The sequence below is a fragment of the Odocoileus virginianus genome, chromosome 1, assembly GCF_023699985.2.
Source record: "Odocoileus virginianus isolate 20LAN1187 ecotype Illinois chromosome 1, Ovbor_1.2, whole genome shotgun sequence".
Taxonomy (NCBI): Eukaryota; Metazoa; Chordata; class Mammalia; order Artiodactyla; family Cervidae; genus Odocoileus; species Odocoileus virginianus.
Genome location: NC_069674.1, coordinates 51,047,426 through 51,191,604, shown reverse-complemented (window position 1 = coordinate 51,191,604; position 144,179 = coordinate 51,047,426). Strand labels below are relative to the sequence as shown.

The window sequence follows — 144,179 nt, the reverse complement described above, 5'->3', positions numbered from 1 at the left end:
ATAGAACTAGTATATATATTAGCTGGCAGCATTTTTGAGGAATGAATGAATCTGAAAGTATGGATGGGTAATTAACTAGTCCTGACAAAATTCTGTCCCCAAAAGTTCATTTTAAGTGGAATATTAAAATAAATGTTAATACAGCCTTTCCATCTGAGGGCAATTTTTCCACCTTATTAATTAAATTTCAGAAGACCCTGTTAGTATCTCTCTCCCAAAACTGTAGTGAAAACAAAATGAGATAATATGTATAAAGAACTTTAAACAGTGCCTGGTCCAAAATAAGTGCTTGGTGAATATTAGCTATAATTCTTCTGTTCACTCTTACCTATGCCCAAATAACTCAACCAAAGCCCAATCGATTTCTTGTCCAATAAAAAACTAGTCATATTAATTATTAATACATTTAAAAACTTGAATTTGAAGTCAGGCACTGGATAAAGCCAAAGTTTCAAGTATCCTGAGTAATACATACATAAATATGCATGCATCAAACAAGCATAATTTAACAGACAATAGACAACATAAATTTTACTGAGATGCAGTAGAGAATAAAAGTTAAGAATATGGCCTTTAGAGTTGGCCAGTTCTGCCACAGAGAAGCAACTTTGTCTCTTCCTCTCTGTGTGAGTTTAGGCTTAACTTATCTAAGTCTCTTCTTCCTCATCTGTAACATGAGAATAATAAAGAATACCATCTCCTAGGATTTCTCTCAGTGACTAATAAATGGTGCAAAGCACACTGCCTGGATCACTGTAAATACTCAATAAATATTAGTTATTATTATTGCTGTCACCTCTGACATCATTTCATCACATGCTGTCAAAATTATTCAAGTGAATTCTGTCATTTTCATGAGCAAGAAGAAAATCCTGATGGAGTTTGACAAATAAGGACCCCAAAGTAAATTATTTTCTCCTTTCCATACACAACTGACTTCCTTTGATATAACTAGGAAATCTCCACATACATAGAAATGAGAAGAGACCAAACGCTCTTCACATCGGTTTGGCTTTCTAACTTCAAAAGCAGAACTCTGAGGCAATCTGCTGCAGCACACAATCCTCACAGCCTCCTGACTCGGTTCACTAATATAGCATCAGATAGAAGCTCTGGTCTTTAAACAGCAACTATCTGTCACTTGACTGGCATTAAAAAAAAAAAATGTATAAACCAAAATTTTTCTTCCAAGTTTCTTCTCACTCTCTCCATTCCCACTGCAACACCTTCTCATCATGACCATTCAGACTGCTAGTCTCCTGGTAGGTTATCTCTTCTCTAAATTACCCAAACTTTAATGCCACTATTATCCTGAAACACAGTCTAATAATACTATGTCTCTCATTGATCACTTCTATTGCTGGCTGCCCAAACAGCGACCAGCTCAACCTCCACTCTGAAATCCTCCTGGAGAGAAATGAGTGAGAGACCTTTCATACAGCTAAACAGACCCATCTTAAAAGACCATTGTCTATTCTGAGATTTAAGTTCTACTTTTTAGTATAAAACATTTTTTATTTGATTGCATAATGATGGTAGGGTTTTGTTTCTTTTATTATTTGTTACTCAGTGTTTATACTAGGCAAAATAAAATATGACTACCTTATGTTGGTTTTGGAAATTTTATTAGTTTGTAAAACTCGAAGGTCTAAAAAACACTGTGTTGGTTGAGAGTACTGAAGCTCTTGGCAATAGACCACCAACCCCAACTGCTCTACTAACCTCTGGAAGAAATTTACTTACTCTTTGTAGATCTCTGTTTCCTTATTGACTTCATATGATTTGAGAGTAAATTAAATGAGGTATTGCCTATTTTAGGTAAGCAATATAAATGCAAGCATATGATATGCAACATTTTGTGCCTGGCTTCTTTAACTTAGCATGTTTTTGAGGTTCATCTATGTTGTAGAAATTATCAGTACTTCATTCCTTTTTATGGCTGATATCCCATTGGTATGTATATACTACTATTAGCTCATTTCATCCATTGATGGACATTTGAATTATTGCAGCCACTTTGTAAGCACCTTTATCATTAATGATTTCCAGGTTGGTTATTCCTTTTCATTTTTATTTGCTTATTTGACTTTATAGTAAAAGACATTCAAGATCATTTGATACATTAGTTAATGTTGCAGGACCCATATTCCAAAAGTGCCTTATTTCAACAGATATTTGTTCATGCAACAGCATCCTCCAAGTCACATATAATCAAACCTGAGTGGCACAGTGAAATCTTTGGAGGGCAGATGGTCATATAGAGAACTTTGGTTCTGTCAACAAGAGAGCAAAGGCTCCATCTTCATGGAACAAGCCCCATCACTGGCATGAGCTACCATGAAAGAAGTCTTTGTGTGTGGAAGGGCTCTGCCATCTCTTCTACTTCTGTCTAACCACCCAGTCCCCTCATCATAGACCAATAGCATGAGGACATCTTCCCTAACTGGATAACCAACTCCTAGAAAGAAGGGAAAATAGGGTCCCATACCAGAGATTATGGGGCCTGCTGAGTTGATTATGTGATTAGGAAGTAAACTAAGTCTGTGACCTCTCATATGGATTATCCCAATACAAAGACAAGATCATCACTAGCTTTGTGGTGCTTTTCCACTCCCTTTAGACTCTGCTACTTCATGTGATGAATCCTGTCTCTGACACTACCTCACCTCAAAACTTGTATCTACACCTCACTGAAGGAAATGGAGATCTGGCAACGATCCAGTTCATTTGATCAACATAGCTGGCGGAACCAGATAATTTAAGCTCCAAATTTCCCCATTAATCAAAATAGTCTGATGACGGCTACATCTGCTTTTACTTTGGGTTGTGTAGACACAGTCTAATTGTGCATTTCCTAAAAACAGAATCATATCATCTGTAACATTCATAGAGCTCTTCCTGCCCACATTTTTTCCCAGCTTGTTTGACTGAACAGATAACTCGGTAATTAAAATTCATAATCAACACATGTTGAGTATTTTTCCTCTTTCTTCTGCTTTTACAATGCCTTCCCCTGACTTCTGGGTGGTTTGCCAACAGTTTCACTTTTCAGGAGTAAATACTAGAGGTTATCTTCCCATAGGGCCACCATATTGGCCATCTTTCTCAATCCTTTTCTCTTGCCTCAACCCCCTACCCCACCACCTTTGGAGGTGGGAACTTCAGAAACATTGACAGTTCTGACTATACCTCAAAAGCTAGCAGCAGAATAAAGTAGTAAATCATCAGAGAAATAAAAAATGGAGACAACAGAGAGTCTGGTTTGAAGGGAATATATCACTGGGTTCACAGCCATGATCTTCCTTTTCAGAAAGTCTATGAGTCCTAGATAAGCCGATTATACTTGTGCCAGTGAAATGAGCCTGGCTCAGGCCAACCTTGTGTCAAACAATGGGAGGAAGAGCTGCTGGGGGTGATGGCAGGGGTTGACTGGTAGGCAGCTACATTTGTAGTTAACAGGAGGCAAGAGGGTCCTTTGTAAAATGTTTGCCTGAGTGCACAAAACAGATGGCTTCTGAAAAATCAGACCAAGCTCATGAACCTAATTTAATTTGGGGGTAGAGTTGACCATGTGAAGGCCAAGCTCAGCTTTAGAGACCAAAACTCATGTGGCTTCTAGCGTAAACCTGAACCAAGATTTTCACTGGGAATGGACCTCAGAGTCAGGTCTTCTAGAGTCCTTGCATCCTTCTCCTTCAACATACTCAGAGTTTCTTTCCTCCTCAGCACTTAGGAAAGCCTTCCCCATAAACGGATCTCTTTCATCCCCCACAATAGTCCACCTTACAGATGAAGTCACCACCAAAGACACACCGGGATGGAGCTGCCAGCCTCTCTCCCATTCCATCCCCTGGAGCCTTGCTCCAGACCATGATCTGGGGCCCCAACAAGTTGCTGGATCTTTAAAATGTTAAGCATTGAGATTCAAAAGCTGTTGTTTCATAATCCAATTAGACAACCACTTTTAACTGGCTTGTGCATTTCTCCCAGACTTACCTTCACCTAAGTACACAAATGAAGATGCCTCCTCACGGTTCCAGAAATCTGTGAAGCTGAGAAGGTATTTTTAACGCATTCATTTTAAACAATGTCTGTGCCGAACCACTTTTGCTCTCGCTGTTTGTGCAGGTGAGTTGCAACTGAACAGCTGAGCTCCAGATCCGACATGTGTGGCCCGGGGCGGGCCTTGGATTTTTCAAAGGGTAAGGTTTTCACACATGGCAACACCCTCAAGTGTTTTCAGTATCTGTGGCTCAGTATAGCTCCTTCATGTGGATTTCACAGATAAACAAGAGGCATCTAACAATGGAAATTCTATCACCTTATCTGTTTTACCTTCCTTCCATCTGGAAGGCGTGCACGCGCACACACACACACACACACACACACACACACACACCTGGGAAGTTCACTTTCTCCTTGAACTCCAAAAAACTTTATAATTGCATACAGAATCTTCTTTGAGTGGTTAGAAGTGCTCTGCATTTTTCCCAAAGCCCTGAAGAAAATGCAGTCTGGAGTTCTTTACTACATTTCCTGAAGTTCTCAGATAGATAGGTTGTTGACTTCCTAGCAAGGGAAGGCTGTGGGCCATACATACACTTCAGGCTGCATGATAATGAGGGCACGGGGCCCTAGTCATGCTACAGAGAAACCTAAGATGGGGCAGGACTGCACTTCCTCGAAACAGGGCCACCTGCTCAGTTCTCTGTGTGGAGAAAAAGAGGGAACTTCAGATCTCCATAGTGTCCCTCACAAACCATGCTACCTTTGGGGGTAAAGAGTTCCCGAATATACCACTGTGGCATAAAAACTATTTTGAGCAGAGGCATTTGAGTTCCTAAAATCTCTTTTCTGCCTAAAAGCAGAGCCCCCCTCCCCAAAAGAACTCAGAAGAACACAATCATTGTAAGTCCCAGAGGTTGTAACTAGGAAGACTGACTCCTATCCTGGGAGATGAGACATTGTCATAAAACTATCATATCTCCTATCTTTTTTTTCTAAGCATCCATCCATCTTTTGCAAAAAGTCATTTATTTTCCCATAAGTGCCTTTCTCTCCTTTCCCTTCCCATTAAGATGGTGTGTAAGCCCCAAGATGTAACTCACTTCCCTGAGTTATGTCTTTCTGAGCATTACCTTAAGTATGTTTCAAATCTCTCTTTTCTCTTGCTAATCTGTCTTTGGTTAGCTTAATTTGCAAGTCCTCAAGTTCTGAACATAAGAAGGTAGAGGAAAGGTTTCTCCTTCTCTACAGTGGGATCAGCATGGGTGTATCCTCCACTTGCCCATCCAGACCCACCTTCTCCTCTCTACCCTAGGAGAGTCACCTGCATGGACCACTTCAACAGGCTCCTTTGGTTTGCAGTTGGCTTTGGCCACCAGGAAGCATCAGGAAGAGCTCAGAGAAAGAAGAATGAGGTCATGATTTTTATTCCCTCCAGTGCTGTGAGGTCACCATGGGCTATGTCCCTCAACTGAAAGCCCAGCTCCTGCAAGGGAGCCCACTCCACACAACTTCTTTGACTGCTTCTTCCCTTTCTGGTCTAGGGGTGAGAGAGAATGAACTAGCCCCTGGGTACTACTGTACCCCTTGAAGTTTTCTGTACCCACCTCTACCTTTGTACATGATTTCCTAGGAACTCCTTCAAATTACTCACTTTGGATGTGCTTTTTCTTACCAGAACCTTCAGACCTATACAAGGAAGATGGAAGACAATCATAAATTGGAGGAAATTTTGGAGGCAGTTTCATTACCTTTGAACCTAAGACCCATCTTATAACTTGCAGCAGGGTCCCAGCCACGTTTTTCATGCTCCTTCGAGCCATGAAAGCTCAATGACTGCTCTTGCCACTTTGGCCACTGTCCTTGTGCCTACAACTGAGACAAGGGGAGTGAGTGGGCAGGTAACACCACCCACATGCCAGCACTTGTGAGTAATGGGCAATCTGATCTTCTCTATCTCTCTTTTAGCCGAGAGTTGATTAAGTCTCCCCAGGATGGGGTGAGAAGACAACTGAGCCAGCACCCACCAAGTGTTCAGAAGAATCCTCTATAGTGACTTCACCTCAGGTCTCAGGACATAGCTGCACCCTTCCCACAGAAGCCAAAGTCCCATATAACAGAGCACTCTCCTTAGAGGTGGGAGGAAGGCTTTCTCTTCTCTCTTAGAAGAAAGCTCTCATCCGTTCATCTTAGCCAGAGTTCTCCCTGCATCCTTTCTCCAGTTGATCTCCCAGAAAGGGGTTATCCCATCTAGGACTCTGCATGTTAGCTGTCAATACAGGAAGGTGGCCCCCTTACTTCTTGTCAGGTGTTATAAACAAAAGAGCAGTCACCTGGCCTCCCCATATGATAAGGCACACCTCTGGCCACAACACACTCACCTGCACTGTTTTCCCATTACCTAAAGGATTCATCGGAAGGACTGATGCTGAAGCTGAACTCCAATACTTTGGCCACCTGATGAGAAGAACTGACTCATTGGAAAAGATCCTAATGCCGGGAAAGATTGAAGGCAGGAGGAGAAGGGGATGACAGAGGATGAGATGGTTTGATGGCATCACCGACTCGGTAGACATGAGTTTGAGCAAGCTCCAGGAGTTCATGAAGGACAGGGAACCCTGGAGTGCTACAGTCCATGGGGTTGCAAAGAGTCAGATATGACTGAGCGACTGAACTGAACTGACTGAAAGGATTCCATCTAAACTCCTCCATTTGGCATTCGAGGTCCACAGTGATCTGACTTCAATCTGTCCTTCTAAGCACAGCTGAAACTCATCAAGCAATCAGTTAGATGATCAGAGACCTCACAGGCCAAGTCAGGGGTCTTCATCCTCCTTGTAGGTGATGGGCTCTGGGCAGGAGGGGAAATAAGATGATTCCAATAAAAAATCATCCAGACCCCAGTGTTGGGGGGGAGACTAGAATAGAGGCAGCCTGTGAGGAGGGGAGGTTGGGAGGAGGGAGAACCATGACTTACTTGGAGGGTGACCTTCCCCAAGGTTAGAAGAGATTGTGAGTAAGCCTACACTCCCTAAGAGGAGCATGTGGTATGGAACAAGCTGCTGGAGGCTCCCAGGGAGAATTGAGGGGTCAGAGTCTCAGCTGTTGTAGCCCTGCAGCCCGCCCGACTCCCTATACATGGGAAACTGAAAAGAGGGAGAGAGAGGTTCAAAATGGGAAAAGAAGAGAAAAGAGAGATCAGCTCTTAAAAGTGAAAGACTCGAGGTTCTCCCAACGTCCTGAGTTGAGACTGATTCTCACACCCTCTCTAATCTTCCTTGGCATTCCAGAAGCCTGATCCAACGCTGGAGCTCAGTAAGTTGAAAGGAGAGGGACAATCAGAAGTCAGGACTAGGCAACAGGGATTCCTGTACTGGCGGCATCCCCCTGCCCTTCTGCCAGCCCCTGTGTTGAGATGCTGGCAGGGATGTCTGGAGACAGACACAAAGCCCCAAGGTGAGCAGAGGAGCTGAGAGACTTTGTGCCCTGACTTGGAGAGAGACTTCCACCTCCTTAGGTATGTCCCTGTCAAAGCCCTAATGAAGAAATTCACAAAAGAAGAAATAAAGTTTCAATAGCACGTGTAATATTGGATGACCTCACTACCAACAAAAAAATCAAATTAAGACACGTCATTTTTCTTTGAGCTTCCCAGCTAGCACAGTGGTAGAGAATCTGCCTGTCAACGCGGATGCAGTTTCAATCCCTGGGTTGGGAAAATTCTCTGGAGGAGAAAATGGCAACCCACTCCAGTATTCTTACCTGGAAAATTCCATGGACAGAGGAGCCTGGTGGGCTACAATCCATGGGGTTGCAAAGAGTCAGATGCAACTGAGCACACACACACATCTTTTTATTTATTTATTTATTTTGAATCTATCAAACTACTAAGTGCTGAGATAAAGGTAATATCCAATATCAGAGAGAGTTTAAAGAAACATAGCCTAAGTCACTAGTGCTCATGTAAAATGGAACTGTCCTCCTGGTACTTTATAGCAAATATCAAAATCCTGAGAAGTGGCTTACCTGTCAACCTAGCCATCTCTCTTAGTGGATTTATCCCAAATGACTAATTAAGAATGTGACCAAGGTATTTACTCTCATAGGATGACTGCCTTTTGTTCCATCCTCAATGCTCCACATCAGAGGACTGAAGATGGTATTTACCCCTCTTACCAAACAATTCCTCATTATGTAACTGAGTGAAAAGAATACTGATTTTTTGATAAGAACATGTAGGACAAAAACATAACTTTAGCCCCACATTCCTTAACTTTTTATAGTAGGCCTTAGCTTTTGGCTTTGTTTCTATTATTCCTTCCTAGAAATAGTTCAAGTTTATACACTTTTTTTTAATTGAAAAGCCTTATCTAATATATACAACAAATAATTCATATAAATTTGGCCCATACTGGTTAAGTCAAAAGAGGTTAAGGTACAGCAATAAAACCTCCACAAATGTGTGTGGTTTGTCACCACCAGGCTGTATTTCTTGCTCATGCTACACATCCCAAATGGGTAAGTGGAAGGTCTGTTCCACACCCCCTCACTCGAGGACCCTGTGTCATGTCCTGGAGCCTCCGTACCTGGAGCATGACTGGTCGCCCAGGCAAGGGTGGGGGGTGGGAGCCCAAGCTGGTGCTGCAACAGCAGTTCAGTGCTCAGGCCTGGGAGAGACACACCTCACCTCTGCTCATGAGTTTTAAGTCACGTGGTCAAGCAAATAATTCCAAGGGTATGTGAACTGCTGTTCTACCATGATCAGAAGGCAGAAAAGCAGAAGCAAGCAAATGACCCTTGCGTCTATTACACAGGTGGGGGTCAGGGAGTTTGTCTCTAAAGACGTGAGACTTAGGTGTCAGACTGCCTACTTCACTCCTGAAATTTTCTGAGTGCATTAGGAAAGAAGAAGAAACAGGGTCAGCCCCGTGAACTGATGATTCATTCAGTGATTATTGACTATTCCTTCAGCATTGTGCTAGGAATTAGGAAAATACAAAGAATTAAAATCACAGTGTTTCCATGTGCTTAAATCCAGTGGAAGAGGTAATACTATAACATTTCATACAAATTTAATTTATATAACATTGCATATAATATTGCATATAAAATTTAGGGGTTCCTTAATAACTCTTGACATCAATACAAGGCTATGATTTCTTAGCCTATTTCAGGCTTCAGAATCACTCAGAGAGCTATTTCAAATGATAACATAATTAAGCTCCAATGTCAGAAATATTGAATCAGCAAATATTCAGTGAGATAAAGTCTAAGCACATGAATTTTTATTAAAATTCCTTAGATGACTCTGGGCTCACCCCAGTTTAAGAACTCTTGAAATATGAAAATTCAACAATCGTGCTCTTAGGGACAAGAAGGTATTCTCAACACCAAATAGAGGTTTGGAGGAGGAAGAGGAACTTGTAACCTTAGCCTTGTGGTCAGGAAAGGTTTCAAGGGGAAGGTGGCTCTGGGTCCATGAAGAAGGAGCAGGATTTGGCAAAGTAGATACGAGATGAGGACTGACCATGCTTCAGCAGTAGATATACATACATGTAAATTATGCTAGAGGAATAAAGAGTATTTCAATCAAGTGAGAACTTAAGTTACAATGATGATATTAAAGTATTTAGTTTAGACCAATATCCAACTCTATAGAAAGCTTTTTCATCAGAGTAGCTCCTCAGCACTTTGGACAATGACAGGCAAGTGATAAGTGCCTCATTAATATTTGTTGAATTAATTAAATTATTAATAAATCAATTCTGAATTGAGTAACTGAAAATCAAACCTCAAAAGCTAAAAGGTAATTAATGGCTGTTTATGAATAATTGATAGCCAACTTCTTTGGTTCTACTTGTCCCAGAGATTAAAACAAGAAGTTATATGACCTTTTTGTTCTTTTTAATAATATATAAACTACTCCTACTTTCATAAGGCAGTCTCAAAGCTCACTGAATGAACTGAAGAGGCCCTTGAGATCTCCTAGAATGCAGAATTATGTCATGAAGAGGCTAGCAGAGCAAAAGGGGAAAACAGAAAACAAACAAAAAAAGACTGTTGGGGTCCAACAGACCTTGCTTTGTGACTTACTAGCTGTGTGGCCTTGGACAAATCAGTCAACCTCTTTGGAAAGTTGAGCTAATAGTATCTAACATATGTACTTACTTGAGAAATAATATCAAGATCATAAAGACAATTTGGAAAAATCTAGAACAATGACATGGTTAGGACCAGTACATCTTAACAATTACCTGAAACTATCCCCTGTGACAGATGAGGATATCAAGACCTGCATTCAACTAAAGCAACAGAAAGATTCACACCATAAAACTCAAAAGGTCACACTACACAAGTAACCACACCTTGGTTGATGTTGGATTTTAAACTTTATTAATTTATACAACTGCATTAAAAATGCTGGACATTTTGCCATATGTGTAAACTATCTTGCTGATAGATGGAGAAAACTCCCTGCATTTTGTTTTCACAAATCACTGAGACACAAATGATTTAGCCAGCACACTTTCTTTGCATTGGCCTGACCTGTATTTACAAGGGTCTCTGTTGGCCATACTACCTCATTCTCTTCCCAACCCTGTGCCACCAGCTTAAACAAACACGTGCATCTGCTCATAAGAAACACACTCAGGTCTTTGTCTTTTCCAGGCAAAGAAACAAAACAAACAAGTAAACAAAAAAGGTTGATATGATAAAAATTGAGCCAACCATGGTTTCTGGCTATAGGACATTAAACTAGCTAACTAATTTAAAAAATCAAAACAGACTTGACTGCATGAATGCACAATTTATTGGATACTAATTCAATTGAGTGGGTTCATAGCTGGCCATATAAAAGCAATAATAAGAGTAGTTAGCATTTTTAAGTATGACACTATGTGCCAGGAATTATGCTAAACACTTCACGTGGATCACTGTGCTATCTACACAACAGCCTAATAGTATAGCACTATTTTATCCACACTTCTCACAGGAGGCAGTAGTAACACTGAGATGGTAAGCTATTTGCCTAAGGAAACAGCAATTACTAAAATTCAAGTTAGGATATACAGACTTCATTTCCAATGCTTGGTTCTTATATTTGACTATCAGGATTGCCATGGATATATTTTTATATCTTGGTTTTATCATAGTATTCAGCAAAACTTTCCTGAAGTCCTTGTGCTCAGCATCTGAACATTTTAGCTGGGTATTAGCAAAATGAAGTAAATATATGGTACATTTATTAACCCTGGCAAGAGGTGTTAATTATTGTCATTACAATTCTTATTAAACTTTATGAAAGATGATGTCTAGTTAGGTTCTATATAGCTCTGTCTTAATCAAAATATTACTGACTTGGGATGAAAACATAGAACAGTTTAGTATATTTACATGTAACATATTTGCATGCTACAAATAATATTGTAAAAATTATGAATAAGAAACTATAGATTCAAAGACTTTCAATAGGTTCATTGCTTTATTCCACAAGCATTTATTAAGCACTAATGAAATGCCATGCACTGTGATGGGCAGCCACTAGAAGCAGAGTTGAGACAAAGTATCTGACCTCAAGGAAATCATAATATAGCCAAAGAGTCTAATAGTCTGCAAAATGAACAAGTTGTTATTAATGAAACAAGAACAGAATCCAGTTTCTGAACTCAAAACAATCAGTCAAACAAGTACTGGATAGGGAGTAGTGAATAATTTGGCTCAATGACCCTTGATGTGAAAAAATTGGGAGTTAATTTTGCCACAAGATCCACAATTCAAGAGCAAAATGTTTCTCTGAGAGACATTTCTGGAATGTGCTAAAGACAGTGTAGTATTTAGAATAAAGCAAGGGATAAACTAGCACTCTGGGAAAATCTGATCTAATCCACAGTTCCTGGTTCATTCTGGGTACCAAAATCTAAGCAGTGATCAGAGATGCTTACAAATTGGAGATATAGAAGTAATGATGACCAAGATAATGATGACTCTGAATCATGCTCCATGAAGATGGATGGAGATCTGTGAAAGAGAATCCAGGAGCCTTGATAACTGTCTTTGAATATCTCCAGAACTACACCAAAGGGTTAGATACTAGCCCCTCTCCAAAGGCAAACTAAGTACTAATGGGAGGAAAATATACATGGCAATATCTTCAAGTACCATAAATATAGCAAAATCAATGGAGAAAGAAGACAGAAAAGTCTAAAGGCAGTGGTCTATTGTATTAACTTTCTGACTATTTATATATGGTGTTTGCAGAGAAAGAATGGTACCCAAGATAGTTCACAAGGAGAAGACTGCAGTAAGCACCATGTCCAGCAACTCACACCATAGCAAGCATTTTCATAAGCATCCCTTGCACATGAAGTGAAAGTGGAGGTTGGGGAGAGAATTTCTGTCCTCCAGGATGACCTGAGTATGAACAACATACAGCTAACTGAACCACAGAGTGAGAAATAAAATATCCAAAGTCCCCACTAAGGTCTTGTTCCTTTGGAATTTGAACTTGAAAGGGTTACTAAATCTTGATAATTCTTCCTTGAAAATGTGTCCAGGGACAGACTTTTTCTTTCTAACACCTGCCACCCTGCTTGTTATCACCCTACTCTTGGCTCCTTCAGCAAATTCCCAAGGGACATCCCTTCTGCTTTAGTTGGACATTGCATTTTCATACTGGGATGGGGGAAGCGACTCACAACATGTATTTAAAGAAGATCACTCTGGCAGTCATGTAGGGGGCAGACTGGAAGGAGTAAAACTGCTCCCAAGATGAACCAGTGGAGAAGGCAATGGCAGCCCACTCCAGTACTCCTGCCTGGAAAATCCCACGGACAGGGGAGCCTGGTGGGCTACATACAGTCCCTGGGGTCGCGATGAGTCAGACATGACTGAGAGACTTCACTTTCGCTTTTCACTTTCATGCATTGGAGAAGGAAATGGCAACCCACTCCACTGTTCTTGCCTGGAGAATCCCAGGGACGGGGGAGCCTGGTGGGCTGCCGTCTATGGGGTCGCACAGAGCCGGACACGACTGAAGCGACTTAGCAGCAGCAGTAGCAGCAAGATGAACCGGGGCAGTCCCATCTCTCCCTGAAAATGCAATACCAATGTTTCCACTGGTATTAAATAATGTCAGCCAACACTCACTGAATATTTACAGGATTATTTTGTAGGAACTTTTAAAAAAGTGAATTCTCTCGATTTATCGTCATTTTACAGACAAGTAAACTGAGGCACAGAGAGTTTAAGGACTTAGGACCTCACAAATTATTAGTGGTAACACTTTGCTTCCATTACCCAATCCCCATTGGAACACAGATAATCTGCATTTGATTAATTTAATCTGCAACTAGCTTAATTTCTATGCTTGCCAACTCACTTTTTCAATCATTTCACGGTATTTAAAATTAATAATCATTCATGAAGTTTTTTTTAATTAACAAGTTCACATACAGTGGAAATAACCTTCAGTTGAGATGTTAAGTGCGATAACTAGAGCTGTTTATTTTTTTCTCCTTTGGGCCTCAGTTTCTTTGTAGATAAAGGGTTGACATAAAATGTATATAAGGTTTTTCACAGCTCTAACATATTATGACTCTTGAATGCAATAGGGTGAATGTAACACAAGCAAAAATTAGAGTTTATTAGAAAATATTACTAAATCATCTATAGCTTTTTTTTTTTTTTTTTTTTGCTTTTTACCATTAAGAACTGAGGCTAACTCCAGCCACTCAGGATGCTGAAGAAAAATTTGACCGCTTCTGCCTTCGGAAAAACGCGTCTTCAGGAGAACCGCGGGAGGGACTAAGTCAGAGGGGCGGCGCGCAGCGGCAGGGGTCGCCGGGATGCCGCCTCTGTGTGGCTGGGGATGCACAGAGATCTTCTCCTGGCCCTGCAGGTTCTGGGAAGCGCGTGGACCTGGCGCCCGGCTCCTCTCACGTCCGGAGCGGCACGGATCCGGACAATCCCTGGATCAGACTGACGCCTAGGGGCAGCGCGGCAATCCGCAGCCAGAGCTCTCGCGCACACAAAAGGAGCCGCGGAAGCTTCCAGCTGGAGCCGGCCAACAAATCTGCAGCGAGTGCTCTCAGATGCAGACACCACAAAGCCAAAACATTAACATTTTGCTTGCTATTTATTCAGCTTCCCCATCTTTAATTCCCCCTCGCCAAGTAGCCTCCAAATGTGTCTCTTTGAGTATCAAAGTGATCACTTTGGATTAAAGTATTCCTTCTCAAAAGATACCTTAATTAAAATGTGTGTGGTGAAGGGAGGAGGGTGGAGAGAGACCTCTGTACTTCTGATCCTCTATGAAAAAGAAATGACTAGTTAAAAGGGAAAAGGGGTTGGCCTTTTCACAACAGGAGATACAAAATAAATTACCTTCAAGCTTTTTATTTGTGTCTTCCCGGTTATTACTCAAATCCTTGGGATAATGATGACAATAATTTAAAAACAGTAGCAGGTAACACTTACTAAGGGCTTGCTATATGCTAGGCACTTCATTGCTTGCATTTAGCATGCACTGTATCATGAGGTAAGGAAGGCAGAGAGAGGTTAAGTGACTTATCCAAGGTCATACAGCTGACAAGTTACTGTACAATTCCATTCATAGCCGCCTTCCCTAACTGCGATACTGCAGTCCCTCCTAAACTGCAGCTCTCAAGGCATCTTTCCAACCTGAATTTACACACTCAATGATTTCAGCAAATAGCAAGATTTTATTGGCACTTAAGTAAGCTAGCACTCCAGGTTCAAAAGGAAAAGTCAAGTTAAATTCTCTCACAGAGGATGCAAAGAAGTGGGATTACCTACAGGGCTGGCTCACTGCCATAGGGAAGGACTCGACACTGGAAACTGATCCCAGTTGTTTGGGGCATCACCTAAAAGTTTCTTTGAAGGAAATTCTGAAACTCTCCCTCAGTTTCCTCATCTCTAGAGTGATAATACTAAAACATCTTGCTCGTAAGTTTCAGTTCACTTCAGTCACTCAGTCATGTCTACTCTTTGCCACCCCATGGACTGTAGCACGCCAGGCCTCCCCATCCATCGCCAACTCCTGGAGTTTACTCATATCCATTGAGTCGGTGATGCTATCCAAGCATCTCATCCTCTGTCGACCCCTTCTCCTGCCTTCAAGCTTTCCCAGCATCAGGGTCTTTTCAAATGAGTCAGTTCTTCCCATCAGGTGGCCAAAGTATTGGAGTTTCAGCTTCAGCATCAGTCCTTCCAATGAACACTCAGGATTGATTTCCATTAGGATGGACTGGTTGAATCTCCTTACAGTCCAAGGGACTCTCAAGGGTCTTCTCCAACACCATAGTTCAAAAGCATCAATTCTTTGGCACTCAGCTTTCTTTATAGTCCAACTCTCACATCCACACATGACTTCTTGAAAAACCATAGCTTTGATTAGACAGACCTTTGCTGACAAAGTAAGGTCTCTGCTTTTTAATATGCTGTCTAGTTTGGTCATAGCTTTTCTTCCAAGGAGCAAGCATCATTTAATTTCAGGGCTGCAGTCACCATCTGCAGTGATTTTGGAGCACAAAAAAATAAAGTCACTGTTTCCACTGTTTCCTCATCTATTTGCCAAGAAGTGATGGGACCGGATGCATGATCTTACTTTTCTGAATGTTGAATTTTAAACCAACACTTTCACTCTCCTCTTTCACTTTCATCAAGAGGCTCTTCAGTTCTTCACTTTCTGCCATAACGGTGGTGTCATCTACATATCTGAGGTTATTGATATTTCTCCTAGCAATCTTGATTCCAGCTTGTGCTTCATCCAGCCCAGCATTTCTCTTGATGTATTCTGCATATAAGTTAAACAAGCAGGGTAACAATATACAGCCTGACATACTCCTTTCCCAATTTGGAACCAGTCTGTTGTTCCATGTCCAGTACTAACTATTGCTTCCTGACCTGCATACAGATTTTTCAAGAGGCAGGTCAGGTGGTCTGGTATGCCCATCTCTTTCAGAATTTTCCAGTTTGTTGTGGTCTGCACAGTCAAAGGCTTTGGCATAGTCAATAAGGCAGAAGTAGATGTTTATCTGGAACTCCCTTGCTTTTTCGATGATCCAGTGGATGTCGGCAATTTGATCTCTGGTTCCTCTGCCTTTTCTAAATCCAGCTTGAATGTCTGGAAATTCATGGTTCATACACTGTTGAAGCCTGGCTTGGAGAATTTTGAGCATTACTTTGCTAGCATGTGAGATGAGTGCAATTGTGTGGTAGTCTGAGCATTCTTTGGCATTGCCTTTCTTTGGGATTGGAATGAAAACTGACCTTTTCCAGTCCTATGGCCACTGCTGAGTTTTCAAATTTGCTGGCATATTGAGTGCAGCACTTTCACAGCATCATCTTTGAGGATTTGAATTAGCTCAACTGGAATTCCATCACCTCACCAGCTATGTTCATAGTGATACTTCCAGAGGCAACTTGACTTCTCATTCCAGGATTTCTGGCTCTAGGTGAGTGATCACACCATCGTGATTATCTGGGTCATGAAGATCTTTTTTGTATAGTTCTTCTGTGTATTCTTGCCACCTCTTCTTAATATCTTCTGCTTCTGTTAGGTCCATACCATTTCTGTCCTTTATTGTGCCCATCTTTATATGAAATGTTCCCTTGGTATCACTAATTTTCTTGAAGAGATCTCTTGTCTTTCTCATTCTATTGTTTTCCTCTATTTCTTTGTGCTGATCACTGAGGAAGGCTTTCTTATCTCTCCTTGCTATTCTTTGGAACTCTGCATTCAGTTGGGTATATCTTTTCCTTTCTCCTTTGCCTTTTGCTTCTCTTCTATTCACAGCTATTTGTAAGTCCTCCTCAGACAACCATTTTGCCTTTTTGCATTTCTTTTTCTTGGGGATGGTCTTGATCCCTGTCTCCTGTACAATGTCACAAACCTCTGTCCATAGTTCTTCAGGCACTCTGTCTTATCACATCTAATCCCTTGAATCTAATTGTCACTTCCACTGTATAATTGTAAGGGATTTGATTTAGGTCATACCTGAATGGTCTAGTGGTTTTCCCTACTTTCTTCAATTTAAGTCTGAATTTGGCAATAAGGAGTTCATGATCTGAGCCTGGTCTTGTTTTTGCTGACTGTATAGAACTTCTCCATCTTTGGCTGCAAAGAATATAATCAATCTGATTTGACCATCTGGTGATGTCCATGTGTAGAGTCTTCTCTTGTGTTGTTGGAAGAGCATGTTTGCTATGACCAGTGCATTCTCTTGGCAGAACTCTATTAGCCTTTGCCCTGCTTCATTCTGTACTCCAAGGCCAAATTTGCCAGTTACTCCAGGTATTTCTTGACTTCCTACTTTTGCATTCCAGTCCCCTTTAATGAAAAGGACATCATTTTTGGATGTTAGTTCCAGAAGGTCTTGTAGGTCTTCATAGAACCATTCAACTCCAGCTTTTTCAGCATTACTGGTCAGGGCGAAGACTTCGATTACTGTGATATTGAATGGTTTACCTTGGGAAGGAACAGAGATCATTCTGTCATTTTTGAGATTGCATCCAAGTACTGCATGTCAGACTCTTTTGTTGACTATGATGGCTACTCCATTTCTTCTAAGGGATTCCTGCCCACAGTAGTAGATATAACGGTCATCTGAGTTAAATTCACCCATTCCAGTCCATTTTAGTTCGCTGATTCCTAAAATGTTGGTGTTCACTCTTGCCATCTCCTGTCTGACCACTTCCAATTTGCCTTGATTCATGGACCACTATGTAAAAAGCTGAAATACCAAGCAAAAAATTATTTATAAGAAAATATCAGTGAACTAAAAATTTCCCTAATGGTTCAGATGGTAAAGAATCTGCATGCAATGCAGGAGACCCGGGTTTGATCCCTGGGTCGGGAAGATCCCCTGGAGTAGGAAACGGCAGCCCACTCCAATATTCTTGCCTAGAGAATCCCTTTGGCAGAGGAGCCTTGTGGGCTACCATCCATGGGGTTGCAAAGAGCTGGACACAACTGAGCATCTAAGCACACACACATCAGTGAGGTGGGCCTTGAAGGGTTCCGCATCCTGATGGGGAAATGCGTCTCACGCCCCTGTACGCCAGGAACTGTGCCAGGGCTCAGTGCCCAAGATACGGTTCTTGATGTTGCCTGTGAAGGCTTCTGACCCAAAATTTCAAGCCTGAGTCTGATCAAGTCTGTAGACCTAACTACCAATTTATGAGTAATATGGAAGACAGCAGAACATGTTAAGCACACAATCAGCAAAAAGCAGAATGTAACAAATTCTATAGGACAAATGATCCAGTTGATATTCAAATCAAGATTCCAACAAAGTCCACCCATTAAATTTGGTTGAGATGTCTCTTAAATCTCTTTTACTCTATACATTCAAAGAATGTTGGACTGTGCTGGAATCTTGATTTGAATAACCAAGTATAAAATAGTATTTAAACATTTATAAGACAGTTGGAGAAATTTAAGCATTGACTGTATATACTTGATATTAAAAAATGACTTTTCATTTGTTAGGTGTGGTCATAGTGTTGTAATTATGATTTATAAGAGTCTTTTTTTTTTTTAGAGATACTTATTGAAGGACTTATGGATGAAAGAGTATGGCGTCTGGGATATTCTTAAAATTTCTCTTAAAATGCCGTTTGCAGCAACATGGATGGACCTAGAGATTATTATACTAAGTGAAGTAAGTCAGAAAGAGAAAGGCAAATTCCATATGATACCAAATACCATATGATATCACTTGTATGTGAAATCTAAATTATGACCCAAATGAACTTATCTAAAAAACAGAAACAGATTCAGAGACATAGAGATCAGACTTGTAGTTGCCAAGGGGGGAGGGGGAAGGGATGGATTGGGAGTTTGGGATTATAATATGCAAGCTATTATATGGAGAACAGATAAACAACAAGATCCTACTGTCTAACACAGGGAACTTTATTCAATATCTAGTGATAAACCATAAAGGAAAAGAATGTATATAAATATAACTGAATCACTCTGCTATACAGTAAAAATTAACACAACATTGCAGATAAACTATAGTTCAATAAAATAAATTTCAAAAAAAATAAAAATAATCTATTAAGGGTACAGTTGAAACAAGATTGGCCATGTGCTGGTTATTTTTGAAGCTGGGTGACAGGTTCGTGAAAGTTCATTTTACTCTTCTATTTAGTGTATACAGTTGGCCTTTGAAAAACATGGGAAGAGCTTAGGCCCACTTATACATGGATTTTTTTCAATAAATGCATTCTATGGTACTAACGATCATGTTTGGTTGAATCCACAGATGCAGGACTAACAATACAGAGGAACCTCAGATACAGAGGGCCAGCTGTAGGGTCAGCCTCAGATTTTCCACTGCATGAGGTCAAATGTCTCAATCCCCTGAGCTATTCAAGGGTCAACAATATTCATATGAAAATTTCCATAATATTTTTATGAATGACTGATCTAACCATGGATAAGTAAGAATCCTGGTGAAAGAACATACATAGGTGCAAGTAGGAACATCCAGGCTTGCTGGAAGGAACAGTGAGCAATGTAGACTGACACAGCTTACGTAAAGAAGGGGGGTGACACACAGATTTGGGCAGAAAATCTGCCCAATGATCTCCCCATGCTTAATTTATTAGACATGGAAGGAACTCTCACTCCCAAAAGTTGAGTATGAAGCCCAAAAGGTTGGGGTGACATGTCCAAAGTCACAGAACTAGATGTTGGCAGAGGCAGGGCTAGAAGTCACAGCCCCTGCTGCCCTGTTTCAAGCAATTAGGAAGAACTGATTAGGAAGAGCCATGAACACCTGTCATTAAAAGAGCAGCTAATGACTTTTGACAATTTCTATGTGCCAAACGTATAGTTTCCCTAACACTCTTTTGCATTAGATCAATGATTAATTCCATCTCCCAGAAGAAAAAAGTGAAGCTTGCAGAAGGGATGTGACTTATGCAAGTGCACAGAGTCAGCAAGTTGAGGAGCCAAGATTCAAACCAAAGAATCTGACAAAATAGCCCACAGTCTTAGCCACTGCTGGCATGCAGCGTGGGACCAGCGCAGGGTCAGGGTTGGGCTTACTCAGAGAGTCGTCTGGCAGTAGTGTACGTCGAGAGAAAAGAGACAGGGAGCAGGGAAACCAAAAGATACTGTAGCTGTCAAACAAGAGATGGAGAAGGCTTGAACAAAAGAATGAGAGAGAAAATAGAGACTGAGAGCAGAAATGAAGAGAGTAAGAACACATAAGGATCAAATAGCAGATTAGAAAGGAAACCATCAAAGATCACTCTGAACTTGGAAGGGTATTTAGAAAGAATAATTCCTTTCAATTGCTGCTGCTGGAGGAATAAGGACATACTCACTATTACATTCGATGTAGTTATGTTTGGGTGCACATTCTTTACTGTAGAGTATACTCAGATTTTTTTTACAAAATTATGCTTTGCCTTGTGATTTATGCACCATTATCAATTTCAGCTATGAAATGGAAAGTAGACATGTCTTTTCAAGGAAAAAAAAAAGCAAACTTTGACACATTTTTGTGCCTCACAATTTCAAGGGCCACCTTGAATTCTAGTTTGGAAAATAGTGCTTCCTGGTGCAGCCTTGACAGATCTAGACAAAACAGCCAAGCTACCTAGAGCTTATTGAAGGAGAGATTAAAGTGGCTTTGAGGGGAAGAACCTTCGTATGCAGGCTGAAAATTGAATCCCTGATGCTCCAGTAATCTCTCCATGTTTGATTTATTAAACATGGGAGGAACCCCCACCCTCTGTAAGTTGAGTGTGAAGCCCAGAAGGGTGAGGTGACATGTCCAAAGTCACAGATCTAGGTGTTGGCAGAGGCAGGGCTAGAAGTCAGGGCCCCTGCTGCCCTGCTTCGTGCAATGTGTGTGCCACTGGGCTTTGAGGTTTCTAAAACGCAGCATCTTAGGAGCAATAGAAACACAGTTAATAACTCCTCCAGTGAACTAGTAATTTCTCATAGCTTTCAGATTAAGAAACCAAAAATCAGCTTAACTGCCAAGGTTATAGCCTGCTGACTTGGTTGGTAAATAAATGGACTTTATAACTGTCCACTCTCCAATTTTAACAGGGACGAACATGTTAATTGGTATTATTCTGAGAAGTACACCTTAATCCTTTCATTCCAGGCACAACACCAACCCATCATAGATATAATCTATGCCTACTTGGTAAACAGGTGATTCTAAGAGAGTAAACCTGACATAGTTATGTCTCCACCCTATGACAGGATGATCTTAGCAAGGAATGTTCATTTATTTTAAAGGCCCTTTGATAAATTAACAAGTACAGATTTACTAGGCCCAAGACAGACATCTGAGAACTCAGATGGTGTTAGAAATTTCCCCGTACTCAGGGCAGGCCGTAGAGCCTGCTCCAGCCGCTTGGCCTGACATCCTGATGGAGGTACACTGGGAGAGATGGCAATATCTTCAGATGCCAAGCCTGCCAGAAGCTCTCAGAGACATCTGGTCACTCTCTTGAGAAGGCAGAGACTCCAAACAGCAGGGAAAGTTAATTCAACAGAGCAGGATGAGCAGTGCTCTGCTGCTGATGGTCAATCTCAGCAGAATGTGAGTTCCATCAAAGACAGACAGAGAGCACCAAGTAATGGATCCAGGCTTCCTGTCAAACCATGGTTCTACATCTGGGGCAGGTTGAGTAATTAGCCTTTGGGATCTGCTGGGAAGACAACAAAATAGGAAGGAAACACACAGCAGTGTACTAGCAGCAGTGATCAGTCATACCAGGAGGAGGCAGTGTGGTTCTGCAAGTTGATTGCTCCATGCGATTTCACCCCTAAGACTTGCAGAGGACTTTCACTGCAATGACCCCATCCATGGGTAAAGGGGACAGCATCAGAAATTAGTACATTGTGCCTTGGGAGAATGTGGTCATAAAATCAGAGAGGTGGTTGGTCAATATACATAATAGATGACTAATCTCACTCATTCACCCACTTTCTGGGCTAGCCACTGTGCTAAATACCAGAAACACAAGAGTGAAGAAAACTTAGGCCACTTTCTTTGGTGACAATGATCTAGCAAAACAAGATAAGCTCTTGTTTACAGTATATGGTAGGGACCACATTAGAGGCATGAAAAAAACATTCTGTGCCAATGTAGAGAAGAAAGCAGCTAACTCTACCTGGGGAAAAAGCAATGGTCAGGAAGGCTGCACAAAGAAAGTGACATATGAGTAGACCTCATACGAGATTAGTTCACCATGTTGGGCAAAATATCCTTCCCAGGCGCAAAGATGCAACAAGCTTGGAAACAGAAGGAATAGCATCTACAGTCTTTCGCTATAACTTCACAACCTTCCTTATCAGATGACTTGTAGCTCTGATTGTTGTCCCTCCCAAAAATATGCTTTAGGTCACTTATCAGAATTATTTGGTTCATGCCACCTCTTACAATCGGTCATTTATGGGCCAGTAATGGAATAAGCAAGATATTATAAATCCTCCCTTTAACTTACAAAAGTACAAGAAAATAAACTTTTAAGGTGTGGAGCTAAAATCTGTTGTTTAGTCACTAAGTCATGTCCGACTCTTTGCGACCTCATGGACTGCAGCCTGCCCGGCTCCTCTGTCCATGGGATTTCCCAGGCAGGAATACTGGAGTGGGTTGCCATTTCCTTCTCCCTGGGATCTTCCTGACCCAGGAACTGAACCCCTGTCTCCTGCATTAGCAGGCGGGTTCTTTAACACGGAGCCACCAGGGAAGCCCATGGAATTAAAATAGCCACTGTTAGTTAAAGTCCCTTCCAGTCAGCCCTTACATGTATCAGAAGAGAAGAAATATTTGTGGTAAGTAAAGGCATTTCATTAGGATTAGGGTATATCTGAATATAAAATCTAAAGCACATATCCTGACCATCTCACTTCATATTATTGCAAGAGGAAGATTATCAGTATCCAGAGTTTTCTCATTTCCCACACAAATTTCCACTTACCTTGGGCAACCAGCTTGGATTGTTCCGTCATGCCATTTTTCAGAAAAGGCTCATTACTTCCTTATCCCTTCTTGTTATGCTCCCTGAAAAATTCTATTTTTATTTTAAATGCTCAGCTGGGAACTTTAAACTTTGTTTTGCTAACTCATTTGTAACTGAAGCTGGAAAACAGCATATGATCCAAATTCTATAAATTTTCCTCCTAGCTTCAAAGACATCTACTCCCAAGAGCTTGAACTCTGGCACTTTATACAGCCATGTGCTCAGAATGTGTCGGAGGACTCAGGGTCAAACTTTCCGTCAGAATAGCATTTCAAGCTGAAATAGTCCCACAGTCACAATGGGGGCCTCCCCGCCCTTCTGTCTGGATTTTTTCTGGCCTCACCCAGCCATGCTGGCTCCCACAGTGACCCCAGCAGAAAAAAAGAGCTAAAGACAGAAGTGGAATATAAAAAGACTGTGGATGTTCCCTCGTGATAGTCATGCGTAGAAGCTGCCAAATAATAGCATTTATTCACTGATCTTAATGTGCCAAGCGTAGGGAATACCGTGACAGAAAACAACAAAGTCTGGGTATCACGGTGTAGGCATTCCTGTGAGGAAGACAGAAAATGTATACCATCATGACAGTTACATAATGAAATGTAAAGTTGGCTAAGTAGGCAGAGTGATGGTGTGGGTGGAGCCTATTTTTGTTCAGATGATCAGGGACAGTTTCTTTGAGGAGCCAATATTTGAGCGTAGATGTCTGAAGGGAGGAAGACTCCAGATGAATATCCAAGAGAAGTTGCTGCACCACCTTCTGAGAAAGACAAGTCTAAATGCCTAGGCCCAGAGTGAGGGGACAGAGGTTAAGGGACTCTGGTTCCCATTAGTGACCTGCCCAGGCAGAAGTGCTCCTGTTAAATGGTGGTCTGCTTACTGTAATAACTCCCAGTCTGCATCGGAAAAGTGCTTTGACTGGGTCAGTGCTTAAGATGAGTAGGGTTCTTGAGTGCTCAAAGCATCCAAGGGAAAAGAGTGATTCTGAGTTTCTAAAACCAATAATCTATTGCAAGGAGAGAAGACTCCATTCAAATTCAAAATGAGATAAACAAGATGGTTATCAGCATGTGTTTCCAGGTCCCTGCCTTAACCATCCCTGGACCTGTCATGGGAAAGTCAGGCTGATATTCAAATGGAAACACTGAGTCAACAGTTAGCTTAAGTTAGCTAACAGCTCCAGTGAGTCTGGAGTCTGGAGTTTGGAGTAAAGATCAGGGCTGTGCTTATGTATTTGAAGGCACTAATATGGATATGGAATTAACAGCCAGGGAAATGCATGAGCACACCCACCATCCTTTATACAAATAGTGAAAAGAAGGCTTCTAGTCTGCTAGAGCAGATTTCCAGGGCTGCCTCCATCTGAATGAAGTTCATTTCAGTCACTCAGTAGTGTCCGACTCTTTGAGACCCAGTGGACTGCAGCACGCCAGTCTTCCCTGTCTGTCACCAACCCCCGGAGCCTACTTAAGCTCATGTACATCGTGTCGGTGATGCCATCCAACCATCTCATCCTCTGTCGCCCCCTTCTCCTCTCACATTCAATCTTTCCCAGCATCAGGTCTTTTCAAATGAGTCAGTTCTTCCCATCAGGTGGCCAAAGTATTGGAGTTTCAGCTTCAGCATCAGTCCTTCCAGTGAATATTCAGGACTGATTTCCTTTAGGATCGACTGGTTGGATCTCCTTGCTGTCCAAGGGGCTCTCGAGAATCTTCTCCAACACCACAGTTCAAAAGCATCAATTCTTTGGTGCTCAGCTTTCTTAATGAGAGAAAAGCTCTCACACATGACTACAGGAAGAACCATAGCTTTGACTAGATGGACCTTTGTTGGCAAAGTAATGTCTCTGCTTTTTAATATGCTGTCTAGTTTGGTCATAGCTTTTCTTCCAAGGAGCAAGCATCTTTTAATTTCATGGCTGCAGTCACCATCTGCAGTGATTTTGGAGCCTCAAAAAATAAAGTCTCTCACTGTTTCCTCATCTATTTGCCATGAAGTGATGGGACCAGATGCCATGATCTTAGTTTTCTGAATGTTGAATTTTAAGCCAACTTTTTCACTCTCCTTTTTCACTTTCATCAAGAGGCTCTTTAGTTCTTCTTCGCTTTCTGCCATAAGAGTTGTGTCATCTGCATATCTGAGGTTATTGACTTTTCTCCCGGCAATCTTGATTCCAGCTTGTGCTTCATCCAGCCGGGCATTTTGCATGATGTACTCTGCACATAAGTTAAATAAGCAGAGCCCCCATCTACAGGTCAGCAAAAGGCAAGGGAGAATGGAAATATGTGGCCAGTGAAGAAAGGGGAAATTACCTCATTTAATGGAAACAAAATGAAAAGGAATTCAAAAGATGGGCAACGATAATTCTGACAAATGTTATTAAGGGATTACTTAGAACTGGCATTTGAATTCAGCATCATGTTCTTTGATGATCCTGATGGCAATTTGGTTATATTTAATCAAAGTAAGTATTTGTTTACACACACAGAAAGTCAAGCAATTTCACTTATAATAGTGTGTAACCCAGAGAAGTTCCCTCATTGTCACATGGGGACTTTTATTAGGATTCTCACTGTAGCAACATTTAGGGGAAACAAGGAATTGGCAATAACAACAGGACAATGAATAAATAAAATAGGAGTTTAAGCAGGAAGAGATACAATATGGCAGTGAGAATAATGGACTAAATTATGTATGCACTTTGGATAGGTTTTAAAAACATTATTGAGTGAAAGTAAGAAAAAGTTATTTAAAGCAAGAAATAGTTAGATTTAGAACATGAAATTCTACTAAGTAAATTTTAAAATGACAAACTCAAAACAACAGGACCTATTTTTAAAGAATATTAGGAAAGTATACTGAAAGGACATAGCCTAAATATACACACATATGCAGTAAGAAGAAAATGATGAAGGAGGGGGTGGAATATTAATAATAACCAAACCAAAAAGATGCCTCACATGGACCAATGATGTTCATTGCCATGAACTGTGGAGTCTGATGAACTCAGCGCTGTTCACTTGCGGCCCTTACCTCACATCCTTGCAACAAGAGGTAACAAAGCTAGGAAGCAAAGGGCAGAGTGAGAGGGTAGGTAATTTGTCACAAACTCATTCACTTCACTGGCATCACCATCCCAATCATCTCCCTCCTGTCCTCCTCCTCTTCCTGATCTTTCTAAAAGCACTTCTGGTCAACCAGCACTGCTGGCTGTGTCTCCACCTATGCCCACGTGGGGCCTCCTCAGATGTTCCCAGGGGAGGTCACTCTCTTCTTAGGGCCCCCAGCACACACTCTGTATACTGTCTTTGCATTGATATCACCAGTTCTCACCATACTCTATGTGATTATCTGTTTCTGCCTCTACCTGCCTATTCTGGGCTGCCCCCAGAGGTTTCAGAGACCAGTTAGAAAATTTCCCAGGGATTCATGTAACATTTCTCCACTAACTGAGAACCACATGTGTTCTTTACGCTTTAGCTTTTTCACACAATGCCTGGCGCATCTGTAGCCGTAACTGAATTTTAGGTTTATGGAGTTATGGATAGGTTTATGGAGTTTAGGTTTAGGTTTATGGATTCACAATATATGCCTCAGATGGACAAATTAGTAACAGTGGACAAGTGATACCATATCTTTCCTTTAAAAGCCTTCATACTATTGCTTTAATCGTTTTTGAAAAGTGATTTGGGGAAGAGACACATTTCCCGTACAAAAGAATTCCAAATCACTGATGTAGATACCTGGCCCTTAGGGAAAAGAGGCACAACTCCCTACTCCTTAGCTGTGGTCTGCGCATAGTGGGTTTGGAAAATTACAACTTGACAGTGCTAAAATCTGACAAACACTGACTCATCTAGTTATCAAGGTCAATGTCAACAGTCATAAATCACATTGATAGACTGTAGCTTGGTAATGATGTAATTAAAATGGCACTTTACCTCTATGATCTTCCTCCCAAAGCATATAATCCCAGTCTAATCACAAAGAAAGCATCAGACAAATGCCCAAACATCTGGCAACTGTTTCTCCAAACATTCGGTCATCAAAAACAGGGAAAATCTGAGAAATGGTCACACCAAAGAGAAGCCAACAGAAACATGATACCTAAATGTAATATGGTATTCTGGATAGGATCCTGGAACAGAAAAAAGGACATTAAGTAAAACTAAGGAAATCTGCAAGGAGACCAAACCAGTCAATCCTAAAAGAAATCAACCCTGAGTATTCATTGGAAGAACTGCTGCTGAAGCTGAAACTCCAATACTTTGGCCACCTAATGAGAAGAGCCAACTCACTGGGAAAGACCCTGAAGCTTGTAAAGATTGAAGGCAAAAACAGAAGGGGACAGCAGAAGATGAGATGGTTAGATAGCATCATGGACTCAATGGACATGAATTTGAACAAACCCTAGGATATAGTGGAGGACAGAGGAGTCTGGCCTGTTGCTGTCCATGAGGCTGCAAAGGGTCAAACATGACTTAGAGCCTGAACAACATCAACGACACAAGGAAATCTGAGTAAACTATGGATTTTAGTTAATACTAACATACAAATATGTGTTCGCTAATTAATACACCAAATATATTTACATATAACAAATGCTCCATATTGATGTAAAATGTTACTAATGGGAAACTGGGTGCACAGTGTATGGGAACTATGTACTATGTTATTAGTTTTCCCATAAATCTAACACTGTTCTAAAAAATACAGTCTATTAAAAACTAAATTGAATTTCTTAAATTGATGCCAATACAGTAATAACAATGGCTATGTGCTTTCCATTATTACTAGCACTGTTGGCCCATAACCATAGGCTACCCTCTCCTCACCCCTCATCCAGCCAATTCAGCCCATAGGTAATGAACATGGTCACTCGTCTATAAAGCTGATACAGCCAAAAAAGTCAAGAAATAGGTGCTGAGGAAACAAACTGACGCTGGCTCTTAGAATGTAGGGCAGGATCAGGACTAGGAAGCCCCCCAGCCATATAGTGAGTGTGTGAGGTAAGTCTCCTTTTAATGGAATACAGGTCCCAGTTACTTCACTCACTAGTAGGAAGGAAATGTAATTCCAGAGAGGAGTGATAAGAGAGAGAGGCCAGGAGAAATAGAGAGAGAGAGAATAGAGATAATGTATTAGTAAGGGTTCTCCAGAGAAAATGAACATATACATATATATATATATATATATATATATATATATATATATATAGAGAGAGAGAGAGAGAGAGAGAGCACATTTTTGCAAAGACAATCACATGTTTCATTAGGATTAGGAGAGATCTGAATTTGAAAGCAGTTTATAAACTGTGATAAACTATTCATAGATCAGTCAAACTGTGTGTGTATGTGCTCAGACCTGTCCAGTTCTTTGGGACCCCATGGACTATAGCTCATCAGGCACCTCTGTCTATGAGATTTTCCAGGCAAGAATACTGGAGTGGGTTGCCATTTCCTCCTCCAAGGGATCTTCCCAACCGAGGGTTCAAACCCAGATCTCCTGCATTGGCAGGTGTGTTCTTTAACATTACTGCTTCCTTATTAGCATCTTAAGGTAATCAACAGAACCAGTATACACTAATCTACAGGCTCATAGCTAACAAACCTTTGCTGATCACAGATAAGAAACCTCAATTTGGGAAAGCCACACTGGGAAGCCCAAGCAAGTTACATAAGGAGATTACAGCAAGTTAATGTAGAGTGATATTGGATGCTTAGGCAAAGAGACTGTCCTTCCAAAGCAGATTTGAGAATTAAGCAAGGGGGAAAAAAAGCTGAGTCAGAATAGAAGTCATTTTTTTCATTAGTAGAAAGTGTTGATTTTATTTCTTTTTTCTGGGTCGTTTCCTGCAAAAGAATGGACTGTTAATAAAACAGCAAGATTGTACTAGTATTTTATGTAGTGTTAACAGAAATATAGAAATGTAATCATTAAATGCTTAATGTGAGATTAGTTAATAAAACCAAACTCTCCCTTTTCCCAATAGCTTTTCAGAAATTTTCCGCCAAAAAACAATCACAACATATAGTACCAAGAAGTATGCCGTTACTATGCAAGGCTCACTCCTGCAGTTAGCTGACATCAAAAGCATTCAGCAGGAACAGAGAGAGTGGCGGATGCTCAGAAACAGAGATGAGTTTTTGTGCTTGGAAATGTGACTGCTTTTGATCTCTGTGGTTTCCATTTTGTCGCCTGTTTCTGCGGCTCTGTAGTACTTGATGGTGTTAGGCCAGGATCGAAGGCTAGAGGAATGAAGCTTTGTGAAAACAAAATGATCATTCAGAGACTTCCCTGTTGAATATTGCAAAACTCTAGGGGAGGGGTGCTTAAGAAAAGCCGGCGAGGCGTCCTCATCCCTCCATCCCAGTCAGCTGCTGTGTTCTTCCTATCTTCTCAAGCTCCTTTAGGAAAAAGGAAACATCCACTCAGGGCCTCCTCGCAGAGTCTGAAACACCTAGTAAAGTGAATTCCCAAAAGTTAGATCTAGATGCTTCCTACAATCAGAATGAATTGGTTTAATAACTTTAATTGTTAAGAGTATTTTTGTTTTGCTTTGTTTTGTTTTTCTTTCTTAAACTAGCTGGTTCCTGTTTGTGAATGAATGTTTCTATCTATTCCAGCTTTCTTCTCTGCACAGAAGCTGGAGGAGGTCTTAAAGCAGTATTTCACAAACTTCTGTGAGGTAATGTGTCACCTTTCTGAGAACCTAATCTCAAGACTCTTCAGATCTCTTCATAGAGTGGTATGCACACACACACACACACACACCACGTATCCCATGTAAAAAACTCTTGCTGCAAATAATTTTCCCCAGTTCCTCATATTTTCACAGCTTCATATGTTTGGTGTGCATTCGTATAAGCTTATACAAGTTGCAACAAAACATATTTCTAGAATCCTTGCTGGGATCGTTCCCGCAGGCATACAAGTGCAGGTCTGAGTGAGGAAACGACAGTAGGTGTGAGTAAATGGGGCAGCACCGCCCAGAGGCTAATGCATGAGTCTGGGTTCCCAGGCTAGTTGACCTGCTGTGGCCCCTTGGATGAGTTACTTCGGCTGTTCCCTCAGCTATGAAAAGAAGATAAGCTAGCACTGCCTCACAGGATAGGTACTGCCCATCCCTGCCAAACTCTCAATAAAAGTTTGCAACTATTATATACGCTTTAATTAACTCAAACTATGCTTCTTTTATTACTTGGCTACTCTATTCTCTTTCTCCTCCTAAATCTTAAGATTTGGAAACACAGATTTATGAGAAATGGAAGGGAATGGAGACTCCAGTCCAAGGACAGCCCAAGCATGGGCCATCCTGTCTGCCCTAGGATAACTAAGATCCCTGGTCATGCTACCCTGCCATGAGACCCAAAGCTACCCTACCATGAGGTCACACAACAGGAAGACTTGCTGCCTCTTTCCATCTTGGGACAGGTGTGTTTATAAAGGCCCTTTTCCTTTTATTAAACTGAAATGTTTCTGTCTTTGAGCCACCAGTGTCTCTTTAGAAGCATGCAGAATCAGTCTCATTTTCTTTCCCGCATGAGAAGTGTCCAGAAAGCAGCACATGTCCATATTCATCTACCCATCTCAGGCTCCATGAACAGGATGGGCTGTGAGCTGGTGCTCAGATTTTTATTTAATTCACTAAGGTTTTAAAGATTTGGAAGTAGCTATGAGGTACCTCCATGGCCTTAAGTATCCCTCTTGAAATCAAACTTTCGTATTTCTTCAAAATTCTTCATTAACACGATTTCCAGACCACCACCATCTCAGTGGTCCTATGATTTGAGCACAGCATTCCAGGTGCAGTCTGGCCAGGTCAGAGAAGGAACATCAACATCCTTGGTCTGTTCACTTCATCCATCCACTTGCACTTATTATTTCTGTCCCTAAGAAATTCTTGGAGTTCTAAAAATGGGAATTGTATCTAATACAGCCCAACACACTTGACTATTGATGTATCTCTGCATTCCCTTTAGGAACAAGCTCTCCTAGTTCTTTCTAAATCTGTCTTGGCATTAACTTCAGCTCACGTGGACCATCATTTCATTTGCTGCTCCTTGCTTTGAGCACTGAGCTTTTTTAACTTTCCTGATTGACCTAATCTTTCTCTAAAATTAATTTTAAGAAAATAAAGTTTGTTTTCTTCCTTTCATGGTTGTTTCTTATTCCTTTCTATGTCTAATTTCTTCCAGTTGTCAAGCTTTCTATTTCTCCCATCAGTTGATGACCAGTGTTTATCTCATCCTCCCTTTTCACCTATGTAGTGGCAGAAGATGGCAGCCATTCCCAGAGAAATTTGGCCTTTGAATACTAATCACCAGGAATGACAAGGTCAGGAGAGATAAAAGGAGAAGTATTTTGCTAACTTGAAATTAAAAGAAACAAAACCCTGCTTCCATACTTCTGCAGGCAAGTCAGCTACACAAATGCCTGAAACTTTGCAGTTCTCCCAAGGAAGAGCCGACAAGTTTAATTTCAGCACAATCCTTAAAAGAGCTTAGGGAGCTCAGGATAACTGGTGTGCTGTAAACCCATGATACGACAGGACAGGAGGGGTGGGCATTCCCTAATAAATATTGATACTGGCCCTCAGATTTTCACATGATGATGGTTTCCAAAGGGAGAGTCTTTTATCTGAAGGATCAGATTGACAGGTAATGTTTTAGAAGCTCTTTCATCAACAAAATGGGTGGAGAAACACTAGCATAATTAACTCATTTAGCTGCTGGGTTTTTTGTGTTTTTTTTTTAAGCTTTTCCACAACTCTCAGTTCACTATTCTCTTTCTGAAGTAAGTTCCATTTCCCGGTGGTCAAAGAAGGTCTACTGACTTCTTCAAGGTCAAACTACAAACTAGCGGGAGGTCTGAAGTCAGGCTGCTTCTGTGCGACTGTGGCTGCGTGAGAGAGGGCTATGGGGTGTGGCAGGTGTGACCCTCCATGGGGCGGGTGAAGGGCTAAGGACAGCCCAGGAGGGGGCCAATGCAAAGACCCTGAAGAAGTAAAATCGGCTGTCCTACAGTCTGTGCATAAACCTTGTGTGGAAAAGTTACCGAAGCACCTCAAACCCACGGACTCCTCTCACTTACACAATTTCACAGAACAAGCACAGAACTGGGAGAAACGTGGAGTGCAACCTCAGGGAAACTCAGTGGAAAACAGAAGGGAACTCAGGTGGTGTTTTCATCTCCTCCTCCCTAGAAAGTTTTGAGTCTGGAAGAGAAAGGAGGCTGAGGTAAGTAACCAGCTGGATTGGAATTTAAGGTGCCTCCTACAATGCCAACATGATGCCTACTGGCGGGAGTACATCTAACAAAAACTGGGAAGACATCACTGGCAAGAGAATTCTGAATAAAGGGGCTTTAAACCAAGCAAGACAGAAGAGTGTCCACATGACATGGTAAAAACAGAGTTGATAGAAGACGAATTCACATTCACATATGAAAAAGAAGGGCATTTCACTTCTGCTGAGAACACAAAAATCCTAAACTCTTAATATCGTTGCTCTTATTAAATCTTTGTATAAACAATTGGTAGAATGACTTGAATGCAGCAGTGGAACACTACATGCATTTCCCCTTTCAAATGAACTTTATTTTATTTTAACACAACCAAATGAGATAATGCATACAAAGGGCCTGTCAGCTAAAACTGTGTTTATTCACTTATTGATTTATTGATTCTATGAAGAGTGACCGCTCAGTACTCTGTGTTAGATCCTGTACTATAGACACTGCCGCTACTTAAGAAAACTAAACATAACTACTTCTTGCTCTTTTAAAGCTTACTAGCTAGCAAGATGCCCATAGTACCTAGTACATGTCATGTCAGAAAGAGACAGAACTGAAGTCAAAGAGGGGGAAAAAATCCTTTCTCTATTCTAAGATCCACTCCAGGATCCTCCATTGATTCACGTCCATTTATTGTCCAGTAGTTTGTGATAATTCCTCATTCTTTCTTTGTCTTTCATGATCTTGGACATTTTGAACTGGCCAGTTGTTTCGTCTAAAGTTTACCATGTAGGGTTTGTCTGGTAATTTCTCATGATTATGCTGAGATTATCCATTTTTATAAAAACACTTAGAAGTGATAATGTTCTCTTTTCAATGCATCATATCAAGGGTTATCAAGGTGTCAGTATGTCTACTTGTTTGTTAACTGATTCCCTGATTAGGTTGGTGTCTACTAGGTCACTACAAAGTCACTCTCTTTTCCCTTTGTAATCAATAAATTTCTTGAGGAAAATACTTTGAGACTAAGCAAATATCCTGTTTCCTCTCAAAATTTCATCCACTGTTTTTAGCATCCATTGGAGACTTTGCTTACAGTAAACATTATGGTGTTTGTCTAATGATATCTTTCTATTGCCTTATGTCTTCTACATTTTTCAATATTTATTATCTATTTTGTCTAGCTGAGTCTTCATGGCATGCAGGCTTAGTTGCAATATGTGGGATCTTAGTTCCTTGACCAGGGATCTAACCTGGGCCCTTTGCATTGGAAGCATAAAGTCTTATCCATTGGACTACCAGGAAAGTCCCATCTTCTACATTTTAAAATTAGTGTTCTTCTGCAATATAAGGAAGAGCTATCAATCTTCCCATTTTTTAATTGAGCCAATGATTTATTTGTATCACTATGAGTTAACAGTTATTTATTTTATTCTGTGGGTTATAATCCAATATGATCATTATTTATTTTGTTGCTCAAACTGTTTTGGATATTGGGAGCACCATCTGATTGGCTCTTGTATCCCAGAAAAAAAGACTTCTTAAAAGAGACATAAACATCACTATTAAAGAAAAGATTTAAACACCAAAAATTAAACAAACTGTATTTATCAAAAAAGATCACTAAAAGAATGAAAGGTAAGCTACAGAGAAGCAGTTTTTTTGCAATAACTATTACATCCAGAATAAGTAAAGGACTCCTAAGTCAGTAAGAAAATGTCAATTGACCAAGACTGGAAGACTTGAAATGGCACTTAGGGAAGGAAGAAATTCAAGTGGCTAATAAACACATAAAAAGGAGCTCAACCTCATTAGTAATCAGGGCAGGACAAATTAAAACCACAATGAGATGTCACTACACATCTGCTAGATTGCTTTAAAATGAAGTACAACCACTTTGGGAAAAAGGTTGCATTTTTCCACTACCAATAAACTATTATGTGTTAATTCTATTCCTATACCTTACAGAAATGTATGCTTATGTGTGATATATATATATATATATATATATATATATATATATATATGATGAAATTTGTAGAAACACTATTCATAATAGCCACAATAATTGTAAATAACCAATTGTCTATCCATGTAGATGGATAAGTTATAGTATGTTTACTTAATGGAATACCATATAATAATGAAAATGAATAAAATATTACTACACATAACGATATTGATGAATATTAACAAAGTACTAGGCAAAAATTTTATATATATGTGTGTGTGTGTGTGTGCATACACACACAGAAGTAGTGATAAGTGCTATGGTGAAAAATGAACTAAATAAAAAACTTTAAAATAATAAAGATGTAGGAAAGGTAGATTAGCCACGGACCCTGAAATTACACAATTTCAAATGTTTAGTGAATTATAAAGTATAAACATGGTAGAAAATGAAATACAAATGATGTTTTTAAAAGAGAAGATATATAGTAAAAATAAAATGATCATAAATCAATTTACTCAATAATCATATGTGGTTATTACTGATAAATATTAAAATCACAAAATTGATAATCTTACAATAATAACAAGCCCAGTAATTTCTGTATAATTTAATCATTACTATTTTGTATATTTTAGTAATGAATAAAGTCATTCCCCTTTGTCTCTCTTTACCAAAGCTTTCTTTGCTATTTCCTTCCGTTTATTATTATATATGATTTTTCAAGATCATGTTGTCACATTCCAAAAAAGGCACATATTTCATAAAACTTTTCAAACATATGATTATTAATCAGCTCCCCTTGAATTTTATGGCCAATATTCTTTTCTAATTTCTAACTCTGTCTCTGTGTTTTCTTTTTTCTTGACAAAATCAGCCAAAGGCTTAATTATATTACTTTTTCAGTGAAATAACTGTTGGGCTTGTTTATTGGTTTTGCTTATTTTCAATAAAGAATGTTAATTTTTATATTCATGTTTATTATCATTTTTTTGTTTGCCTTAATTAACTAGCCACAAATTGGGACATCTTCATGACTCCCAGTAGTAGCTGTATGTGTACAACTCCAGACACTTCCCAGAGATTACTGTAATTGTTCCTAATGTAAGATTATTAATTTTACGTTATTATAACAGACCCAACCCCTGGTCAGAGGACTCTGCACATAATTCAACTCATCCTGTTAACTTACCCTCCTGTCCACATTGATTAGTCCAGGTAAAGCCAGTCTGGATTCATCAGAATTCTCCTGGCTTTGCTCTATCTCTGGGGAATGTATCCTAGTCACTATACTATTTGACTCATTTCAGTGAGGTGAGGTTATGCTATCGTGCGTGCATGCCCGCGCGCTTGGTTGCTCAGTCGTGTCCGACTCTTTGCTCCCTTGTGGACTGTAGTCTACCAGGCTCCGCTGTCCATGGGATTTTTCAGGATAGAATACTGTATAGGGTCGCCATTTCCTCCTCCAGGACATCTTCCCAACCCAGGGATTGAACCCAAATCTCCTGTGTCTCCTACACTACAGGCAGATTCTTTACCAGCTGAGTCCTCAGGGAAGGGCATGCCATGGTAACAAAGCTCAAAATTTGTTTCTCACTCAGATCAAGTTTTCAGCAAGTCCATAGCGCTCAAGAGAAACCTCTCACAATTTGTACCTTAAGGATCCCTGTAGCTTTGCTTCTTAACAAAGCACTTCCTGGGTCACTGTGCAGGGGAGGAGAGGAAAAAAAGAGAACTCTTAAGTACCTCCAGCTAAATGTGGTTTGTGTCTCTTCCATGTAAAACTCACTGACAACATGGCCCCAGACTAACTGCAAAGGAGGCTGGGAAATGTCATAGTCCTTTGTGCAAGGAAGAGGCCACAGAGTAGTAAGCGCGTAATGACTTTCTCTGCTATAGCCACTGAGTCAGTCCAAGCCATGTTCCCCACCCTGGGAGAAACCCTCTGTACATTGAACCAGATTATATGGGCCCTTTCAGGTCATTTTAAGGCCTTTGGAGGATTTTAAAGAGAGGAGTGTTATAGACTGAATTATGTTCCCTCAAAATTTATATTTTGAAGCACTAAATGTGACTGTATTTGGATAGGGTCCTTTAGAGAGATAATTAATACTAAATGAAATCATAAGGATGAGACTCTAATCCAATATGACTAGTGTCCTTATAAGAAGAGGAAGAGACACCTGAGACACACAGAGAAAAGGCCAGGTGATGACAGAGGCAGAGGCAGCTATCTGCTAGCCAGTGAGAGGTGTCAAGAGAAACCAGCCCTGCCAGTACCTTAATCTCAGACTTTCAGCCTCCAGAACTCTGAGAAAATAAATTTCTGTTCTTTGAGCCACCCAGTCTGTGGTATTTTGTTATGATAGCCCAAGCAAAATAACACAAGGAGTGACATGACCTGACTTCCATGTTTTCTGCTGGCAGTCATTTCTTCCTCTCCTTCCCCTTCAATTGAGGATATCTCACTGTAACTCTACCAAAATCTTACCTCTTACATACAAGGATCTTGGGGTTTGGGGAATGGCCTAAACATGGGCTGGCTCTTTGTGGTCTTCTTTCAATCTGCCATTTTGAATCTTGATAAAATTCCTTTATGTTTCTGGCATGGGAAAGCATCTTCTCTAGTTTCCAAAACTGTCATATTTTAGCCCTATTTTATGTTCAAATAGCCATTTCACTGAGAATTTGCAAATATGGTATTGCATACACATACTTCTTCAGTTCTCCAGGAAGTCTGATGGACAGCCTATTTAAATGAATATTGGCGATAGTAACAGATTTGTTAAAGATTTTTTGATGTAGCAAGGTTATGAATCTAATAGTCTTTCTAGTTTATGAAAATCTTCTAACCTACCTGGTAATGAAGCAGCAGACAAACAACATCTGGGCAGATATTTATCTTGTTAAGTTAAACATGCACCTGGCCCCTTAATTATCAACTGTAATTGACAACTTCATCATCGCAGAGCACTTTTCTGTCCATGCCACAGTGGTGCAAGTAATTAGGTAATAATTAATGATTCTTTAAGTGCATTATTTCCTATGAGCTCAATTTTCACTGTATGTATATTTCAAGAGCAACAACTCTGTTTGTTTTACCCTTATAGATAAATGTTAAAAAAGAATGAAAATCACTATGCTTATCCTAGGTATCTAGAGGATCATCTGTAATCAATTCTGACCTTTTATCTACTCCATGTAGTGCTTATTTTATTTTCATTCAGCCCTACCAAATAACCATAAAGTATCAGAGATAATTATAGAGACCAAATGAATATACATTCACAAAGACACTTATTACTATGTTACACATAATAAGGAAACGTGAATATATAAATGACCAACACTGGAGAAAAGATAAGCAAATTTATGGTACATGAGCTAAACAAAATATTATGCAAAATTTTAAAATAATTTTGAAGACTATAAAATATGAAAAATGTCTTAATAAATTCTGATTACAATTATATAAAATATGTATGATGAAAAGCAAATAATGAAAGGAAATAAGCATATCACTAAAGTCTATAAATGAAAATGATTTTACTAGAGAATAGGAAAATGCATGGTTTATTTTTTAAAATATTGTACTTACATTTCTGAATAGGTAATACATACCCATAGTACAACATCCAAAACATACAAAAGGATATGTTCAATGTCTGCCTTGAATCTGTCACTCAGTAACCTTGTCTCATTCCCTAGAAGTAACTTTTGTAGAAAATAGTAACTTTTACTAGTTTTTGTATGTATTGCAGACAGTTAATGCATTTATAAAAAGTATATATACATCTTTTTAAACACAAATTGTAGGAGTAATGTCATATTCACACCTTGATATTTTCATTCAATACATCTTGGAATAGTTCCATATCATTACATAGAAAGCCACCTAATTATTTTTAATGGCTATGATGTTTTATTATGTGAATTTATCATAATTTATTTAACCATTCTGTATTCATGTCATTTAGGTTTATTCCAATCTTTCACTATTTGAAATAAAGTGTTCCAGACAAAAGCCAATGTGATTCATTTAAAATGAAAATGAGATCAGACTTCTGATTTGAAGATAGCATTATAGTTAGAATTTCTTCCTTCATCTCCCCAGAAGTCTTTGTAAAGCAAAAAGAAGAGGAAATGCAAACACAAAAATCATAAACATTTTCTTTGTAGCAGTGGATACAGAGAAAAACCTTACAGATATCTATCCAGTTCATAGGAAAAAAGATAAAAGTAAAATGAATTTATATACCAAATCCTGGATCATAAAGAAAAATCTACCTTGATACAGAACCCATACTTATTCTCCACGGAAACCTTACTAAACATCCCATCCAGGACAGTGATATATACTTCAAATATTAGTAATTAGAGGTTTATGCTTCTGATAGTTACAGAGTAACTGGTTTCAAACCAACTTTCCCACTAAAATCAACCAAAAACAACACTTGGAATATGCTTTTTAAATATGTATTTGAAAGTTCTTGAATAGCTACAAAACAGTGAAGATTTGCAAAAACAAGTCCTGGAAAGAATGAGTTTGCAATGAGGTGAGCTTGGCATTAATTTCATACTGCTTTTCTGATCAAGGAATTTGATGATTCACAAGTGGTCGCTAAGAACAGAGAGACTGAGCAAGTATTTCCTACACTTCCATAAGACTTGGGGCAAAACAAGTTGAGGAGGGGCCCTAATAAACACCCAAGAATTTCAGTTGAGAGTCCTAAAGAATCTATGTTGTAGAAGTAGAGATGAACCCAGAAAATAGTCCATCCCTTACAAAGACTGAAAACTAATTTAAAATTAACTCATTACCTGACTGGATTAAAATAATTCTATCCTACCCTGGATGTCTATCAGGGCAAAACAAACCCTTTCTAGGCATAGACAACACCATCCAGACCATCTTCAAAATATTTTTATATTCAATGTTGGGACTTAGTGAAAACTTGTTGCTACATCAGAAAATATAGCCAGATGGTTTAAATCATGAGGAGGGGAGGGGGGAAGAAAAACAGGTAACAGACACTGAGTCACAGGTGACTCAATACGGTTTTATCAGACACTGTTTTTAAAATAAGTGATTATTGGTGTTCAAGAAATCAGGTGACAAGATGGTAGGTTTAATTAGGAAACTGTGAATAGTGCAATAGAAAAAATAGAATTTTAATTTAAAAACTAAAGTTTAAAACTCAAAAGTTCTATTGATAGCAACATATATATATTATATGTAATATATTATATATTATTATATATAATTATTATATATATAATATATGTGTGGATATGTGTATACATATGCACACACATGTGTGTGTGTGTTCAGTAGCATCTGACTCTTTTGTGATCCCATGGACTGTAGCCCTCCATGATCCTCTGTCCTTGGAACTCTCCAGGCAAGAATACTGGAGTGGGTAGCCAATTCCCTCCTCCAGGGGGTCTTCCCAACCCAGGGATCCAGCCCACGTCTCTTTTCACCATCTGGGAAGCCCTGATTGCATGTAGAATATTTTAAAATTTACAGATAATTAAGTAACAAAAATTAGAAAGTACGATTTTAAAATATTATGCCATCTTCAAAAGTATCAAAAAACTAAATACCAGAAACAAATCTAAGAAAAGATGTCATCTCTTCACTGAAAACTATATAATTTTACTGAAAAATGTTTTTTAAAAAAGAAGAATTGGCTTAATATTATCATGTTTATGTTTTGGGAGACTCAATACTGTTGAAGGTGTCAGTTACTCACTCCCAAATGGATGTAAAGATGCCAAGGAATTTCAGTCAAAATCCTAGCCATGCTGCTGGGTCAACTGAACAGCTACGTGGAAAGACAATAAATGTTGCCTTTGACTTCACATTATAATCAAGCATAAACTTGAGATGAATCAAAATCTTAAATGTAAATGATTTTTAAAAGAACATTAAAAAGATATGTAGGAGAACACAATCATGAAAATCAGATAGACTAAGATTTCTTAAATAGAACCCTTATAGTAACCAAGAGAAAGTACACAAGAGAAAAAGATTAGTAAGATGGCCTATATTGACATTAAGAAGGTCTATTCATCAAAAGATTATATTATTAAGAGAGTAAAATTGAAAGTCACATAGTTGGAGAAGATATTATCAAATATATATAACTATCAAGAGATTTGTATCCAGAAGATATTTTGCAAACACCTCCAAATCAATATAAGAAAGGCTGTCAACTCAATAGAAAAATAGACATAAGATTTGAGACAGCATTTGAAAAAAGATAATATCCAAACTATCCAATGAAATACAAAAAAAATATGCTCAGTGTCATTATTATACAGAGAAATGAATATTGAAACCATAATGAAGTATACTATTATATACCCACAAGAATAACTAAAATTTTAAAGATTGATGCTAAGTGTTGGTGAGCAATTTTAAATTCCATATACTGTGGGAGTGTTACATTGCACAGCCAGCCACTTTGGAAAGGAATTTGGCAGTATCTCCTAAAATTTAACATATACTGGCCTTACTATCAGGCATCCCTGGTGGCTCAGTGGTTACAGAATCTGCGTGCAATGCAGGAAATACAGATTCAATCCCTGGGTCTGGAAGATCCCCTGGAGGAGGGCATGGGGACCCACTCCAGTATTCTTGCCTGGGAAATCCCATGGACAGAGAAGCCTAGCAGGCTACAGTCCATGGGATCGCAAAGAGATGAGTACGACTTAGGAATCTTCCTAAATCCCTGCTGTCTTATATTTGGGAGATGACTCTTTCAAGTTCTGTGTCCTCATCTGAAAAAACAAGGCTATGAAACATAATCATTCCTGTTACATAGGGGTTGTTGGGTAGGTGAAAGGTAAAAATCTTATGGAAAGCTTAGAACAGTGCTTTGGTATGTAAGTTTAATTCATCTATTTATTTGTTTAAGGAAAAGAATGACTATGATTACTTCTAGTTTATTTTGGAAGGATCATAGCATAGCAATATTTTTTCTACACGAGGCTTGGACAAGAAGGCCTGGTTCAAATCAGTGGCTGAAATTGGGTCTATTCACTCACTAAATATTTCTGAGGCTCCAAAGTTCCCGCCATCGGCTCTCAGTGACCCTGAGAATAAAGTCTGCAGTGGTACCAGTGGCTTCGAGAACTGTCCATTAGACATGGGGACAGTCTGAACTCCTGGGTGCAACTCTGCACACTTGAGTCTCTGGCCACCTCTCCCCAGCATTCCTTCCCATCATAATAAAACCCTTCCAGTGCCTAGAAAAGTCATGTTCTCTCACCCCTCGGCTGCTGCTTCTCTTACAGGGTTCTCAGCCTCGGCACTAGTGACCTCTGAGGGTGGATAATTCTTTGTCTTGGGGACAGTCCTGTGTGTCGTAGAATGGTCAGCAGCATCCCTGGCCTCTGCCCACCAGATGCCAGGACCACCTGCCCCTCCCTCCAGGATGTAACAACCAAAAATGCCTGTAGACATTACCAAGATTCCTATGCAGCAAAATCTCCCCTTGTTCCTGGCTGGGATCCATTGCTCTGTTAAGAATGCTTTTACCCACACTTGCCTGGCTACCTTCAATGCATCTTTAAGATTTCAAGTTAGATGTTACTGTTGAATCCCCAGTGTCAACAGACGGCCACATTTAAACACACAGGTGATCAGACAAAGAGCAGTGTCAATCCGTACCAATGCACAGGATGGGAGGACCGAGGAGGCAGATGTGAAGTAAACGGTGATTGGTAGCAAGTTGCATAGGAGGGTGAGAGTTGTGTAAGAAAATAGGATGAGTTTGAGGTTCCTAAAATGATTGGGTTATGAGAGTGTAATAATTCAGGAGGGATCTAGAACGAGAAGATTGAGGTTGGAGGGGAAGGCAGAAGGAAATGACGAGTCAAGTTTTTGAAACAAGACAGGCACCTGTGAAACAGCCCAGTGCAGGTGCTCAACAGAGCTGAGAGTAGTGAGTAGTTGTGGTTTTATCTTCTTTCTTGTCCAGAGTTGATTCTATGTCCTTAGAGGGCCTGCAAATTCCCTGTCCCTCCCCACCACCCCATTCCATCACACACACACACATAAACACACACACATTCTTTTCTGCCTTCAGAATCATTTAAAAATTGCTGCTGGAATAAACCTATATTTTAAAAGGGGTTGGGATGCAGTGAGAAGATGGAGGGAAACGCAGGAGAAAGAATGACAGAGGCAGAGAGGGAAGCTGTCTTCAGATCCTGCCTTCTTTCTCTGAGAAAGGACCCACAGAGCCAGCCCAATATAGCACTTTAATCTGAACAGCTGGTGCCATCTTGTGGCTGATTCTTAGAAGTAGTGGAACTGATAACCTGCTGTGAGGATCAAAGCCGGCAAAGGCAGCCAGAGGGGAGGAAGGCGGGAGTTTCGGGAATCAACAAAGGAGTTGTAAGTGATTGGAAAGGCAGACATGAGATATTCTTCAGGCACCCAGGATTCATACATCCAGCTCAGAACAGGGCATCTGAACTATATTCTGGCTACCCACTGGATGTCTCCCGCCTGCAGCGGCCCCTCCCTTGGGAGGCTGGCTTCTCAGAGCTATATTATTGCCCTGTCGCATGTGTGCTCAGTTGCTGGCATCCTACTCTTTGCCACCTGAGGACTGTAACCTGCCAGGCTTCTCTGTCCATAGATTTCCCAGGCAAGAATACTGGACTGGGTAGCCATTCCCTTCTCCAGGGGATCTTCCCGACCCAGGGATCAAACCCATGGCTCCTGCATTGCAGGCAGATTCTTTACTGTCTGCATATACAGACAGTAAGGAACTACCAGGGAAGCCCTATCACTGCCTTATATCCTCCCCAGACCCCTGGACACTTATCTTTGCCTGATCAGAAGATTACTCATGTCTGATTGATGTTGTCCCTTTCTGATGTTTTCTTCCTGATTATTAGCAGTCTTTATTACTATTGCTGGGATATAGTAGTTCTTGTTTGGATATCCAACAAGCTTTTAATTAGAGAAGCAACAGGAAGAGATATTAAGCTGTATTAATACAACTGGAAACCCAGCACAGCTAAAAGAAAGATAATCTCATAGATAACAGCACTGTTGAAAATTACAGGGAACAGCTTCCAGTAAATAACTAAATGGAAAATCCCATAGAGGGTCAATTGTTGTTATTTAATATTTGCAGCAAAGTACAGCACTTAATAATGTGGCTGTTTCTTATCCTTGTGGAAGGCAAATAACAAGAGCTGGGATTTCCCATTTAAATCTTAACTCTGGTTCTTTTTAAGGGCCCCAGGTCCTGCAATAATGAGTGTAATAAAAGTCTGTCTTAGAAATAATCCTTTCACCATCAACTCCCAGATAAAGGATCTCTAAGGTGCTTTTCACCCCAAGAAATGTCACAAAAATGACCTTATATCAGGACATCAGATAGACACTGAAATAGGTTGTCTGCAAAAATGGCCACAATTACTCTTCTCCCTATATTCATTCCTCGAGTCTCAGCTGGCTTTGACTTGTTTTGTCCCCCCAAAACTCAGCGGAAAACACTTGCCAATTCTGAGTCTGGATCTTACAAGGCCTCCTATGTTTCACCTCCATCTCTTGGAACCCTACCAACTGCCAAGCAAACTGCAGGCAGCCTGGTTGGAATTTATAAGAACCCACAGAGCAGAGACAATCATCCCAGCAGAACACCATGACACACGGGAGAACCCTAAGATGAGCAAAGTCATTCACAAATCCATGGGAGGGCCCAGTAGAAACCAGAAAGTGAAAGTGAAGTTGCTCAGTTGTGTCCAACTCTCTGCAACCCTGTGGACTGTAGCCTGCCAGACTCCTCTGTCCATGGAACTCTCCAGGCAAGAAAATTGGAGTGGGTAGTCATTCCTTTTTCTCAAGGGGTGTTCCAGACCCAGAGATTGAATCTGGGTCTCCTGCATTATAGGCAAATTCTTTACCATCTGGGCCACCAGAGAAGCCCAGTAGAAACCAGAAGAACCACCCAATTGATTTCAACCCAAATTGCCAGTCTTCAGAATCATGGGCTAAACAAATGCTGATTGTTTTAAAATTCTTTTGGAGTGATTTGTGATACAGTTGTAACTAACTCATAAGTATTATTGCTAAATTACATCTTAGAAAATTTATATTTCCTGGCTGAATAGGAAATCATTAAGAAAAGACATTTGAGGGATGGACCAGATGGACTGAAGGAAGTTGGCCCTCCTCATTCTGCCTCTCAGAGGACTCCTGATTTCCCTCTGGAGTCACCCCACCCTGGCCTGGAGTAACCCTATGTGAGCATTAGTACATTCTAGTTAAGCAGAGAGAGAAAATTTTAATAAACTACAATTCCTGTTGTTCCTACACTTACCCAAATTGTTCTTTATTTCATACCTTATTTGTTGTAACAGGTGATTTTTCTTACTCTAGAATTATTTGGACTGCAACTTATATCATTGTCTACTATCAGACCAATTTTTGTTTTTATATCTCTTTTAAGATTTATTTCTTACCCGCACAAAATCCTTCAGAAGCCATTCCCTACTGCATGAAATCCCTCTGAAAATAATATTAGTAAAAATAAATTTAAAGATTGATAAATTGGACTTTATAAAAAATTTAAATTGATTGTTTTTCTAAAAGTGCTATTAGGAAAATAAGGACAAGCCACAGACTGGGAAATGCATTTTTAAATCACATATCTGATGAAGGATTTGTTTGAAAAATGTGTGTTTTTTACCACTCTAACAACTCAATAATAAGAAAACATCCCAATTTTATGGGAAAAAAGATACAAACAGATATTTAACCAAAGGAAAGAGATGAATAAACATGTGAAAAGTTGTTTGTCAGGATAATTCATTAGGGAAATACAGATCAAAACTTTAGTGGATATTACTACACACCTAGTAAAATGACTTCAAAATAAAACTAAAACTCAAAAGGATACATGCACCCCAATGTTCCCAGCAGCACATTTGCAATAGCCAAGGTATGGAAGCAACCTAAGTGTCCATCAACAGATGAACGGATAAAGATGTAGTAGGTGTGTACAATGAAATACTACTCAGCCATTTAAAAGAAAATACCATTTGCAAAAACAGGAATGGACTTAGAGAGTATTATGCTAAGGGAAGTAAATCAGACAAAGTACTGTATGATATATCACTTAAAATAAATGAGAGAATATAATAAAAAGACTCATAGAGAACAAGTTAGTGGTTACCAATGAGGAGAGGGATGAGAGGCGGGTCAACATAGGGATAAGGGATTAAGAGGTACAAACTGCTATGTATAAAATAAGCTAAAATGATATGTTGTACAATTCAGGGAATATGGTCAATTTTTTGTAACAGCTATAAATGGAACATAATCTTTAAAATTTGTGAATTACTATATTGTACCCCTGTAACTTACATAATATTGTATATCAACTATAATTTTTTAATTTTTAAATTAAATTAAATTTAAATTCAATTCAATTTAAAAAATAAAGTGGAGTATTGTGATATCCAACTACTATTACTGAATTGTCTATTTCTCCCTGAATTCTTTCAATTTTGATTCATATACTTTGATATTCTGTTATTAAGTTCACATACATTTCTCCTTGTTATATCTTCCTGATTGACCCTTTTATGCCCCTCCTTATAGGTTTATTTAGGTAGTATCAGTAGACCCATTCCAGAATTCTTGTGGTTGCATTTGTATAGCACATCTTTTCTATTCTTTTACTTTCAATCTGCTTATTTCTTAGAACCTAAACTGTGTCTCCTATAAGCAGAATACAGTTGAATCATGTTTCACAAAGTGAAAATATGGCAGAAAATATTTTGGCCAGAGAGGAATTTAATAAATGGGGGGAGATGATGCCCCTGGTTCCTTCCCACCCCTGCTGTCTGCCAGAAATAATGCCTGTTGCCATCGTGGAGTGCCAGTCAGAACAGGTGTCTGAAGACAAGAAACAGATAAGCTCTACACTCCACCCACCAGACGCAACTTTCAGAAGCAGAGATCAAGAAAGTAGTCACCCTAAAGGTCATCTGAAAAGTTAACCAGGAGAGGGCGGGACAAACGGAGAGAGTAATATTGACATGTATACACTATGTATGTATACGTAGTGGCTCAGTCGTGTCCAAGCCTCTGCTACTTCCTGGACTGTAGGCGCCTCTGTCCAGGGAATTCTCTAGGCAAAAATACTGGAGGGGATAGCCATTCCTTTCTCCAGGGGATCTTCCCAAACCAGGAGTCAAACCTGGGTCTCCTGCATTCACAAGCAGATTCTTAACCATATGAGCCACCAGGGAAGCCCCAGAGGCCACAATACAGCAAGATTTGTGGAACTGGAGAGCAGAGAACAGAGCTCCCAGGAATCAGATTGTCAATCAGTATTTTAGAGAATCCCAACACTAGGAAATGGGGGTCAAGATATACTTATCCTCAAGATCAGCCCCTGGTTTCCAAAACAACGCCAACAGGAAGTGAGTGACTGAAGTGTAGCGGGACCTGGTGGAGGTACCTCCTGAATCTCGCTCTCAGATGCAGCCGTGGAAGACAGAGCAGGAGGGGATCCCTTAGGCAAAGCTTGAGGTCGGCCAGGGATGGTGAATGGTGGGTCGCGGGAAGAGGAAGGCAAAGAGGGCCACAAGGGTCTGGGGGCGCCATCCTTTCCAGAAGCATGGAAGAACATGAGCTGCCTACAATGTGCTCCTGTTTACCACGGACAACTAGTCTCAGCTGAGCCAGCCCAGCCCTAGGACCACCATCTCCTGAACCAAGTCTGACCATCTGAAACTAGGACCAATGGGAAGGCACTGAGATGGGGTGGAAACTGCAGAGATGATCATGGGGAAGGACCTGTGTGATGAACTCTAACAACCAAATGAGGAAAAGTTAGGGACACTCAGAACATCCATGGCATTTGAGGGCATCTGCATATCCAGCCCTGAATCACAGGTCTTTGTGCTGCCATCAGAGATAGAATCATGGAAAGTGAAAGTCACTCAGTCATGTCCGACTCTTTGAAATCCTATGGCCTTGGAATTCTCCAGGCCAGAATACTGGAGGGGGTAGCCTTTTCCTTCTCCAGGGGAGTTTCCCAACCCAGAGATCAAACCCAGGTCTCCCATATTGCAAGTGGATTCTTTACCAACTGAGCTAGGGTCAGGTTAATCATGCAGCAGGTGCTAAGAAAGAAATCAGCTTAACAGAATCAGCTTTTAAAATCAGCTCAACAGATTTTTAAGAGAAATCTACTTTTAACTATTAATAAATCAATGCTGGGTGGTAGGGATTCTGAAAAAGTATTAAACAAACTCCTTCTTCAGAAACACGGAGGGAAAAACCAGCATCTGTGGGCAACTTCAGAAATTTTAGGTGGGTGAGGGGGGTGGATTTTTTTATCATCATAGCAATTGGAGTTGGGGTGTAACTGGCATTTACTGGGGAGGGGCCAGGGACAGTAGACATCCTGTAATACATAGGGCAGGTGCACACTAAAAATGAATTGTCCCATATCCTGCACCACTTTCCAGCATCCTAACAGACCTTTTGCCTTCTGTTATGTAGGCAAAACATGTAGGCTTTTACTTAAAACCTGGGCCGGCTGTAGGTTACATTTAAACCTGGACCAGGAACACAACTCCTGTTTATACTTAAACACAAAGTATTTGGACTGTAATTTCAAAATACATTGCATTTTCTCAGGAAGCCAACTGCTTTGTTAATCAAGGGAGGATTAAAGCCTCACCAAAAACTTTACTGAGATTTGTTCCTATTTTTAGATAATCATGTCAATTACAATAGTACTGCCAGTGGTGTCTGAGTCACTGGCATAGCTTAAACAGCTTGCATTTGCAGCTGCTGTATTCCTAGTGCTAGGAGGGATAAGGACAAGCATCTCCCTCTTTCTGTCAGCTAGTGTCAGCTGAGAGCATTTACTATTGAACATGTATCATTACAGTTTAGTGCCCCTTTATTTCACCCTCATATTGCAGTTAGACCATTATATAACTCCTTTAAATTAAATAAATATATATGCATACTATATGTATATGTGTATGTATATGTACATGGGTATATAGGGCTTCCCTGGTAGCTCAGTCAGTAAAGAGACCACCTGCAATGCAGGAGACCCAGGTTTGATCCCTGGTTTGGGAAGATCCCCAGGAGAAGGAAATGGCAACCCATTCCAGTATTCTTGCTTGGAGAACATGGACAGAGGAGCCCGGTGGTCTACAGTCCATGGGGTCACAAAGAGACAGATATGACTGAGCCATTAACACTTATGGGACTTGTGGATATACATACATATATGGGCTTCCCTGGTGGCTCAGATGGTAAAGAATAGGCCTGCAATGTGGGAGACCTGGGTTTGATCCCTGGGTTGGGAAGATCCCCTGGGGGAGGGCATGGCAACCCACTCCAGTATTCTTGCCTGGAGAATCCCATGGACAGAGGAGCGTGGTGGGCTACAGTCCATGGTGTCCCAAAGAGTTGGACACAACCGGGAAACTAAGCACAGTACAGCACATATACATATAGACACACATGTATACTATTAATTTCATTTTAGGAGACTAAAATGGGTGCTTCAGTCATTATGAGCTATATTTGGTGGCAGAAATGAGCAACGCTGGGTTAATCCCTGTGACTTAAAACAGCCCAAGTTTATTTCCAATGCAAATTGTAGGTCCATATTGTTTGCTCCAGCAGAGTGAACACAAAGATGACAAATCTTACAGGACTCTTTAAAGTTCAGTGGCAAAGTGGCCCGGCTCCCTTCTGCTACAGTCCATTGGCCAGGGTGCGTCACATGCCTATGCCTGACTTCAGGGACTTTGGAGTTGCCATCCAACTCTGTTCTCAGAAACAGAAGGATCAGGATACCCAAGAAAGCCTAACACCCACGGCGTTATGTAAAAGGAATATTGGTTTTCATAGGAGTGTTTGCCAAAGCATTGGGAAGAGCCTGTCCCATGCAACTTAGAGAAAAATAACTGGTTCTAAGGCCAGTCTATGTCACAGCAATCATGGGAGGCTTTGTGAAGGGGGTGAAATTTGAAACGTAGATGCTGTTTGGTTATGAAAATAGAGGACATTCCAAAAACAGACTGGGTAGAAGATGGGAGAGCTGGAGAAAGACACACAGTGAGGGCCTACTATGTAGAGGCAGGAGTGGACACTGTGTGTAAGGTGTCTGCAGGAGTCATCTGCTCTAAGTCACGCTCTGGGATTCCAGGGCAGGCCTGGCTACCCTAAAAGCCCAGAGGTTTCTTTCAGTGACCCAGTTAGCCACTGAACAGGAGAACAGGCTGCACAAAGGCACGGTGGCTAGAAAGGGCTTGAGACTTGTCGAATGGAGAAAGGATGATGGCCTGGCTATAGGAGACCATGGATAGTAAGGCACGGATTTAAAAGGGGCCTGGAGTTCACATATTTCCACAAATGTCACTGGTTAAGCTGTGCAACAGGCTTTGTTTGTGCCCTTGGGACACAGGAAGATGAATCAAACACTCTCTGCCTGGGGAGACCCCACAGGCCAGAAAGAGATGTTAGCGCCTAAGGCTACAGGCCTTGGGAAGGCACAGTGGATCAAAGGTGGTCCTGGAACAATGGTGCAGAGAACGGACCTGAGTCATGAACGGACCTGAGTCATGCAGGACAAGTCAAGCCTGAGCTCCCGGGAAAGCCAACTTCTCATCTCCAGAGCCATCTGTCAGGCAGCTACATGTATTCATCTCCAGCAACACCAGGGGCATGCCTCCTACAGTTTACAGCATTCCCAGTCCTCTAGAGGGGACTCTCTGCTCTGAAATCAGACTAAATGAAACTCTTCAAGGCTTCAATTGTGGAAAGCCTAAAGAATGCTCCCAGACCCCAAATGCAGGCTTTGGAAGTGTTTGAAAAAATGTTTGGGGTCAATGCTAAGGTTTAAAATAAGCATCCTCAGCAAGTACTCAGTGGGAGTTGACACTGACTGAAATCTGAACCACTGGATAAGTGTTTGCAGAATGCTAGGAAAGAGAGCTGGAGACATTGTCATGTTTTATTTTTTACTACTGAACTTACCTGAATTCATCTAATCGTACATTATTTGTGTTCTCATTTCTTTCCTTCCCCATCAGAATGTAAGTGCCAGTGATAACAAGACTGTCATATTTGCTGCTGTGTCCCCAAGGCCTGGAAGAGAGCCCAGATCATGGAAGGCACTTGTCAATATGTGTTTGTGGAATGAACGAATAGCTCGAGTGTGCTCAAATCTCAGCTAATCTTCAAGGCACGTTTTCCCTGATCCTGACACTAGACATCATCTTTCCTGGGCCTCTTTGATAGCACATGTTTTTGCCTGGATTCCCAAGAAGTCAAGCCTGAAACAGAGATTCTTCAGCAAGTGACTCATGGAGGGCTGGCCTGGGGAGAAGCTAGAGAGGGATGAGGAAAGCAGGGAGGGGAAGAGGAAGAAGGCAGGCAAGGATGTTGTTTCAGAAGCATCAGCCTCCTCCTGACCCTGCAGTGTACACAGCACCACAGAGGCTATTCCACTCGGGGGACTGAGCCATGGAACCCCTACATTAATCAGTCTCCCGCCACAGGCAACCATGGACAGGAAGTATAGAGTGGGGTTAGTGTTACCCCTCAGGCATCCTTCAGTGAGCATCTGGAGAGGGGACAGATGTGTGCCATTAGCACCCCACACCTGCAGCAGCTGGACTGGCCAGGAGACCAGCCGGGCACCAATGGCATCTGGACAGATGTCTCTGCTTGCCTTCTTTTAGATATTTCTTAACTTCCTGCAACAACATGTTCCTCGACACCAACATCTTTATCTTTTTCACTTTTGTGCTCCCCAGAGCACTGGGGGGAGGACATCAAACATTTCATTGAAAATCTGAGGAAGGTATGAATGGATATATGCGACCACTCATGCTTACAATGAAATGTGAAAATTCTTAGACACATATTCACTTCCTAAATGACACAAAACATATATTTCTCATATTTATGTGACCTTCAGAAATAAATAATAAAATTTCTGTATGATCAGGGAAAAAAAGGGTATGCTTCATCTACTTCCCTGGTGGCTCAGTGGTAAAGAATCTGACTGTAATACAGGAGACCCGGGTTCGATCCCAGTTCGGGAAGATCCCATGGAAGAGAACATGGCAACCGACTCCAGTGTTCTTGGAAAATTACACCAACAGAGGAGCCTGGCGGACTACAGTCCATAGGGTTGCAAAGAGTCAGATACGGCTGAAGCAATTAAGCATCAGCAGCATCCGCAGGGAATGCAGAGGGTTAAACCCATTTCAGAAATCTCTCTAGGCCACATTCTTTCCACAGGAGACTTAAGATGTAAGTTTTTCCACCTGATGTTAATTATAGTAAATATTTTAACTTACTCTTGCCCACATGATCTCATTTATGAGTCACTGTATGGAAACAAGCCTGGCGAGCAGAGCACTCGGTGCTGGGAAGAGTTCCTGCCTTTTCCAGGTTAGGGAAAGGCTGCCCATGCCAATAACCAAGTGACCGACAGAGGGCAGCACAGACCTATGCACCGATTTTTTTCACCAGGACAAATCAAGATGGGAGATCTTGCCCGCAGACATTTTGGTTGGCATGGGGAAGGATTGGCTCTTGGTTCCCAGGCCTTTTATATTTGCTGCTGCCTCGCCTAACTTAGGTTAAATGACTGGTTGTGTCAGGACCTGTTTTCAGTTTTTCTGTGCTTGTGATGCAAATGAATGAGGAGGCAGGACCACTGGCTGTCTGCAGAGCCCAGGATGCCTATCCTCTCCCCTCTGCGTGCTTCCACGTGGCCTACCTGCAGGCCAGGGCCCAGCCTCAGGTCTCGGGTCGCTGGGAGGCCTGGTGCTGCCTGGGCGTCACATAGGCCCTCAGAGCAGAAACCTTGGTGTGTGGTTGCATTCAGTGATGGGCTATGGCTGGTCCTGGGGCTCTGGTCGAAGCTAAAGAGGCAGACATTCTGGGGCCAGGGCTGGAACCAGTGTTCTGAGTGCTTGAGTGGTCCACATAAGACAGCATTTCCTTGCACTTGCCTGAAGACAAAACCTGTTGAATCTTCAACTCATCTGTTACTCTGCATCACTTTCATTCCAGCAAAAGGATTGCTTTCCAGCAAAGTTCCTTCCTGGGAGAGGATAAGGACTGAAAAAGGACCAGTCCCTTTGCCAGCAAGGCCTTTCCACCAACATCCCCACTGGTTCATCCAAAGCTTGGTTCTCAACCTGGCAGTCTCCCCTCCTTCCTTCAAGAGGCAGGGATGCGGACTGGACTCTCCATGGTTTCTACCAACACCGGGCCTGACCCAACCCATCCTGGAGGAAGATAGGACTCCTAACTGAGCCCCTTCCCTGAGCCAGCTGCCAGTTCTTTCTGCTGCCTGGACTCAGCTCTCTAGCAAGAGGGCAAGCTAGGACAAGTCCTGGATTTTGGTGAGAGAGGCTCATGGTTCCTAAAGGTACTGGAAACTGCCTGTAATAACCGGGGTCAATAAGGACTGCAAAGTGATCAGCTGCCTGTCCTGCCACTATCAGGTGACTTTTAGGTCACAAATCCCTAGGAGGCTAGGATGAGCTCTCATGTGAAGAGACTGCTTGCCATCTACCCTGTGGGGCGTGGGGTGAGGGGTGCTTCCTAACAGACCCCTCCTCCTCCCAGTCGACCTTTGGTGTCTGTTCTAAATCTCATACATAGTAACAGTTTAGGGACATATTTGTTTGCTTATGTATTTTCTGCTTTCTTGATTAGAATGCATTCCCAATAAGAAAAAAATTCTTACCTTTAACTCACAGTTTTAGTCCCAGGCATCTAAAACACATAAACCCTAGAGGATGTCCCACTAATATTTCTTGTATAAATGCTCAGAATTCAATGTGGCTTCAGTACAGAATTTTATGGGAAAACATCAAAGAGGCATTTAACCAGATTTGAGCTCATGAAAAGCTGTTCGGAAGAAAGTGAAGAAGTCTTTGCTATAATTTCTCTGCCTCTATTTTTTTTTCCTTTTCTCTTTTTCCCCCATCATTAATACTCAAGCCTAAGAGCAAAGTCTCATGGAAAAGTTTACTTGCCAAACCCCTCCTGCAGCTGCATCAGATGGCTCTAACAGTCAAGACACAATATGCGACAAGAGACTGAACACTGAACACCATCTCACACGTGTGGTAGTGCTGAACTGACCATGAGCACTTGGGAGATCTGCTAAGGGGAAGTTATGTTGGAGATAACCTTTAGTTTGGGTTACAATTAAGTAGTATACTATTACTTCATCATATAGACTATTAATATCCTATATTCCACTTAGCATTACATACAAAGACAGGAGGTCAGAGATCATAACATGAAATATTCTACAGTGTACGGCACTCTGAGTAATGGTAGAGACACAAATATTGACATATATAGAGCCAGGCTTTGGAAAAATTTTCCAGTCATCAGATATGTAAATTTTAGGTGAAGGATTCTGTTCTTGGTGCTGAGTCAAAACTATGAATAATAAAACACATATTTTGATTAATCATATGACTTAATTATATTTCAATTATCTGTCTAGAAAACAATATAAAAACTTTTGTCCAAAAAAGATTGGAGTCAAAGAATATACTGCCAAAAAGTAGGTTAAAACTATCATAATTAATATAAATATTATGTTATTTTTCTGGATTTTGTAATATTTATGATAGCTGTCAAATTTTCTCTTTCTAAAAAAATTCATTTTTACACCTACTCTTGAATTTAAAATTCTACATTTTTTATTAAAGAAGACCTCCCCAAATGACATGTTTCAGGTTCCATAAAACTTAGATGTGTCTTTGTTCACATAAAATAAATTGGCCACAATCTGCTCTCAAGTAGGAATCCTGCTCTCAGTGTCCAGGAACTGTCTGTGGTGCTGGAGCCAAGTTCACTCGGCTCTCTCCATGGTACTAACTGCACCGGCCCCTACCTGTGCCAGTAGCTTGTGCCGGTAAATAGAGAGTCGGGATTACCAACTGAGATCAAGGTTAATGCATAGGAATGGATGCTTCTGCCCATGGAGAGAGTGTCTAAAGAGAATAAGGTTGAGAATAAAACCACAGAAAATTCCCAAGTGTCAGGGAAACTCAAAAGACAGGAGCTCCAAAAAAATATCAGCTTAAGGAAAACATCGACCACCCAGCCATACCTGAGTCTAGATCACTTGATCCAGAGAGGAAGGACCCGGAATAAGGGAGGAAGGGATGTCTGTAAGGGGGAGAGAGAGGAGAGTGATTGAGTGGGGTGGCCTGGGAGAAAGCCCTGAGCTCCAGAACAAAGATGCTTTCCACTGAGTTTGTGGGGGATAAGCCAACTAAAGCTGAGGCATCACTCCCAATCCCTAAGAGAGTCTATGTGAGTCAGAATAAAAGATGTAAATGATGATTTTATATGCGTCTTCTGGCATCCACGAGTGTATGTGGCTATCAAAGCAATGTTTTGGTTTGCTTTTGGTTTTCTTTGAAATGGGCCCTCAGTTTCTTGGACAGTTGGGGTTGTTGGAACAGTGAGAGAAGGTCAGTGTTCAACCTGCTTCACCAGCTGAGACAGAGCCCTGTAAGGATCTGGATGCTGCTGTGTAGCTTGTGATCTAGCAGGCAATGGACTATTAGGAGCCAGTCAATTTCCATGAGAAATACTCAAAAAGGGACCAAATCAGGGCCAGGGTGAGTTAGGGCCAATACATGTTTTTCCTTTATTATTATTATTGAAACCCATCAGTGGTGCCAGGAGGTGACTGTGGGTGAGAGGAGGCTGTCACTCTATCTTGCCCCACATATCCATTATCAACCCCCATCTTTTCCATATCATCTCAGTCAAAGCATTGTGAAGTTTGTGAAGCTTCAGACTCTCTTTCCCTTCACTGGGTACTGAACTGTGTCCCCACCCCACCCCCCAAAGACACACTGGAGTCCTAACTCTAGGAACCTATCAATGTGACATTATTTGGAAACAGGGATTTTGAAGATGTAATGAGTTAACATGAGGTCATACTGGATTAGGGTGGGTCCTAGCTGCTTAATTTTCTTCATAACATTTCCTTCTTTCTGAAACTGTCTCTTTTCTTTTCTTCTCTACTTAGAATGTAAGTTCCTGAGAACAGGGCCCTCATCTCACCGGTGATGCTCACCAGTGACAGAACAGCTCCTGGCACATGGTAGACTGTCAAGGAATAATTGGTGAATGAAAAGCTAGATGCTTAACAGGTTTTTGTTGAGTAAATGAAAGGTACAAGCCTTATTGCCACCATCCTCCTTCTAAAAATATTGACACCCCAAGCCTATGCTTTGTAGAAGTTTGCTGCTGCTAAGTCACTTCAGTCATGTCCGACTCTGTGTGATCCCATAGATGGCAGCCCACCAGGCCCCCCCGTCCCTGGGATTCTCCAGGCAAGAACACTGGAGTGGGTTGCCATTTCCTTCTCCAATGTGTGAAAGTGAAAAGCGAAAGTGAAGTTGCTCAGTCGTGTCCGACTCTTAGCGACCCCATGGACCACAGCCTACCAGGCTCCTCCATCCATGGGATTGTCCAGGCAAGAGTGCTGGAGTGGGGTGCCATTCAAGAAGCCAAGAAAAACTATCTTCATATGAGCATCTATAAGACCACATCCTAAAAGTTAGAAGAACTCTTGGTTACTGAGTTTCACACATCCAATTCTTAATCTTATATCTAGGATTGGGCTGGGGAGAGGGGAAGGGGATGTTGATCAGAAGAATGGTTATGACAGGCACCCACCAGGGGGCAGTCAAAGATAGTTGAGAAGTTCAGAAGCTCCTAAGTTGGGTTCACTTGAGGACAACTGACAAAAATTAAAAGACAAAAAAAAAAATCTGAACTACATCACCGCTGTGATGATCCTCCAAATTAAAAAGAGATGAAATAACGTAGAGGCCACAAGGGAGCAGAATCCACTCAGGAAACGCAGCCGTGGGAGAGAAAAGAAGGATAGAAGAAACCAGAAGTGACGCAAACATGCCCTCATACCTCACACTTCACACCAGAGTAGGTTCCTGTGAGTGGGTGTAAGCAGCTCCCTCAATTCTGACTGGGGACTCTCACGAGGTATTCTTTGGTCCAGATTGGAGACTGCATCCTCCAGTTTGTCTCAGTGGGACATCAATGTCATCAGTTAGCCTCCAGTTTCTCACAATGTGGACGAGCTCAGTGACCACCACCTAAATTCTGAAAGACCTGGGGTTTTGAGACTATAGCACAAACTACTGTTTGCCAGCCAGCATCCATTCTCTCTCCCAGTTTTCCTAGGGGGGCATACCATCACCTGTGTTGAAATGTGGCCGTGTGATTAACTGAGCCAACGAGATGTGAGCAGATGTGAGGCTTCTTCCAAAAAGAAAATTTCAAAAACTAGAAGGAAGGACCTTTTGCCTTCTTCTACTCTCCCCTGAGTCTGGAGACATCCAGATCTCCAGGAGACATTCTTGGACCATGAGGTGACCTTGAGCCTGGAAGTCATATGCTAAGGATGGAGGAGCAGAAAGGGAGAAGCTTGAGTCCTTGGAGAGAACACATGGCCACTATACAATTCTGGAATGCCTCTTCTGGACTACTTTGATGTGAGAAAAATTAAATTCTATCTTCTTGAAGTCACTTTTCATTGGAATTTTTCTTCTATAGCATACTGAACTCAATCCTAGTTGAGTCAGAGATGATTTTATACTTAAATTGAAAGTAAATGGGAAAAAAAGAAAATAAATGGACATCCATGGGCTGATTTTCTCTTGGAGCTTTCTGCTTTTGGTCCCCAAAACAGTGGCCTGGGAAGAAAAAGTCAATTAAAGTTCATGTTGTGGATGTTCCTGCTTGTCCTCCCCATAGGGGGAAGTTAATCACTGTCAAGCTCCAAGGTTTCCTAAAAGGGGCTAAGATGCCCAGGTCCTATCCTCAGTTATGACAGGTAGAATGTCTGGGAACCTCTTATAATTGCAAATTATCATGCCTACCTCAAACTTGGATCAGAAATTCTGAAGGTGAGCCCAGCAAACTGTATTTTATTAACCTCCTGGGTGATTCTGATGCATGCTAAAACTTGAGAACCACTGAGTTCCCAAAAGGAATTGCTCATATTACCAGGAGCAGAGAGCATCATCAGGAATAACTAGGGTTGAAAGTACATTTTACTGGGTCTGGGAGAAAAGAGCTGGAATAGTTGATCAACTGGGGGGAATGGATAGAGAAAATAGGATTTGATAAGTGCTCATCTGTACTAAGTCTTTGGGTGCCAAGAAATTCAAGTCTAAGATGGAATTCAAGCCTTTATCTTTACTTCTTGAGTGTGACCTCTCTCTGAGAATGAAACATGTAGAGTCTCAATGCATCATGGTCACATCGGTGAGAATATTTTTCTAAGCTCTAGGAGAATCATCTGTGTGGACCTGGAGAGGAAAGAGCAGGGGTGACCCTAGACAGCAGAACCAGCCTGCCCCCCCAGCTGTGGGGCACACCGCCACCAGAGACCTGGGAGCTTTCGGTGAGGAGTCTGTCTGGTTGTAGGAACCACATGCAGGTGGGCTGGGATTTATCCTTCCATTGACTTGACTTCCTCAGAGTGGCCCACCTGAACACTAGAGGGGGCTGGCTCTGCAACTGCCACAGATCTCAGGCCTGCGGCGGTAGGCATTTATCATTTCAGGACTTTTAAACACTATTGTTAAATCTAGAAATTCTCCAGATACATGAGGCTGACCTCCCCAAGGTAGAACCCAGAAAAGTCAAATTCCCAGCCTCATTGTAGAGAGAACACAGCCAGTCTGATGGACTCATGTGAGACTTGGATTCAGACGTGAGCAACTGGAGGCCAAGGGGCTGGATGGGGAATTGAAGCTGCTGGAGACAGTGACAGCAAAGCCATTTGCTATCAAAAATGGTCACCGTGAGGCTGGTCCCCGGCACGGAAGAGCCATCCCTGGGTTGAGAGCAGCAGCAGCGGTCAACAGCTCTGCCGTCAGCTCCAGGAGACAGGAAGGCCTGAGACCCTTTTCTGGTTTCTCCAGCCTCAGAATTCTACAAGCTGCCCGATATTTTTTCTGCTGAACTCTTTTTCTGATTTATCAGCCAACATGACCTTCTGTTGTTAGAAACTAAAAAGTCTAATATAACTATGGGCATTGGAACTTGTGAAAATCAATAGAAACTCAAGGAAATGGGGGTTCCATGGAATTGCTTATCTGTTTTGGCGGGGCTGATGATTTGAAGCACCCAGAAACATTAGGGGTTGGGACTCTGGCAACCTTTGGTTACCTATAGTGCTAATGAAGCATCAGTTCAGGCAATCTTTGGGGATATTTGGGGGCCACTCTCATAAAAAAACATACAAATAAAGGCCATGAGGCAAGAAGGACTGTGAGGTGAGCTGCTTCCATTTCCAGGAGCCCCCAAAACATCCAAGTGACCTCGATTCCGCTCAGGTTGCATGATCCTTGCAGGTCCTTTTGAGGTCAGGACTTTACTTTTCCAAGTCCCTTCTAAGCTCACTGGAAAAGGCCACAGGACCTTGAAGACTGGATTCCTCTGGGGGATCAGACTTCCTCCCCTTCTACCTCCCCTCCTCTCTGCCCTCCACATCTGCCAATTACAGCCACCAGGAAAAATGAGAAGACGTTTATTGAGTCATCTACAGCAGTTTGACATCCTTAAAATCCCGGACAAGGTTGTGAGCACAGCAGTAGCAGTGAGGTCTGTGGGGCTTATCTTTATTGTGGGAGATGAGACCCAGGTGGGTGCAACTCCCACAGCAAGCCTGAAGTCTGGGGTGCCAGCGGCGTCCCCACTCCAGCCCTCACAGGGGCAAAGCTACAGAAGACAGACATAAGACAAGACACACAAGGCCAAGCGTGGACACATCCCAGGACGTCGAGTTCAGGGGAAGAAGAAAGGCAGGCACACAGCCTACTTGAAGGATGTCCCAGATCCTTGAAGGATTCTCATGGGGGTGGCATGAAAACACTGACATCACCCATCTGGGAGTCTCCTCATTCTATCTCCAGAAAAACCTACCAGCTGATGGGAATAAACCTGGAATTCTGTGTCCATCAGAGCCCACTGGCCTTCCCCTATCCCCACCCCCCGCCCCCCGCCAAGTGCTGGTGGTTTTACAAATGAGGCAAAGGTTAATCCAGGAGGGCTCAGAGCAGTTGACAAACAGCATAGGGTCCCCCTTTCAGAGGTCTTCACCCCAGAAAGAGCTCACATCTCTGCAGTTTCCCTTTTACACACCAAGGCATCTCACTTGAACCTCACTCCTGACCTGTGGGTCAGACTGAAAATCAGGTCCTCCCGTTTCTCAGATCGAGAAGCAGAGGCCCAGAGAGGCTCAGCCTTGGAGCACAGGGCAGGTGGTGAAGCCAGGCTGGAACACAGGTCTCCCGTAACGACACCGACTCCACGCTCCTCCTGCAGTCTGGAGTCCTGACAACCTCCATAGCCAGAGCCCCTCTCCTGCGCAAGGCTGAATGTTTTCTGGTCGGAAGCTTTATTGGGTGTCTTGTTCTGGCTCACGTGCAGGGCAGGCACACACATTAGCAGGCCCATTTCCCCACTCGGGTTTGTAAAGCATCCTGGGTCCCAACACAGCACAGACACCATGTTAAGCCCACCTGTCAGTGTTTTCTCAGCAGCCCGAGGGGAAGGCTTGACCTGCAGATTGCCAATTTTTCTCCCAGCTCTAGGGCTCTGTGAGTCTCCCCAGAGATACATGAGGAAGGAGTCCAGGCCAAACAGCAGATCAACGGCAGAGCCAGGAGATGCCCAGGTCCCCTGTTCCCGGCTCAGAGCTCTTCCAGCAGGCATCCACGGTCACTGGGCCCCAAGCAGGAATTTATGATGATGAAGCACTCCCTGCTTTGACTCTAGGGTGGCCTTGAGTGGGTCAAGAGTACTCAGAGAGTTACAAAGAAAGCCTCTTCAAGCTTTCCTCCTGGGAAGGGAGAATGTCAGGTGAAGGCGGTGAGTCAGCACTCTTGGTGGGTGATGATGGACTTGGGAGTATTTCGAGCCTTAAGCCTGGCTCCAGCTCTCTGGTCCTGGACCCCAGGGAAGTTGGTTCAGGGAGGGGTGGGGGTTAGAGATGGAATCACTGAGGGCCACTGGGTGTGTTGCGTAGGGTCACAGAGCTGCCCACGGAGACAGAGAAGGTGGCTTGGCCTCAGGCATGGTGGGGAGTCATGAAGTCTGTCATGCTGGGAAACACCAGAGAGGCCCTGAACCCCTATACCCACTCTCCAACCCCTCACAGGCTCCCTGACAGGCTCAGCATCCTTTACTTGGCGACCCATCTCCCCCAGGGCTGGAGTCTCTCTCCTGACACTGCCTGTTCCTTGAGGGGACAGTCATGACTGAGGATGAGAGATTTCTTCATTCCAAGGAAAACAGCCTCCCCGGACAAGTTCTGTCCTTCAGGATTGCACAGAACAATAACAGCCCCCTTCTAGAGACATGGAGTCGGATAACTCTGCTGCTCTCCAGCCTGACCCTTCCCAAGGCCCTTCAGCCCCTCATCCTTCAGCATGATCCCTACCTGTTCCAGGCCCAGGCAAACACCGCAGTCTTTGCCTGGAGCCATTCCCAGTAGATAGCTGGTGTTTCAACAAGAACTTCAGAGATCCAGTGGGCTACACAAACTGTCTAGTCTTTTGGCCCATTATACAAATTTGAAAAAACAAAGGTCAGAGAGGGAAGGGTTACACCCAGACCTTACACTATCCCCACTGCCATGACCCCGAAGGACAGCTGCCTGGAGCAGTCAAAATACATCCATTGCCTCTGCTCACAAGGCTGGCAAGCATTTGTTCAGAGAGCAAAACCAACCAACAGGAACCTGGAGCCTCTACGAGGATGTGGGCTCAGGGCTCAGGTGGCAGCCTGGCATGGGGATTCGGGGTGAATTTTGTTTTTGCTGTTTTGTGATGATAGATGTATAAAATCAAAGCCTCCTCTTCATGGTGAAACAGGCCTGCTGGTGGGCATGAGAATAAAGAAACAGGGTCCACACTCAGGGACTGCTCCTAGGACCTGGGAGGAGCTGTTGCCCATCCAGCCGTGGCACCCTGGCCCGGCCGGAACACGGAGGAGTCTGCATACGGTGCCACAGGAGCCTGCCCGACTGTCCCTGGCCTGAGCCTTCCCTCCGGCCCGCCAGCTTCCACTGTGGGGTCCAAATGGAAGGGACAGGCGTCCCTTTTCTAAGAAAGAGAAAATATACAGAATTCCTCCCTCCCTCCACACGTACACAAACACAGACACGTCAGAACCATAGGCAATACACACAACAATGATGAGTGCCCTTCTACCTGCCTTGGCTTTGAACCGGAGAATTACTGGAGCACAGAGCCTGGAGAAGCCCTGGGAGCCACCTCATCCCGCAAATGCAGAAACTGAGGCCCAGAACAGGGAGCGCTACGTCCACCATGTCAACCACCTGAGCCCAACTGGGACAGATGCTGTCTCTCTGAACTGAAGTCTGTGAACCCTTCCAACCTGACAGGAACAGGTCTCCCAACAGGGCCTTAAATGCAAGGTGGCCAGAGAACAGCCCCTCCGGTAATAGACGAGGCACTCAGACAGAGGGAAGGGCGTCACAAGGCAGGTGCAGGATGGAAGGGCTGCCACATACCCCATGGTCAGCCTGAGTTGCCAAGTATGCCCAGGCAGGGCAAGCAGGCCGGTTCTCCCTCTTTACATGGGGTTCATCTCTAAAGCAAGCACTAAGCCCTTCCCCAGTCACTTCACAGGCATTGAGGAACAGGTCCCTAAGCCCCTTGAGCCCCTTCCTCTTCATAAAGCCAAGCAAAAAAGCAACATTCCCCATCCTCCCAAACTCTCCAAGCATTTCAGAACACAACCACAAAACAAGCCTACAAAACACTTGGACAGCAACACCACAAGCTGATACAAGTGAGGCGGGTCCCACATAGAGGCCACGACACTCTAGCACTTTCCTCCACCTTCCCTGAACCTGGCTCTGCTCCATTTTAAATTCTCAGGCCGTGGTCTGGTAACTTGCAGCTAGACAATCAGGACAGGAGTCGGGGTGCAGTCACCCCTCCCATCAGCAACTTCTGCTAACGGGCATGGTGAGTGGGGTTTCCCAGCTCCCCCTCAAGCCCTAGGACACACTGGCGTCCATGCTGACTCAATGGCCAGAGGGAAGTCTCTGCAGAGGTCTCAAGATTTCAGTAGTTAAACCCAAGTCGGAGGCTAACTGGGGCTCCTCATGGTCCATGAGGGTGAGCGGGCATGAAGCAGAGCCCCGGTCCCTGGACTTGGGCACATGGAGGTGTAAGGTGTTTCAGAATTCACAGGAAGGCGGCTGGTTCATCCTAGTAATGGCTTGACTTCAAGGGAAATGGGAAAAGGGAGGGCTTGGGGGCTCTGTGTGGTAGGTATGGTTGGGGAGCAGATTCTCTGAGGCATCCATCTCTCAAACTTCTGCAAGTGATGCCTGGGGACAGGATGGGGAGGAGGGAAGCTTCCAAAAGAGCCCTTGCCTACCTGGAGTCAGGGTAAAATAATGAAGGTGGGGAATGTCTTCTTTCATGGATCCCTCCAAGCTCTTTGCAGCTAAATTCCACTCACATCCACTTTTCTGGATCTTGGCAATTTTTTCTTGGGCCAAATGAAAAGCACCAGAACTTTTCTCTGGCCTTAGCACTACATCCAAACGGAAGTCTCTGAATGGTACATCCCTGGAGCTTTCCCACTGTCTGATGCCCAGGAGCTGGGCATCTGGACAGCTGAACACCAAGATGTTGGGTGAGCATGGGTCTGCCGGCACCAAAAAGCTGTCTGGCCACCCAAGCTGGACTTTGGTAACCTCGGGGACTGGACCAGGCCTGAAAAGGGCCACGGGGTGGCAAGTAGACTCAAAGAGTCCAGACTGAGTATCAGACACTGCAAGAGGGAGCTGTCAGGCAGGCCCCAGCCCAAGGCCTCCAAAGCCAGGTCAGCAGCCTCAGCTCATGGGAGGCCTCCCACACAGGGTCAGGTGATCACTGAGGTTGGTGGGGAGGGGGTGGGGTGGATCTGGGGACCTGCTTGAGGTTAGCAGGGACCCTGAGGAGAGGGGGAGGGATGGGATGACTTTCCCAAAATTAAGGAGTATTTACATGTCTGGGGTCAGGGCCCAGGGGCCCACAGTGGGTGGGGCCAGCGCCAAAACAGGAAGGCTAGACACCCACCTGTGCCCCACATCCTTCTCCCACCTCGGGGGGCCAGGCGCCCAGCCCAGGGCCTGCCCGAAGGGAGAGAAGAGGCACAACATGCGTGGGCTGGCACCCGACCGTAGTCCCAGCCTGTGTACAGAGGAGAGGAGGGGGCAGGGTGGGCTCAGGTGGCCAGGTTGTCGGCCGGGAGGCCAGACATGCGGATCTGGGAGCTGCTCTTGCTCAGGATGGAGAGCTGGGTGCCCCCATTCACCCCGCTGCTGGCCAGGGACGGGTGCCGGTGCTTGAAGTCCATGGTGAAGTAGCGGTTCACCTTCCAGCTCCGCCACTTCCGCTTGATCTCCGCCTGCACCTGTGGGTGGCAACTCAGGCGGTCACTTCTGGGTGGACACCCCCTCACACCCCACCCACCCATCTGGGCACCCTGGGGCCCCTCCCAGGAGGCACGCCCATTAACAGCAGCTGTGGATGAGGATCACCTGGAGAGCTTTAACAACCCAGATGCCCAGACCATTCCCCTGAACCGTGACACCCAGATCTCTGGGGTAGGGCTCCCACATGTTTTAAGGTTTTCAAGGGGATTCCAATATGCTGTTAGGGTTGAGGATCACTAAGTAAAGCACCCTTCTGGGTGAACTCCCAACACATTGCTCTTAGTATGGTGCATGCGGGGCATGCCCAGTGTCAGAGTCCACATGCCAACCTCCTCCACCCAGCACCTCTGTGTGGCACCAGTACCCACAGCCTCCAGTTCCAGCTTCCACTTCCACCACTGGCCCTGACAAGCTGCTTGGACTTCTTGTTTCTTACAGCCACTACCTGCAGGGCCCTGTCTATCTTTCTTTATCCTTATCTAACCCCTCTGTAGGTTGTCTGAGAAAGTCTTATTTCTCAGATACAAAATCAGGGGAAGCCTGCCACAGTCATGCAGCCAAGACCCAAGCGCTCGGTGCAATGACTTCTGCCCACTCTCCAAAGCCACCCACCCATTCAACGCCCTCTCCCATCTCAGCATCTCTGCTCTGGTTCTGCTCAAAACATCATCCTAACAGGCTAAAGTAGGAGGCCTGGCAAGGGAGCATTACTAGAAGATTCCAGGCCTCTCCCCAGGATCAATCAAGTCCACTCTACAGGGGACAGGTCTGAGCAGGCAGGCTGGCATGCTGGGGCAGTGTCAAGTATTGGACAGCTCCCTGCTCAGCACCCCTGCCCAAGAGCAGCTTAATGAACTGTAGGTACCATTTCCAGTGGCCTCGTCCTTCCTCACTTTCAGTTCACCTTTCCTAAGGTTTGTCTTATGGTGAGCCCTCCCAGGCAGGTTTGCACTCAGAAGTTGATGCCTTTATGGGAAGGTCTCTGCTCCTGAGGCTGGGCCTCAGCAAACTGGGGGGGAATCTGGCACCAGGAAAGGTGGTGGGGTTGGGGGGAGGCTGTCATCCTCCTCCTGTAGGTGCTGGAAGTCTGCAGAGCCCTGGTCTGGAGGATCAACCCTGTGTGGCCAGCCAGTCACACTCCTGTCTGCTCCCCAGTAAGCTGCACCTCCACCGCTAAAAAAGCCGGGATCTTACTTACCTCTCCATTCAGAAAACAGTAGAGAACAGCCACCACAAAGCCCTAAGGCGAGAGAACAAACAGAACCTGAAAATGCTAGCAAGGAACCTCCCACGTGGGGTGTGTGGGAGGCAGCAGGAGCGGGGGACTGACACCAGGAGGCAGAAAAATAAACTGACCGAGATGCAAGCACCTGCCCAGAAGCCTGCAGTAAAACAATCAAAGTTCTCCTCCACCGAGATGGCCACACCCCTGAAGCCAAGTGGCTGGTGGCAGCATTCCCTCTCACCCATAGCCCTGGCTTTGGATCCCATACTCCCTTGCTCAAATCCTTCCCATTCTCAAGGGCCAGCTCTGTCCCACTTTCTAGAAGAGGCCTTCCCCACATACCCCAAAGTGTTCTCCAGGCTCCCAAGCCAGCCTGCAAGCCCCCTGAGGGCAGCACTCCTTCAGGACAGAACAGCCCTGTCTTTATCCTCCACCACCTCCCCACTCTGTGGGCCAGACAGCTTCGTACATCGAACGCACAGAACACCACGCAGTTCCTGGTACCTAGTAGGTGTTTGGCTCTTCTACATATATTCTTGACTTCTATTCTGTGCATTTAGAATTCCTGTGCTAAAGAGATAGGAACCCAGGCTCTGACTCCCAGTCTGGGGCTTTGCCAATAAACCCCTCAGCCTTGCCAGGCTAAGAACCTGATCAGGTAAAACAACTGAGTTAAAATGGGAGGAGGGAGAGAATCAAGTCAGATACACAGAATAACTTTTCAACTATCGAGGTCAAATACTCCTTTAACGAGCTGGGCTTGGGAGAGGGATTGTATCCTAGGGACATTCAAGGGAGCCAACCTTGCCTTCACTGACCCGCTCATGCACCCATCTGTTCACGTACTCACTATGCATCCTTGCACTGACTCACTCTGCTTCACTCACTCATTTACAGCCCTGTCTGCTGATTCCTTCAAGAATGGACTTACTAGTCCTCTAGTTTTCTTATTCCCTGGATCACTTATTTACGTAACTGTGTGTTCATCCCCCTGTTCAGCTCATTCAGCTCCCTGGGACCAGATTCTGTGCTGCGGACCTCGACCTGGATAACTCAGAGCTCCAGCACTCAGAAGGGGAAGTCAGATGTGGACAGAGAGGTCTCTTGAGGACACTCCACCCATCCCCAGGGCTAACGCTGAGGGAGAGGGAGCTGCTGTCTGCTGTCTCTGATGACCCAAGGGAGGCCTGGCTCAGGACTCCCAGATGCACCAGCAACATGAAAGCACCGGCATGTCTTCTCACGGAAGCCGAGAGGGCAGATAGTACGAAGGGCCCTCCAAGGTCTCTTCTAAATTAGTACTGTTATTCCAGAAGGGGGAACTCAGAGCTGAGTTTAGGTTAACGACTTAGGACACCAACAAGGTAGAGGCCAGGGACCTGGCTCCCCACAAGCTCTTCCGTCCACACACACACACCACACACACACCACGCCTACCTGGAAGGAGCCCAGCCCCAGCTCAAACACGAGTCTCTCCCTCTTGCTGACGTTCTCCGGGGAGAAAGCAAAGACCGTGTAGTGGATTCCAAAGAGCGGGATGAGCAGCAGGGTGGACCTGGCGAGCCGTCTGTCAGGAAAGAGCAAGCCGTCTGCTCCGGGGGCTGCCAGGGCTTGGGGCTGGAGCCGTGCAGGGCAGAGAACCACAGTCTCAGCCCCTCCTCTCCCCCAGCACTGGAGCCCCTGCCCATGGACGCCCTCAGGATTCTCTCCCAGGGCGTGGGTCCTGGGGGAGATGGTCAACAGAACCCCAGCCTCCAGAACTTCCTGGGAAGTTCTGGGGAGACCTCCCTCAGTCTGCAGGGTGACTGTCCCTCTAGGCCACACCGGTGTCCCGTGGAACCACTGAACGTGCACAGGTGAGTATGTGATTGACAGAAACCTCTCTGGGGAGGTGTGAAACCCTCTGCAAAAATGAAGTCAGGGCAAAATCCTACAGTGGGATTTGGACAGACAACATGATGCATCCTCAAGCAAAACAAACATTTTTTAGCTCTGAAAAGAAGCTCTCTGTGCCTGGAAAGAGCAGCCCTAGGGGGACCACAGAGACAGTCAGCTTCTCTGAGTCTGGGGTTAGCCAGGGATACTCATGGAGAGTGGTGGGGAGGTGCTGACCACTGGGAGGATATGGGCCCGGCGGGCAGAGCACAGAGGGAGATTCATGGGAGGGATGCTAGGAAGGATTTACTGACTCTGAACGTAAACAACCACCATCTAGCAGGAGGAACCTGACACCTGGGAAACTGAGTCAGAGGTTGTGAAGAAAGCTTTCTGTAGGGGTGAGAGTGGAACAGGGAAGAGAGAAACGGCCCTAGGAATGTCACTACCCGCCTGTGGCCAGCTCTCCTAGGTTCCTCTGACTGCATCTGGCTCCTGGGCCCAGTGGGATGGCACTGTGGTCTGAGAGGGTGGGGTGCAGAAGCCATGGGAAAACATCAAGAGGAGGCATGGTGACATGTACTCCTGTGGGTCCTGCTCAGGGCAGGGGGGCACTCAGAGGGTCTCCAAGAGGGGGACCTCATCTCCACCCACCCCAGCAGACTGGTTCTCTTTGGACCTCCTGGAAGAGCCAGCCCCATCCTGCAGGTGCAGTCTGCCTCCTGGGGCCCTCTGAGCTTCAGCCTCCCCCTCTCCTGGCAGAGGTCAGTCCATGAGGTGGGCAGCAGGAGATGGGGGCAGCCCTTCAATCTGGGGCAGTTACACCAGGTGCCCTCCCTCTTCCCGACCCCAGCCTTTCTGGGAGAGACTATTCCACTGAATGTAAGGGCTCCAGATTTTCAGAAGAAGCAGTCTACAGAGTCTGAGTGACACCTACTCAGAGGGAAAGGATGGGGAAGGAAAGAGAGAGAGAAGCGGAGGGGAGGTACACTAAGAAAGGAGGAGGAGCAGCCTGGGGGACCTCCAGGCGGATCACGGCTCAGTCCTGGATAAAAGCCCCTCGACGGCCCAGCACCCACCAATTTTCCACATGCTCACAGGTGGCCGGTTCTGCAGGACCTGGGGGTGCCTGGACCAGAGTGGGGGCCAACAGGACCCCACTCAGAGCCCAGCTGTGGTCTCGGAGTGCCCTAGCCTCTCACCTCCCCTCTCCTCTCTCTGTCCTCTCTCAGAAGTGGCTCCTTGACGGCAGGGGTGGTGCTTCACTTATCTGTCATCTACTCTGGCCAGCGCCTGCCAGGCATGGGGCCCGTGCTCAGAAAGTGTGCGTCCATGGAGGTACAACCACACAGGCCTGGGATGATACACCTCAGAGCCCTGGACACTGGGCATGACCTGAGAGCCCGGGTCCCACATGTCTCCAGGCACCCAGAGCCTCGCCCCAGAGGACAGCAGGGAGTGTTGGCTGAAGAATGAAAAGCAAAGCGGTCTGGAAACACAGGAGCATGGACATCTCGAGGGCCCCTCTGTGACCCTGACTAAAGAGGTTACTTTAAAGAGCAGCTTAGTTGAAGGAGTTGAGGAGGGAAGGCAGCTGGCCTCCTTTCTCCTCTCCCCAAATGGGTCTGTTTCCAGGGATCTGTCTGTGCAGTGTGACAAGTGAAAGTGTTAGTTGCTCAGTCATATCTGACTCTTGTGACCCCCATGGACTGTAGCCCGCCAGGCTCCTCTGTCCATGAGATTCTCCAGGCAAGAATACTGGAGTGGGTTGCCATTCTGTTCTCCAGGGGGACTTGCTGATACAGAAACTGAACCTGGGTCTCCCGCACTGCAGGCAAATCCTTTACCATCTGAGCCACCAGGAAAGCCCTGGAAATCAAAAGGCCAACCCTCTCCAGCATTTGTCATGGCAGTGGATGGGACGGGTTCAGTATGTGAGAAACAAGCCTTCGGGCACTTCCCAGCCCCTAGCATCCCAGAGTGCAACCCAAGGGCCCTGCCCTCCCTCCCCTGCAGCTCTGCGAAGGCCCAGAAAGAATGAGGGGCTTCTGCCAGGGACCCAGGCATCCCAATGACTCCTTCTGATAGATGCAGCAGTGGAGGTGGATGAGGAAGGCACTGGGTCTCAGAGTTTGAGGACCTCTGTCCTTCAGAGTGGGGACCAGAGGCTTTGGAATGGGGACATAAGGTTTGAACCTTAGAACCCCTCCTTGGAGAGTCACAGAATCACCCTATGATCTGATTAAGCCAGAGAGACAGTGACACAGGCCCTTAGCCTCTGTCCTCCTGCCCCAAGAAGGCATCGATGGGCAGAAGAGGCCTAAGAAACACAAGGGAGGACTTCCTATAGCCGGAGACACCCAAATGACAGTGGGATCCCCCACTTAAAGGGCGTTCCAAACAGGGGCTGAAGCTCCAGCTAGAGATGCCTTGGGGTCGAGTGCTTAGGACTCCCTGGGTTCAATTCCTCGTCCTGCCAACTACTGGCCTTGAGTGAGTCATTTCACCTCTGTGCTTCAGTTTCCTCATCTGTAAACAGAGGATAATACAAGTACCCATCTCAAAGGCTTGTGTGGGGAGTAAGTCACTCAGCATGCCAAGTGTGAGTGAGGTGCCTGGGTGAGGGTCCCGCCCCCCGCAAGAGGACAGTCTAAGTGAATTCAAGCTCAAGGCTCTCAGAAATAATCTGACAGCTGCAAAGGCTGAGAACCCAGAGAAGTGGGGGGTTGGAGGAAGACCACGAGTCGAAGCAGCATCGGCAGAGGCTTCCAAGCTGCTTCCTCCTCAGAACCAGCTGCACCCCAGCTGCTCCCACGACATCCACAGCCCCATCCCCGCCACCTCCCCTCACACCCCAGGCCACAGGGTTGCAGAGAACTCACAAGACGCACAGATGTCAACATGCAACAGCCGGGCAAGGGCTCAGGGCTGGAGGCACAGGCTCGCTCCCCACTCTCCTCCAGCCTAGGCAGACAGGAGCTCCAGGTGGAGGAGGCAGCAGCATGCGTCCCCCTCCCATCCAGCACACCCGGCCACAGCCACGCCACGCACACTTACAGAGTAATGGTGGACAGTTCTGACATCTTGCAAGAGTGCTGCTGAGCCCGCTGTGGCTTGCAGTAGCATTTCTGCACGCAGCTGCTGGGTGTGACAAGATCAGCATTTCTGTCAGCTGGGGGCATTGGGCTATGAGAAACTGAGGTGGGAACTTAGAGCAACATGGTTCATGGGAAGGGTGGAGCGGCTCGGGGTATAGAGACGGAGGGGGGGCGTCACATGGAGGAAGCTGAGGGCTGAGATGCGGTCAGCTCTGGACATAGAAATACACACACCCCTACATATACACGTGTGCACACAGACACAGGCGTACGTGAGCACTCACACTGGGAAACCAAAAGGTGGTGGTGGGATTCACGGGAGAACTTGTGTTTAAAAGTGGGGCCTGGCTGGGTCTCAACACGGGACCAGGAGTGGTCTCCAGAGTTAGCTCCAGGCTCGGGGCATGGCCTTGCCAGATATCCCATGGCAAGAGGGGCAGCTGGAAACCGCTGGAATCAGGCCAGTTGTGGGCTTGCTTGTGAAAACTGGAACATCCACTGGTCATCCCCCCACCCTCTCCCTCTTCTGCCAGCACCTTCCTCTGACCGAACCCTGAGCACCTCAGTGTGGGCCTAAGTGGAGAAGAGGTAGGATGGATGGAGCAGATGCATGTGATAAATACTACACATACACCATGTAAGTTGAAATGAAATGAAAAATCCAATTTCTGAGTGGCCTCAGTCACACCGCAGCAGGTCAACAGCCACAGGTGGGTAGTGGTTCCCAGATTGGATGCATTGCCAACACTGCTGAGGGTTCTACTGCACAGCGCTGGCTAGACTTCTTCATAAAAATTCAACGGGCAGGGACTGAGGGCTGAGGGGACACCCTTCGGGCTCTGCTCCACTGACTGCAGAAGCGAGTCACCTTGAGGAGCCTTCCACAGGTGGTCCCAGGATGCCTGTCCAGCTCTACCTGTCCCCGGGGGAGACACAGACCTCTGTCTCCTCAGAGTCATTTCCTCAGAGAGGCTCAACTTCCATCTCTTCTAGCCCCTCTCAGTCCTGCTTATCCCGGGGCTGGCACAACCCATTTTCTTTCCCCATCCCTGCCAAACACGTCAGAGATGGAGTAAGATCTGTGTCATCTTGTCAGACTGCAAAGGAGAGGCCCATTTCACACACCCTCGTCAGGCACCGTGAGGCAGAGCTCCTAGTAGCTGCTGGTGAACTGACAGACCTGCGGGGGTCTGATGCAAATGAGAACAGATACGCCCAAAGAGCCCAGGCCTTTGGCATTCATGGATTTGGAGTGTGTGATCCCAGCTCTGTAAGAGTAAGTCTGAAGGTCCCTCACACATCGTTTTGCTGAGGTGGACATCTGAATCACACACGTCATAGATGAGGCAAGCTGAGGTCCACCCAGCATCCTAGCCTCAGTCAGATGTGTGGTTCTCCTTTAATTAACAACATCTTTCACTTCAGGCCAGATTCTGAGGTGGGTGCTACTAGATCCTTCTACAGATGAGGGATGGTATGAGGCTCTGTTATCCAGACCAAGCATCAGTACCACCTGAGAACTTCTTAGAAATGCAGAAATTCAGAGTTTCAGACCTACTGCCTCAGAATCTGCATTTCAACAAAATCCTTAGGCGATCCCCCTGCAAATCAAAGTTAAAGAACACTGTTGTGAGGAAGTCACGTATCTGAGAAGTTTCTTCATGTGCCTCAGTGAATATCAAAGGTCTGTTTCATGTACAAAGAGACAGATGGACACATAAGTATGTTTTTCTCAATAATTAAAAGAGCTTAATTGGATATTCAGAAATGGAAGCCATTCTAGTCTTTAAGTTTATTCTCTACCTTGCCCAGATTGAAACATTGCCTCCTCTCTCCTACGGCAAGTGGCCTCACCCCTCAACCTTGGTCTAGGTGAGCCACAAAAATCAGAGTCAGGGAGCCTGAGAGCCCAAACCTCACAGGTCACTTCATACACACCAGGCTTAAACTCTCACCTCGAACTCTAAAGCTTCAGCTGTTCTCCTCCGAGACCTCTTTTCCTTGAGTTTCCAAGTTGTCCCTATTCTTTCTGGGCCCTGCATACAGTAGATATAGGCCCTCTGATTTCTTCAAATGTTGCTAAAGGCTATTTAGCAACAAGTAAGCTGGGAAATCACACCCCAGTAAAGATGTGTGTCTCTACAGCAGAGGCAGGGAGGGTGGATCAAAGGGGACACCTGATGCCTGGGAGAGCTCCCGGGAGAAGGGATGAAGTTAAAGGATCTTCTTCTCAAACACCCTCCTTCCCCCAAACCTCCAGTGACTGTTCAAAAGGATCCAATGAAAAGAAACTGAAAGGAAAGAGGGTGGCGGAAAAGCCAGAGACAGGCATGAGAAAAATGTCCAAATCGCTGAAAAGTCACTACAATTAGTGAAAAAAGAAAAGAAAAGAAATTCAATCAAGAGTAAGAGATTAACCTAGGTGGGCTGATCAGCTCAGTTCTGATTTGGATCCAAGGGAGGATAAGCAACTCAGACAAGGATACCAGGTGGAGGCGGCATAGAGAGCAGCATTGTCGGCCTGAATCAGAAGGCAGCAGACCCCTACAGCGGGTGCAAGGCTGACACCCACATCTGGAGGTCAGGGAGCCCTGGCTCCCAGGCCTGGTTCTGCCTCAGCTTTGCTGGGTGTCTGCAGAAAGGTCAAGCACTGCCATCTATAACTCAGGGATGTAGCACATGGTTTCTTCTGACCTTGATTTGGTCTCAAGCTAAATAAACTCCACACATGTTGTACTGCCTTTTGTATGTAAGGCTGCCTGGACTGTAGCCCCCAGATATTAGACAGAAACCCCTTCTGGGGAACCTTTTGTAGGCAGGACCCTTGTCTATCTCATCCTACTGATCCTACTGGTCAGCATAACGCTAGACACACAGCAGGCCCACAGAATGTCGGGACCTGAAGTGAACATTCTCCATAGGGTCCCTCCTGCTGCTAAGATGCTGTGCCCCCTCAAAGCCTGGCCCAATCCCCAGAGAAGCACTCCCCACCACACTGACATTCCAACCAGAAGCCCAACTCAGCAGATCTTGGAGTTTCCCTGCCCTCCCTCGTTCCCCCCACCACTGAGGACCTGTCATCCCCCTGTGCCTCGTGCCTAACCTGTGGCTTGGGGACCTGAGCTCAACAAGGATTTGTTTGGCCACTGACTTGCTGATCTTAGGTGTTGCCACTTTCCTTCTCTGGACCTCAGTTTCTCCACCTGCAAAATGGGGGCAACCATTCCCTACTGACAATCCATAACAGGACTGTGGTGTTGGAGAAGACTCCAACTTGGACTGCAAGGAGATACAACCAGTCCATACTAGAGTAAATCCTGGGTGTTCACTGGAAGGACTGATGCTGAAGCTGAAACTCCAGTACTTTGGCCACTTCATGCGAAGAGTTGACTCATTGGAAAAGACTCTGATGCTGGGAGGGATTGGGGACAGGAGGAGAAGGGGATGACAGAAGATGAGATGGCTGGATGGCATCACCGACTCGATGGACATGAGTTTAAGTAAACTCTGGGAGTTGGTGATGGACAGGGAGGCCTGGCATGCTGAGATTCATAGGGTTGCAAAGAGTCGGACATGACTGAGCGACTGAACTGAACTGAACTGAACTGAACAGGAGTTGTTAGGATAGGGTACTCCTAGCCAGAGGATGGGGAGAGGGTGTTTTGGAAGGAGAAGACAGAGCCCCATGTGAACTGGGAGCCTCAGGCTGTGGGCTGAGTTCCTGAACTAAGAGCTTTCTGGCTGCATTTCTGCCTAGACAGGGAAGAGTCTGTCTTCAGAGGCGAATGTTGTGCCTCCGAAACTGGGCAGGTCACAGCCCTGCTGAGCTATGTACTACATCACAGAGTCTGTTCTCCTTCCCTTACCCCAAGGGGCCATGGAGCTCTGCTCTGTGGGGTCCCTGAGGGGAATAAAGATGAGGTTTCCCTCCCTGACCCAGGCTCAAGAGGCGGCTCCAATGCCCATCTGCAATGGGGAGACCGCTGGGAATAAAGCCAGCTCCCCGCAGAGACAGGCCTGAGATGCTCTCAGCACAGAAACCTCACCCTCCTTTTTCTGAGCCAGTCAGCTTCTCACAGAGGTAAACTCTGGTCCCAAGAAAAGGAAGGCTAACCCTGACCCCAGAATGGGGCTGAGCCCTAACCCCTGTCCTCAAACCTCATTGAGCCTAAGTACAGGCTTAACCTGGACCCAGACCTACACTCCATGCCTGGCCACTGCCCAAGTTCTGAGCCCAGCCACTCCTTCTCCCAGCAGCCAGTGGGAGTGGAGGTGGTTCAGGGCTGCTGCCCCCTGCAGGAACCCCAGCCCCCAACAGGTCCTCTGAGCTGGGTCTGGAGCCCCATCTTGGTCTCCAGAGGAGGGCAAACGTCATCATCTGAGCAGCTGGAACAAACCTACAGGAAAAAGAGTGAGTGTGGGTTTGTGGGCATGGGCAGGAGGTGCTCTTGGTTCGGGACTCCCAGGTTTAAATTTGTTCTGGGAACAGAGGGAAAAGCCAGAAAATTGTTGTGGGCAGATCTGAAAGGATCTCAGCCCAACACATAACTCTGGGGACCAAGGGGATTCAGACACAGTTCTGAAATCTCCCTCTCCCATCACATCCTGCCCCTTTCTGAATTCCCCCATTGTCCCCTCCTCTCCCCACCCCGCAGAAGACACCTTCCAGCTCAAAGCACTCCAGGTAGGGCAGTTTTGTACAAGGCTGGAACCCACTGGGGGCTTTTCTTCCAGAAAGTCTTGTTTAATATTATCATCTTGCCTATAAATTCCTTGAGTGGAGGAATGATGGTGGAAGCAAGCTCGGAGTCAAGGGCCTGCCTGCCTGCACTGTAGCTACGGCTTCATTCTTTCCCATTGGATTCATCCCACTTCATTGATAACTAGTTCCCTCAGTTGTAAAATGGGGATTATATTTAATCCAGATTTACTGGGTGTCTGTGGGCATTAAATGAATAGCAAGTGTCTTTAAATGTTCCACCATTCTTGGCAGCATGGCCGCTTTGATTACCCCTTACATTCACAAATAGAGTCTCCTTGACCCTGGCAACACTCAAACATGCAGCTGCACTTAAAACTGATTCCCCTTGTCCTATGTCAGCCATCCCACCTGGCTTACAGACCACATCCTCCTGAGGTTTAATCTTTAGGGCTTGAGATGAGCTCAAGCTTAGATTTCTCTAAAAAAAAATTTTTAAGAATTTGCTGAAGTTTCATGGGGATTTTTGACACAATAAGAGCAAACCAACTATAAGCATACCCCTGAGATATTGCGGGTTCAGTTCAGACCACCGCAATAAAGCGAATATTGCAATAAAGTCACATCAATTTGTGGCTTCCCAGTGCATATAAAGGTTATGTTTACATTATCCTATAGCCTGTTAAGTGTGCAGTAGCAAAATGTCTAAGAAAATGTACATCCCTTAATTTAAAAACACCTTATTGCTAAAAAACACTAATGATCTGAACCTTCCGTGAGTCACAGCAGTAACAAAGATCAATGATCACCACAACAAATACAATTTTTAAAAAAGCTTCAATTATTGCGAGCATTACCAAAATATAACACAGAGACACCAAGTAAGAAAATGTTATTAGAAAGATGGGGCCGACAGACTTGTTCAACACAGACCCAGGTTGCCACAGGCCTTTAATCTGTAATAAAGGCAGTATCTGTGAAGCACAGTAAAGTGAGGCACAATAAAATGAGGTATGCTTGCAGCTGGTTCTTTAAGCATTTGTACTTAAGTGTATAAACCCTGTGTTAATTATAGACTGTTCTGATCTATGCATTCGGAAGGTCTTATGGGACTCCACGGCTCCCAGTCTACAATACACCTTCAAAACCCTGGGTAAAGAATGTTCTGGGGTCAGCAGAGTGTCCTTACTCAGGCTGCAGCTGAGTCCCTGTGTGGCCCCGCACAGACAGAGAGGAAGCTAGGGGAGCCCCAGGAGGACAAGTCCCAGGGACCTCAGAAGAAGAAACAGATCCTACTAGGAATCAAGGAGGCAGGGAGGCAAGGAGGGGAGCCAAGGTTGCTTAGAGCTCAAAGGAGAGATGACGCTGACTTAGCTACCTGCCAGCTTCAGAGGACATTTGAGATAACTAACTGCTAATGCTGGAGCAAAACCACCCTCAAGTGGGAGAAACAGGTCAGACACAAGGACGTGGTTTCTGACGCTGGACAAGAAGGTAGGGGGAGCAGCAGGGCCCTGTTCTGTGACTCCAGGAGACGAGGGCAGGAATGATCCTTCCAGGTCAGTTATCTGCAGAGAGCTGGCCCCCGCAGCCCCTCAGTGCAGGGGACTTTATGTGGATGAACAATTTTTTACTACATAACACACACATATAAGCAAAGGTTGGTAAATGTTCACAATAACATGAAAAAATAAAAGACAATGAATGGATAGCCAGAAAAAGGAGAGGAAGTAGCGGTCAGTGTAATTATCCTACATGCAGGGAAAACAAGCCTGACCGAGCCAGGCCCTGCACTGATCCCCACTCCCAGGGAAGGGCTGCCATGGAAGAGGTCCCAGACTGACTGTAGGGACCAAGGACAAGCCCCACTGACCCAGGGAAGTCTCAAGGAGGCTGAGAGAAGGGTCCGGGGCTGGTTCCCAAGCACTCCTGCCTCTCCTTCTCTCCAGGAGAATGGCTGGGTGGGGGGAGCCTCTGTTGGAGTCTCTGGGCTGTCCCACTTGTCCTCTGGGCAGCCATCGAGGTTCTGAACCCCGGTTGGGGTCTCTGATGAAGTTCCTTCTAGCCTGCTCTCTTCTCAAACTGAGGAAGCAACACAGGGGCTTCCACTGCACAGACTGTTCTCAGTCTGCCCCTCTCTGGCCCTTCCAGCCAACCACAGGGGACCAAACTGCCTCCCCAGCATCAGAAGTGCCCCCACAGCCCACACACCAAGCTGGTCATGGTTACAAGGCAAGAAGGGTGAGATGGAAGATGCTTGGTCGGATTCAGCCTAGGTGGAGGGCTGGGAGAGGGGTGGGACAGAGCTAGCAGGGATAAGCTGTGAGGGACCTGGCTGCAGAGACACTGTGAGGAAAGAAACCGTGGAAGTGGAGAAACCCTACACTCAGCGGTAAGTGGTTGCCCCCGAACACCATCAATCCCAAACATGTCAGCTGTTCCTCTGCCCAGGAAGGAGGCAGTTGCAGGAAGATGACCAGACCTGGAAGTAGAGCTGCCCCGAGAAAAAGTGCAAAGAGAATTTCTCTTCCAGTACCCAGACCAGGGAGACTGTCTGCCCAACTCACTCACTAGTGGGGACTGAGCAACTTGTACCCACTGGGCTGGGAATGGGGACTTCAGGCAACACTGCATCCAGCAGCAGTCATGAGCTCCCTTGAGAACCAAGACCCCCCAAAACAACTCCAATTTCTAATCCACCAAGACCCACCCTAACTACCTTAAAGAATCTGCCTTTTCCATCTTGATTTTCCTAGCAAGACACAGGATCTGTCCATCTTTTTCTCTCTCATTTCCATGTTATCACTATGAGGATTAGGGGCTCCTGGGTTGGTTGAAGGATAGATGGGCAACTATATTTTCAAGTCACTTTAATCCAAAAGAAGTCCTGCCAATGCCCATGCTAGGGTACCCAATTAGCAATGCCCAGGCCTTCTCCTCCTGTGTCCTGAGTGCAGGGCCCACCCAGCTGTTGGAATTTAACCAAGGCATTCACCCAGTGGTACTTACAAGTAGATGCTGGACTCGTTGCCTCCCATGTCCGGAGACTGAAGTTTCTGCACAAGGATGACAATGATGCCAATGAAGAGCACAAAGTTAACCTGAGAAGCAAAGAAAAAGCAGTGAAAATGGTTCTGAGCAAAGACTTTGCACACCCCTGCCACTACACTGGCTGTTATTCCCTCAACAAGGCCCTCTTCCCCTCAGTCAAGATCCCATCTAGACTTATAATGGCAGCATTGTAAGTACACATAAGATGTCAGCATGAGAACACTCATTCACCTCCCCAGCCTCCCTCCATGTCACTGAAACCACAGAAGAGAGGGATAAAAAGAATTCCATGAGAGTACTGAGAAATAGCAAAAACTGTCATGAGTGAGCCAGAAAAGCGAGCAATTTCTGGAAAAGACGGAACAAACAGCGTCAGGGTGATGGAAAAACGACAGTGCAAAACAGAGAAGAGGCTATTGCAGAGGTGAGAGCTGTCCTCTGGAGAAACTCCAAGTTCAGAGTCACTGAATACGGAGAACCAGAAAGGAGAACAATAAGGATTATTGATTAAAGGACTGCCTTTGAATAGCAATAGCATTTACCTTTGGACAAAGGTCAGGGACAAAAGCTCTCTAAACAAAGTAGGAAGCTGTGTGGATGGTGAGAGAGCAGGAGGGAGGGGAGTAAATAAAGACAAGGCGGGGAGTAAATAAATAGAGACGATGGCTTCCCTGGTGGCTCAGATGGTAAAGAATCTGCCTGTAAGGAATGTGGGAGACCTGGGTTCAATCTCTGGGTTGCGAAGATCCCCTGGAGAAAGGAATGGCAACTCACTCCAGTATCCTTGCCTGGAAAATCCCCATGGACAGAAGAGCCTGGCGGGCTACAGTCCAAGGGATTGCGGAGAGTCGGACATGGCTAGTGACTAACACGAACTTAACAATGGGGACTATACAGTAACGCCTGGCTGAAGTGAAGCAGGGCTCAAGGAAAAAAGGTAGAGACCAACACTAACTTATTAAAAGACAAGAAATATTGAAGATAAAATAATTAAGCATTCAAATCAAAATTTAGGGAAAGAGTACCACAAGTTTAATTTCTATTTCCTTTAAAGAAGGAAGTTAAAGATAAAAATTCATTAAAGAAATAGGAAAAAAAGTAGATAATCAATAAATATAAAATTTTTGGTTTTGTTTTGCTTTCACAGATCAAGCAGAATGATAAAGGGCCTTCCTGGAGGGCAGCTTCTGTCAGTTTTGCCTTCTACTACATGCTCAGCATCTAATCAGTACTTGGAATTTAGCACAGTCAATACTGCTAACTGCATACATTAGTCCCTCCAAAGGGAGAAAAATGCAATTAAACAAATTGAAGGATGAGAAAGAGGACAAGACAACAGATGTATAGAGTATTTTGAATCATCACAAGGAAAAAGGTCAGATAACACGGTAAAATATAAATTAATCAAGTCAAATCAAGATATAGAAATCAGAATAGCACAATGACCTCAGGAAAAATTTAAAAAGTAATCAAAGATGCGTGTATTAAAAGGCACCAGCCCAGATCATTTGACCAGCCAGTTTCATAAGACCTTTAGGGAAGATAGAATTTACATGCTACATCATTATTTAAAAGGAAATAAAAAGAAAACCTACCAAATTACCTATGAGGTGAACAAAACCCTGCTACAAAACCCAGACAAGGACAGAAACCATATTCACACACATGATCAGACACATGTCTAAAACCAGAGAACTTACAAAGAATAATGCAAAAGCTATAAACTGAATATTAACAAACAAAAAATTTAGTAGTGCATTAAAAGGACAAACAGATCAGGGCCATAAAGGTTTTATGCCAAGAGTGAAAAAAAAATCCAGTAACATTTGTTGTTGCTGTTTATTCACTAAGTCATGTCTGACTCTTTGTCATCCAATGGAGCCTGCCAGGCTCCTCTGTCCATGGAATTTCCCAGACAAGAATACTGGAGTGGGTTGCCATTTCCTTCTCCAGGGGATCTTCCCAACTCAGGGATCGAACTCACATCTCCTGCATTGGAGGCAGATTCCTTACCACTTAGCCACCAGGGAAGCCCAATATTTGTTACATTAACAGGTTAAAACAATGATCTATCTTTATCCCCATAAGATTGGTGAACAGTTCAGTAATCGAAACACCAATGAAAACATGAGAAATGAGCACTTTTATACTCCACATGTGGAGGGCAATTTGATGTCCATGAAAATATTAAATGTATATATCCTTTGTCCCAGAAATTCTACTCTTGGAGATATATTCTAAAGACACATTCATACATACTCAATGGTATGCACAAATATATCCACAGCAGCATTGTTCATCATGAAAATAAACTGGAATATAATCAGTGTTCATCACTAAAGGAATGAGCAATTAATGTCTCCAAAACACATTTGATAAAAGTTGACATCTATTCCTTATTTTAAAAAATACACACTGAAACAAGTCAGAAATAGGAACTTTCCTAATTCAGTGAAGAGCAGCCGCCCAAAAGTGTAGCAAACATCACCCTCAACACAACCAAGGAATAAACAGTATGCATATTGGAAATGAAGGATAAAAAATATTTTCATTTATAGGTTATATAATTTTCCATGAGAATCAACTGAAAAGGGATAAGAACCAATAAAAGAGCTTCAAAGGTAACCAAGAAAGGAAAAAATACACAAAAACTAATAGGTTCCCTAAACACCAGCACGAATACACCCACTAGAAAATACAACAAAAGAATAATTCCTACATACGAGCACAAACTGAAAGACACCATAAAGGTAAACTTACCAAGACAACTTAAAAAACACTATACAAAATGACTCTGTAAGAAAGACTAAATAAATAGAGAATCATGCCATATTCTTGGAAAGGAAGATTCAGTATTTTAAGAAAACCACTTCTCCTCCAAATTTGCTTATAAATTCAGTGGTGTTCCTATAAAAAATCTCAACCAGTCTTTTTCCTTCAACTTGACAAATGTGCAAGTCCATGTGAAAAAGTAAATGTGCAAGAAAATTTTGGAGGGAAAAAATAAGGAAAGGAATATTAGCCACAGCAGATATCAAAACATGCTGCCAGATTATGGTAACCAGCACTATGGGGTACTCGCCACAAGAACAGCTGCATAGATTAGTAACATGGAGTAGGTACCCTGGAGCTAAACACAAGTAGAGTACATTGAGTGTTTATAATAAAGTTGCAGTTCTATATAATGGAGAAAGGATGATCTATTTAATAACAATATTTAGAGGGTGGAATGTCTATCCATTGGGGAAAAAAAACAACTTGATAAGATTAGATATCATTTCAAATCAGAGAAATAAAATTTCAGACAGATTAAAGATATACATGTAAAGAAAGTGGAAATGTTAGTGACTCAGTTGTGTCTGACTCTTTGTGACCCCATGGACTATAGTCCACCAGGCTCCTCTGTCCATGGAATTCTCCAGGCAAGAATACTGGAGTGGGTTGCTGTGTCCTCCTCCAGGGGATCTTACCAACCTAGGAATCAAACCCAGGTCTCCAGCATTGGCAGGCAGATTCTTTACCATCTGAGCCACCAGGGAAGCCCATCATACATATAATAATCCAATTTGTAAAATTGTTATAAAACAATTAAGAATACTTTTGTATTCTCAGGTTGGGAAAGACTTCCAGAAACAAGAAATAAGCCTCAGAATTCATGATGAAAAACCTGATGCTCTGACTGTATAAACCATGCAATGCTGGAATTATATCTACAATATGTGTAACAAATGAAGCAGTAAGATGTATCAAACACAATACATGTAACAAATGAAGCAGTAAGTAAGTATCAAACAATAAGAAAGATAACAACTGGGCTAGAAAAAATGAGCAAAGAAATAAACAGATAGTAACCAGAAAAAAAGCAAATTGTCAATAAATGTATTAAAAAATTGCTTTGCTGCACAAGCAATGTGGAGAAATTAAAATAATGAGCTACATTATCTCCCACAAAGCTGTGCAAAAATTTAAATGATTGAAACTACAAGTGCAGAAAATGATATGGTATACCCATTTTGACCTGGCAATTCTACTTCTAGGGATTAATTCTAAAGAAATATTCACACATTCTCAAAACTATGCACAGAACTCTTCATGGCAGCATCTTTCATAATGAGGTAAAATGGAATAAAGACAAATGTCCAACACTAGTGGAATAGCTAAAAAACTTGTACATCCATATTGCAGAATATAACGCAGCTGTGATAAAGAAGGTTGGTTTGCGTGGTGACCACTTTATTTCTCCTCCCCCGGACCTTTCAGCCCAGACCTCTGTCTCTCTCCTGCTTCTTGTCCCAAGCATACTCACCATTATGGAGCCAACTACAGGGCCTTTGATCACCCACCACAGAGCCGTGTTGTCATTCATATCCCAGCAGCTGTGAGACAGGCAGAAAGAAGAGAGATGATGCTTGGGAGCGGGGAGGCCTGCAAGACAACAGGGTGGCACATCCCCCCCTGTGGCTCTGAAGGGGGGCTGGCTGAAAGGAGCGCTGAGGGACTGTACCCCCAAGCCCAATCCTGCTCCCAGTGCTTTGGTCCTCTCTTCTGCTCCACTATCAAGGCAGCGATTAGAGCCCAGCAGTCAGGGCACCGATGGGCTCCTGGGCAAGGGCCACATTCCCCCTTGAGACCTCAGGTTCTTGGGGATGCTATCTCAGCCTCAATGTTCCTCCCCTCCTCCCTGAAAGGAGAGCAGTCACTCAGAGCGGAGCCCAGAGGAAGAACAGGGCCCTGAAACCTTGTGCACTCCCTCGCTGGGCCCCAGTTGAGATGTGGCAAGGTGGGTCCAGCCACAGTGGGTTCAGGGCATAGTCAGTGCCCAGGGCTGGTGGTGTAGCCAGGCCCGGCGTCGGATGGTTTGTCTGAGACAGTCAACATGAAGTTCAGGGCGTTAATGACAGGCTGCCTGGGGCCCCGGCTCTGGCTTTGAGCATGTATTCACCCTGTGTCGTCGAAGTAGAGCCTCAGCATAGCCCACACGGACACACACACCGTCGGCGTCCCTGCACAGAAAGGAAAGGAGCCCCATGATAACAGGAAAACTAATAGGCCCAGTATCCCCCTCAGACCTGGGGCTTCTGGGGGCCAATGGACCCTCAGACATGGGGTTCTGGTCCATGGGGCATATCTCCCTCTCAGACCTGGTGTCAGGGGACCCTAACTGTCCCTCATACCCAGGCCTTCTGGGGCTCCATGTCTCCCTCAGACCCTGGGCTACCTTGCCTCCCTGAGCATATCCCCTCCCTCAGCCGGTACGCTCTCTACACGGAGAAGAGCAAGAAAGTATCCAAGATCCAGCAGTATGCCATAGCTGTGAGGCAGGGCAGCACCTCCCTCTGCTTCCCTCCTCTGACCGATACCCCCGGATGGCGGGACGAAGGACATCCTGGTCATGGGGCCTGAACCTGTCCAGGCCACAATCAGAGACCTACCCCAGCCAATGATGATGTACCAGTAGAAATATCTCCTCTCAGGGAAGAAGGTCTCCACCAGTAGGGTGAAGAGATACAGGCCCTCGATGAACAGCCAGAAGTAGTTGGATACGACGCAGTAGTGGAAAAAAACCATCACGGCCTTGCATTCCACCTGCAGGGCGAGTGGGGAAGAGGAGGGGGGCGCAAGTCCCCATCGAACCTTGAAAATCCAGCCCAGCAGGACCAGGGGGAATCCTGAGGGCCCTTAGCTTAGGCATCTCCGGCTTAAACATCCCACGGGTCTGAAAGACTCAACATCCTTGGATTCAGAATATAAAACTGCAGCATCCTGAGTCTGAATCAAAGCTACCCATGGAGGCAGCTCTGCATATGTAAGAAAAGGATGGGGATGGGGTGGGGTCAAGGGGTGCACACAGAACCCTCTCTTCTCGCCAGGCTCACTCTGCCCCAGTTTCTGCCCCTTCCCCAGCCCCACTTTCTGCCTCTTCCCCAGCCCCCATAGATGAGGAGAATAAAGAGGATACTGAAGGAGCCTCCTTGGTACAATAAAGGGTTCAGATATCACATAGGTAAATAGGGTAGCCTTGGCCCTCCCAGAAGGCTCATAAGACACTTGCCTCCAAGTGTGCCCTTTCAGGCCAAGGCGTTGTGCTCTGGGCTGTTCTCTCATCCTGCCCCCCTCAAAGCCTGTCTTTTCTGCTTACTTCCAAAGCTATCAGAACTGGGTAGGTGGTATGGAGGGAACCCCAGTCAATCAGCCCCTTGGCTCCGTCTTGGGCCAAAGCACCATTGACCAAGCCAGTCCTCTCTCTGAGCCAAGTTCCCTCCTTAGTCAAGTGGGACTTGACATCTCCACCTGACCTGCCTCAACTGCTCTGCCAAGTACACCCACAAGCTAAGGAACAAGAAGTGATGTCAAGCTGGGGTCTCACAGGCTGCTAGTAACCTCACAGTCATCCCTGGGTTTCTGTGTTCACGGGGGCCAACACCTCAACCTGCAGGAAAACACCTGGACAGCGGGGCACTGCAGGGAGGACTAATCGTGGCAGGGCTCAGCGCACTCACAGTGGAGAGAAAACAGTGATTGCTGTCCTGCTCAGCGTACAGGATCCAGTCTTTGATGAAGACGGAGATGGCCCTCAGCATAAACGACACGAAGAGGTTCATGTGGATGAAGTTGCGGGTGCAGTGCAGCTTCCTACACCCACAGGCGGGGAAGACAGACGCCTTGAGGTCAGGAACCCCACAGCCTTCCACCCTCCATGCTGGGGTCTGCTTCGGGCTGACTCCACAGCTTTGTCTCAAGGGGGCTGTCCACCTAGACCACCCCTTCTTCCCAGCTCTCTAAACCCTCACTCACTCCCAGACTCCCCACCACCTGCTTCCTCCAGTGAGGGAGGGAGGTCATACTGCTCCCTCCTGTGACCTCTCTCCACCTAGACCAGGAAGATAAAGCGAGAGGCATAGGTCTACTGCCCACGGTCTGCCTTGCTGTGTGTGGCCCTGGACAAGTCAGTTGTCCTCTCTGGGGTCAAGTTTCCTATCTCTTCTCGTAGGGGTGGGGGAAACGCCTTCCAAGAGACCTCCAGGGCTGACATCCATGGCAGGAGTCGGGGGTGGGAGGCGCAGAGCAAGGGCTCTGTGCTGGAGTGGGCAGCTATCACTTGAAGGCTGTCGGGAATCTCACCGGAAACGACACAGGATAACCATGGCGGTCGTGAGGGTGACGAGGGACGTGCTGTAGCCAACTGTGTACAGGGCCTTCACCGACAGGTAGTAGTAATCCTGGAGCAGAGCACAAGACATGCAGGGCTCCATGTGGGGCCTGCCCCCGGCCCCCTTGGGATGGCACCAAGTCTCCCCGGCCAGGCCTGCCCACCTCTGAGCATGCTACCCAGCTCCTCCTTCCCCTCTTCTCTAGTTGATCACCTCTCCTTCCCTTCCCCATCAGCTCCTCCACCACCCCAGGCTCCCCAAGCCCATTCCCACTGAGCCACCTCCTCCTTCTGTCCATCTCCACTGCGCAGAAGCTACATGCTGGTAGAGTGCAGGAGCACTGACCAGCCAGAACGGAGCCAGCCTTTAGCCTGGAGAAGGATCCAGTGGGGCCCCTGCTGAGCTCCGCGTTAACCCTACAACGGCTGGACCACAGAAAGGCAGGTGTCCTGGAAAAGCCACCAGGGAGATGGTGGACACGCGGTGGGGGCCGGAGGAGCTCAGGCAGCAAGACAGTTGTTTCTCAGCCTAGAATGAGTGAGTGAAAGTCCTGCCCTGCATGCATCTGGCTACATAGCTGGCACTCATGAATGCTGCCTGGGGACTCGAGTTCCTGCAGTTTCATCAGGAGTCAGGGCCCCTGGGGGGCACGTGCTTCCACCTGCCTCCTCGGGCCCATCCCTCCACCTTTAGGAGGGCAACAGATACTCACCTGGTCCCCGGTCTCAGACTCGTACTCCTCAAACCCACAGGCATCGAAATAATGAGGGAATGGCTCTGACCATCCCTCCTCCGTGCAATTCCGGCTCACCACCCTCATGTCTGCAGCAGAACAAAAACATGGTGAGGCACAGAAATGATGTAAGAGGGGTCTAAAATTCTTAATGGCCTATTACTCTTTAAGTAGAAATTCCTGGAAATCCACATGTCCATCTGAGAAGCATGGCAGCTGCAGGTTCATGAGATCTTTCAGTGTCTGAGTGAAAATAATAACTGCTTAGCCTTTATACTAAGAATGTGGGATGCAGGGGGGTCCAATGAAAGCTGATCTCTAAACAAGGAGTGAGAGGACTGAGCCAGGATGAATCCAGCCTCCTTCCCTCTAGGAAAAGGCCTGACCCTCTCCTGGAGGCCCTGGAATAGCACAAGAATGATCTGGGATCACAGATGCAGATTCCAGGCCCAGAGTTCCTGGCCCAGGAATCACCTGGGGTAGTGGTGTGGCAGGAGCTCTCGTCATATCTGGAGAAGCTCCAGGTGAGGCTTTCACCAGGAGTTCTGGGCCTTCCAGCAGCTTCGACAGTATCCAGGGGGCACATGGCTTGCTTAATTAACAAGGACCAGACCTCCATTAACCTAGCATCAGATCTTATTAAGATACATATTCAGGTTAAAAAAAAAAAAAAAGACTTCTGCCTTTTCAAGTTTAGAGGTCTGTTTCCTATCACTAATGTACTTTCATTTTCTTTAGCTTGACTTTAAAGGCCATTTTGTAGGACACCAGAGGAGGCAGGAGTCATTTGTTGGCTGCAGAGTGGAGTCCAGTCTGGTTTTCACCCTGCCTGGGGCCTTTTAGCCTTTAATGATTACTCATTTTATCCTCTCTGCTCCTGACTGTCTAAGGGTGAACCACGATGTCTAGGGGAGGGGAAAAGGCAGCAGTCCCCTCTGCCTCCAGCCCAGCCCCTGAGTGTGGCCCCAGGCTGACCCCTCGTCCCCGACTGGCTTCCTGGGAGTTTACCTGGTGTATTAGGACACCTGGGGGTGGCTCTTCCTTTCACAGGATTCAGGGACCAGGAAATCATAAACAAGAGACATCTGCATAAAAGGGGCTCCAGCATCCATGCTGCTGGAAGAACCCCTGCTCAGAGGCCAAGGCCATCTGTGGGGAACTTGGACAGGGACAAGGGCAGCAGCCAACACAGGCGACTCCAACACTTTTCCAACTTCATGTCCTGCTGATTGAGTTGGAAGATCCAAGGCCAGTTCTTTTCAACCAAGAGTCAGAAATGCACTTCCTGGGGCTTTGGGAAGCAGCAGAGGGTGAGTGATCCTGCCATAAAGAGAGCTCTGCCCAAAGCGGGGAGACTAGTCTCTTACTGCAGCTCAGATTCTGAGTCGTATGTGACCCAGCACAAGGAGGACGTCTAGCAGGCCCAGGGAGACGAGGTCACTTCTGTCCCACAGTTTAATGCCAAATGGTTTTTGCTTCCAGCAAATCTGTTTCAGGCTGCTGCTGGCAACCTCCTTCCAAGTCCCTCTGAACGTTTCTTTCAGAAAGTCTGCACGTCCAAGGGGACCATGGCAGTGGCCAAGCCCTTCCCTTCCCTGGGTCTCCTCTCTGCTCTGCCCACATCAGGGTGGTGGGAAGAGGAAAGGGAAGCTGCACTGAAAAACATTTTTTTAAAAAAAGTATCCTGGAGATACAAGCCATTTCCTTTCTTTTATTTTCCTTCTTACCCTTTTCAAAATATAGTGTGGGCTCAGAAAAGTATAAACCTTTTTGTTTAGAACTATTCCATGAATCTGCTAGTCTATTGTTCTGATAGAAATCTCCGGAAGATGGAGTACTCTCCAGACTGCCAACACCCTCCAGTGGCTGCGCCTACTTCACTAGGCTGTTTTGCTCCAGCAACTTCATAGAAGCACAGAATCTTAGGGCAGAGGTTCTCAAAGTGGGTGCCCTCCCTAGACGGGCCCATTAGCATCACCAGGGAGACTGGCCAAAATGCACACTTTCAGGCCCCACTCAGACTGCTCTATCAGAGACTCCGGGGGCGAGGTCCAGGAATCTGTTTTAACAAGCCCAATAGGTGACTGTGCTGGAGAAGGGAATGGCAACCCTTTCCAATATTCCTGCCTGGAGAATCCCATGGACAGAAGAGCCTAGTGGGCTACAGTCCACAGGGCCACAAAGAGTCAGACATGACTGAAGTGACTTAGCACACAGGTGACTGTGATCACAAAGTATGAGAACCACTGTTCTACTTGTGGGAGCTCCAAGCTATCACGGGCCATTTAAATTCCATCAAAGGAGTTCTTTTACTGAGATCTGTCCTTCCCTGAAATTATATGCACAGTGTTCTGTCTGAGCACTTGCATGCAAATTCCCATGGAGAAAATCCACAACTTCATCAGAGAAGGAAAGTGAGCTAACGAAGATCACAGAGCCACAGAGAGGCATAGCCCATCCTGGAAGGCGGTCCCCAAGCTCACCTCCCTGTGACCTTACAGGTTAGATGACCTCCCTCCAGCCAGCCCATGGTCAAAATCAGTTCATCTCTTACCTGAGAGATCCAAGGATTTACTGTCTGCAAAACCGAACTCTCCTGCAAAACAGACGTGGGCATGAGTCAGGACACCTGACCATCAGCTTGCCAGGGCTATCCACTCCTTACTCTGCTTCCTGGAAGGTCAAGCCTGCCCCTGGTCTAGAGATGGGGGGCTGGGGGAGCTGGGGTCTCGGCCAAGAGGAAGCATCGCACATAGCAGCCACATACACACTGCACCTTCCAGGGCCATCCCATTTGCTTTGTGTTTCTATGATGCTAATGGTGGCTCATGACTGAGTTCTCCCCACTGGACGACAGGGTATGGAAATGAGACATTGTCGGGAGGAGGGGAGGACCTCTGGAGTGAGAGAGGACTGGAAGAGGGTAACTGACCTTTTCTCTTTTGTCTGTCCTTGTTGTTTGTCTAACTTGTATAAAACAGTGCATATATGTTTGTGGACAACTCCTAAGTTACCTCTATCTACCTCCACCTCCGCTATCCTCTTTGATAATCATAAGTTTGTTTTCTGTATCTGAGTCTATTTCTGTTTTGTAAAAAAAAAAAAAAAAAGCTCATTAACCAGCTCTTTTTAGGAAAAAGGACAAAAAATAGCAATATGGGTCCCAAGCTTGGGTTTTTCGTTTGGTGTTCAACCCTCCATCTCAGCCCACAAACTGCTCCCATCAAAGGAACCCCAAAACTCCAAAGATTTCCTCCTCAGACATATTTTTCTCTTTCTCTCCCAATTCTTTATTTCCACCTCCACCTTTTTTTAGGCTGAATCCTCTGCTAGCAATGAACTCCCATTTCCCTCTCCTTTTCAAAATTCTGTTTTCAAGGTCCAACTGACATGTCACCTCCTCCAGGAAGACTTCCCTGACACCATCATTAGTTTGCCTGCATGTCACCTGGTTAGGTCGCTTCTGCTCCGGAGCCTGCCAAGCATTCCAACTCCATGGCCCTGGGGATGTCAGTATTGGCATGGGCTCACACACACAGTCAGGCCTTTATGTGTACAGAAGCTCATGCCAAAGCACACAGATGCCCTTGCTTGCTGAGCCCTCTATAGGTGAGTCCCATCTTCTCAAACAAGCCCACGAGCACCCTGAGACCAAGGAAGGGCTGCATCTTTCCATCTCCCTGTGTCTCCCCAGCCTCCAGATGGCCAAAGGAGTTGGGCAAGGAAAGGAGGGATGAGCCCAGCCCCTAATGAACCTCTCATTCCACCCCCACCCACTCCTAATAGTCAGAGCTGGGCTCCTGCTGGATGGGAAGACGGACAGATGGACAGATGATCAGCAGTCTGTCCTCTCCAAGGTTCCTCTTACCGATGGTTTCCGTCTCCCAGACTGAAACAGAGCGAGAGAGAAAACACAGAGGTGAGCAAGGTTGGCTAAAGTCAGTCTGCTGTCTGAGCCCTGCTGATGGTGCCCTCCTCCTTCCCACTCCCAGACTCTGAAGAGTGGCTGTGCTGGGGCCCCAGAGGCCTGAGAACTACAAGCTGGGATTCTACTGTTCTACTAGAGACTTCGACCATTCCTGTACAAACAGGGCACAGTTACTGAGAAAGAGAGGCATTCCAAAGGAGGAGCGAGATCGCCTTCCTGCATCTCCAACAGTTGCAAAGCAGCAACTATTACAATGAGGATGAGATTCAGCCCTGGGAACCAGGAAATAAAAGGAAAACTGCAGTTCTCAGCTTTCTAAGTATTTAAGTCAAGTCTAACTTTGTGAATGGAGATGCTAAAAGGCCCTGCCTTAATGAACCATTAAGAGGCAGGTGTAAATAACACATTCATTGTGCAACTGCCAGAGGGAGGCATAGAATCTGAAAGAAAGCATATCTTAAGAAAATTTTATTTTACTGCTGATTCATTTTACCTTTTCTGTGTGCGGTGGAAAAGTAGTCCTGCCACGGTACCTGACCCAGAGTAGATGTTCTGTCAACTTTAAATAAATGACTGAATGAAACGAGTATGTGAATGGAGGAAGTGATTAAGTTGGTCTCTATAGGAATGAATTAGAAATCGGGGCTGAATCACCGGGCTGCCACCCCGCTTGACGTCCCACCATTCACACTGTGCCTCTCCTTTCAGCACTTCCCGTTCTACTCTTGGTTGCATCCAGTCCTCACGCCATTGTCAGGATGGGAGAGTTTAACTGGACTGGCCTGGATTGAGATTCTGGAGGTGGGTGGTATGGCTAACGGGCCCAAACAGAAAGTCGGGGAGGCGAGATGGGGGCAGCATAGCTAGACCCTGTCTTCTCTAGTCCTGGGCGGGGAGCCAGAGATGGGGCCGGGCATCCACAACACACTGCCTCTATCTCCCTGCACCACCTCCTCCAAGCAGACTCCCCTGCAGGCAGAAACAAGGTTGCTGGGCTTTCAGGTGTGAAAACATTTGCCTCTGCCTCTGACACATGGGCTAGAGGACAGTGGAGTGAAATGCAGCTTGGAGACTCTCTACTTCTAGAGGGATGCTCACTGAGACCTTAGGCAGGTGAGGGAGGAAGCTGAGGACCAGATCTCAAGGGACTCATGCATGGCCACACAAGTGTCTCAGACCCTCTTGTCCCTGCAGGGGTCCCTACCCTCCTTCCTCAAACCAAGGCCCCAACCCAGGACTCAGTGGTCCACATGTGGTTCTCAGTACATCTCCTGCCTGGAGCCCAGTCCCTCCATCTCCCTCTGCCCAGCCTAACTCAGCGACCCCCAGCTTGCCACCCTGCTTCCTGGGACACCCACAGAGTCGGGGTGGAGGCCCAGTCTGGCTCCAGGCCCCTCCCAGTGTCAATGTTCATTAAAAGCAGACACCAACCTTCTTTGGGGGGCAAATGAGTCTCTGCCAAGGCCGAAATAGGCCTGGAGAACCCATCAGACTCACATCCAAAGGAGAGATCCCTCAGAACCCTTTCCCCTCAGGTCCCTCCCCATGGAGAGCAGTCATCTGGGCCTCCCTGTATGAGTGATCATGGTGATAACATCAGCTCACACTTATAACTGACCATCAAGCTGCACCCAGTCCTGCTAAGGGACTTCCACTTAAATTCTCCCAGTCACCATTCCACATTCCCATCTGATAGACTAGGAAATGGGGGGACAGAGGGGTGACTGCCCTGCTGAAGGTCCTCAGCTGGGTTATGTGATGGAGCCCACATCCGAGCACCTAGCCTTGCCCCACACAATGACGTGCCTCTACGGGGCCTTGCTGTGTGTGAGGGGTGCTTCTGTGTCCCTTTGTGCACGGGGTCCCTGATTTCCTCTCACCAGCTCAGGGCTCCGAAATGGGGACCACCTCCCCGCAGGGTGCCCCCGTCTTTGGTGCTTGTCCCCCAGAACGCCTGGAGTCTGACTTGGGGGAACAGGCTGGACCGAGTGCAGCCTGAAGAGGCCCGGGGGAAACCCACCTTGGTCTGGGTTGAAGATTCGGAAGAGTTCAGGGCAACTGACGAGGACCATCTCACCCACGTGGGCGGGCTTCCAACACGTGATGTTGTCCCACATCCCAGGGCAACCTGTGGGGATGAAAACCATGGTGAGAGCGCATCCAGTAGTCCCCCCACACACACACACAGAGCACACACATTCACAGAGCACACACACACAGAGCATGCACACACACACACACACACACAGCACACACACAGAGCACACACACACAGAGCGTGCACACACACACAGCACACACACTCACAGAGCACACAGAGCATGCACACACACACAGAGCATGCACACACACACAGCACACACACTCACAGAGCACACACAGAGCACACACACACAGAGCATGCACACACACACAGCACACACACTCACAGAGCACACACACACAGCACACACACACAGAGCATGCACACACACACAGTACACACACTCACAGAGCACACACAGAGCACACACACACAGAGCATGCACACACACACAGCACACACACTCACAGAGCACACAGAGCACACAGAGCATGCACACACACACAGTACACACACTCACAGAGCATACACAGAGCACACACACACACACAGAGCATGCGCACACACACAGCACAAACACTCACAGAGCATGCACACACACACAGCACAAACACTCACAGAGCACACACAGAGAACACACACAGAGCATGCACACACACACACAGCACAAACACTCACAGAGCACAAACAGAGCACACACACACAGAGCATGCACACACACACAGCACACACACTCACAGAGCACACACAGAGCATGGATGCACAGAGTATGCACACACAGAACACACACATACACAGAGCACACACTCACAGAGCACACACAACAGCACTCACAGAGCACACGCACACAGCACACACAGAACATGCACACACTCACAGAGCACACACACACAGCACACACACACACACAGACAGCACACACACACACACAGAGCACACACACAGAGCGCGTGCACACAGCACACACACACACAGCACACACACACACAGCACACACACACACAGCACACACACACACAGACAGCATACACACACACAGAGCACACACACAGAGCATGCACACACAGCACACACACACACAGCACACACACAGAGCACGCACACACACAGCACACACACACACAGAGCACACACACAGAGCACGCACACACAGCACACACACACAGCACACACACACAGCACACACACACACAGAGAGCATACACACACACAGAGCACACACACTCACAGACTGCATACACTCACATAGAGCACACACACTCACAGAGCACACACACACAGAGCATACACACACATAGAGCACACACACAGAGCACACACACTCACACAGAGCACACACACAGAGAGCATACACACACACAGAGCACACACACAGCACACACAGTCACATAGAGCACACACACACAGAGCACACACACTCACAGACTGCATACACTCACATAGAGCACACACACTCACAGAGCACACACAGAGCATACACACACATAGAGCACATACACATAGAGCACACACACAGAGCACACACACTCACATAGAGCACACACACTCACACAGAGCATACACACAGAGCACACACACAGATAGTACTCACAAACACAAAGCACAGACACACACAGAGCACACACACATAGAGCACAGACACATACAGAGCACAAATGGAGCACACACACGCAGCACACACACACACACAGCACCCTGCACGAGCTCTTCCACACCCCCAGGTTCCACATCACTGTGAGGTCCAGCTTCAGATCAACCTCCTGGGTGGAGGGAGAGGCAGGAACTGGCTGGCCTGAGGATGTTCCATTGCCACCACTACCCCGTGCCCCAGCCACCCACTGCATTTCAGGACAGGCCTGGAGCAGAGAGACTGAGTGAAAATGAAGGAGGAACCTGAAGGAGGAGCACAAACTGGTCAGATGGGGTTGGGGAGGAGAGCTGAGTCAGCCAGATAGAGACCTACACAACCAAGCTCCCGGACTATGAAAGGACCAGGAGCACAAAGGGATAGGATGCAGGGACCCCCTCAGAGGCCACCATGGTGGGGACGCATGCCCAGATCAGGTGAGCACCAAGGGATGGAGAGGAGTAAGGACAAACTCAGAGCTCTTTAGGAATCGTTAAGACAGTGACTCACGGCATGTGAGCTGCCCAGGAGGAGGAAGAGGTCAAGTGTGAAGGCTAGATTTTCAGATTTGGGGCACTCAGTAGATCCTCCTACCCCTGTGCCCACTCTCCTTCCAGCCCCTACCAACCTCCTGGTGTTGTTTCTGCACTCCTTGTCACTCCGTCCTCACCTCCCCTTCATGCTTCACCCCTGGTCTGACTGCATTCCTCCTCTCCACTGGGAGGCCTCTTGACCTTACTGACCTCATCGCCCTTACTGACTGGGCCCCACCTGACTGAGTGCAGGGGCTCACATCTGTCCTGCCCCCGGCCCTTCGCTCCACTCATCTTAGACAAGATCAACAGACTCAAAGCTTTTCTTCCAAGGAGCAAGTAAAATGAAAAGACACTTGCTTCTTGGAAGAAAAGTTATGACAAACCTAGACAGCATATTAAAAAGCAGAGACATTACAGACAAAGGTCTATATAGTCAAAGCTATGTTTTTTCCAGTAGTCATATATGGATATGCTAAGTCGCTTCAGTCGTGTCCAACTCTGTGCAACCCCATAGACGGCAGCCCACCAGGCTCTGCCATCCCTGGGATTCTCCAAGCAAGAGTACTGGAGTGGGGTCTCTCATTCTTTATGAGAGACCATAAAGAAAGCTGAGTGCCAAAGAATTGATGCTTCTTAACTGTGGTGTTGGAGAAGACTCTTGAGAGTCCCTTGGACTGCAAGGAGATCCAATCAGTCCATCCTAAAGGAAATCAATCCTGAATATTCATTGGAAGAACTGATACTGAAGCTGAAGCTCCAATACTTTGGCCACCTGATGCGAAGAACTGATTCATTAGAAAAGACCTGATGCTGGGAAAGATTGAGGGCAGGAGGAGAAGGGGACAACAAAGGATGAGATGATTGGATGGCATCACCAGCTTGATGGACATGAGTTTAAGAAAGCTCCGGGAGTTGGTGATGGACAGGGAAGCCTGGCATGCTGCAGTCCACGGGGTTGCAAAGAGTCAGACATGCCTAAATCAGTGAACTGAACTGAACTGAACCAGGCTCAAGGGCTTCCTGACAGAATTATACACCCAACTCCCAAGCATGTCTCCTGCACAACCTGAGGGCTGCCTGTCACAGCCAGGTGCCTGCTGGATATCCCCACCTTGAAAGGCCCAAGACAATCCACACCCAGCCTGTCCAAGACTCAACCGAGCATCTCCTACAAAACCTGATCTCCTGCCTCAGTCCCAGTTGGAGCCCTGGAATCACTCTCACTTGTCACTTTTTCCGTCGTGCTCCATAGCCAATTGGTCACCAAGTCCTGCTGGTCTGACAGTCCAATATTTGTGGCTCAGAGGTTAAAGTGTCTGCCTCCAATGCGGGAGACCCGGGTTCGATCCCTGGGTCAGGAAGATCCCCTGGAGAAGGAAATGACAACCCACTCCAGTATTCTTGCCTGGAGAATCCCATGGATGGAGGAGCCTGGTAGGCTACAGTTCACAGGGTCGCAAAGAGTCGTACAAGGCTGAGTGACTTCACTTTCACTTTTCACTTTTCCTACTCTCTATCCTTGCACCTCCACCTGGTCAAGAGCAGACCACTTTTCCCTAGGACCCTGGTTACAGCTTCCCCACTGGCCTCCTCACTCATCCCCACACACCTGTGACCACAAGCTCTCCCAAAGGAAGATTTGACCAGGTCACACAGCCACCACTATGGGTGAGCACCAGCCAGTGGCCCTATCACCTCAACTCCTTAACACAATCCCTGAAGCCTGGTCCTTGCTCTATACTCGAGCACATGGGGCATGGGCGAGGCTACGGGGTGAGAGGCCAATCAGGGAAAGGACACAACATGAGAGGAGCAGGGAATGCCTCGTGTTCCAGGTGGGCAGAGGAAGTGCATATAGTGATATAATCATGACAGAGGGGCAGAGGCAGAGACGGGAGGCAATATGTGGTGTGTCCGATGGCAGAGTGCAGACTTCCAGGAAAGGGACCTCACCTGTCTGAACAGGCTCTAAATTAGGACTTTGGAGGGCTCCTCTGCCAGGTACAAGACAGCCTGTGCCTGTCCCACCCCCAGGGCTGTGGGAAGGATTAATGAGTTCATACATGAAAAGTTGTCGGAAGAAAGGCAGACTCACTCAGTGCCTGGTCACCATTGTTATCACCACTAATCTCATTATTTCACTTGTATCCCTGGGAATCATTCCCCTGAGACAGACCTAGGCAGAGAGATGAAATAGAGCCCAAGCAGGTGAGCAAGGCCGGTGGAGGGTCACTGGGCAGACATAGAGGAAGCCTGGCAGGCATTGGGTAGGGGTGGGGGCTTGGGGTGGGCCTCCTGAGCTCACAGCCACTCTGTTGGGGCCGATGGCTGACTTTCGGGTCATGTTGAGATCAGAAAGCGTCCAAGGTTGCCATGTGCGAAAAAAACCCTATCTCTTAGAATTCAGACCTGGCTACTTTAGAATGGTTAGATAGCATCACTGATTCAATGGACATGAGTTTGAGCAAACCCCGGGAGACAGTAGAGGACGGAGGAGCTTGTCGTGCTACAGTCCGTGGGGTCACAAAGAGTCAGACACGACTTAGTGATTGAACAACAACAACTTCAGAACTCGCATGCAGTCACATTAGCCCATAGTATACTGCTTCCAGAATGACTGCATTTGGGAGCCAGAAGCATCACAGAAAGCTCTGAGGATGACAAACCAAGATGATGAGGATTCTGAGGGCCACATGAAGGGAGATGGGTCCCAAGCCTGTTACTGATGACTCTTGTCCACCCATTACAGCAGGACTCCCCCCTACACGTGGCTAGTCATGACATGTCCTTGGAAGAGACCTAACAGTACATCTTTGGGCAACATGGCCCGTGCTGACCATAGGATGGCCATGGAGCATGGCTGTGTATGGCCCACACCCTGGGAGCCCTCGCCAACAGATGTTCCTTAATGTGGAACATTAGGCCCTGGCACAGCCAGCTGCTTCTGCCAGCTGATGTTCCCAAGGCCCAGAACTTGTTAGATGAGCGAGGGAACATGGTCACAAGGGCCGAGGTGCTCAGGTGTAGGTGGCACAATGGGGGAGGGTTCCCAGGTTGAAGGTCAGAGACATGGAGGCAGTTAGGGATCCATCCTCCCAACAACTGTTTACTGAGCAGTTAGCATTTGCCAGCACCCATTAGGCCCAGGGCTACAGTGGGGGAGAAAACAAATTTGAGAAGTTCTCATTTGAGGGCAGTGGGAGGGAAAGGACAGGCGCCCCCTCCACATCGACAGGGTGTCACAAACTCAAGGTTTGCCAAGGGCTCACAGCATGATTCTGGCAAATCTCCACACCCTCCAGCCTGACTCAGTTTCACACTGATCACATCAAGGGCTGGGTGACTGAGCAGTCTCCCAACTCCTTGAATGATCAGAGCTCAGATCTGGAAGAGAGTCGCTCAGGACCTGCTGGGATCTGGGAAGGATGGCCAGGAGGCTGGGGCTGCCTTCCCTGGCCCCAGTGCCTGGACAGACATCCTCAACAGGGCATCTGCCAAGGTCCCCTCACTTGCCCCATGGCCCACCACACTCTACAAGCCCTCCTGGTTCCTGGCCTGCCTTCCCTCCATAGACTGAAGATCCTAGTGGGATAATTCCTGTGGCACCAGAGCATGTAGGAAGCCTAAAAGTAGAACCCAAACCTTAGGGCCCAAGTCTAGTGTCTGGGTTTAGGAGACTATGATATTGTGATAAAATAAATTTGATATCGGGATATAATAAATCACAATGACTCTGATATTGTGAGACTACGATATTGTGATATAATAAGAATTACACATTTGTTCTTCATCCCGGATTCCTGACTGTTTGGTGCTGTTCAGTCACTAAGTTGTGTCCGACTCTTTGTGATGCCATGGACTATAGCACACCAGGCTCCTTTGTCCTTTGCAATCTCCCAGAGTTTGCTCAAACTCAACCATTGAGTCAGTGATACTATCTAATCATCTCATCCTCTGCTGGCCCTTTCTCTTTTCGTCTTTAATCTTTCCCAGCATCAGGGTCTTTTCCAATGTCAGTTATTTGCATCAAGTGCATCAAAGTGCATCAAGTGCATCAAAGTATTGGAGTTTCAGCTTTAGCATTAGTCCTTCCAATGAATATTCAGCGTTGATTTCCTTTAGGATTGACTGGTTTGATCTCCTTGCCATCCAAGGGACCCTCAAGAGTCTTCTCCAGCACCGCATTTCAAAAGCGTCAATTCTCCGGCACTCGGGCATAGAGCTCCTAAAACCCTGGGAACAACCTGAGTGATAGTGTCAGAGGAGCAGCTCTCTGTTCATAAGCCCCTTTCAGCCATACCTGAGTGTATGCTCATGACATTGCTCTTGGAGGATAGGGACTGGTCCACAGGGCAACCAACTGTGGGATTAAGGAACTGGAACTTTCAGCTCCACCTCTCATGTTGGGGTCAAAAATCGAGTTAATCATCAAAGGCCAACGATTTAACCCATCGTGCCTACATAATGGAACATCCATAAACCCCTAAACAATGGGATCTGGAGAGTTTCTGGGTTGGTGAACACATCCACTTACCAGAGAGTGGCACATTCCGCAAAGATAGAAGCTCCTGCACTTGGGATTCTATTGGACCTCACCCTATGGGCCTCTTCATCCAGCTGTTCATTTATAAAATCCTGGTTCATTTATAAAAAAACTGGTAAACGTGTTCTGTGGGTCATTTTAGCAAATTATTGAGTGTGAGAAGGAGGCCATGGGAACCCCTGATCTGTAGTCAAGTCAGACTGAAGTGTGGGTTACCTTAAGTGAGAGGACCCACGATGTGCAACTGGCATCTGAAATGGGGGAGCAGTCTCCTGAAACTGAACCTTCACCTGTAGGGTCTGTGCTAATTCTAGATAGTTAGGGTCAGATTTGAATTAAATAGTAGGGACATCCAGTGAGTGTCCATAGAAAACTGGAGAATTGCTTGGTATGGAAAACGCACACTTTTGGTGTCGGAAATGCTGTGAATAGATAAACAGTTTTGCTTTATGGGACAATGTCCCCGATCCATAAGGAGCTCTCAGTCGTCCACCCACCCCTCTGGCTGGCATCACTGGGGTCAAAAGAGACGCAGGTCTCCTCAGGGCTTCCCAGGATGCCTCGTGCACATTTTTCCTATAGTTATCACCTCTCAGTTGGACCCAGATGAGAAGGGAGATGGGGTCTGTCTTCTCTCCCATTCTCGATGGGTCGGCTCTGGACTCGGGAGCCTCGGAGCCGAGTGCTCCCAAGAACACTTTCCAGGGAGATGAGAACTGGGTCTGGGCTCCTGAGAGCACCTTTTTTTTTTAAATAAGGACGACAATTCATCTTCCTTCCACACCCACACAATACGTCCAGCTTCTCTTTCCCCATCTGTTCCAGACTCCAGCCCCAACAAAGCTTAGTGCTGTTGTGGCTGGAAGATTTCAAGATGCCTTTTCTCCTCCTCCCTCTCCTCCTTTTGCCTTTTTTTCATCTTCTCATTTTCTCCTTCTGTCCCTCTTCTTCACTCATGAAGTCAAGAAATATTAAGTGTCTATTAAGAGTCAGACACTGAAGAGCAAAAGTGGAATGAGTAAGCACCCCTGGCCTTGGCTTGCCCAGGGCTTATAGTCTATGATCACGGGAGTAAATCTGGATTTAATGCCAAATGCTGAAGAAGAGGATGGTGTATCACTTTCCCGTTGCTGCTGTAACACAGAAAGCTTAGTGGCTTACAATGACCCAATTTCTTGTCTCACAGTTCTGGAGGTCAGAAGTCAGAAAGGGGCCAAAGTCAAGGTGTCAGCATTTCTTCTGGAGGCTCTAGTGAAGAATCTGTTCTCTTATCTTTTCCAGATTCAGGAGCCCACCCACATCCCTTGCCCTGTGGCCCCTTCCTCCATCTTCCAAGCTAGTAGCATAGCATCTTCAAAACTCTCTCCTCTGACCCTCCTGCTGCCTCCTGTCACTTATAAGGATGCTTGTGATTATACTGAATAATCCAGGCTACTCACCCATCTTAGTGTAACTATACCTGCCAAGTCCCTTCTGTCTTTTAAGGCAACACAGTCCACAGGCTTTGGGGGATGAGGATGTGGGCATCTTTGATGGGGGCATTATTCTACCTCCCTCAGAGGGGTTTTAAGACAAGGAGGCACGTGGCCTGATTTGGCTGTGTGGGAAGGTAATACATTTCAAGAGCAGGAAAGCAAACATGAAGACACGTCTATCAGGATGTGGCAGCAGTTGGGAGGAGGGTGGTGGGGCTCAATGAAGAGCGATGGCAGCCGAGAGAGAATGGAGTGCTGTGTAGGAAGGTCTGGAGGCAGGACTTGGTGACAGACTGGCTGGACACAACCGGTGAGTGTGCCAGAGACCCTTCATGCTCATCCATCTCATGTGACTGAGCGCTCACTCATGGTGAGTGGGGCGGGGGATGACAAATGGGTTTCAAAAATACCCCCTGCAGACTCCGCAAACTCGCTCTCTCTCCCCTCTCTGGAGCATCCCTGGGGGCCACATATCCAGTGTGGCAGTGTTCCGAGATGGATCTCTGAAGGACCAAGTGGAGTCAAACTCACCTCCCCACTCTGCCCACCACACTGGCCTGTGATGTGCAAGCAATAAACGTTACAGTACTAAGTCTCCGAGATGTTAAGTTTCATTTGCTACTGCACCATGGTCTAGGCTACCCTGACTTCTGCAGTGAAGGGGAGAGAGGCATCAAGGATGGCACCTGGGTTTGAGTGTCTGGATGGCCAGCTGACTGAGCCACCAGCCACAGTGGGGAGGGGGCTGGATGAGAGGCAGGTGGTGGAGGGAATCAGCAAGCTGGAACTCAAGAGTGTCATTTGGGGTGTATTTAGTTTGAGATGATGCAAAGAGCCGAGCAGAACTAGATTTCAAATAGGCAGTTGATAACATTCTAGTGTTCAGAGGGGAAACTGCCACTGGAGGAAGAGAACAAGAAGCAGTCAGCACAAGGAAGTTATGTAGGGCCATGGGCCCAGATATTATGTCCAATGAGAGGGTGTAGATTTGAGAGGAAAAAAAAAAGAGAGAGAAGAGACTAGGGCCTGGCCCCAACAAAAGGAAGGTCACCACTCAGAAGAGAAGTTGGCAAAGAAGACGTGGAGGGGTGGCCAGAAACACAAGGAAAACTGGAAGATACTGATGACACAGCAGCAAGGAACTCTGCTTCAAGGAGGAGACAGTAAAGTGCATCAGAAGTGGTTTCTGGGTCAAGAGAGTTCCCATCCTCTTCTTCCCCGTGCAGAGGAAGCCAGAACCAGTGTTCTTCCCTGGGAGAACTCTCCACTCTGACACCCCAAGCCTCCCAATCCTCCATGAAGCCTGCCTACACCTTCCTGGCTCAGTCTATCCCACTAAAAGCCTCAATGGGGACTCGGTGAGAAGAATTCAGGCCCAGGGGGATTTCTGCTGGGGTGGGAGGTGATGGTGGGCACACTCTCTGGAGCTGCTCCCACCGAGACACTGATACGCACAGTAGCCAAGAAGATGCAGTGCCTTGTGACAGCAGGAGGGGGAAAGACCACTTGGGCAGGTTGAATGAAGAGAGAATGCAAGAGCCATTAGCCCCGACTAGAACAAAATAAGGAGCTAATCTCGGGTTGTCATGGCGATGATTCCGTCCGGTTCCACACAGCTTTCAACACTCGTGAGACCAGGGAGAGTCACACAAAGGCGCAGTCCCCTCTTTTGAGAAGCTGCCCGAGGGTGCCTGGGTATTGTTAGAACAAGTCCCTCATCACAGCACATGATTCAAGGGTAAAAAATGATTCAACATACTGAAATTTACTTTACAGCCAATGTTGCTGATCCATAAAATGAGGACCAGCTGTGAATTCGGTGCTAGGGGAGTGGAGGGAGGAGTAAAGACGCAGCCCTTCTCTGTGGGTGTCAGTGGTCCTCAAAGTGTGGACCCCCAAGCAGGAGTGCCACTGGGAGCTTGCCAGAGGTATGGACACTCGGGCCCCATCAGATCCACTGGGTCAGCAATCACTGGGCCCAGCAATCCAGGTTTTAACAAACCTTCCAGCAACTTCTGATGCAGGCTTACGCATGAGAACTACGGGACCAAAAGGAAACAGGTTTGGACAGAAACTGAACCCTTTGTCAGATCTGGGAAGTGAGTTCCTCAGAGGGAGGGCCCCTGCAGACCCCCTTGCTGGGAGTCTGTTCATTCTCAGAGCTGCTGGGAGGCGCAGACAAGAAGCTGATCTTGCTCCAAGGATGGCGAGCCCGGGCCCAGCCTTGCAGAGGCTCCCCCTCCCTCCTTCAGGCCGCTCTCCTGGTGAGGGTGGAAGTGGAGGCTGGGATATACACTCTACACCCTGGACAGGCCTCAGCGGCTGGGTCAGAATAGCAATGAACAGGCTGCTTGTGTCTCCTCCAAGCCGCTTTCCTCCTGCTCATGCCAAAGCCACTGCTGGCCTCCCTCTTCCATCTCCTCCAGAGTATGGGGTGGGGGACCCCCAAGGAGGACCACACCTGACCAGCCCACTTAAATGCAAGGAAGGCCTCCAGACTGATGCAAGCCTGCAGCCTCACAAAGAAGAGGTGCTGGCAGGACTCACCGGGGCTGGCAGGGCTGCCTGGGCTGAACGGAGAGAACAAAGCGGCCAGCCCAGCAGGCGGTGCCTGTGCCCTGCGTGGGCCTGGGGACGCTTCAGAGAGGCAACTCCGGTTCCCACGCACAGGAGTCCTTTCTCCTTGTGTCTGGTCTCCCTGTCTCCTAGCGCTCCCTGGCTGGGACGGCAGACCTGGGGCCGGTCCCAGAGCTGGCTCCGGCCCTCGGTGTGACTTGGCCAGTGATGGCCACCTCTGGCCTCGGCCTCTCCGCACGTCACAACGATGAAGCCAGACTTGGTGTTGTCGCAAGATCTAGTTCGCATGCAGGGGTTTGGAATGAGGGTCAAAACCACTAAATATATCGCCTCAACAATGGTCCCAATAAACATCCTTAAAACCTGCCAAGGATGGTGCGGACGAAACCACCCAGTCAGAAACTTGCTTTCACTCTCCATGATCTTCCCTGTATTTTCTACTCGCGTAAGCCCCCTGCCGAGCTCCAATGCCCCTCCCCAGCCTATCACTGTCCCTCGGCTTCCACTCTGAAGGCCACTATATATATTACCATCCCATACTCTCTTTGGGGGTAGGGAGTGGGTATCCTGGGATCAGTGAGGAGTAAAGATTTAAGTGGATGCAGATGCCCACCTGGGAGCCCCCCACCTACAGCTACACAGCTAAAACATGCCACAGACACATCTCGTCTCTAACAAACCAGTGTCCTCATTTCAATGCACTCACTTTACTGGATATAAAAGATCATGGGGACGTACAAGTAATATGCTATGCTGTGCTTAAGTGCTCAGTTGTGTCCAACTCTTTGAGACCCCATGGACTGTAGCCCGCCAGGCTCCTTTGTCCATGGGGATTCTCCAGGCAAGAATGCTGGAGTGGGTTGCCTTGCCCTTCTCTGGGGGATCTTCCAAACCTAGGGATCAAACCTAGGTCTCCCGCACTGCAGGCAGATTCTGTACCATCTGAGCCACCACGGAAGCCCAAGAAGGCTGGAGAGGGTAGCCAATCCCTTCCCCAGGGGATCTTTCTGAACCAGGAATTGAACCAGGGTCTCCTGCATTGCAGGTGGATTCTTTACCAGCTGAGCTACCAAGGAAGCCCACAAGTAGTAAATATATAAATATTAGTACATGCTCATGCTCAATTGCTTAGTCATGTCCAACTTTGTGACCCTTTGAACTGTAGCCCACCAGGCTGCTCTGTCCATGGGATTCTCCAGGCAAGAATACTGGGGTGGGTTGCCATCTCCTCCTCCAGGGGATCTTCCTGATCCAGGATTGAACCCACATTTCCTACACTGCAGGCAGATTCTCTACTGCTGAGCCATCAGCATAAAAACATATATAAAACTGTTGTCGTGAATTCACACTCACAGTCATTGGAACAGGCTGACAGATTTCCTTGTTCAGGTGTGTTTCAGTGACACTAGCTGACCCTTGACCAATGTTCCATGCATAGCGCACACGCTTGGGACAGAAGGGGCAGGGAAGGTGCAGAGAAGGGGTGTAGCAGAAGAGCTGGTCTCTCTCCATTCACCCCAGGCACAGATATCAATACCAGAATGCACAACTGCTGACCCTTGGTTACTGTCAGATTGAACTCTTGGCTCCCAGACGGGTTTGCCTGGACCCTGAGCACTGCTCTCTGGCCTGAGCTGACATGAGCACCCTGGAGGATGGTCTTCTCTGACCAAACCAGTGGTTCTAAAACTTGGATACACTCTAGAATCATTGAGAGGCTTTTAATACATACTCTCAACAAGCCACGCTGCCCTAATACTCCCCACATTGCTGTGGGGAGGACCTGACCATCAGCATCTTTAAATGCTCCCAGAAGCTCTACAAGGTGCAATGGGATGAATGGCTACCCATGGTTCATAAGCATGTTAAAGCTGAAGCCAAGGATGCCCCGAGGACCCAGCCTGAGTCTTGAGTCAAGCCCAAGCCCTGGCAGCTGACAGGATGGCTGATATCTCCCAGGACATCTGCACTGGAGTGCCCAGAGGCCCCCTGCTCTGAAGGACCCTCAAGGTGGGGTTCCTCTAACCTCAGCCAGCAGGAAGGACCCCTGAAGTGAGCTGAGCTGGACACTCACGCCTCCCCTCTACCTGCCCCTCTCCTTCCACAAGGCTGAAGTTGGGGCCTGGGAGACCTAGCCAAGCAGGTCACTAGAGGCTGGGGCCTCCCAGCCAGCCTGGCCAATGGAAATGCAAACACCCTCTGGCCTTTAGTAGCCAAGAAAATTGCAGGCCTTCAGGGGGGTGGGCGGCGAGGGGTGCAGATGTAAGGCTCTCCTCTCTCCCAAGTCCTCTCTCCAGCCTCATTTCAACTTTCGCTGCCCTGTGACCTTTCACCGCAGTCAGGGGGATGCGGGGGTGGGGCTGACTCCTCCCTCCTTTCTGAGCCACAATGCAGTCTAGAGAGTCAGATGAGAGAGGAAGAACTCTGGAAGGATCAAAGGCATGTCCTGGCTCCACCCTTCCAGGCTGTGTAACTTGTGTGTTACCTGTGTAACAGGCTGTGTTACCTGTGTAACAGGTAGTGACTTACCCTCTGTGAGTCTGTACAGCCTCATCCAGAAAATGGGAGTAAATGCTACCCGGCTAGTAGGTTGCTGAGGTTTAAATGAGCTATGCTATGCAATTGTGAATGTGTAATGATTTAGAACCTGGCCCCTGGTATCTGAGTGCCAGCTGTCACAATTCCCTCTGACCATACTCACTGCCCCCTTCTTACTTTTACTACGGTCAGCCCCCACCTGGAACTTCCCTGGCTTCCCCATTTGCCTTCCAAAGCCCAAATCTGGTCCCTAACTCTTTCTGCTCTTCCAGAAAGCCTTCCCAGATGGTCTGAACTGCGCTGACCTATTCCCTAGAGATGTATCCACATTCCCCAGGAGAACTCTACAGGTAGGGCTATCAGTGTGTGAACCTCTCTCTCGGCAGGCCCCACCCTTCCCCTGACCTTGCCCGCACTCCACCAGGCAGGACCCAAGGTGCCAGCTTGTCATGGGAGTTGAATGAGTGAGAGGGCGAGGGGATGAGTGAGTGAGGGAATGAATGAGCCAGTGGGTGGGTCAGTGGAATTCTTCCAGAGGCTTGAGATCCCTTGCTCAAGTTCAGGTTTGAGGGTGACCTGACTCACAGGGTCCCCAAGGCGTTGTTAGAGGAGGGAGGTCCAGGTGGTATTCTGGGAAAAGCTGGAGAGATAGCAGCTTGGGGAAAGACACCCCCAGCGCCATCCCCTCCTCTGTCCAGCTCCAGTAGCAGTGGACACACACAATACACAGACACCTGCTCCCTGGCCCTCAGCCACACCCCTCTCTAGCCCACCCCCACCGACTCCAATCCAGGGTTCCAGATATACGGACCTGCCCACTCCCCTTCACCACCCGCCTCTTGCTGCTGTGGTTCCCTCAACCTAGAACGTTCTCCCCAATCAGCCATCCCTCAGCTCTCACCTACCCTCAAGAGCTACCCCTCCCCCGAGACTAACTCAAGGGTTCTCAGCCTAGCTTCTCATCAGAATCGCCTGGGGAGCCTTTAAAAATCATGGCAACTATGACTGACTGAGGTTCTGGTTGAATTGGTTTGGACTGGGTCTTGGCTACATTTTCCTAAAAGGTGCCTGGCCTGAGGCACATGCAGCGAGGTGTGAGGACCAAGGATCTGGTTTAAATGCCACCTTCTCCATGAATCCTTCCCCACAGAGAAATCCTTTCATCTGTCCTCTCCTGAGAACACCAGGGGGTGAGAGCCCCTCCCAGCAATTCTGACCTGCCTCTCTTGGGCGGCACCCATCATGACACCTGCCCCGCCCACATTCACGCTTCTGCCAGGATACCCTTGCAGGCGGGGCCTCTTGTCCTCCTCCTGCCCAGGGCTCCATGGGTGCAATTCACTTGCACACCTCTGGGCCCATTCCCCACCCTACCTCCCACCTCTACCTGTCCCTACCTGATGCTTCCTACGGCTCAGTCCCAAGTATATCTGAGACCTGTGATTCAGGAACAATGGCCTTGTGCTGGGAGACAGGATGCTTGGGTTCCAGGCCCACCTGAGTCTGACACACCCTCTTCCCACAGTTCCAAAGAATCACTGCCCTCTGGGCTCCACGTTCCCATCCTCTAGACAAGAGGTCTCGATCAGCTATTCTTTGGGTCTCTTGCAACTGTGTGCCCATCTGGGCCCCTCGCCTTGGCTTCCCTGGCTGGTGGGGCCTCAGATCCACTTTTGGCCTCAGATAGGGCTGAACAAGAGCTTGGCTAGAGGGAAAGGCCAGCATGGCTGGGAGAGACTCCATTACTAGTTAATGTTCGCTGAGCTGACTGGCTAAGGAGTTCAGCCCAGAGGGACCATTACAATTAACTGATCTGCAGGCTAACCAAGTATTTAAATAAATGGTACTCAGAAGAGCTCCCTGCGAATGGGGAGGACCAAAGAGAAAAGTAGATCCCTCTAGAGGGGGCAGAGAGTCCCACCTTCCAGTGACTGAGGCATGGGAAAGTCTAAGCAGTTCTCCAGTGATGCCCCCTACCCTCAAGTCCCCAGCTTCCCAGGCAGACCCTCCTCCTGGCTCTGCTGGGGTGAGGGTGCCCTTGCTCTATGGGCCTCAGTGTCCCATAGGAGGAAAGGGTACACAGGACCACTGGTCAGCAGCCAGGGGCCATGCCACTCCCTTGGGACATCTGGTAATGTGAGGCTTTGGGGGCTGTCACTGAGATGAGGAGGTGTTAGGGGCATCTAATGGGAGAGCTAGAGCCACTAAATGTCCTGCAATGTGCGGCACCATCCAGCCTAAGGAAGCAGCCTCCTGCCCCCAGTGCTTATAGCAGCCCCAGAACAGTAACAGCAGACATACACAGGGCTGGGTTTCCTCTGCCACCCTGTTCTCTGCCCTCTGATGGAGTGAGCAGAGGAGATGGGCAAGATCCCACACCCCACGCTCTGAGTTGACCAGGTGCTCTCTAGCTTGGCCACCAGCAACAGCTGTGTCCCTTCTGCCACGAGACCCAGGCTGCCTGCTAATGAGCTCTCTGACAGCCGTTGGCTGCTCAACCCAGATACCAACTCATTCTCGGCCCCCATGGGAGAGAAGGCAGCCACGTTCAGTCACCTGGAATAGCCCCTTTCAGAGGGAGGCATCCAGGCAGGCCATCCCCAAGGAGGGCAACCCCAGCATCACTGCCCAGAGCAGATCCAGGGCTCCATCGCCCCAAAGGACTTTCTGAAGGACCCAGGGACCTGTATCCTCCACCAGTTTCTGTAGGTGGCCAGAGGCGAGGACATCAGTTCTAAGGCTGACCTTAGATGTGCCGGAGGTGATGGCCCTCCCCACCACCATCCTCACCTGGGGAGGAGTCATTCAAGCCCATCAGGTCATTCACCCTCTGGATCTTCTCCAGGCACATGGCTTGCTCCTTCTTGAATATGCAGTCAGAGTGCATGGCGGTGGCCTGCAGCAGACACAGGGGATAAGTGGTGGTGAGGAGCAGGGAGGTTCACTGATAAGCCCGGCTACTTAAGCCTCAGGGGCAGTGGGGATGGGGAGCAAAAGAAGCAGGAAGAGGACAGTGACTGAGAGATTTCAGAAGCAGCGGTGCCTCTGCTTTGTCACAAATGCCATGAGGACTCTTCCACTTTACCAGCTCAATGTGGGACCCAGGCAGATCCCACCCCCCTCTCTGGCTCTGTTTCCACGTTTTATCATAACATTAGCAAACACATAGATAGCACCATACTAAAGTGCGTGCATTACTCTGTCCTATCCATGCATACATACATATCAAGAGTACTACAAAGTAGGCATTATTTTTACCATTTCCCATTCAACAGATGTGAAACCTAAGCACAGAGATGTTAAGAAACTTGCCCAGAGTCACACAGCTTAGTAGACTGAACAGCCAGAATTCAAACTCATGCAGTCCAGCTCCAGAGACCCCGAGGCTATGACTGCATTTTAGGGGAGCAAGCAGCAGGTGAGAGAGAGGAGAGTTTGCTGAGAGAGTTCATCCTTCCTCTCCACCGGGGGCCCAGGAGCTGCAGGCGAAGGACAGTGATAGCACTGCATGGCACTTACTAACCACGCTCATTTACTCCTGCCTCATTTTACAAAAGAGGAAACTGAGGCTCAAAGAAGTTAAAAACAAGTCCTGCTCAAGGTCATACTGCCTGCTGGTTAGTGGGAGATACTGGATTTAAGTGTAGGATCAAATAACTTCAAAGCCCATGAATGCTGTCACGACAGCTGCATACTTATGCTGTCACTTCTGCTTAAAACTCCAGGGCAGGGATGGTTTCACAAGGGGATGTTGGCAAGTGTGGAGGCAGGTGTCAGGCATCGCAGGCTGCCAAGAACAGGGCTCAGGGACCCAGTCTAGCGCTGACTGTTCACAGATGTGTAGGGAAAAGGTTGAGCTTGTCTGGAGTCACACAGTAAGGCAGGCCAGAGGCAGGACTGGCATCAAGGGCTCTGAAGAGAGCTGCATCTATGTTGGTCAGAATTCCCAGGTAGAAGAGCAGGGGGCCAACGCCTGGGAACCGTCCACCCTATCCCTCTTGGTCAGGGAGAGGCTTCGGAGCTCTAGCCTGCCAGAAACCAGTAGGCTGGGAACCAGGATCAAAATTGCCTTCTGCAGCCCTAATGAGGGCTCCTGAATACAGTTGAGTGGGTTGTATACTGCACAACTCTAAAGGCTGCCACAAATGTGTGTGTGTTAGTCATTAAGTCATGTCTGACTCTTTGTGACCCCATGGACTATTAGCCTGCCAGGCTTCTCTGTCCATGGAATTCTCCAGGCAAGAATACTGGAGTGGGTAGCCATTCTTTTCTCCAGAGAAGCTTCCTGAACCTGGGTCTTCTGCATTGCAGGCAGATTCTTTACCATCTGAGTCACCAGGGAAGCCCACATATATTACTATCATAATCAATTTGTAAATTATGTAACAACTTCTTGTCAAACTGGTACAAGGTCTTGAGGAAGAAGCACCTTTTTTAATGCACATAATGGTGTGGGATGGTCCGGTGGGGGTGCAGGCAGAGATACCAGCCATGCAAATTGAGCTTGGCTGAGAGGACACAAAAGACACAGGTTATCTGAGGTGGGGGCTCAAGTGAGCCTGGGGCTCTGGCTGGTCATGGCGGTGGGGGGGGAGGCGGGCGCGGGGGGCGGCGCGGGTCCTGGGTCCTTACCATAGGCAGCAGGAGGAGAGCAGCCAGGGAGGCTTGCACAATGCTGGCCATGACGCTTCTCAGCCTGGAAGGCGGCTCAGGCCAGTGCCGCCCGCCTCTCATTCACAGCCGCCACTGCTCAACCCCAGGTGTCTACAGGCTAGAAAGAAAGGAAAAGCATGAGTCCTGCAGGTTCGGTGGCACAGGAGAGGCAGGGACAGTCCCTCTCCCTTAGGCGCAGCAAAGCCTGCAAGGGTACCCCTGTCCACGCCTTTGTATGTGTGGTTCTTTATTCTTCTAACATACAAGCAGCTGCCGAACACCTGCTCAGTACCAGGCACTGGGGCCACAGCAGGGAACCCGCTGGCCCCGGTGCCCAATGGACTACGAGAATGGTCTGGATGGCTTTTTCTCCGCAGCAGATGAGTGTGTCTCTGGATCTCCCTCCACAGGAGCAAAATTTTAGCTGGCACATACATGCCCCCCCGGAGAGGACACTTCTGGGTCCCTCCTGCTCTTGGGTGCAGGCATGTGATGAATTTCCCACCTATGGAATGTGGGCGACATGACACGTGCCACCTCAATACTACCGATCCCTAAGGCAGCACGTGCTTGCCCCTGCCGCTCTTTCCCCGCCTCAGACCCAGTTTGGACGGATCAGTCAGGATAACACCTGAGGGATGGGGAACAACTTGCCAGTGGCAGCCAGGATGATGGAGTGGGCCCCGGGGCACTGAGCCTCCCTGCCAGCCTGAAGGCCCACCTAGCTGCCGGCTGCTACGTGACAAGGAGCTGCTCTTCTCTCCAACTCACTAGCTCATACAGGGCCGCTTTGTTCCAGCAGCCGAGCCTGGTCCCCAGCAAACACAGCATCCTTTCACCCTGCCTCAGCCCACTCGGCTTCCAGGATAAAATCATCACCAATGCAACAGACAAAACGTGATGCTACGGAGGATGTGCTCAGACCTCGAGGATCTCCCCCTCAGAGCTCCCAGGGACCAGACAGGGCAAAGGGGGTTGAGGGAGCCCCAGCACCTGCCCAGAGGAAGAGTTTGGTCTGCTTCTAAAATCAATGAGTAATTGATATGCCTCACATGCCAGTAATTCGGCATCTGGGTATCTATCCCAGGGAGATAACTGCACTTGTACAGAAAGAAGTATATGCAAGAATGTTCAGCATCATTTAAAATAGCATGAACAGCAAAAAAAAAAAAAAAAAATGGGGCAGCCAACCATCCATCAGGCAGGCACTGTTAATAGACCCCTGCATAGCCACACAATGAAGTACTAAACAGTAATTAAAAGTTATTATTACTATTAAATTATTACTAAAAATATTGACTAGGCCCATACCAGGGCCACCACTAACCCACAGGTGCTGGAGTTGCATCCATGGGGAGACTCAAGGGGCTGCATCCCAACCATGAGTCCTTGCACACCCCCATCAATGGGCAGAGCAGCAATCACTCCAGGGCCCTCTGTGCCCCCGGAATTTCTGCCTCCTCATATCTCCCTCCTCTCCTCACCTCTTCAAGCTCAATCTGGTGACAAATAAGCACCCAAAAAGGAGAAAGAAAACCAATTTTAGGGAGGTTCAAGGAAGGGGGGACCTTCTCTACCTACATGCTATTCTGCCTTTTAGGGGTCACTTGGAAATACTTGGGGGCCTGGGTATCCCCAAGAGATGCTCTGAGAAGGCCAGAGGGGCCTCAGGGATGCTGGCCCAGTCTCTCCTCTGCAGGTCAAGAAGGACTGGGCAGGCTGGGGAAACACTGGCCCCAGCACCCCAGGCACAGGCTTCAGCCTCTGTACCCCCTCCCAGAACCCTCCATAATCCTGGGGCCACCGGCTGCCTCTGGCACAACTTGGCACTGGTGGTCCCCAGGGGGATCCATCATCTCCACTAACCCTAGGGAAGCCAAGGCCCTGTCTTCAGAGAGCTGGTGCTTCCTACACACCTGGCTGGAAGAGAGGAATGCTGGGCCCACAGTGCCTCAGCAGATGCTGGAGACTAAGGGCTCAGAAAAGCTACTAAGGCAGGAAGACTCCGATATCTGGGCTGAGTCTCCTGCACGTGCTGCAATGCGGAGCAAAGGCTGATAGGGCCTGGGGTCAGAAAGGCTTCCACCCAGGACAAGGCTGGTGCCCCCCACACCTCCGTCGACCACCCTGGCAGTCCTCAATTTGGACTGTCCAGCAGAATCGCTGAGGAGCATTTAAAAATACCCCTGCCCAACTGAGTCAGATTCCCTCAGGCTGGGCCTAGGTACCAGTGTTGTTTAAATTCTACAGGAGATTCTCATGTAGAGACAGGATTATAAAGCCTCTGCTTTAACCTTAACTTAATAGAATCAAAAGCATTAGCCTGGAAGAAGAGCAAGTGGCTGGCCCCATTGTGGTTGTTCTAGGGGGCAAGTGCGTGGCTGCAGGCAAGCAAAAGGAGTTTTTTTTTTTTTGAGGACTGGTGCTCTTTCTCTCTCTCTCAGACACACACACACACACAGAAACAGATCTACAGAGAAGAGCATTACGACACATCAATTCCACAGAGAGAGACTTTACCCCCAGGGCACCTACCTGAAGGCATCAATACAAACACCCAAGTGTGGAATAATGAAGGTGGAGACTCCTTCGGGGATTGACAGACAACTCCACACACCTTCACGGAAATGCCAAGGCACCCTCACAGAGCACAGAACAGAGGTATGTGCAAATGCATCACACAGAGATTTACATCTTCAGGTACCTTTATTGGATTATTAACACATACAACCACAGACGCACTCATTCTGCAAAAGCATTCAGATATTTAGAAGCAACAGATTTATCTGGATTCAGATGGAACTGTAGGTACACACACACATGAGTATATGAGCATGCACATGCAGACACATAGATAAACACATTCATACACACACACACACACACCCCACACACACACACATGATGCCCTGACTTGCAGAATGCTTATCCCTGCAGTGGATAAAAATAAGCTGGAGCAGAGGCCCCAGCCTAACTGCTTAACCATCCCCCAGCTCTCTGCTTTGTCACCAGGCTGCTCAGACAATGTGAGAACCAAGACAGCGGTGTAACCCCCACCCCACCCCCACCCTGTGCCGTAGGGTAGAGGGGATACTCTCAATATGAGGCCTCCTCTGCAACGAGAGCTGGGTTCCTGATTCCCACTTTTGCCCTCTCTAGTTCACCTTCCCCAACTACAGTCTACCCTCCGCCCAACAGGACACAGACATCACTCACCAAGGCATGGAGAGAGGGAACCTGCGGGCTCCCAGGCCTTGATCATCCCCTTCCCCAACCTCAGCTGGGAACCTGGTCTCAGGATGTAACCCCAGGCCCACCTCTTTTCCCAGACCCCCACCCCAAGACCACTGTACAACGCTTAGAGCTTACAATGTGAGGCTACCTGCCCCAAACCTCATATACATCTGGACCACATGGGGGGGGTCCTCTGTCCCAGGAAAGCCCTTCCAAATGTAACCCCTTGGGTATGCCGCTCCCAGCCCTGTCCCCTGCTCCCTGTCAAGGCTGCCTTCCTCTTCTGGACTCCCCCAAGTTGTCAATAACCCTCATAAGGGCCATGGTCAAGCCTGGCCACTGCAGGGGGTTGGACTCTCCTCTCCCTCAGGATGGATGCTGGGCTCTTTCACCCCACCACACATGTGGCTCAGGATGACCAGCTCACCGATATTCCCAGGCTCTGTCTCTTGGGTCCAGGCTCTGCCGAGATAAACCGGCTTTTGAAATTGATCTGAAGGCAATTAAACTACATACTGACATTTAGTATGGTGGACTTGAGAACCATTTTGCTAGAGTTTTAAACTCAAAGACCTCAGGCAAGCCACTTAACTTTTCTGTGCCTTAATTTAATTATATGTTAAATGAGAATAATAATACCTACTTCATAGATGTTACTAGGAGGCATCAACCAATTCATATAAGTTAACTATAGACAGGGCTTCCCTGGTGGCTCAGTGACGAAGAATCCACCTGCACTGGGGACCCGCGTTCAATCCCTGGGTCGGGAAGATCCCCTGGAGAAGGAAACAGCAGCCCACTCCAGTATTCTTGCCTGGGAAATTCCACGGACAGAGGAGCCTGGTGGGCTATAGTCCACGAGGTCCCAAAAGAGTTAAACACAACTTAGTGATTAAACAACAATAAACCATAGACAGTAGAGTATATCCTGGCTCCCAATAAGGACTACCCATATGGTAACTATTATTATCTTACCAACTGTGTTCAGGTTTGTTTTTTTAACCATCCTACTGTCATCTATACCCCCATGTTATTCCCTCAGTCGTGTCCGACTCTTTGCAACCCCATGAACTGTAGCCCACCAGGCTCCACTGTCCATGAAATTCTCCAGACAAGAATACTGGAGCAGGTTGCCATTCCCTTTTCCAGGGGATCTTCCAGACTCAGGGATTGAACCTGGGTCTCCTGCATCGCAGACAGATTCTTTACCATCTGAGCCACCAGGGAAGCCCTCTGTTATATTCAAAATGGGAACATCAGGTCTGCTGCACTTTTATTCACTAATGGCTAACATTTATTAAACACTCAGTACATGCCAGGCACTCTTCCAAACAATAAATATACATTAATTCATCTCACCTGCCCCAAACCTATGCTGTCATCATCCTCACTCTACTGCTGAGGAGACTGAGGCACAGAGAGGGTAAGCAACTTCCCCAAGGTCACACAGCAAGCATGTGGTAGAGCTGGGGAGTGAACCCAAACAGCCTGGCTTCAAAGCTTATGCACTCCATCCCTATGCTCCCACCACTCTCTGTTATTGCTAAAAGGAAGACCAGCTCAGAATCCATGGGTATCCTAATAGCAATCCCTCTCACAGCCCCTGGCACTAATGAGGCCGTCTGCTACCCCTCTACCCACATTTCTATGTCTGAAGCACCCTCCTTGGGAAGAGTTCACGACAGACATAGCATTTCAGACCTGAAATGGACTCTGAAGGCCACCTCCCCATGGTACTGAGCCTCCTGTGGGGAAACTGAGTCCAGAGTGGGGGAGACACTTCCCAAGGTCACTCAAAAGAGAGTCCCAGAGCCTTGCCTGGCAAGAATAAATGAGTGACGAATATGCAGACTACAGGGGAGTCGGCTCCCCCTTCCAGACTTGGGAGGGCCTGCCCTCCTCAGGACCCACAAGCCCAGTGACGGGCCTGGGGCAGGAACAGGTGTCCTCCAGCAGCCACTGCGCCAGGCAGCACAGGAAGACGGCATCACCAGTCAGCACACTGGAGCCAGCGGTGACTCACTGGGCTCCGCATGGAGTGGGAGGGGACGTGAAGACCCTGCAGCATCTCCCACGCTGGCCAACCCTGCAGGACCCTCTCTGTAGCCCTCCCTGCTGAGACGGTCCAGTCCCTGGGCTGGGGAGCTCAGCCCTCTTTAGGGCCCTCAGGGGAAGCTTTGATGTCTTTCCACCATATCCTTCCAGGCCAGCCCTGAGCAGCACAGGTTCTTCTGCCTCCTGGGAGCACCCACTGGAGGAGGGCAGCATCTCACTCTTCCTCTCCGTGGAGCTGCAGAGCCCTGGGTCCCTCTTCTGTCCTCATGGAGTTGGGGCATCTCCTACTGGCATCTCCTCTGGCCGTTCAGCATCTGTCCCCATCACAGGGCAGTGCCAAGCCTGGACACCAGATCAAAAACGACCCAGAGAAAGTGGACCATTCACCTCCCTTTCTCTACAGAAGCTCCGTTTACTCATGAAACCTGAGCAGCACCCACCCCCCACTTCCTCCTCTCCCTCCTAGTACAGGGGACCAATGAGGGAAGGCTGGAAGATGAAACACTGCCCCTTCAGCTCACCCCTCAAATGGAGGGAACTTAACTTGTTTCTGGGAAAGAAGAACCTCTTTTCTCACCAATAAGGTCAGAGCTGATAAAGGTCAGTGCCAAATGCTGCAGTGAGGGGTGTTCTGGCAATGGACAGATTAATCATTAATGCGAATGTTCTTTGATGTTCAGATGTTCCCCTTTCAAAGTCTGGTTCCCGGAGGCCTATGCACAGCAGGAGACAGAATTCGTGTCCCTGAAAGGGTCTCCTACTATTCTTACACATAGGGAACCTGGGCTCAGGAAAGGCTGGGCACGCATGGGCACTGGTAGCGTGTGTGTGTGTGTGTGTGTGTGTGTGTGTGTGTTCATCACTCAGTCATATCCAACTCTTTGCAATCCCATGGATTGTAGCCTGCCAGGCTCTTCTGTCCATGGGATTTACTAGGCAAGAATACTGGAGTGGGTTGCCATTTCCTTCTCCAGGGGATCTTCCCAACTCAGGGATTGAACCTGGGTTTTCTGCACTGCAGGCGGATTCTTTACCGTCTGAGCCACCAAGGAAGCCCCCCCCCCCCCCATTGTTAGTAATGTCCTGTTTCATAGGTGAGGGTTTGAGGCCCAAAGTGACCCAGAGTCTTTCCCAAGGTCACGCTGCCAAACCCTTCCACACTAGCTAGTCCAGGCTCATCTCCTATCCCTTAAGGGTCCTAGGAATCCTCTGTCAGGGACAGCCCCCCAGGGCCTGGAAGAGGAAGAGAGAAGAATGGAAATAAGGAAGAAGATAAAAGAAAGGGGAAGGCAGGAGTAGGGGCGGGAAGTGATGGAAGGCGGTGGGAGGTGGGGGGTGGGGAGGAGGGGGCAGTAGTGGGGGAGCGGGAACCAGAAGCAGGCGCTGGTTTGCAGATGGCTGACTGTGCACCTCCGAGGCAGGGGCTGAGGCTCCGGGCAGGTGGGATGGAGAGCGTGGCCATCTGCACTGCCCCTCTTGCTAACCAGCAGTCCCTCTGGAGGGGATGCTGACCCCTGGAAGGGAGGGCCAGCTCTGACTGGCACCCGGCACAAGTCGGGCACTTGGTGGGCACCCTAAAACTCTGGGGGGTGCCTGGTGATGAGCTTAGAAAGGTGACTGAAGAGTGTTGAGGGACCCAGCAAGGTGGGGAGTGGTGAGACGGTGGAAGGTCGGTGCCAGTCTGGGATGCCAGGGACGCAGCAGCCTAGTTACAGGAGAGAGGGCTGGGGCACTGAAGAGTTTCACGCAGGGAACTGAGGTGCTAAGCTTCTCATTTAGGGAGGATTCCTCAGAAGGCTGGTGAGCTGAGTGGAAGGAGAAAACACAAGCAGAAAACCTGGAATCCAGGTAGAGGAGATGGGGGTCTGGGCAGGGAAGGGCAGCTGGAATGGGAAGTGGAGGACAGAATCCAGAGACTTGAGAAAGTGGGGAAAGATCTCCCAGGCCCCTCCTCTGGGGAAGTAGCAGGAAAGAAATGTCAGAAGGGGACAGGAGGGATAAGAAGAAACTGAATAGGACCCAGTCTACCACACAGCCTTAAATCAGAAGTGGAACATTCACAGGTATCTGCAAAGTAACTCTTATGTTTTATTCCCCAGCCAGCCCTCTGTGGTGCCCATTTGTCATGGGAGAACGGTGACAGCTAAGGCAATGCACGGAGCTGGGATGAGAGAGTCCAGGTATTCCACAAGGCCAATACAACCTCCTATCACCACCTCCAGGAAGCCCAGCCTGGCTGCACCCACCTCCACTGGCCTCACTCTCCTCTGACAACTACCAGCCCTAGATGAGGAAACCCCTCACCCCTGCCTGGGCTGTTTCAGGTCTCATCCTTGTCTTTGTGAGTTTTAAGTCTTGTCTGAAAACAAGGGGCATGTCCAGGTCTCCCTATGGGTTTTCCTTCTGGTGGAGGCGGGCATGTCCTTGGCCAACAGGGTGAATGGGAGAGGGGCTCAGGACCTGTTTGGTGAGTCCAGTGACATGGTACCCTTTCATTTTCAGGCATGAACACTGTCTCCAGGTGTCCTTAGCGTGGGAGATGTATAACATGAATCCAGCAGAAGCTTTTCTAGGATAGGATGCTGAGGTCAGGCGTTAAATAGATGGGTACCCTGAGCTCCAGGCAGGATGAAGACAGGCATCCAGGGCCCCCTAGAGCACTGTGGGCTCCCAGGACTAAAGCTGCTCCCTCCTTCCACCTCTTAAACCAAATTCTCTTTGCTAACCTATAGCCCAACACTTCCAGCAGGTTGGATCCAGCCTGTCACCTATTTTTATACAGTCAGGGAGCCCAAAATGGTTTTTACATTTTCAAATGGTCAGGAAAAAAAATCAAAAGGCTCATATTTCATGACACAGGAAAACTGTGTGAAAATCAAATTTGTGGCCATAAATAAAGCTCATCAGAGCACAGCTCCGCTCATTTGCATAAGTAGCATCTACGGCTGCTTTTACGTTATGACAGCAGAATGAAGCAGTTGCATCGGCGTGAACAGCCAGCAAAAGCCTAAAATAATTTACTATCTGGCCCTTTGCAGAAAAAGCCTGCCAACCCTCGCTCCAGCCTCACGCAACACACACCCTTTCTCCATTCAGTGTCAACGCCGTGCACGTGGACACTCATCAAGGAAGACTGTGATCTTCGTGGAACAGACACCTCCGTCCCCAGGCATGTCCAGATTTGTGTGAGAGGGTGTGTCTCCATGCCCGTGTGTGTGTCCCCATGTCCCTACGTATGTTGCTCTCTGCTGCTGCATGTTTGCCCTGGCTTTCTGGCAGGTGTCACAGGAAGCCTTGACGCCACCCCAGCAGTGTGTCACTGCCTCCCTGTGTGTCACTGTGGGGGTGGCTGCCACCACGTGCCTCTGACGGCATCCAGGGCTCAGTACAAGCATGCTGCAGCTGATGAGTTTCCAGACTGCATCTTGCCAGGCAGCCAGACCACTAGTCCCAGCCCATTCAGACCCCAGACTCATAGATTCCTCCATTCAGGGGTAATCAAGGCTTCCAGGGGCTCTAGGCCTACCTATCTGGGGCATGGGATCTCTGCTCACACTCCTCCCCAGACAGGAAACCCACTGTCACCCCCAAGTGCTGGCTCTCGGGGAAGTGAGGCCTCTCTGGCACCGAGCTGAGCTTATGCTCTGTGACTGGCACTCCTTGGTTCTGCCCTCCAGCAGACAGCACACGTCCTCCACCTAGTGCCAGCCCTGGTCAGGGAAATCTGTGAGACCAGATACCTGGGACACATAACCTGAGGCCACATCCCCAGGAAGAAAGCCACTCTGTGGCCTGAAGTCTGTCTTCCCTAGCCTTCTAGGTGTATATGTTGATCTGTAAACCCCCATTTTGTTTTATTTGGATTATTCAACATGAATCGAGGGACTGTCCCAAAGTAGGGGCATGGCAGAGAGGGATGGCCGCATAAAAGGGTCGGATTCCAGTGTTTCTCCAATCAACTCCCTGCCCACCTGAACATGACAGAAAACAGCACTTAATGGATCTTTCAGCCTTATTAGTTCCCAGAACGTAGGCAAGGGTCCTTCAGGAATCTCCCCATAGACATTCCCTCTCATCACAAACAGGAGCAGAGTCATACATCCTGTCCCAGGCACAGAATCATGGACGAATGACCCACGGCAAGGGCAGGAAGGCAGCGGGTCTGCCTCCCTGGTCACCCCACACACACTTGTTGATGAACTGTTTGGAAGATCCGGCCAGGGCCTGCCCCAGTGTGTTCTATTTCTAATTTATAAACTCAAATTTTGACTGGCGTCCAGACTGGCACCTCTGCTTGTCCCCCCAAGGTCAGAAGGGAGTAGGAGCCCCAGATTCATCTGGGTAGGGACTAGGGGTTCTGCCAACCCCACCTGCACCCAACACCAACTCAAACTGGCCTTCTGAGATAATCTGAGTGCTGCTCCTCCCCACTCCCCCCTACCCCTCCAAGGCTCATTTAGTTCTTTTAACCCCTCCAGAGGCCCACAGCCACTCAAAAGCCTCTAGCCTGACCTTCAGAATGCCTTTCTGCCTCTCTCCAGGGAAAGTTGCCCCACTCTGACTGGGTAGCCCCCTCTCACTCCCCAGCTGCCCCCCGCCCCCCGCAGGGCTGCTCACTGGAAAAGCCAAATGCCATGTCTTTTCTTTTGGTAGTGGGGAGGAGGGTGCTGGAGGAGATGGAGGAGACTGATGCACCTGTACTAAAAGAATAGAAATCCTCTGGAGGATTGGCAGGGGTCCACCTTCCCTCCCCCAGCAGCTTTCAAACGGGGTCTCAGCACCTTCTAGGGGCGAGCTTCCACTCCCAGCTCCACATGAAATACAATCAGTTTCTGGCTGGGCTCCCTCCGGAGTGTCTAGCTCCATCCAGTGGCACTCCGGCCGCTTCTAATCCCACCCCCGCTTCCGCCCCCACCCCCTACCCCGCCCCGAACACCCTCCTGCAAACCTGCAAAGGTCCTGCCTGCCCAGGTTGCGAGCCCCTGCCTCCCATAGCTGCAGCGGGAGCCTGTGCCTTTAAGGAAGCGGGCAGGGGTCTCATCTCAGGCGGGCCCACTTCAGCCAGGGGAGACGACACGTTTCTCCCACAGGCTCCCGGGGGCCGTTTCCTCCCGGAACCGCAGAAACCCAGGCATCCCGACCCCTGCCTCTGCACCGCGGGAAACCCAGAGACAACGCTCTTTTGACCCATTGCGAAGGTGTCACTACTCGGGAACGTTATATACGCTGGCCCTTACTTCACCCTCTACACAGCATGTCCCGAGCCCACCCCTCAAATTCCATGAAGACTGCGGTACCCAGCCCCCAGGAAACCCTCCAGCGTTGCCTTCCTGATCGGATCCGCGTAGCCGCGTCCGTCTGCCTCAGTAGGTAGACAGGTCCCTCTGGGTCCCTCCGGTCGCAGTGCCTTCCTGCCCCGGGTCCTCCCTTCTGGCACGAGGAGGAGCGCCCGGGAGCTAGCCGATCCCACCCCCTGCGGGCTGCAGGGATCGGTCTCTCCGGAGCGCGATACCAGAAACTGGGTGGAGGGGGGGTGGCTCGGGACGGAGGGTGGCAGAGTGTCGCGCAGGAAGGAAGCAGCGGCGGGAGAGGGCTTCATTTCGGTTTCGGGAGGTTGGCCCCGCTCTGGCCCTGGCCCGCTCTCCGTCGGTGAAGGACGCGGCTGGCGGAGACAGCTGAGCTGGAGGAGGGGGTCCCGCGTCCCCGGATGGGCGAAGGTTCTGGAGTCAGGGGAGGGCGGACGGGGCGCAGGGGGGCAAGGGCGGCGGGGCGGCGCTTACCTGCTCACCCAGGGGCCTCGCGGCGGGGCCGCGGGCTGCGGGTCTGGGCAGGCTCCGCGGGGAGGGCGCGCAGCAGCGAGTCCGCGCCCCGCTCCGCCCAGGGATGGGGCGCTCGTGCGCTGAGTAGCGCGCGTAGAGCCGGATCTCCGCGTCTGTGTGTCCGCCGGGCGCCGGGGTCCGTGGGTCCCTGCGCGGCGGCGTGAGCTTGTGCGCACGCGGGGACCTGTTCGTCTGGAGCCGCCGCCGCCGCTGTCAGTCGCCGCCCGGGGCCCGAGCGCGGGGCCCCCGGCCTGCCCTAGCCCGCTCCGCGCCGCTCGTCCGCCCAGCCTCGTCTGCCCTGCCGGAGAGGCGCCGCCTCCACTGCGAAGCCAGGCCGGGGGCAGGAGGGAGGCTACCGACCACCGCCTGCCCCCGTGCTTCGCAGGCTGGGGGGTGGGGTGCAGGCCAATGGGCGCCCGGGGGAGGGGTTAGGGGAGCCGGACCCCGCCCGCCGCAGACCAGAGCAGGAGCTTTGGCGCGGAGACCTGGGGGCGAGAATGCGGAGGCGACAATCCCCCTCTGTCGCCCGGCTTCCGGGACTCAGTCCCGGGGCTCACCTCCCTCCTTTCAGCCCTCCCGAAATACCCAGAGCGAGAAATCATCAGTCTTCTCCCTCCCACGTCCTTCTGATTCCCTGTCAGAACCAGTTCCTCCTCCTCCAGGAAGCCTTCCTTACAGGGCAAATGCCAGACTCCCCTTGGGATTTTTCTTTGCCCCCACAGCCCTGGCCTGGGAACGTCAGCTAGCTTCCGGGAGCCTGTCCGAATGTCTTCAAATGTGGTCCCCTCTATGGCCAGAAAAGGGAGGTGGGGGTGCCTTACAGGGGCGCCCTACAGCAGCTTAAAACCACAGTGCTCTGGGATCAGATTGCCTGGCTCCCGTCGCAGCTGTGCCAGGGTTAGCTCTGTGAGCTGGGGCAAGTGACTCCAGTGTCTCTGAGCCTCAGCTACTTCCCTGTCCAGGGGCATCACAATACCTTCCCCCCCACACCCCCCACCTCCTTACAGCATTAAACAAGACCGGGACTAAGTAGGTTTTCACTGATTTTATTTCCTCACTAATGAATTAGTTACTATTGCTACACGAAGTCAATGGACATGAGTTTGAGCAAAATCCAGGAGACAGTGAGGGACAGGAAAGCCTGGCTTGCTGCTGTCTGTGGGGTCATGAAGACTCGGACATGACTTAGAGCCTGAACAACTGTTATTGTACTGCTCAACCTCCTCCTGGTACAAATGGATAAGCTGAGGCTTAGTGAGGGGAACTGACTGACTCTTTGCAACGCTAAGGACTACAGCCTGCCAGGCTCCTCTCCATGGCAGTCTCCAGGCAAGAATATTTGAGTAGGTTGTCATGCCCTCCTCCAGGGAATCTTCCCAACCCAGGGATAGAACCTGTGTCTCTTGTGTTGCCTGCATTGGCAGATGAGTTCTTTACCACTAGTGCAACCTGGGAAGCCCCAATCAGGTCAAGGTCAGGTAGCCAGTTGGTGGCAAAGCCAAAGCCCAACCGAGAACAGTTAGTTACATACTCCCATGCCAAGCACTTACCCTCTGTCCACCCCCACCAGCCAACCCACTGCTCCTACCTGCCCCTGCTCATGGTTTCTTGGTCTTACCCCAGGTGTCAGCATCTGAAGAGCTCCCTCCATACCCCAGCCCACAGCTCTGCAACCAGGCTCTGGCTTTCCTTATTCGAGTAAGTTATTGTTCGCCTTCCAAGTGGGTTTGAGTTTTGGGTATGCCACCTTGTTGAGAAAGCTTCAAGAAGGAGGAGGAGGGAGAGAGAAACTTGAGCCTTTCCTTGGGAATTCTTGCCCAACTGAGGAGGAGAGAACTGGAGGATGGAGCAGGACTCCATAAGGGAAACTTAAAGGAAGTATCTGATTGTCCAGAAAGTCTGTTCAGTGAGTTGATGGTTTCTGTCTACAACACAGTGCCCTGGCCCCCTCTGGTACGCCACATTGTTGGTCTGCATGGATCACATTTCTTTCAGTCCAGGAAAGCTTCCTGGAGGAGGAGGATGTTAGTTCTTATCTGTATCAATAAAGAGTGAGACCCCTCTGGAGAGAAGAGGGCTCGGTGCCTTGGTCAAGTCAGACAGACAAGACCAGCAGGACTTCTCTTCAGACCTGAGCAGACCCCTTTCTAGATTGTTGCCTGACCCCTGGCAGCTTCCTTTCATCGGTCTTCAACCCAGTTGTTTGAAGATCAAATGAGATGCTGTGTGTGGAAGTGCTCTATAAACTGTGAAACGTGAGGAGAAAGGAGGGGCTACAGCAGTCTCAGAGTCAGGAGGGAAGCATGGAACTCAGGACATTAGAGTCACGAAGTGTGAGGAAGGTCACCTGCGGCAAGCCAGCTGTCCTTGGAAATGTCCATGGTCAGGCCACTAGATGAGGACCCTTGGCTCAGAGTCAGCCTTTGTTTCAATGTTTACCCTCTTTTCCATACTCCAGGTCCCCCTCTGGGCTCTGGAACACCTGCTCTCTGTCTTGTGTTCCAGATGTGTGTCTTGCTTGGTGTGGGCAGTGAGCAGGTTGAGCATCCCTTCCCCCCTCTGCCTGGGCAGCCAGTGGACAGGAATTAACCTGCAGTCCTCCGCTCACATCCCTTCCCTTCACCTCTTTCCCCTTTTCAGTCAGGCTCCTAGCCAGAGGGCAGGCTCCTAGCTGACTACAGCTAGGGGTGAGCCAGGGCTCTGGGTCCCACTGTGCCATCCATGCCCAGCATGGAGCAGGTAGGGGTAGAAATCAGCTCCTGCTCTGCCTGCTGCCCACTAAGCCAGGCACACAGGGTCCACCATAAGGGCCACTTCTTATAGTTGGTTCTGGACAGGGCACCTCTCTACTCTCTCCAAGGTGTTGCAGTCCTTATAGATGGCCTCTAATCCCTGCTGTGCCTAATAACATCAGCTTAGATGAGCCACAGGAATGAGCATCATCAGACCTGGGATCCAGGAAGGCTGACTAGTCCCCTTCTCTGTGAATGAAGCACCCAAGCCTGGAGGGGCCACAGGACTAGCCCAAGGATGCACTTAGCCTGGGGACTAAAGTTTGTGTCCATGTGCCCAGTTTGGTGTTGTTTGACCTTGCTAACAGCCCCGATCATTCTGGAGCAGGCTGGCCTCTCATGCCCCGGATTGTTCTCCACACATGCAGGCATACAGCTCTGGTCTCTCCAGACAAGCCTGGTTCTCCTTCAGCAGGAGCTATGCCAATTCTGGTCTCCCAGACTGGGCCTCCCCAAGGACAGGCCCAGACTTCCTTCTTTTTCCTCCTCACCCGGCCTGGCTGGCTTCATTCAGGGAGACTGGAGGCCGAGCGGCCACCCATGGGACCACGCACTCCTCCGAGAGGACCCCTGGAGTCTCCTTCTCTCCCCTGGGGTCGGAGGCTGGGGTCTCCTCCATAGTTTTTCCCTCCCCTGAGGTGCTCATTGCCTCAGCTCCCTTCCACAAGCCAGCCAGCCAGGCGGGCAGCAGCCGAAAAAGATGGATTTTAATTCAATTTTCTGAGATGTGGCAGAGGGAGATGGATGCCAGGCTGCCCTACCCAGCATCCGTCTCTCCTGAGCACCGGTTCCCTCCGTGACTCTCAGCCCCCACCCACCCCACCCCACACCAGCCACACCAGTCCAGCTGCGCAGGCAGGAAGAACAGCACATTCGAGGACACCGAGGCGTTTTTATTGTACAATAAACAGCTGACATTTGCTGAGGGCTCACCTTATCTGGAGCCAGTGCTTCTCAACCCTCCGGTGCTACAGAATCCTTGGGGAGCTTTAAAAATGTCCCCATGCCTAGGTCTCACCACCAAGATCAGTAGATAGTCTGTGATAAGGCCTGGGCAAACAGGTTTTTTTTTAAAGCTCCCCAGTGGATTGTAATGTGCAGCCAAGGCTCAGAACCACTGTCATAAGCCCTCTGTTAAACGCCTTCCTTGTGCACGTCACAAGGTGGCATGCTCACATGTCTGGAACCCTGAGAGGTGTGTCGAGGGACCGTTCCTCAGTGCAATCAGCAACCATCAGCAGCCTCTTTTACTTCCTCTGGGAACTATTCATATACATATGTTTTTGTTTTCTACATGCTCCGGGCCATGAAAAGGATGGGAGAGTAACTGCCTTCTGTGCATTTGCCCATCTAATTCCTATCTGGGGAATGTGCTGGGCCTTGCGTAGCAGGCTATGGAGTCTGGGTTTCTTTCTATGAAGGAGCAAAATGCTGACCTTGGGTCACTTCTCACACAAGCCAGTGCACAGTTCCGGGGAAAGTTTGATACTGAAGGGCCCCTGGTCACCCCCTGCATCTATGCTGGAGTCAGACAGCCAGGGAGGCTCTGAGTCAACCCAAATGCATCAGGGAGTGGCCCCTGGAAGGCCCAGAGACACAGCAGGGTGAGCAGGGAGGCTCTGGAAGGTCAGTCCCATGATGGTGCGTAGGGCAGGTCCAGTGCCTCTAAAGCTCCCCTCTCCAGCAGATAGGCAGTCTGTAGGGACATCCAGGTACAGGCCTGGGCTCGCCGGGGAGAACACCATTCCAGAAGCAGGCTTGCTGCCCTCTCACCCAGGGGGCAGCATCCTCAGTGGATAAACCAGTACCCTCCAAAGCCTTTTCAGCTACCCCAAGGACCCTTGAAATTTTCTAAGAAACCAAGGCAATAAACACCAGGCTACTTAGACCCATGGCTTTCAGACTGTTCTCCAGGAACTCTAGAATACTTGAAGCTGCCTCACCAGAAACCTGGAGCACAGACAGGACGAAGGCATGTTCTCAGAGCCTCCTGGGAGCTCCTCAGAGCTCAGGAGTTCTGCGTCCTCTCTGTTCCATGCCCACGGGGCATGGTGATGGATGAGGGTGAGCAAGGGGAGGACTGTCAGAGGAGAAGAAAGAGACCAGGGGTCACTGATTTGGGAATCCTAAATTCTAAGTGCAGACTTGACTGGTTAAGCACCCCATTTCACAGAGAAAGCAAATGAGGCTCAACAGGAATGATTGGCTCAAAGTCATAAAAGCTAATTAGTATCAGAGATGGGGCCACATACCAGATCTCTGGATTTCAAGTCCTGAGTTCTGTCCCCTGAACCATAACTCTTAGAAAGGAAGAGGTGCTTCCTGGGAGGTGGAAAGTGTAGGTAACTGTGAGTAGTCATCAAAAGAGGTAAAAGGAAAATGGAATATTACTTGGCCATTAAAAAATGAAATAATGCCACCTGTAGCAACATAGATGGACCTAGAGACTGTCATGCTGAGTAAAGTAAGTCACACAGAGAAGGAGAAATATTGTATGACTTCTCTTATATGTAGAATCTAAAAGGAAATGATCAAGTGAACTTACAAAACAGAAAGAGACTCTCAGAGGATGAACTTACGGTTGCTGGGAGGGAAGGATGGGGCATGGGATAATTAGGGAGTTTGGGATGGACATGATACACTGCTATATTTAAAATGGATAGCCACCCAGGACCAACTGTGTAGCACATTAACTCTGCTCAATGTTATGTGGCAGCCTGGATGGGAGGGGAGTTTGGGGGAGAATGGATCCATGTATGGAAGAAGGCAATGGCACGCCACTCCAGTACTCTCTCTTTTTTTTTCTCATTTATTTTTATTAGTTGGAGGCTAATTACTTTACAATATTGTAGTGGTTTTTGCCATACATTGACATGAATCAGCCATGGATTTACATGTGTTCCCCATCCCGATCCCCCCTCCCACCTCCCTCCCCATCCCATCCCTCTGGGTCATCCCAGTGCACCAGCCCTGAGCACTTGTCTCATGCATCCAACCTGGACTGGAGATCTGTTTCATACTTGATAATATACATGTTTCGATGCTATTCTCTCAGATCATCCCACCCTCACCTTCTCCCATAGAGTCCAAAAGTCTGTTCTATACATCTGTGTCTCTTTTTCTGTCTTGTATATAGGGTTATCGTTACCATCTTTCTAAATTCCATATATATGCATTAGTATACTGTATTGATGTTGATCTTTCTGGCTTACTTCACTCTTGACTGGAAAATCCCATGGACGGAGGAGCCTGGTAGGCTGCAGTCCATGGAGTTGCTAAGAGTCGGACACGACTGAGCGACTTCACTTTCACCTTTCACTTTCATGCATTAGAGAAGGAAATGGCAACCCACTCCAGTGTTCTTGCCTGGAGAATCCCAGGGATGGGGGAGCTTGGTGGGCTGCCGTCTATGGGGTCGCACAGAGTCGGACACGACTGATGCAACTTAGCAGCAGCAGCAGGATCCGTGTATATGTATGGCTGAGTCCCTTCACTGTTCACATGAAACCATCACAATATTGTTAATCAGCTGTATTCCAATACAAAATAAAAAGTGTTTTTAAAAGAGGCAAAAGTGAGAGATACATGTGAAGAGCCAAATGTCCTATCTCCGTCCCCCATGTACATAAGTACCCAACTGCAGCCTCTGGCCTGGAGAAGGATTCTTTACCAGCTGAGCTCCAAGGGAAGCCTCCCACACACCCAAATACATATACTTATTGCTGCATGGAGAGGGTGGTTCCCAGGTGGTGCTACTGGTAAAGAACCCGCCTGCCAATGCAAGAGACATGAGACATGGTTTCGATCTTTGGGTGGGGAGGATGCCCTGGAGAAGGACATAGCAACCCACTCCAGTATTCTTGCTTGGAGATTCCCATGGACAGAGGAGCCTAGCAGGTTACAGTCTGTAGGGGTTGCAAAGAGATAGACATGACTGAAGCGACTTAGCATGCATTGCTGCATGGGAGTATTCGCAGCATAGGCGCACATGTGCTTCTCTGCCCATGATGTATGCCCAGAGGTGCATTCACCGAGCGTCCAAACACGCTCTCACGCACACACATGGGCACTATCCACAGATCTGCCAGGCGAAAGTATACTATCTCTACCAAAAGAGGCCTTTTCTCTCTTGCAGAATTGAGCCAGGCAGTGGGCCACTCTGCAGAGGCAGAGCTTCATCACTGTCGGGCAGCTCTCCTCGTAAAGCAGAGTTTCCCATTCACCTTCCGTAGTCCCCTCCCCAGGGACTCAGCTGTTTACCCATGAGAGTCGAATACCCTGCAGGAACTCTGGTGGAAGGAGAATGAGTATTTCCATTCCATCTCCAATTCTCTATTCACCGGACTTTCTTTTCTTCTCTGCACCTCCATCCTCCCCATCTTCACTGGCACACTCTGGAGTTGGTGTGAGGTCTTCCACTGCGAGAAAGGCCATCTCCTGGGCACTCTACAAACGGGCCTCACTGCTGGTGTTCAAGAGCCACGTTGCTCATGCCTTGCCCTCTGCTAGCTGCTTGCTCAGTGCCCTCAGTCTGGCTCCAGCTCCTGCTGGGTTGGACACCCACCCCCCTTGCTGACCCTCCCCACCCCCTTGCAGGTCCCACAGAAAAAGTCTGGTCCTGCTTGCTGTTGTTCCAGTTTCCTCAGAGCCTGACTTGGCTGCCTGGAAAATAACAGCACACCTGGCCCAGCACAAGTCCTGACTTTCACGCGGGACCCCAGCAAGCAAGCACGGAGGTGTGGAAATTACAGATAATTCATGTGGGAGGAGACAGCAAGCGTGAGGCATGGATCCAGCCGTTCCCAGAAAAGCAACTCGGGATAATAGGGGGCCTGTGACGGGCTGAGCCATGACTCGGTGTGGTGCAAACGATGCTGATAATTATATTAAAAGTAGGGCAAATAGAACGTTCTTTGACAACCAACTTTGGGAGCAAGTTGGCAGCTGAGGAAACAGTTCTTTGCCACGGCTAATGGGAGCATTGTCTGCTGGGAATTCACTGGGGGTGCCGGGGGCTCTGGGCCCTGAGTGGGGGCTGGGAAGATAGAGTTGGCAGGGTGACCTTGACCCAAGACCTTGCAGGTACTCAGGAGCGGGGTATGTAGATCAGGCTTCTACTGCAGGGTAACAGGTTCCCGCCAACTTGGCAGTTTAAAATAATGCACATTGATTATGTCATGGTTCCCCTAGGGCAGGAGTACAAGTGGGGTCCCCTGCTCAGGGTGTCATCCATAAGACTGCAATCAAAGTGTCAGTCAGGTCTGGGGTCTCATCTGAGGCTCAGGGTCTTCTTCCAAGCTTGTCGACAGAATCTATTCCACATGGTTGAGGGGCTGAGCAGTCAGCTTCCGGGACCCCATCTGTTCCTCTCTACAACATGACAGTTTGCTTCTTGAAGGCCAACAGGAGAGAGACTGATGCCTCTGTCTTTGAAGTGTAGACTCCCTCTTAAAGGGCTCTTCTGATTATCTCAAATTGTCTTGGGTTAATCTCCCTTTTGACAAATTTAAAGTCAAAGCATCATGTGTGAGTGCTTAGTCACTCCATTGTGTCTGACTCTCTGCCACCCCATGGACTATAGCCTGCCAGGCTCCTCTGTCCAGGGAATTCTCCAGGCAAGAATACTGCAGTGGGTAGCCATTTCCTTCTCCAAGGGATCTTCCTGAACCAGGGATCTGACCCAAGTCTCCTGCATTGCAGGCAGATTCTTTACCATCAACAACCTCTGCAAAATCCTTTCCCCTTTGCCATGTAACTAGCCTAGCCAGGAAAGTGAAATCCATTCTATTTCTATGTCCTGTCCACATCTGAGAGGAGGGGCTTGTGTGGGCTTGTATCCCAGGGCACCATACAGTCCTGTCTACTGAGGTCCCTGTCATCGAGAGACTGAATGTGAGAAATGGGGTGGGAACAACCAACTGACCAAAGATCTCTGAGGGAACAACCTGTGTCAGTCTTGTTCCATTCAAGTGTTTGGCATGAAATCAGTGCTCAGGAAATATTTTTCAATTGAATAAGTGCGTCACCAACTCCTACCTCCAATGTACATGTGGGGAAGCCAAGACTAGAGAAAAGAAAGTACTTTTTCAAGTCATCCAAGGCAACCGATGGCAAAGTCAGAACAACAATAAGTCCTGCCATTAATTGAGCAGTTACTGTGTGCCAGGCATTATGTTTGGTTATTTTACCAGCTCCTTGAATTGTCATAAAGCTGTGTGATTAGGAATGATGAATACCCCAGGTTTACAGATGAAGAGACCAAGTCTCAGGGAGGCAAAGTAATTTTTCCAAAGATGTTGCTGGCACCATCACAAATCAGGACTCAAGCTCGCTCAAGTTGATCCCCATGTCCCTGGGGCTCCGTTTTCCATGCTGAGTTGTCTGTGTCTGCAGGTGGGATAGACTGAGAGCAGCACCAGGAGGCCATGTGTGTGGAGATGCTTGAGGATGCTTGGTCACCTTCCCCCGTGACTCTGCCTGCCACTCCCTCTTCCTTCCCATGGGGATTAAGTCATCACTCTGTTTCACACTGGGCCACCAAGAGCCTGACAAGGCAGGGAGGTCTTTCTAATTACTCATAATTAGCAAGCTGATTAGTCCTGTCACATGGAACTGTCTCTGTTAGCTCTCTCCTTTGTGTTCTGGGGACACTTCTCTGGAAAGGAGGGGACCCGTCTGCATAACCAAGAGAAGAGGATGCAGGGGAATCTGACTGGGATTGGGCAGTCAGGTCATTCATGACCACAGAGATAAGTATCTCACCAAGCCTACCCCTCCCACCAGATCCCTAATGGGAGCCTTTTTTTCCCCCAGATCCAGAGCACAGAGAACACGTTGTCCATCGTGGGAGACAGGACCTGCCTTACTCCACAAGGGAGCATCCTTCCCCAGAGGTCCTCACGCATCACTGCCTCTCCTCTGTAAGTGAAAGTTGCTCAGTCGTGTCTGACTCTTTGTGACCCCATGGACTATACAGTCCTTGGAATTCTCCAGGCCAGAATACTGGAGTGGGTAGCCTTTCCCTTCTCCAGGGAGCTTCCCAACCCAGAGCTCAAACCCAGGACTCCTGCATTGCAGGTGGATTCTTTATCAGCTGAGCCGCAAGGGATGCCCCTCCTTCTGTAAGGCTCTGGTCAAATGTCACTGCATTCATCACTGTCCAGCTCCTGACCCCGAGTTATAACACAGTGGGTAAGCCCAGATTTTGGAGCCAGACCGCTGAGTTCCCATCCTGGCTCTGCCACTTGGACAAATTATTAACCTTCTGCGCCTCAGTTCCCTCATCTATCAAGTGGGACTAAACAGTAGCATCACATTATTATGATTGTAAATAAGTTAATATATGTAAATCATTAGACTTCCCTGGAGGTCCAGTGGTTAAGACTCCATGCTTCCACTGCAGGGGACCTGGGTTAGACTAGTGGTCAAGAAACTAAGATCTCACATGCCACATGATGTGGCCAAAAATAAATAAGAAGAACATTAGAACAGAGTCTAACACAGAATAAATACACTAAAGTGTTAATAATTCCTTTGTTCTTCTTTTTCTTTCTAGCACTTATCACCATCTGCTATGCAACAAAAAATATGTTGCATGTTATTTGTCTATTTGTTGAATATTTGTCTCCCCCAAGAGGATGGAAGCTGCTTGAGGGCAGGGCTTTTCTTTGCTCATTGCTTTATTCCAGCAGCTGTTGAATCAGTGAGTGAATCTCACCTTCTCTCTTCTCTGGCAGAGGTTTCATGTCTCTCTGTGTACTTCAGAAATTCTCAAAGAGAATAAAGATGCAACTTCCATCATCTTCTAACCTCTGTCACCCTGACTCATGACCACAGACTTCACTTCTGGAACCACAAGGTGACTCTGTCCCACAATAACCAAACTCTACCCTGTGATGAAATGGTCTGAAACCTATGTCATAAAATCCTGGAAGTCTAGAATTCATGGATTCCTAGAATGGACTCCAGGCCTTGGAGAATTCCAGAATGGAACTCTGGAAGCTCAGAATGTAATCCGAGATTTGTTGATAGAACCTAGGAATCTTGGAGAGGACGCCCAGATTTTCAGAAGAGGCTCTCAGAGCCGGGTCTTTGAGAGAACCCGGTGAGACCAGGTGGCCCTGCGTTGTTGGCTTCTTTGCAATGATAAAAACAAACGTAAGTTGCGCTGGTGTTCAGAGCTGAGGGGCAGGGAGAGGGGCCATGACAGCGGTGGGAAAGGGCTCCCCTGTGAGGGTTGCTAGGCGCTGGCACGGCTGAGACAAAGAGGCTGGCCGGGTAGGTGGAGCTTAAGATTGCATCCTAATGAGGACCCAGGAGGAGAAAGGGAGGGAGGGGATTGGAACCGCATGCAGGGCCTGGGCTTGGCCCGCCCTAATCCCATTACAGCTAGCCATCCAGCTGCCAGGGCCGGCTGGGCCCCAGGTCTGGCTCAGCCCTCCCCTCCAAAGGCAGGCTCAGGCTGCACAGTGCTTGGGGTTCAGACAGGTGCCCCATCCTGTTCTGAAGTCCACACCCTAGAGCAGGAGTGTGGTTAGGTTATGAGTCCCAGGAGACCCAGGGCTGAAAGGGGGAAGGTGGCCAGGGGGCAGAGAATGGAGGAATCCCTCAAGAAAATGGATTGACCTAGAGTAGAATGGTAGACCTAGGGTAGACCATATGGTACTTGATGAGAAATTCTGCATATTAAACAGAGGTTCAATTAATGGGCCCCTGATACTACTTCTACCCTGAATATTGACTCAATCCCAGCTAGTCCTTTGACCTGGGCTAGACACTGAACCCTAAACTTCTCTCAAATTAGGCCCCAGTCCCAGTCCCATAGGAAGCCCCTATCCCAGCTACAGACTAACCTCTAGATTGAGCCCTGATCCCAGCTACGTGCATGCATGCTAAATAGCTTCAGTTTTGTCCGATTCTTTGCAACCCTATGGACTGTGGTTCTCCAGGCTCCTCTGTCCATGGGAATTCTCCAGGCAAGAATACTGGAGTGGGTTGCCATGCCCTCCTCCAGGGAATCTTCCCAACCCAGGGATTGAATCTATGTCTCTTATGTCTTCTGCACTGGCAGGCAGGTTCTTCACCACTAGTGTCACTGATCCCAGCTACACTTTCCTCCAAACAATGTTTCATGAGTCCTCAGATCCCTGAAAATAGAATTCACCTCAAATAATCCAAAGGCCCGGAGGATTTCTTAAATCATAAAATAGCCCCACACCTCTAAAGCATGCTGGCTTCTAGAAACAGCTACAAAGACCCGGGCTGATCTCCCTCTCAAAGCCCAGAGCAAGTGGACTCTCCCCTCCCTGCTGTGGGAAGGGCTTCAGTTCAGATGTAGTCTTGCTCCAACCTGAGCTCTTTCCAACATGAGAAGGAGAACCTGGAAGGAGGTTGGTGGACCAGACCCCATCAAGGCACTGCTGGGGATGGAGATGCAAACTGCGGCATGAGAGTCGGAAGAGCATCGGCAGAGGTGGCCCTGGTGGTATTGGAGGTGGAGATAGCTGTGGTGATGCTTGCCTGGGTGGTGTTGACAAATGAAGTTGGAGATATCAATGAACATTTGTAAGTCTGGTGATAGACACGTGCCTCATGCAGATCTCCCAACCTCTCTGCTCTTTCCTCAACTGCAATCCTTTCTGCCCTTCTGCCACTCACCATCTTGGCTTTGATTGGCCTGGTTTTATTGTCTTGGAATAGGTCAGGTTTTCCTTAATGAGCCCAGTGCTTTTGGAGGAGGAACTCTGTAATCCAAATAACAAATAAGTTGGAGTCTTTGTGTATTCCCTGCTTCTGCTTTTAGCTTCTCCAAGGTGGAAGGACAGCTGCCTTCTTCCCATCAATATGGTGCCCAGCAGAACTGGAGGCTCCCCACCTCAGGCACTTTAAAATGTCTGACACGCACGCTGCTCACTCCCAGGAAGGTAAGGCAGTGAAAGGACAAATGGACCCACCAACCTGTTGGAGCTGCAGTCAGCTGGACGAAGAAGCGAGAAACCGTCACCCATATTCCGGGGGCTGCGGCAGTTCCTCTACTAAGGTCCAGCCTCACTTGGCTCAGATGACCACAAGATATGAGGGTCACAAGGAAAAACCCTCTGTCCTCTGGGCCATCTTCCCTGTTCAGTGCTGCACAAAAATCTCTCCACTGAGACTCATTTTCTTCTGGAGGGTAGAGGAAACATGCAGTGCAAAGAGCTCTGGTCTGATGAGGAGAGGCCTTGAATTCTAATCTGGATCACAGTACTGCTTCTAACCCATACCTCTGCCACATAACCTCACATGGTGGGCATCCTGGTTAGGCTACTTCTTTATTGCAGACTTTGCCTTGCAATGCACACCATTAAGCATTAGTCCAGTCCCCAGTTCTAAATGCTAATGGCATTGCACAGTTATTGTGACATTAAAAACCCTCCACTACCCACTCTCTACCCGCTTGAGAACTATTCAGAAACATTGTCTATGCAGTAACTGCAAAGGGAAGAGCCTCAAACCTATTTAACCAACATCAGCCCACCACCACCTCCAAGCTATGTGACAGAAGATGAGGAAGACATGTTAAAACTACTGAGGATGTGTTTGTGGTGGGGGCTCCCAAAGGAAGGCACGTAGAAAAGGGGACTTGCCCTCATTCCAGCCCCATGAAAGGAGCTTGAAAAGACTCTCTGGGAGAGCTTGGCAGTTTTTGCTGAAATTGGGTGGCACAAAGACTGACAGCTGACTGCCCAGAGACGTGTCCCAGCCCAATGTGTAGGAAGAATTACACCAAGAGATTGATCTTATTTATGGAGGATATAGAGCCAGGGAAGGGCTTAAAGCAAGGCATGCTAAACAGAATCATTTGGACAGCAGGATAGAGGATGCATGAGAGGCAGTGAAACAGTTAAGAACCTATTGAGGTAGTCCTGAGGACACATGATGAAGGACTGAATTGGACTATGACAGTGGACATAGATGTGAAAGGATAGGGGTGGATCTGAGATAAAAAATAAGATGAATCAATAGGACCTGTTTGTAAAGACTCCAAGAGGCAAGACACATAAGAGGGGCATTTGTTATCATTATTGTCTTCAAATATAAAACTTTCTGGAGAGGGAATAGCTGAGTGCCATTATCAGTCATTAACACTGTAGTATGAATTAGTCATTAATCAATGGAGCTGTTGACATTTAGCAAAAGCAGGTTTTAAGAAAACCTGGTAGGGAAAGGTAAAAGAAAAATGTACCACCAGGAAAATGAAAGACACAAGTGGGAATGAAGCTGGACATCTGGAGAAAGTGATGCAGACTGAACAGTCTGCTCCGGACAGAAAGTCTGGGGAACAGAGTTTGCGTTTCTAATGGATCCACAACTTACCAGCCCCACGGTCCTGGCAAGTCACTTAACTTCTTGGAGTCATATGTGCCTCATAGATGATACTATTTATCTCACAGGATTGAGTTCTATAAAGGACCTTTTAAACTGTCAAGCTCTGTGAAGGGTTATTATCCCAGCAGGTTGCTAAAAGTTAACTTTGCCATGATCACCCTTCACCTTTCACTGAAATGCAGACAGCCTACCCCTGTCTTCTTAAAACTAGTTTTTTCCTGTTCCAGAGAAAACTTGAGTAGTCATAATGGGTGCAAAAGGAAAGGGCAAGAGAAAGGCAGAGAGAATTAGTACAGTTCGAAAGTGTTACAGACCCCAGATCTGCTTCCCATCTACTTAAGGGGAGTGATACTATCTAGCCTCACTGTATAAGAAAATCTCACATCTCTAAGCATTTTTAAACAAAGGGGCTATAGTTGTTCTTCTTTTAGCCACCAAGTAGCTGTGATCTTTTTTGACTTTTTTATTGCCTTGTTTCCCCTGGGCTTCCCAGGTGGCTCAGTGGTAAAGAATCTGCCTGCCAATGCAGAAGACTGTGGGTTCGATCCTTGGGTCAAGAAGATCCCCTGGAGAAGAAAATGGCAACCCACTTCTCTTGCCTGGGAAATCTGATGGACTGAGGAGCCTGGAGGGCTACAGTCCGTGGGGTCACCAAGAGTCAGACACAACTGAGCGACTGAACACAGTTTCCCCCGCTGTAAAATGTGAATAATGGCACATGGAGCTGTTTTAAGGATTAAATGTGTTTCTATGCCTAGCACCTAGGATGATATCTGATATGAGTGAAGCTCTATAGGAGCAGGTATGCTATTCTGCCACTGCCACCATCATGGTTGATCACCAGGACTCATGGGGATCCTGCCACCTCACGGATGATCCCATATCCTGTATGTGTTTGCTGAACAAGGCTGCTCATGGGTGTAGAGCGTGGTGAGAAGTGTGCGCTGTCCCCACCATTCCAGCCCCTCCATGCTCACTGTGCTTGCTACCCAGACCCTTTTTGTCAGCTTCCCTGTCAATCTAAGGCCTCGAACAGGCTCTTTTGAGAATAGAATTCAGTAGAGAAAATTGCATTAAGGAGTTCTTCTGGTACCTCTTTCTCAATTCCTCTCATCTAAAGTGCACAAGACCAGGACCCCTATTCTTACCACCCTGTGCCCCCGCCAAATGACTGCCTTTGTGGCAGCCATGACCCATGATAACCTTGAACCAAGAGGAGAATCCAATGTCAGTTCATTCAAGTTATACATCTTCCTGGAAGTCCAGGGTCACTATCCAACAGCCTAGTTGACATCTGTGGCCCACCATTTCCAACACTGCACACGGGATCCTACTCCAATCTGCACCCACCTCCCTGGACCCTGACTGCACGTTTGATATTCAGTGTGAGCCAGAAACCTGGGAGTCATTCTTCACACTTTGCCATGCCTCACAATTCACCCAGGCAGCCAACATTTAGTGAAGACCATTGTGGGCCAGGCAGCATGCCAGGCACAGGGGTCACAACAGTCCCTGCCCTCCTGGAGCTCTGGGTCAGATGAGGGGCACCGAAGTTAAGCAATGATCACAGAAGTAACATTATCCAACCTGTGTCATTGAAATAAAAGAAAATGGTACAGTAAGCCCAAGTAACAGGTGGCTTGATCTTATCCACGCAGTCCAAGAGGCTTTCCAGAGAAACAGTCCACTTATCTTGGTTCTAAAGGACAAGGTCTGACGGGGCTGGGAGTGGGGGGAGGTAGGGGGTCAGGGTGGGGAGAAAATACTGCAGCAGAGAAAGCAACAAGAACCAGGACCATGAACAGAGAGACGGAGCCAGCTGCTCTCAACCCACTAGACTGAGACCAGTATGGCTGGAAGACAGACAGCAGGGGAGAGAGGCTTGATCTGAGGCCAGAGGACCAGGTGAGATCATGAGGGCCTCTGGGACTTATCCTGAGAGCAGTGGGAAGTTGCTGAACAGATGATCTGCTCTTGTTTGCTTTTAAACCTTATCACTCATTTGCATTTAAAACCAGGCTGGAGGATGTGGGGAGACCCACTAGAAGGCTCTTGCAGTAGATGAGGTAGGCGATTATGGGTTGGACTAAGGGGATGGTGGAAGAGGAAGTGGAGGAGCCGGAGACCATCTGAGCAAATGAAATCAATAAGATACATTTCCCAGTTTTCCTTGCAGCCAGGTGTGGGCCTGTGTCTAGATTCAGGTCAATGGGATGTGAGCAGAAGTGATGTGAATGACATCCAACTTGTGCCCTAAAGGGCCTTGACCTCCCCTTCTCCCTTGCCCCTTCCTAATGGCTGGAACTGGGACATGAATGGGAACTAAAGAAACCATCTTGGACAAAGAGAAGAAATCTGCTTATGCTGGAGAGCAAAGACACGATTGAGAGGGAGACGGGGCCTCTTGTGATTATGGAGTAGCCATGCCAGCCCTGAATTTTCCACCCACCCTTTTATGTAAGCTTTATTTTGTTTGGGCACTGCTATTTGGGTCTCTCTGTTACAGCTGCTGAATCATATCTTCATAGAACGACAGGTTGGACGTGAAGAATATGGACACAAGAGACAGGGCTGCTATCCGGTCACTGGCTTACACCACTGGATGGTGGGGGTCAAGCTCACTAAGACAGAGATCCTGGGGGAGAAAGAGGCTTCAAGGTGGCACAAGGTGGGATTTGTCCATATTGTGAATGTAACTTGGGCAAGTTGTTTCCTGGAAGGAAACAAAAAGAGATGTCCAGGGAGCAGGTGGGAAACTTAGAAGAAAGATTGGAGTTGGAAGAAAGTATGATCAGAGAATGAATTTGTGGTTCTCAGCCCTTACTGCACAAGGGCATTTAACAAATTCAGATACCTAGGCCCAACCCCAGAGATTCTGATTTGTTCAGTCTGGGACAGGGCTTGGCATCAGCATCTTTAAAAATCCCCTCTGGTGGTACTAACGTGCAGCCAGAGATGAGAACGGTAGTGTGGATGGTAATGAAACTGGCCATGTGATGAGATGGCCAAGGGAAGGAGTAGAGAATGACAAAAGAATCCATCTTCCAGTCCCATCAATTCCAGGCCCTCTCACACCACCTGGACCCACTGGGAGAAGCGAAAGAGCAGACAACCCAGAGCAACTGCCCAGCCATCTCTACCCCAGTTCTTACATGACGCAAGGCAAGGAGAGGCAGAGGCGACACAATAGCCCTGTCGACGTCACCATGCTCTGAAGTGACAAGATGGATTCTCCTCTCTCCCTTCCTCCCTCCCTCCTGGGGTTGCCTGGCCGCCACTCAGGAGGCTGCTCCAGTCCTCACAGCTGAGCTGGCCAGAAGCTGCAAGGGAGGAAATTCCACCTTCCCTGCTGGGGTGGAGGCCCTGCCCTGGGGAACTCCACCAAGGCTGTCGCCATAGCTGGGCTCCCTGTCTGCAGGGCCCAGCTGCCTGTGCTGTGAGCCCACACACCGAGAGCCCTCTGGGTACCTACTGCTCCCTTTCTTTCCAGACATTTTGTTTTTCTGAGCCTCTGATTTCTCTTCTATAAAATAGCCTAGTTCTACTCATTCCTACCAAGACGGTAAGTTTTTTGGTGAGCATCAAAGTGGCCAGTAATGAAATTATAAGGATTTATGAACAGCTTTTATCTCCCCTACCTCTGCTGCTCTCCAGGTTTGGTGGAAGACAGACGGAGGGAGGGAGGCAAAGAGGGGAAAGTGACCCCTATGTTTACAGAAGAACGCGCCTGACTTCAGTGAAAGCCATGAAGGGGGAAAGCCCTTAGCATTTGGTCAGGAGGAGCCTGCAGTTCAAGAGGGCAGAGGTCATGATAGGAAGTCCCCCAGAAGGATGTCCCAGCTGCAGCATTGTCTTGAAATCAAACATGTTTTTCCCTCGTCTGGGTCCCCCACAGCACGTGACCCATGTCTGTCCTGGGAGGTCAAGGTGGAAAGTGGCAAAGAACACCAGACCTATTCGAATATCAGTGCTACCAACCTTTGATTATGTGACACTAAGCAAGTTACAAAGCACTTATCCTTCTGAAGATGCTTCTTCATCTGCAAATCACCTCGCATAAAGCTTAGACCATCGCAGTAGCCAACAGTAAATATTAGCTATGTTTGCTATTGACAGGATTACACAAACATCAGGAAATTGTGAATGAATCAGGAAAAGGCCTGACCCAGAGTAGCTGCCTATCAGTTCCTCTTTTTCCTTTACATTAATCAAGTAACTGTTCAGTATGGTACAAATGTAAAATCTGAGGACTATGAGTTCCCTGTAACCAGGAGACTTCTGGCAATATTATGGGCTGGCAGGAAGAGGACTTATGGATCCAGCACCTGAAATGACCATCTCCAAGGTGAGAAATCAGTTACTCCACCTGGGGTGTCCAGAGAAAATGTGAAAGGTCAGACACATGACCAGAAAGTATTGTCTGACACAAGGGAGGGTCCACAGGGAATAGCATCGACAGCTTGTGAGTGGGGAAGGAGCCCCTAGGGCAAGAGGCAGTGGGGGTGAGGGTGGTAGCGGCAAAAGCAGGACAACTGGGAAATGTTCCCTGGATGAGTCAGTGGACAAATGAATGGGATGATGGAGCCCATGTCTGGCTGGGACTAGAAGACCTGACAGGCGTGGGCAGCTGATGCTGAGCCCCTACCCTGATGTTAACAGGCTGTCCAGCCGCCGCCTTTGACCGTAGCTGCACCCCTGGGGCCGGGGTGGCCTGTCCTACCCTGTGGGAGTTGCTCTCCCCGTGTCTGGCCTGGGCCGCTCCCTGGAACCCTGAGTTGGGAGGCTCTCCCAGGGCCAGCTGCAACCCCAGCCCCCAGTCCCCACACTCAGGCCTGTGGCAGGGCCTGGGTGACCTGAAGAAGTGCTCTCTGTGTCCTGCTCCAGATTCTGCTCTGCTCACCCTCTGCATTTATTGCACCTCTTTCTGCTCCCAGAGGCGGTGAGTTGGGGTCCCGGATGTAGGCTGTGTCTCCTTGCCCTCTGCCTCCACCCTGCAGGGCATCCCCTGCTTCCATCACTCCACGCCGGGCCTGCCTTCTCAGTGACCCAGTCTCCTCCTCTGGGTGCAGAGCCCAGCCACAGTGAAGGGCCTTGGTGGAATCTCGGGGGTTCTCAGAGCAGACACCCAATACCCACCTGAGCCCAGTGTCTTTGAGGCCTCCTGGTGTTACAGGCATTTCCAAAGGTCTGGAATAGTGAGCTTGGGAGCTGAGCGGCAGGTTGAATCTGGTCTTCGTGGTGGCCGAACTCAGGAGGGGAGGGGAGGCCAATTGACTTGAAGCCCTGGAAGCTGTTGCTTGAGGCTCCTGAAAGTTCTGGCACATGGACAGAGCTCAACTAATATTTGTTGCATCAATTATATACCCAAAGGACCTTAAACACCATCAATCCAAACTCCCTCATTTTATAGACTGAGCCATGGAGTCACAGAGCAGCGCTAACCCACTGGGACTAGGAGATAGGGCCACGGTCCCCACGCATCCCTGGACACTTTACACTCAGTGTCACAAAGCTCTCCTCTGGCAGGACACGTTCTTTCCCAGCTGGCCATGGGTAGATCCGCTCTAGGTATGAGCTCTGATGGTGCCCTGAAGGCTCCCTCCTGCCCAGGACATCCTGCTGACCAGGTGGCCAGCCCTACAGCCCCAGAGGCATGGTGGATGGTGGAATCTCAAACAGAGCCCTGCTCTCCTGGCGATATCACCTCCTCTGGCCAGACCCCTTGGGTGTGAGCCCCAACCAAGAGATCCTAGCCACTCAGCAGAAGCTGAAGCAATCAGACTGCAGAAATCTATGAAAAAGAATGGATTTTCTTACTGCACTCAGAGTCTTTAATTTCCTGTGTTTGCCCCCAAAGGAGTTTTTCATCGACAAAGCACTTGGTTCTGTGGGCAATGCGGTTGAAGAGAAGCTGCTGATGAAAAGATTAGTGACTGGGGACATGCAGGGGCTGATGCTCTGGGGAGATGGCTCTGATGAAGCCGCAGGAGAGCCCAGACTAGGCGTAGACTCCAGGCGGGGGCTGCCCGAAATGTCCAGGGTGGGTACACTGAGAACAGAAGCCAGGTCGGGCTGTCATCAGGAGCCAGGTGCCAGCGAGGAGGTTGCCAAAGCAGAAACAAGTGCTCTTGAGAACAGATTCCTGGACACAGAGAACTTTCAAATCAACTGAAAGAGACAGTGGGAAATAAGGTTGGGGGTCAGAAGCTTCTAGAACAAGAGACAGGACACTGGAAGCTCAGATCAGTTTCTGCCTATATCTCCCCATGTGTCCTAAATTCCAAACTCTGAGCTCTGAGCTAAATTTATGGGCTATTGCAAAGAGAAGCAAAAGAAGCAGTAGTAGCCCAGGAGAGAAGGGCTGATGGATTTATGAGACGGTGGAGGGGGAAGAAGCATCTTCTGTCTCCAGCCATAAAAAGGATGTGTATGAGGGCATCTGCTCAGCTGAGCTACCAAGAACTGTTAGGCTAACTTTGAAGCCCCTAGGATTACAGTCAGACATAAGGGAGGACTTCCTGGTTGCCAAACAAAATGAGCTGTCTGGCTCCCACTCCCACACTCCAGGGCCTGGCTCTCACTTTAGCTGGGGGCACTTGGTGTGGCCCCTCCCTGATCTTTCCAGGAACCAGGGATGTCTAGTTCTGGAACTCACCACGGGTCTGGCCAGCCTGCAGGGCTCCAGCTCACGGGTGAGCCGAGTCCCCCAGATGTCTTACCTTGGGCCAGCGAGTTCTCCTCCTGTCTTGCTCCAACTGACCAGAGGCTCCCAGGCTCCCAGGCTCCCAGGTCAGCCTGATTACACTCTCTTTCCTGAGATCGCTTCTTTCTCTGTCTAGTTTTCCTCTTGCCTCACTTGTTTCTCTCTCTCAGCCTCCTGTTGGGGCTCCTTCTCCACATCTCCCCTTCAAATGTTGGTGTGCTCCAGTCTCCATCCTAAGAAACCCTCTCTATGGGGTCACATTGCCCCCTATGGCTTTAAATTCCATTTTTCTACTGCTGACCCCCAGTTGTGTATCTCTACCCTAAATGTCTCCCTGTAAACCCCCTGTCTTCTTGGTATCTCCGGTTGGATGTCTACAGTCATCTCAAGCTTAGCAGGACCACTCAGAACATGAGTACTCTTCCATGCCTGCTTCCTCCCCCAACTTCCCCAACTCAGTGATCAGCATCACCCTCCACCTGCTGTTCAAAGCAAACCCAGTGAATCAGCTCTACACTTACTCCCTGTGTGCCCTTGGACAAGTTAATTGACCTCTCTGAGCCACAGCTTTCTCACATGGAAAGTGAAAATAATAGCAATATATCCCTGATGAAGTCATGATGAAAATTAAGTCAAATGGTGTATGTAAAAAAGAATAGTGCTCAGCACATAGGAAGCAATATCATCGCTGTCCAACTCAGCACCACCCAATAGAAACATAATAACCTGAGCTACAAACAGAAGTTGTACATATGATTTAAAATTTTCTACTAGCCACATTATAAAAGATAAAAAGAAGTGGGATTAGTTTTAAAATTTTATTCAACCCACTATATGTAAAATATTATGATTTTAACATATAATCAATTTTAAAGGATGAGTATTTTACATTATTTTTTTGTACTATTTCTTAAATCCAGTGTGTGTTTTACACTCCCAGCACATCTCAGCTGGGACTACCCCATTTCGATGCTCTAAAGCCCCATATGGCCAGTGGCTGCTACCTAGGCCCGTGCAGGTCTAAGTATTCTCAAGGCTTCCACTCTTCCTCTACAGCAGAGTTTTTCAGCCTCTGCACCATAGATATTTTTGGGGCAAGTGGTTGAGACAGAATTTTAACCCAGAGTATATAGAGAAAGTGCTGGAAATGTGAGTACAGGGGCCCTGGATTATCCAAAAAGAACAGCAGCCTGGGAAGCACAACCTCAGCACTATTGAAATTTTGGGGCAAACAGCTCTTGGTTGTGGGGACTGTCCTGTGCCTTGTGGGATTTTTAACAGCATCCTTGACCTCTACTGGGGCTTCCCCGGTGGCTCCAATGATAAAGAATCTGCCTGGAATGCAGGAGACACGGGTTCAATCCGTGGGTGGGGAAGATCCCCTGGAGAAGGGAATGGCAACCCACTCCAGTATTCTTGCCTGGAGAATCCCATAGACAGAGGAGCCTGGTGGGCTACAGTCCATGGGGTCACAGAGTCGGACATGACTAAGCGATTATACTTTCTTTCTTTCCTGACCTCTACTCCCTAGAGGCCAGAAGCAACCCCACTCCCACCTTCCTTCTCGTTACTCGGGCCTCAGTGTGCGGCTCTGTGGAGACTGTCAGGCATCTCTACCCACCTCCAAGCCCCCACTGCTCTTCACTCACCCCCCATCCCCGGAGGGTAAGTCTTTGCATGCTGCCTGGTATTTTCCTGGGTTACTGTTGTCTGTTTCTTCACTCTGAAACGTAAGCTTCGGGACCACAGGGACCTTGTCTGTCTTGGTGACCACTGTCACCAAGTGGTCCCAAGTGGTGGGAGTGGGGTTGCTTCTGGCCTCTAGGGAGTAGAGGTCAGGAAAGAAAGAAAGTATAATCGCTTAGTCATGTCCGACTCTGCGACCCCATGGACTGTAGCCCACCAGGCTCCTCTGTCTATGGGATTCTCCAGGCAAGAATACTGGAGTGGGTTGCCATTCCCTTCTCCAGGGGATCCTCCCCACCCACGGATTGAACTCGTGTCTCCTGCATTCCAGGCAGATTCTTTATCATTGGAGCCACCGGGGAAGCCCCAGTAGAGGTCAAGGATGCTGTTAAAAATCCCACAAGGCATAGGACAGTCTCCACAACCAAGAGCTGTTTGCCCCAAAATTTCAATAGTGCTGAGGTTGTGCTTCCCAGGCTGCTGTTCTTTTTGGGTAATCCAGGGCCCCTGTACTCACTTTTCCAGCACTTTCTCTATATACTCCTCCCAGCATCCTGAGGGGAGCCAGGCAGAGTAAGTGCACTCAGCTCGGACTAAAGGAACCAGTGCCCTTTCTCTCTCAGCCTCCAAGCCTCACGCCAAGTTCCCAGCCCTTCCCCACACAGCTGTGCCAGGAGCCACCCTTGACTCTCCAGGGGTTTGGTCAAAGCGTCACGGCCTCTCCAATTGCTGCTTGGCCAGCTGCTCTGGACGGCAATTCGGGTTCAGCCCTGAGAAATGGCCACCTGTGCACGTGGCAAAGAGAGAAATCCATGCACTGCAGGGCTAGGTCTGCCGAGGGAAGGAGTCTTTCTCTATTTCACACGAAGGGGCCACAGGGGCTGGCAGCATCCTGACCTAATGCTGTCAGCTGCCCAGTCGCAGTGGAACTCTCCATAACAGCGATGG

The 144,179-nt window shown here is 47.4% G+C and overlaps 1 protein-coding gene and 1 long non-coding RNA gene across 7 annotated transcripts; one reads left to right on the top strand and one right to left on the bottom strand.

Annotated features, from left to right (window-relative positions):
- Window positions 1-58,834: 58,834 nt before the first annotated feature.
- ADCYAP1R1 (ADCYAP receptor type I) lies at window positions 58,835-121,225 on the bottom strand. 5 transcript variants are annotated; one of them, XM_070468197.1, is made up of 17 exons: window positions 120,645-121,223; window positions 109,555-109,693; window positions 107,713-107,818; window positions 91,564-91,671; window positions 89,484-89,504; window positions 88,170-88,211; window positions 85,595-85,704; window positions 84,854-84,951; window positions 84,232-84,364; window positions 83,164-83,317; window positions 82,674-82,734; window positions 82,038-82,107; window positions 77,690-77,781; window positions 69,941-70,021; window positions 66,446-66,575; window positions 64,982-65,023; window positions 58,835-63,761 (listed from the first exon to the last, which is right to left on the bottom strand). In XM_070468197.1, the coding sequence occupies exons 2-17, from the start codon at window positions 109,654-109,656 to the stop codon at window positions 63,573-63,575; spliced, it is 1,539 nt and encodes a 512-aa protein (XP_070324298.1). In that variant the 5' UTR covers window positions 109,657-109,693; window positions 120,645-121,223; the 3' UTR covers window positions 58,835-63,572. The 5 variants fall into 5 exon arrangements, with proteins under 5 accessions (XP_070324298.1, XP_070324287.1, XP_070324290.1 ...); XM_070468186.1 differs by having other exon boundaries at window positions 69,941-70,024; window positions 120,645-121,222; XM_070468189.1 differs by lacking the exon at window positions 120,645-121,223 and adding an exon at window positions 120,162-120,338 and having other exon boundaries at window positions 69,941-70,024.
- On the top strand, window positions 120,408-136,420 carry LOC110142470 (uncharacterized). Of its 2 annotated transcripts, XR_011487893.1 has the most exons (4): window positions 120,408-120,581; window positions 122,307-122,381; window positions 130,289-130,395; window positions 131,031-136,420. It is a non-coding gene; the product is annotated as an uncharacterized lncRNA (long non-coding RNA). The 2 variants fall into 2 exon arrangements; XR_011487892.1 differs by lacking the exon at window positions 122,307-122,381.
- The last annotated feature ends 7,759 nt before the right edge of the window (window positions 136,421-144,179 follow it).

What these genes read in the sequence shown, in the direction of transcription:
- ADCYAP1R1 (XM_070468186.1), bottom strand. Translation starts at nt 109,656, where the DNA reads ATGAGAGGCGGGCGGCACTGGCCTGAGCCGCCTTCCAGGCTGAGAAGC. An exon ending in TAAATCCTTGGATCTCTCAG is followed by an intron (nt 85,705 to 88,169) that starts GTAAGAGATGAA and finishes GTTCTGCTGCAG; the next exon opens with ACATGAGGGTGGTGAGCCGG. An exon ending in AGTCTGAGACCGGGGACCAG is followed by an intron (nt 84,952 to 85,594) that starts GTGAGTATCTGT and finishes GCTCTGCTCCAG; the next exon opens with GATTACTACTACCTGTCGGT.